Genomic DNA, 140,000 nt, shown 5'->3' with positions numbered 1-140,000 from the left:
TGACACTACGAGATTACTATTGCGAATCTGCGGCACCCGATACCAGCGGAGGATGCGCCAGTCATCTGTGATCGAGCCGTGGCTCACTAAGGGGAGGAGGGCATGGTGCGAGGGGGTTGGCGCAAGTCGCGCTGGGCACACAAAGGGGGGGCGTATGCCTAAAAAAGGTTGAAAACCCCCGATATAGAGATCTGTATTGTGCATGGAGAGCCACACACCGATCTCTGTTATCCCCCGATCAGCCAGCAGAGGTCCCCCTTTGGAATCCCTACGACCCTCCCTTGCCCGGACGAGCCAATTATATCGCTGAGCTTTGAATATCCTGGAAGGGTGCCAATCCAGCGCAGGGCTTCGGCTACTCCCTCCTCTGACACAGACAATCATGTCTGTGCGGACGCCCGGTTGGTCAGAACCCGGATCTCAGCACCGCTGCTCCACCCCAGAACAGCACTTTAAATATGATTAAAGGATTAAAAGTTGTGTTTTCTGTACAGGATGTTCGTAGTTGTCTTTACTCTAAACAGAATGTGAGATTTGAACATTTTGCTTACCATGTGTCCTCGTATCCTGTGTAGTCTATAGGCAGATCTCAAGCTACAACGAGACAGAAAAAATACGTTTAAATCATGAAGTGCAAGACGCTCATCATGTGAATGCAGCTTAAGAGTGCTGATCTGAAATGTGCCCTCACCCGACCTCAGTGCTCATGTGCCAGTTTACAGCAGCAATCTGACCAGGAAAACTTTTTTAATGATCTTGATAATGATTTGCGAAGCTATTATGTACGAAAATTACCAACGCTGAAGCTGATCTGCGTCAGTATGGCGTCTGAGCGCATGTATGCAATTGGATTATTATTACTCAGATTATTATTATTATGGAATAGAGACAGTAATGCTGTCAAAAACAGCTTTAAGATACTGACCACATTTCTGTTTTATTTTTTTAATCACTCATAATGAACTGTCCAGCGTATAAAATCTACATTCTGAATGTTGAACTGGTTGCTCCCGGTGTTAAGGTTCATCTTCTATACTGTTCCATATTACAAGGCCATAATCACAACATACATTGGGGGTAAAGGGGGGTACATTCCCTCATAATGCCCCCCTCAATATATTCATTCATTTATTCATTCATTGTCTGCTCTATTACCACTTTATCTTGGTCAGGGTCACAGTAGGTCTGATTCACCGGGCGAAGGGTAAGAAACACCCTGGATGGGTCACCAGTCCATCCCAGGACACAGGATTTAGTATCTCCAATTTACCTGACTGCAAGTCTTTGGACTGTGGGAGGAAACCGGAGCAACCAGAGGAAACCCACCTGAGGAGAACATGCAAACTCCACACAGAACACCTGGGAATCGAACCCAGGACCTTCTTGCCGTGAGGAGACAGTGCGGAGACTTGCCGTGAGGAGACAGTATGCACACCAACATACTAATGTCAAAATTGTAAATAAACAAACTCAACTCAGACTTTTAGGAGCAGTCACTGTTCCCAGTTGTTGATATGTCAGAAATGTTTTAGAATGACAGGACCTCCCCAAAATTAATCAGCAACCCCACGGTCTTGCTATTTTACATTAATAAAGCATTAATAAAGCACTTAGTAACTGGTGCTCACCACCTAGTATCTGGTGCTCACCACTTAGTAACTGGTGCTCACCATTTAGTAACTGGTGCTCACCACTTAGTAACTGGTGCTCACCACTTAGTAACTGGTGCTCACCATTTAGTAACTGGTGCTCACCACCTAGTATCTGGTGCTCACCATTTAGTAACTGGTACTAATATAGGTGCGAACATCATAAACATATACAGTAGTATGTAAAATCTGCACGTATAGTTAGTTTGGCTGACTCTCATACATTGCATACTACCGTACTAACTAGTAGGTGAACTCAGTACACTATTAAAGCCACCGCTGCTGTTTAGTACATACTCGTTAGTATGGTAGTACGCTGAATGTCACCTTTACTAACAACTCATCTCTAAAGTCAAGGCTTTATTAAAAATAAACAATACTTTTCACAATGTAATGACGACTTTATAATCTAACCTACCTTACTGTCTTATATAAAACAGTGAACGACATCGTTACTTATCGAGACTTAAATAATTGAGTCTCTGCTGCTACTGCTGTATGTCAAGCAGGTATATGAAGCGTTCACGAAGCTACGTCCAAATAACTCCATGAGTTCTATCTTAGTGCACTTTGTGGGATAAGATACAATTGCCGCCTGTACCCTATATAGTGCACTAGTTCATATGTAGCATATATTTGAGATGGCACCAATGACATGGCGGTGATTTTTGAGTGCTATTATCGCCATCCACAGGTCTGGATGAAAGTTTCTTCACTGTGACGGAGTTATAAACGATGTAAATATAATCAAATTTAATTTATTAGCAAATAGAGAACAAGCGTTTATTTTATATATTTCCAAACTTGAGACATTTTCTTATTACAAATTATATAATAAGCATTAAATCTGTAAAAGACTTTGAGCAGGTAGATCTGATCTGCTCAGCCAGTGTTCACCTATAATAAATTGAAATATAATACAAACTAATACATTCAGAACTTCATGTAATTTGTATACAAATACAGGTGTTTATATCTGTTTAATTTATTTTAACTTGTTAGCTTTTTTAGTTTGCACTTGTAAGGATAAATAACAATGTGGGATTTTTTAAACTCATATCTAACATATGGTAGAACATTGGAGGTCACAAAATGAAAAGACCTGGAATGCTGATTCATCTGACCACAATACACGTTTCACTGTGTGATGGTCCATCCTAGATGCCTCCAAGCCCAGAAAACTAGACGCCGCTTCTGGACATGGTTAACATAGGGCTCGCCCATGTGGTTATATCAGCTAGTGTTGAGTGGAGGTTCTTGATGCGGCGCCGTCTGAGGGATGGAAGATCACGAGCGTTCAGATTAAGCTCGCACCCTTGGCCTTTATGCACTGAAATTCCTCCTGATTCCTTGAATGGTTTAATGATATTCTGCACTGTAGAGGGAGAACATGCAAATCCCTTCTAATCTTTCTTTGAGGTTCGTTGTTTTTAAACATTTCAATCATTTTCTCACACATTTGTGGACAAACTGGATCCTCTGATCATCTTTACTCATCAGAGACTCTCAGCCTTTCCTGGTGCTGCTTTTGTACCAAACCATGATTACAATCACCTCATTATTAGCTTTAAATTTCCCCCGTCCCAACTTATTTTGGAATGTGTTGCAGGCCTGAAATGCAGGAATGGATGTTTATTAATAAATGAAATGAAGTTGAGCAGATAAAAGATGAAATATCTCAGATTCATCCTTTCTGACAGCAAATAAAAGTCAGCTGTAGCCTAGTGGTTAAGGTACTGGACCAGTGATTGCTGAGGGTCGCTGGTTCAAGCCCCACCACTGCAAGACTGCAAACTGTTGGGCCCTTGAGCAAGGCCCTTAACCCTCAATTGCTCAGACTGTATACTGTAACTGTACTATAAGTCGCTTTGGATAAAGGTGTCCGCTAAATGCTGAAAATGTAAAGTCAATGTCAGAAACTCTGTGTTTTTATTTTATTTACATTTTCCATCCTGTCCCAGTATGTCTTTTTCTGATTTGGGGCTGTAATATGAACTGTATAAAACATTGGAATTCTTTTATTTGTGGTTTATCAGTTAAATGAACGTTTTATGTACATATTTATGTTGTAATGCATTTTATAAAATGGGGGTATGTTATTATAACTAGCCTAGAGGTTAAGATACAGGACTAGTAATCGAAAGGTCGCTGCAAACTGTTGGGCCCTTGAGCAAGGCCCTTAACAATCAATTGCTTAGACTGTATATTGTCACAACTGTAAATGCCAAAATTGTAAATGTAAATAAATATGCTACATGCTAAGTTGTCGGAATACGGGTGGGAAAAGCACACACGCTCAGAGCGGATGTGACGTGTTTAGTTGCGGGTTCAGCAGGAGGAGAGCAGAGAAAGATGGTGGAACAGAGTGAAACACGCGTGGTTCGCTGTGGTGGCAGTAACATCAGCTATAGAGCCCCGATCATCACCGGTGACTGCAGGTATGATTATTAATAACATCCTGGTGTAGTGTGATTGTTTGTGTTTATAACACACACGCTGGTTATTGTGCACGTGTGTGTGTGTGTGTGTGTACACGTGTGTGTGTGTGGTTGCATGTGCTCAGTGTATAACATGCAGCTGCACCAGACCAGTTCATCTCAGTCACTGATCTAGTTTTATACATATATAATAAATATAGGTGGTGATAAACATTTAGTGCACTTCAGCTACACCTGCACACCTAGGGGGGCGTTCATGACATCCCATTTTAAGTTCATAGGTACTGTAGTAATTAGGGATGTAACGATGCACCACAGGACAGTTAATAACCGATTCAAAAATTCCACGATTTAAATCGATATGACATGTATAATGAATCGATATTCACTTTAAACAGCAGAGGGCGCTGGCGCTATTCACCTCGCCTGGTTGACGGCACTGGGCTATACGCCCGGTTGCCATATTCGTGGTTTTTCGGCCAAAAGATCCGTTCCTCGTGACGCGACGTAACACGATTTTCGCCGTAAGTCGGAACCCACCTACATGAGCACCTACGTCACTCACACTGCGAATGAACAACGCCGTCTTCCTCGTATAGCGCCGCGTGACGACGTATTCGTCCGCTTTGCTCTGCTCGCCGACTAGTTCCCGCGTGAACTGGCGACATAACCACGAAACCCCGTATGTCGAGTCCGCTGTAACCCGAGGACTTACTGTATTTTATTTCCCTTATTAAAGAGAAATAATAAAAGGAAACTTTGTCATAATTTGTGTTTAAAAAAAAAATCGGGAAATCACATCGGATCGTGGGTAGAGTGTATCGTTACATCCCCAGTATTAATAAGGAGTAATTCGGGTTGTTTCCCCCCATTCGCTGCTATAACAGTTTCCTCCTCTGGGAAGGCTTTGTACAAGATTTGGGAGTGTGTCTGTGGGAATTCGTGAGATCAGACACTGACCTGGATCAAGAGAGCCTGGCTGACCGTGTTCGTTCTGGTTCATCCCACAGGTGTTTGATACGGTTGATGTCAGGGCTTTGCCAAACCAAACTCACCCAACTGTGCCTTTATGGTGCACAGACGTGCCGGAACAGAAAAGGGCCTTCCCCAAACTGTTCCCACAAAGTTGGAAGCGTACGTTTGTCCAAAATGTCTTGGTACACTGAAGCATTAACATTTCCCTTCGCTGGAACTGAGGGACCCGGACAAGCGCCTGAAAACTACAGTATAACTATAGCATTATCTATCCTCCACCGCACTTCACAGCTGGCACAGTGCAGTCAGGCAGGTCACGGTGGGTAGCACTGTCACCTCACAGCAAGAAGGTCCTGGGTTCGATCCCCAGGTGTGGCGGTCTGGGTGCTGTCTGTGTGGAGTTTCCTCCGGGTGCTCCGGTTTCCTCCCACAGTCCAAAGACATGCAAGTGAGGTTTGACATTAAACTTGTGAACTGATGAATCTTGTGTAATCAGTAACTACGGTTCCTGTCGTAAATGTTACCAAAGTGTGTAAAAATGATGTTAAAATCATAATAATAATAATAATAATAAGGCAGGTCACGTTCTCCTGGCATTCTCCAAACCCAGACTTGTCCATCAGAGTGGCAGATGGTTTCCACTGCTCCAGAGTCCAGTGGCATCGTGTGTGAGGCGTTTCTTAGCTGAAGTGTTTGTGGGTTTTGCAGGTACCTGCTTTGCGCCTCTGGAGATTTGGTGAAAGTGTTCAGCACCAGTACAGAGGAGTGTGTACACATACTGGAGGGGCACACGAATCAGGTCACCGGACTCACCCTAAATCCTGCCAACCATCTTCAGGTCTGTTAGTGCTTCTTTACTTCAAGTTCTATTTAATAATGCTGCTACAAAAAACAATAAAATCATCCACATGTGAGCACCAGGCTCATACAGGCTAATGATAAAGAAAGTGAGAGAGACGTTGGCTCAGTAACCTGAAAGTAGTGGATGCTCATCAGTGACGGCGGTAGCCTAGTAGGTTAGAGCGTTGGGATATTGATCGGAAGGTTGTGGGTTTGAATCCAGGCTCTCCAGGGGAGCCGCACAATGGCTGACCCTGCGCCCTGACCTCGGCTTCTTAACCAGCTGGGATATGCATACAAAACATTTTGTTGTCCTTTACTCATGTGTCTGTATATATGACAGATCAAGGTGTTCTGTTCTGTTCTATTTGGGACAAATCGGAATAGCTAGGGAACAACACAGAACTGTTTGTCAATGATTTAGCTCATCATGTTTGCAAAATAATAGCTCACACCTCACAGTGAAGTATGCTGGTGGGAGCATCATGATATCAGGCTGCTTCTTTGCCAGAGGAAACATAAACAGGACAACGTACGGAGGCCTGTTGGTAGTTTTTCATTCTTATTTGAATCAAAGCTTAATCTATAGAGCATTTGGGACATAAATTAATAACATTAATCGCTCACATGATGTTCCAGTCTCACTCACCAACATCTCCTGGTTGGTGAGCAGGCACCAACCTGTCAATTATGTCCTATAACCCTTACAATTAAACATACTTTGTTAGAATGTCCAGCCCCACAATGCGAATTCTGCCAATGACCCATCACGGTTAAACACGTACTAACTGAGTGCCCTAAATACCAAAGGGAAAGACAAAAATTCTCAATAGCTAAACTTGGAAAAGCAGAAAAACATTTAAATTTCATTACAGTCACTAAATTAAGAATATAATATCAGAGACTACCTAACGGATACAAAGCACCCAGATCAACCTTTCCTGCCGTGAATGTAACTCACAAGAATAAACACGGCATTATTAGATAAGATAGATAGATAGATAGATAGATGATAGATGGATGGATGGATGGATGGATGGATGGATGGATGGATGGATGGATGGATAGATAGATAGATGGATAGATGGATGGATGGATGGATGGATGGATGGATGGATGGATAAGATTAGATGGATGGATGGATGGATGGATGGATGGATGGATGGATAGATAGATAGAGATGGACGGACGGATAGATAGATAGATAGATAGATAGATGATAGATAGATAGATAGATAGATAGATAGATAGATAGATAGATAGATATGGATGGACGGACGGACGGACGGACAGGCAGACAGATATGGACGGACGGACGGATAGATAGATATGGATGGACGGACGGATAGATAGATATGGATGGACGGACGGACAGCCATCAGAGACGACTTTTATAGGGTTGAGAACATGAAAGACTTGTTCGAGAAGATTCCTCCAATTAAAATTGTAATATAAAACAAATGATCTGAACAAATAATGATGTACAGTTTCAATATCTGTTTATGCCATAAATATAACCAGTATGTTGCTGATAAGGCAATAAACCCAAACAAACACATAATGTAGCAGTAGATGTTTGAATGAGCCTCAGTTAGTCCAGAACACAGAAGTTCAGGATCAACCTCTGAAGGGACTAAACCTCACTCACTCTTTATTGTGTCTGCAGGTCTATTCCTGCTCACTAGATGGCACTGTCAGGTTGTGGGACTTCAACGATGGCATCCTTATCAAGGTATGAAAGATTCAACTTGTACATTAGCTGGTCAAACCTGCTGGTACCTTAGAGTCAGAACCTGAATGTAATCGTTTGTCCTTTTTTTTTCTCCAGACGTTTATTATCGGACAACCGACCTCCTCCATATACGTCTCGGAGAAACACGCCGGAGTTATTTTCATCGTCGTTCCCATGGCGAGCAACAAAGGCGGCGGCGGTAGGTATCGGTGCTGATCTGTACACGGTAGCACAGATTCCACGACCAGGCAGGTTTCCTGCTGCATGATATGTCTGGAACATCTGGGAATGATGAAGGGTCTCATATCCGTCGTCCTGTTGGTGCAGTGTAACAATCTCTATGAGGATTTGTGAGCAGCTCCTTAGTTTACAGCATGGTTGTAACAACACACCTTGAACACCTACATTTACATTAACATTCTCAGCATATAGCAGATGCTTTTATCCAAAACGACCTACAGTACTGGGACAGTATACAGTCTGTGCAACTGAGGGTTAAGGGTCTTGCTCAAGGGCCCAACAGTGGCAAGCTGGCAGCGGTGGGGCTTGAACCGGCAACCTTTTGATTACTAGTCCAGTACCTTAACCGCTAGGCTACAACTGCCCACACTGTTTAGATAACACGTCATGGTAGGAACAGATGAAGACATAGCCAGTTCAATGTTTGGTTAAATGCTCTTGGTGCCCGTCAAGTACCCGGGTCTCTGCTGTACCGCTTGTGTATGCTGCTTATTTTTTACGTGTGTGTGTGTGTGTGTGTGTGTGTGATTTCAGACTGTTTCCAGTTGGTGGCTGTGACTCTCCCTAAGGTTCTGGAGCAGGAGGTGGAGGCGAGAGAGCTGTCGTCAGTGTTTCCTGATATCAGCTCCAACCCCGGTGCCACAGCCTTTGGCAGACAGGTACGGTGACGCTTCCGTGATCCAATGTAACTCCAGAGCGAAACGGGACGTCCGACAAGCTCATGGTCAGGTGTCCAAATACTTTTGGCCACTGAAAAGCTAGTGAGCACATTTGTGAAGTCGACGTGTGAACTATTTTGGACAAAAGGTGGGATGCTTAATTTTTCAGGGTGCTCACGTGGTTCAGCGGTGAAACACACTAACCTACCGACAGGGTTCGAATCTCAATGGCGCTGTTTGCCGGTCAGGAACACGAGAACAGTTTTAACCTATCCAGCCGGTGACACGGTGGGTAGTACTCTCGCCTCACAGCAAGAAAGGTCCTGGGTTCTGTTCCCAGGTGGGGCGGTCCGGGTCCTTTTCTGTGTGGAGTTTGCATGTTCTCCCCGTGTCTGCGTGGGTTTCCTCCGGGAGCTTCAGAGACGTGCAAGTGAGGTGGAAAAATTTGATATAAAATCGACCCACAATATAAAGATGAGATGAAATAAACAAACAGAAATGTAATACTTGTTTTACCATAAACCTAAATAAATGAATAAAGTAGATCTGCCGGTCATGGCCATGTCTGTTGGGGAAGGTGGGGAGCGTAGGGAATAGCCAAACAGCCTAAGGTGCACTAGTCGGTGCAAATCATCTACACTGACGGATCAAAAACAGAATCACGTGTAGGAGCAGCAACTTATACATCTGACTACCGACACAGCATACGCCTCCCCCAATACAGCTCTATCTTCACAGCAGAAGCCCACGCCATTCTCCTGGCCATGAATCACATTCAGATAGGCCCGCACAAGCTGTTCTTAATATGTTCAGACTCCAAATCGTCCTTACAAGCGCTGCTATCCCTCCAAACGGATCACCCAGTTATCTTCGAGCTCTTAGCTACAGAGAAAGAACTGCCGAGAGTCCACGTCTGGTCACGTACAGGCAACGACAAACAGACGACCTGGCCAAGAAAGCAGCAGAAAAACACAGATCACCTGGTGCTATGTCCCACCCACCGATGCCCTCTACACAGTCAGATTAAGACTTTGTAAGAACACACGGCAGGAGGAATGGAATCGTAACACGGCTAACGAACTGTACGGCATCAATTCACGACTCGACAGGACCGCTACCCAGTATCCAGTAAAAACGACACGACCAAACGGTGTTCACGAGATGCCGTATAGGACGTTCAGCCCTGACGCACAGACACCTTCTCTTGGAGGAAGATGCGCCAAACTGTTAGTACTGTGGATCACAATTGACAATAAAACATATTTTGATAGAATGCCAAGCCATCGACGATACCAGAAAAATATTTTACAGAGACACTAATAGGGCTGTCGCGGTGAAAGAATTTCCCCTTGTGGTATTCAGCGTGGCTCAACACCGCGGTATGCGGTAATATCGCCTATTTTATTTTGTTTTTAAAAATTACTTAATTGATATGGATTTTAGAGCTATATAAACAAGCTTTACTGTTAGGCTTTATAATGACAAAGATGAGACGGCTTTAAGACCAATGAAATGCATGTTTATTGTTAAATACAGAACAGAGCTAAGATGCGCGTCTTTACTCTATTAAAAAAGGTTTAAATTGATCTTCTAGCCTAGGATAGATATACACTGTGAAAAGTGTTTAGGCTAAATATTTTAAATGCACATCTAATCAAAATATGATAATAAAAAAAATAGAATAAAGAATAAAGTCTGTAAGACCTTAAACCTGCGTTATCATGCGCGCTAGAAAAACCAACATGTTCACCTGATGTGGTTCCAGAGAGGATCTGAGTGGGGTAGCGATGTTCCCGGCGGCACTAACAGTCTCTCTGAGTGTGTGTGTGCTCGTTACACTAATACACACGTGTACTGTACCTGCATGCGACTTTACAGAGCAGAGGAAATCTAGCCCGGTTATTAATGCGCCACTATTAACCATCTATTTAGTAGCTATAATAAACATAACAATATAAACTACATTTCAAGTTATTATTCGTTTCAATACATTTTTATTCAACGAAAAAATACATATTAACCGTCATTAAGTGCTTTAGTACGCCGAGGCTGTTTAAATATAGTCTAAATTACAGGTATTTTATTGAGTGTGAACTCGATTTGATCATTAATAAACTTGCCTATAATTAATGTTGCCATTGTTTACATTTTAAAACACAAACTCTGACACTCAGCAGCAACGCATGCGAACAGGTTGCGGGAAAATGTCGCTCTTAGCTCATTTTCATTATGAATTGATTTAACATTTATTACGCCCGAATGTAAGCGTATAAAACAAGATGGACTTTGCAACAAAAAAACAAACAAAAAAAGGTGAACATCGCGGTGTTGCGGTTGCTTGGCATGCCCTGCGGTTAGCGCGACAGCCCTAGACACTAATATGAAAGACCTCTTCGAACGCAATAGCCCACAAAAAAATCCTGAGTTTGTTGAATTACCTAAAGATTAAAAGCCAAATATAGTGCACTAACTTTCACTTTGCTTAAACTTGGTTTTGAACCCACCTCTAATGCCGAAAATACTGGAGCTGTGGAAGGAAGAACAAACTTAAATAATTCCTGATTTATCTGTTCGCAGGGGGAATATCTCGCCTCGGCCAAGGGTCTCCATCTACACGTGTTTTTCTTCAGGACTCAGAAGACGTTCAGGTAAATCCGGCACTAACCGCACGGCTGCTGCTCTTTAACCGTGCGCGCACGCTAAGCATGATGTAGCTGTTCTGGTAATAGCTCCTCTGAGGTTACGGACGTGCTGGAACGAGCCCGGGCCATAAGTAAATAAGTCATGAGTGCTTATTTATCCACCTCAGACACGAGGCCTGGTGTTTTCATGTTGCTCTAAGCGTGTAGCGTTTCAATCACCGTGTACACTGTTCTTAAATGAGACACGACCGATTTGCGGGGCGGTGTTAATGCAGTGTGTATTTATTTTTAATAAAGGTTTTCTCTGAAGTCCACCGATAAAAAAGGGGCGAGAAACGCCTTCACCTGTATAGCGTGTCACCCTAAAGACGACTGCATCGCCACCGGACACGAAGACGGCAAGATCCGGCTCTGGTGAGTGTCCGAATCGAACGTTAAATATTAAAAAAGCCCCAAAATATAACAAGAGGATAAAATAAGCAGCTCGAAACGTAATACCATTCGTGCCATAAACTCAGACAAATGTGTTAAAACCCAAATTAATCAATAAATGAGTCGTTAATTGTACAGGTTTGTTAACATAACGTACATATATAAGTTTTCAAATGTCATTTTGCCTCGTGCCACGCCCTCCCAATTCCTTGTTAAGCAAACGGAGCCAAAAAGGGCTTAAGATTTTCAAAAAAACAATATTATATATAGTGTATTACGTCTATTCTTTATAATTAAATCAATAATTAAACAAATACAAATCATACAATCAATCACAAATCCATTTAGATTGAATGTGAAGGGTTAAATGAAAGACGCCTCTTTGTCGCCCCCTGTTGTCGCTAGAAAGAACGCCGTGTTGTGATTGGTCAACTTACATTTACATTTTGGGCATTTAGCAGACACTTTTATCCAAAGTGACTTACAGTACTGTGACAGTATACAGTGTAAGCAATTGAGGGTGAAGGGCCTTGCTCAAGGGCCCAACAGTGGCAACCTGGCAGCTGCCCTTTATTGTTACTTGGCCCTGGGCCTCTAAATTGGTGGGCTTTGTTCCGCCCGCCGTGCCAGCTACGATATCCGTCTTTAGAGCCTCGTGTGCATGACCGTCATGTGTTTTGAACTCACTTAAGAGTCACAGTTCTATACAGCTTGTTAGTGATTGATTGACTAGGCCTGTTAGTATGGGCACAGAGAAATCACTGTACCATGGTTGAGTCTCTTGCCCAGGTCTGTACGAGACAAGAACTAATCCTTTCACCTTTTGCTGAGATGGTCCAGATGTGTTCTAAGAACCACCAAAATAATCACAGGTCTGCCTTAATTAGAAGCTGCTGGTTGATTGTTAACTGTCGAGCAAGCTTTACATCATCATGGCCTGAATGGCAGCTCCAGAATGCTTAAGGGTTTAGAACCTTGATCAAGAGCGCATCTGTACCTCTTTACGACCTTCTGATTAATACAGTACTGTTATCCTAAACTGCTGGGTCATAGTTTATAGATTAAATTTAACATTTATTTTCTCTTCCACAGGAGAAACTTCAATCAGAAGAAGGAGTACACCTATTCCACCCAGCACTGGCACCACAATGCCGTCAGCGCCCTGTGTTTTACACCAGAGGGTAAGACAAGTGTTTAGATTACGGGGTGTTTTAGTTAGTGCAGCCATAAATTTGCGTCTGGATAATTAAATTGATTAGAAAACCAAGTCATGAATCCAAAGAACTGGCACCTACTGTGTCTGCAGGCTCTGTCGTGCACCATAAGCGGTCAAACACACATACTGACCGAATGTATGAGATACTGCCAAGACAGAAGGAGGTTTGCTTTGCCGGACGCTATCGGAGAGCTTTGATGGAACACACAAACAAACGATAAACTACATGAGATTAAACCAGAAACACATTATGGAAACCGTACATTCCTGTTGGCAGACGTGAAACCCCTGATCTGGACCACTGGGCAAAATAAGGTCCAGATTTGTAGACCGGAAACAACAACGGACACCTATCACTATCGCTTCCTGCCATGGAAATGACCCACAGTTTATTACCTTGGCGCTTGGATCAGTACAACCAGGGCAAGGATGTAAAATAACATCTTTGTGTATTTTAGGGACCACAGAGGCGCCAGTAATTTGACAATCTTGCCAAAAAAGCTTGGCATGACCTTAAAACCTCCCTTGGTTGGCTATCTGGTCAGTAAAGGCTTTGGTCAGTTTGTTAGGTCACTCTAAAGGCTCCAGAAGTGTTGTTATGAATTTGATGGATGGGCGACCATCTCTGCAGCAATTCCTACTGCTGAGTAAAAGGCGCATGGCGACACGTCCGATGAGATGAATTGGAACCCCAATCACTGGGGTTAATACTGTTCATACAGTGAAACGTGAGCCGCCGAAATATCAGTCCAGGCTTCCATGCGATCTTTGATCTGGAGTCCCACAGGGTTCGGTACTCGGTCCGCTTCTGTTTTCCATATACTCTCATGGGACCGACATTCAGCTTCTTGATGTTTGTTTAATGTGCTCACGGTGTCTCCTGATCTCTCACCCGCAGGTACGCACCTGCTGAGTGGCGGCGTGGAGTCTGTGCTCGTCCAGTGGCACTGTGCCGAGGTCAACGAGAAGGATTTCCTTCCTCGACTGGGCGGGGCTATCTCGCACATCTGTGTGTCCCCCGACGGACAGATGTACAGCACCAGCCACTCGGACAACAGTAAGAGCCCCGGTCGAACCCCATCACGACCCCCTCGCCCTTCTTTTTAACAATCGGCCAGTAATACCGTTGTTGAATCTCTCCTTTCTGATCCCTACAGAGATCACGATCATCCACTGCAGCTTCCGGGTGTCGGCGGTGATCCAGGGCCTCGTACGCGGTGTGTACTTCACCGACTTCACCGTGACTCGGCTGAAACACGCGACCTGTAACCCGACCTCCTGTAAACCGAAACCGTCTCCTGTCTTACAGGTGACAGCGTTTGGACCGACCTGATGATCGACCCCAGGAGCAGAGCGCTGGTGCTGAACGGGAAACCGGGACACCTTCAGTTCTACTCTCTCCAGCGCGACAAGCAGCTGTACAACGTAGGCGTCCATATACTTACTTTTCTTTCCTACAGGGATTGTTTAGGATGGAAGGAAAGTTTCCAACCTTGAAAACTAAATAGGAAAACTCTCTGCTCTTCATTCCCGCTCGGAAGGTTTGTTCCGACTTGCTCACTGTTTCTGTTCACTATTTTAGCTCACAGTGCGAATCAGAATAATAAACGGTGTGTTTATTTATTTTTTTATTTTAAGCTTATTAAATATCAGCTGAAATAACTAAGCCTGATTCGTGGCTGAGCTGTTGTTGCACCTTGATCGTTTCACTTTACAGCAGCAGCACAGATAGCCTGACTGTTCTAGCACGGTTCTCTGCCGTCTTAGTGTGAATCTGAGCTTTAATCGGCATCAGTTTGGAATAAGCGTCAGATCCAGGGTTACAGCTCCACGTGTATCTGTGTTTATCTGGATTCTCCTCCCTGTTTCACTTTTAAACTTGTGTTACAGCTCCAGCTTCTGAGAAATGGTGAGAATCAGAATCAGCTTCTCCCAGAGTCTAAAACGCTTCTGGTTGAAAATAAAGCTTAACGTGGTTTAATGTAGTAAAAGAAGGAGACAGGAGCACTAAACTTCTCTTCATTATTACTGCTCATAAGTTCGTACGGCCTGAGTCGCCTTTACCGCCTCGTGTCAAACGGTTCGTCTCATTGGAGGAGCTTTGGAAAGGTCAGCAAACTGGGTTCAGTCAGGTGAACTTTGAGCGGCGCATAAACCACACTCCATAGGAAACATCGGATTTTGCCGCTCCTCATGTGAATGCGCCCATGGGGTCACCAAGTTCTTCTGTATGATCTGTTATGTTGCTATCCAATCAGATGCATCCATCCATGTAATCTCCAATAGCTGAACCCACTGATTAGGGAAGGCGTCTCAATAGTGTCGAGCCAGTAGTTAATCCCCCGGTCCCCGTGTGTGTGTGTGTGTGTGCGCCCCGTAATGGACTGGCGACCTCTCTTGGGTGTTTTCTGCGTTTCACCCATTGAATCAGACCCACTGTGACTCTGACCAGGATAAACCGGTTGTAAAACTGATTAATAATCAGGTTATTATGGACGCTTTGGTAAACCCATAATGATCTGTATTAATTTCTCTGCGTGCAGCTCGACATCGTGCAGCAGGAGTTCATCTACGAGGAAGGACTGGACCAGTTTGACGTGGTGAAGGCGGCGTTCGACGCCAGAGGATCCTGGCTGGCCACGGTGGAGGAGAGAGGCCGCAAAACCTCAGACCTCGAGTTTTCCCTGAAGTTCTGGCGCTACGACGAGAAGGCTCAAAGGTAGACGCACGAAAATCCCGAGTAATCCACCCAGCTTCTATCGTTAAAGTGTTTTTCCTTACCGAGCCTCTGTGTTCCTTCCTCTGTAGCTTTGAGCTGAACACCACCATCACCTCTGCCCACCATGACGGGATTACGGGCGTGTGCTTCAGCCCCTCCGCAGAGACCACCATGCTGGTGACCACGGCTAAAGACGGCCAGTTTAAAGTCTGGCTGCTGGGGTCAGACTCCGACAGCGAGAGTGAGTTTTACCCACCAGTGTGTTCTGAGTTTTGTTTTGTTTTTGGTAAATGTGTGATTATTATACCGTACAGTTACTTCATTCTAGTACTAATACTGCTAATACACCGATCAGCCATAACATTAAAACCACCTCCTTGTTTCTACACTCGCTGTCCATTTTATCAGCTCCACTTACCATATAGAAGCACTTTGTAGTTCTACAATTACTGACTGTAGTCCGTCTGTTTCTCTGCATGCTTTGTCACCCCCTTTCATGCTGTTCTTCAATGGTCAGGACCACCACAGGACCCCCACAGAGCAGGTATTATTTAGGTGGTGGATCATTCTCAGCACTGCAGTGACACTGACATGGTGGTGGTGTGTTAGTGTGTGTTGTGCTGAGAGTTTTTAAATACCGTGTCCACTCGCTGTCCACTCTATTAGACACTCCTACCTAGTCGGTCCACCTTGTAGATGTAAAGTCGGAGACGATCGCTCATCTATTGCTGCTGTTTGAGTCGCTCATCTTCTAGATCTTCATCGGTGGTCACAGGACGCTGCCCACGGGGCGCTGTCGGCTGGATGTTTTTGGTCGGTGGACTATTCTCAGTCTAGCAGTGACAGTGAGGTGGTTAAAACCTCCAGCAGCGCTGGTGTGTCTGATCCACTCATACCAGCACAACACACACTAACACACCACCACCATGTCAGTGTCACTGCAGTGCTGAGAATCATCCACCACCTAAATAATACCTGCTCTGTGGGGGTCCTGTGGGGGTCCTGACCATTGAAGAACAGGGTGAAAGGGGGTAACAAAGCATGCAGAGAAACAGATGGACTACAGTCAGTAATTGTAGAGCTACAAAGTGCTTCTATATGGTAAGTGGAGCTGATAAAATGGACAGTGAGTGTAGAAACAAGGAGGTGGTTTTAATGTTATGGCTGATGGGTGTATATGCTTCTGGAATTGGCAGACTGGTCCTGCAAGCCCCCCTTATGATCCTAACTCGAGTTCTTTTGTCCATCCTGCAGAGGAGCAGGCCTCCTGGTCATGTGACTTCGTGGGCAGCTACCACGGGCTGCGTCCGACCGACGGCTGCTTCTCGGCCGACGGCTCCCTGCTGGCCGTGAGCTTCGAGGAGGTGGTGACCGTGTGGAACGCCGACACCTGGGGCCTCCTGACCACGCTGTGCCAACCTCCAGGGGCCATCAGGTATAACCTACACCTCAGACACCCTAATTAAAGCCCTAAAACGACCTAGGTGTTAAAAATGAATTGGGATTGAGTGAGTGCACTGACGGTGCCACCCTAAACCAAGGATGGGGAACAAAAATCCACAAGACAAAGAGCTAAGATGTTACTATATCCTGGGAGGCATGGTGGCTTGGTGGGTAGCATTGTCACCTCACAGCAAGAAGGTTCTGGGTTCGATTCCCAGGTGGAGCAGTCAGAAAACTATGACCCCTTTTTGGGGTGAGTATTGGAATAATCTGAGATCTCTGATCTTTTTCTTCAGGGATCTTTGTTTTGGTCGACTGAGCTGCTCGAAATACCTACTTGGCACCACCACCAAGAACCTCCTCTGCTGCTGGAACCTGCTCACGTGCACCTGTGGGTATCCAAACCAGACTGACCTTGATTGAGTACATGTGTGTGTGTGTGTGTGTGTGTGTTCAGACGTTTGCTTTGTCGGTGCAGCTGTGTTGACTGAACCTTTGCTTTCCTCGTAGTGGAATGGAGCACGGCGATGGACGTGTGTTTGCTGCGCCCTGACCCCCTGTCCGAAAACGTGGCGGCTTTTTGCCGCCACTCTGACGACACCGACCGTAAGTATACGTGAGGACGCACCATCGCCGCCACCATCGCATTCGCCTCGCAGACTGGTTCGTGTGGAGATCCGTATCGAGCACGGAGAGTCGCGCACCGATCCCCGCTATCCCCCGTCTCCTGTGCAGCACCATCGATCAGCCAGCAGGGGGCGTAATCACAGCAGCTATGAGGAATCCCTATGGTTGTTTCTCCCTCTGACCAGCCAATCGGTGTCTGTTAGCAGAGCTGAGATTCGCCCACCTATAATAATTTTCTAGCATCTTATAGCTGTTTTAATATAAGGACGTCACATGTGAAACCATAAACGTTATTATCATTAATTTTGCAGCTACTCCGTGCGAGAGAGTAGTAAGCAATAAGGCCTGGTTTGCGGTCGCTGTTCCAACTCGTCCCAAGTTGTCGAGCTGTGTTTAGGACAAATGGGCGTCCACACACATACGATCGATCGCGCTTGGGGAAGGGAAGGTCGGGCGGGGTGTCTTCCCGCTGCCTGAGGATATGTCATGTCGAGTCAAATGTATTTTATATAATAGACGCTGTCTTAAAGCAACTTTACAGAATCCGGGACCAGCAGACCGAAAACTCCTGCTGAGCAAGCCGAGGGCGACAGTTGCAGGACAAACTCCCTTATAAATACAGGAAGGAACCTTGAGAGGAACCGGACTCCTGGAGGAAACTTTAAATAAATAGGATTTACACAAATCATACAAACACAGAATTAAATGGAACTGAAAGTTAAACCTAGCAAATAATAATAATAATAATAATAGGAGTTCTTAATTGTTTAGTCCAGTCTGTGATAAAGTCCGTCGTAAGTTCTGGACATTTTTGGTGGAAACACACCAGGTCGCCGTCACATCTAGTAGGAGCAGCATTGTTGGCACTGCAGTCTTTAACCTCGAGAGGGTGAACAGGTTTCCGTCAGAACAACAGAAGATGGAGCTACAATGTGAAATCGTTAAGGGTAGCTCGTTGTGATCTAAAAAAAAAAAAAAAAAGGGGGTGCAGAGAAGAAAAATAATAATTAAATAATCGCCCCCCTTGTGGAGGTTTTATGTTACATCTTGTAAACCACAGTGGGACCAGATTGTAGTTCTGCACTGTGTGCTGGGATTGCCTCCAGCGCTGAGGAGGCGTCGGGCGCTCCCTCGTCATTCATCACTCAGAATTGAGGCGCCTCAGTAGGAGCATTTTAAGGGAGCTCAGGATTTAGACACGCCCTCTTCTCGGGAGTGTAGGATGATGTAAAATGCGTCTGTCCCTGTTTTCTGTTAATGTGGGGACTTGGTCGTGTTTGTAGTAATAATACATTCAGTGTTTGTTTAGCTGACCGGACATCGATTACAACGCGTGTTTAATCAGGTGAACGAACACTGATATTACTGGAAAGCATTTGTACCGAAAGGTGAAAGGTCACTATTAGAAATCTGTGTTAATCCAGTCCTCCTGTCCTGTGCAGTGTTTGTTTTCAGACCCAGCGAGCGTCGTCCTCTGTTTACCCAGAAGGCCGTGTGTTCGGGAGGAGTGCAGCGCTGCGTCTTCGCCCCGAGAGACGAACCTCTGGACAGCTGTGACGAGAGGTCGCAGTGGCTGAACAGATCTCGGCTCTACTTCCTCACCGAGCGAATGGTACGAGGTTAAAGCGCGAGTGGTAATGAGGGACGAATTCAAATCAGAGGGTCGCTGGTTCAAGTCCCGCCAGTGCCGGATTGAAGCCCCTTAACCCCTAAGTGTGTTTGGTCACGTTTGTACATTGCTTCGTGATAAGCACGTGCGAAATGTAAACAAGCTTAGATCCGGGTGCCACAACAGTCTGTGTACGCTTGCTCACCACCTCTGAGGCCCGGGTTCGAGTCTCAGCCGTGCTATCAGCCTGGTCGGGCTCTCTACAGACACAATTCCGAGCGAGGAAAGCCCTAGTAGGGCGTAAAGGGACAACTGTTGTCTGGTCAGGGTACAAACTTTTAGTCATGCGTGTTCAGGCGGGTCTGTGGTTCTTCTAGGTCACGCGGTGGGTCTGGGTGATCGGGCGAAAGACAGGAAACACCCCGGGCAGGTCGCCAATCCATCACAGGACACACACTTACTGTATATGAGCTACTAAAAATGTGGGCAATTTTTCAAGCTTCTATTAGCCGTGTGAAAGGAAACCCACACAGACAAGGGGAGAACATGCAAACTTCACACAGAAAGGAATTAAACCAAGACCCTTCTCGCTGTGAGGTGACTGTGCTGCCCACTGCACCACCGTGTCACCAACATAGGAACCAACGTTTGACAATGCAGTGGGTGGTAATTGGACATGTGTGTGTACCATCGCGTCAGGACTGTACAGACAGGAAACAATACCTATTCGTGTCCAGAACAATGACGTATAATAAAAGAAACGATGCTTACATTTCTCACAAACAAAAACAACTAAAAATGCATTTACAGTGTAAGATCAGTATAAAAGGACACCAACTGACCAGGACAAAGAACTAAAATACTCACCTGACCTGCCATGGATGGAACCAGTATAAATAAACGTGGTAGTAATAAATAAATAATAAACACCACATCTCATGCAGTCCCTTTTCAAACCAAGTGTAATAAGCTGTACTAAGTCTATTGTACTGAGCACTATTTTGGAATACTACTAAGTTTAAGACTTTTTAAATGTAAATGGTGTTTCGTAATGTTCGCAACGTACTTTATCTGCTCCAAACAGGTTTTTAAATTATTATTTAGATTATTAGTGTGACGTGGTGGAGGGAGTTTCTATTTTCAGTAGAATGACCTGCCGTTTTATTACATTTGTCCTAAACAAGCTTTATTATTCTGTAGACTTGGTAGAACGTATCGGCCTTGCACTTACCCTACAGCTCGACCCGAATCCTGACGTTGACTTTTTTCCGCAGGATCTGCTGACCTTCAATACGAAAGCGGAAGATGAACGAACCCTGAACTCAAAGAATCGGGTCAGCACGTTCTCTTAGCACTCTCTGAAGCGTAAACGTATTTAAGTGTTTGCTGTAACCACGCCGGAGCAGCTTTGGGCTGAGTAAACGTTGTTTTTCGTGCGTTTTCAGCTCCTGGTGGACGAGAGCGTCGCCGTAACTCCGTTCTACCTGCTGCTGGGTAAACACAGACAGCAGAAGGAGGACGAGAGGCTGCAAACTGCCAGCGGTCACATACCTGACGGGGATCAGCTTCATCGAGGATCAGTCGCCATCAAAGAGGTTCATGATCGATCCTTTTTTTTACAACATGCACAAGATAAGTCCAAAAGCGAGTCCAAAGATGCAAGAACTTTCATCAGATTTCTAAAAACGTCCTCGCACCCCTGAGCCGACATCTCAAGCTCGCGAGTTCAGTTCTCCGGGCGACTCATATTGGCTCGCCTGTGGGTGGGAGCGCCGCAGGGGTTCCTCATAACTGCTGCAGTTACGACCCCCGCTGCACGATGACTCTCCATGCACGATATGGATCTCCATATGAACCCGCCTTGTGCACACGTGTCGTGGGGGGGGGGTGTTAGTTACGGCACTCCTCTGTCAGGAGTGGAGGTCTGCAGCAGAGGTGAAATACGTTTGGGGAATTGGATATGACTAGACTGGAAGGAAAATTGGGGAAAAACAAATAAATATGATACAAATAACTAAAGAACAATAAAAGAACCTTACAGTTGATATGCCGTTACATCCATACATCCATACCATAAAAATCCTCATTTTAAAAGTGCACCGTCAGTCAGTGTTGACTGCAGACCTGAACACAATGTACTTGGTTCTGTGTGGAGTTTGCATGTTCTCCCCGTGTAAGTGAGGTGAATGAGGGAATACAAAATCGGCCGTGATGGTGTTCGATATTGAACTTGGACTGATTAATCACGAGTCACTTCATTTGCCACCCGATTGAGCCAGTAAGTAAATAAATAGCCACAAATAACATAAAAACACCCGAAGACGACGGTTGAATTGCCTTAACGATGTGATCCTGATTGCTTTCCGTTCACCGGTAATACTAAACTTGACCGGTCAATCGTTTGGCCGCGTTTCTTTACGTTTTAACGCGTTTGTTTTCGTTTTCAGTTGCTGCACACTCCAGCTCACGTGCTCCCCGCCGCCTCGTACCTGTGTTCCATGTTCCTGAGCTCCCTTCTCATCTCCAACGGAAGCAGGTACAAAAGCTATTGTTAGTGCCGAATGAATGTGGATACGGTCACATGAAACAGGAGATGTGTGTGTGTGTGTGTGTGTGTGTGTGTGTGTTCTGCCGAGTCATGGTGTAAGAAGTGCTGACTAAGCACGACCTGTTTTTTTAAATCAGTTCTGTTTGCCGAGTGTCACGTGTTAGACATCAAGTGCGCCTTTTGCAACAGTCGGTTATTGTCCGAAATTTACCCTGCAGCTGCTCCTGATCGCTGTGTTTACATCATAACCTTCTATTTTTATATATTATACGATATTTTAATTAATTTCTTTATTTATGCAGATGTTTGACTTAATTAGTCTTGGTTTAATATGGTGCAGTATAGATTTGTAGTCAATAGGTCGCTGTAAGCATTGTAAGCACTGGTATGGTTTCTCTCCAGTGTGAGTGCGCTGGTGTCTTTTAAGATTACTCTGTTGATAGAAACACTTTTTACACTGCGAGCACTGATACGGTTTCTCTCCGGTGTGAATGCGCTGGTGGATGATGAGATGACTGATAATCAAATCTCCTCCCGCAATGTGAGCACTGATATGGTTTCTCTCCTGTGTGAATGTGTTGGTGTTTTTTGAGATGATGGCTGAGCTGTTTGTCGTCCCTTCCTCGAGCCAATCGTGTCCATGCAGACGCCTGATTGGTCGATAGCACCGCTGAGATTCGAACCCTGGATCTCCAGACCTCAGCAGTAGCGGGCTATACCCGTCCCCCATACCCGGATCTTTAAAACTTTAAACACTGAACAGACACAGATCTTCTTTTACACGTCTAGATTTTATTGCTTATGTTTTTTAGTACCAGGCTCATCCTGGTCAGGATCGCAGTGGGTCCGGAATCCCTGGGCGCAATGCAGTAACACGCCCCCGACACATCGCCGACCCTCGTACACAGCGACCTAATACGCCATAGCTCATCACTGCTGATTGTTTTAAGGCACAATTTGGAATCCCAGCAGTGCTGCTGACCTGGCTGGGCGTCTAACGGACGTAATTGGCTGTGTCTGAGGAGGAGATGGTCGGATGGGGTTTTTTTCTTTCTGGTTGCTGGAGGACCAGGGTTTTCCAAACAGATTTTTACCGTGACCCCGGCGATGTGAAGACCGCTTCAATACGAAACACAAAACGAAGCGTAATATAATAAATATAATTAATTAAAAACGATAGCAGTCTGGTCCCACTGTGGTTTACAAGATGCAACAGAAAGCCTCCACAAGGGGGCGCTCGTGTACAAACTTTTAAAATGAGTTTATTTCTTATTAGTTTTTTGGCTCATGACCCAGGGTTTGAAAATCCCTGACGTACAGCATAACGAATGTCTCTCTGTACGCATTACCCCTCTGTTTGGGAACACATCACTGGCAGGTGAAAAGAAGTGGCCAGCTCCTATGGACCCTTGTTCTTGGCCATAGCGGGGTGGTGCAGGCGGCAGTGGAACTACAGTGGGGGAAAAAATGGGAACAACCGGATTGTGAAGAAAAGCTAATGAATTATCAGATAAACTCGATTTCCAGCAGTCCCGGTCCACTGTGAATAAGTTTGTGAACCCCTGCCTGTTCTCGTTCGATGTGTGTACCATGAGGGAGACCGTCTAACCTCCTCGTTCTTCTGCACAGGGACGATAAGGAGCCCTCGGAACAGGAAACTCGGAGCGACAAAGCGGAAGACTCTTCAGAGGAGGAAATGAAAACCAGCGTGGGTCAGCAGGAGGTTCGGACGCTGGGCTCGGTCGTGGAGGAACCTCTGCGGCTTTCCAAAGCCGAGGAAAGAGAACTGAGGAGGGTCAAGAAGAGCGATTTTAGCTGGGTCACCACCGGGTTCATCGGGTCTTAGCTGCCACGTCCTGACACACGACCACCCCGGACAGTCGACTAAATAATATAATAAACCCGGTCATCTGTACAGCACAAGAACTAAACTGAGAGCGCAAACCCGGTCTGTATGGACGCCCAACCAGCCGATAGCACCACTGAGATTCGAGTTCCACGTCTCAGCACTCGTGGGCGAACCTTTATCTACAATGTTGTGAAATGTTTGTGTTATATTGTGTAATATTACAAAACCGTCTGAGTTCCGATTCATTGATTCCTTTTATCTGCGTTTGTTAACTTTTCTACAAGTAAAATACAATCGACAACAAAACGAGAGCGAAGTGAATTCTGACTCTATTCTTTCATACTGGCTGCTTGTTTTTATGCATTTTCCCCCTCAGTTTTGCACCCAATCTAGTCATATCCAATTCCCCGATCGTATTTCACCTCTGCTGTTGCAGATCTCGGTTAATGACCGAGGATTTTTGGTGAACTATTATAAGGTTAGAAGGTAATCTGCACCTACAACAGTATTATCATAGATAGTATAGATGATACAGATAATATAGATATATAGTTTAGATAGATATAGATAATATACCAAGGGAGTCTGTAATGCTGTTGTTTGTGAGCACTGTCGCCTCACAGCAAGAATGCCCTGGGTTCGATTCCCTGGTGAACCCCATGTTCTCCCCATGTCTGTGTGGGTTTTCTCCCACAGTCCAAAGACATGCAGTCAAACAGACAATAAGTCAATGAATGAGTAAATATTCCTCCTGCAATCATAATAGTGTTTTTTTCATTGAGTTCTTTACAAATTAAGACACTGGTTGCCAAATAAAGAGGAATTAAATATTTAACTACAGTGGTACCTTATAACTTGAACTCAAAATCTTTGGAACTTGACGCCTTCATAGAGAAATTTGTACCCCTAAACTCGACATGTATGCGACTGTTGCTTTGTTCGGCGCTCGGCTTGAGCGGGAAAATATCATCAGCGTGTGAATCTGAGCTGAATCTGCATCAGTGTGGAATAAGCGTCAGATCCAGGGTTACAGCTCCACATGTATCTGTGTTCATCTGGATTCTCCTCCCTGTTTCACTTTTAAACTTGTGTTACAGCTCCAGCTTCTGAGAAATGGTGAGAATCAGAATCAGCTTCTCCCAGAGTCTAAAACGCTTCTGGTTGAAAATAAAGCTTAACGTGGTTTAATGTAGTAAAAGAAGGAGACAGGAGCACTAAACTCCTCTTCATTATTACTGCTCATAAGTTCCTCCACTAATCACATTCCTCACTCGCTGTTTTACTACAGTACGTCACGCTAAGCTTTGTGCACCGCCGTCACACTTCATAGGAAATAACAGCACAGCATGTGAATGCGCTGGTGCTGAAGGGAATACGGTATTCCAACATCAAGCATCTCCAGCATTAAGAAGCATCAGGAAACAATAAAGAAGTAAAACTAAAGTGCAGCTTTTATTGTATTTCAGTGTGTTTATATTATATTTGTGTTATTTTCAGTGTTTAAGTGTCAAAAACAACCTCATTATTATAGATGAGCCTAAAATATCTGCAGCTCCACGGGACCATGGATGCATTAACAGGTTCTCCAAACATCCTTATGAGGAAAAATACCTCGAAACTCAACGTCTTTCAATCCAGAACCAGCTGACGTTTCAAGGTACCGCTGAATTTAAAACTGATGTTTTTGTTCATTTAGAAGAACTTAAAAAGGAAAAAGAGAAGCGTGATGTTTGAGCCCTGATGTTTCAGCATTTTCCCAGGCAGGTCAGGAACATTCAGTTCTGGATAATAAAGTGCATTTAGCTCAGTTGTGGACAGAGGTACAAAGCTCCCCGTTTTTTCGGCTTTTGACTTGTTATAACAGCTCAGAGTTTAAAGATACAGCTGCGACTTACAGATTATCCAGAAGTGTCGTTACCGCCCTGCTGTGCTGCTGCTCTTTTGTTTGCGCACCCTCTGGAGTTCACCGAGTTTGTCCTGAACCGACTGTGAACTCAGTACAAGTGTTCTGACATTGGAATGTAGGTCAGTACCACCATAGATGTTCCTACAAAAACAGGGTTCCAGATTTTCACTTTGTCCTGGTGGATTTTCTTCATTAAGGGATGAATTATTTCTGTTCTGTTGATTTTGATTTTGATCACCTTTGGTCCACCGCCACCCGTTCGAGGGTCCATTATTTCTGTCATATGATTTTTATTAGCACCAGTTCTTTTATGTAAGCTTAAAGCTTTTTAGTGTCGGTCAGGCCTCAGCGATTTTCCACTTTCTCCGTAACTTCTACAGCAGCACGTCTGAGAAACGTAATAAACATTAATAATAAAGTGGACATTTTATCTTATCTCTAACTCCTTTATCTCAGACTTGTGTTCAGGAGAGCTGACTTTGTTTTTGAATTTCCCATGATGCTGTTGGCTTGGTTCAATCGCTGGAACATAATAAACAGTAAATTTACCTTCGAGTGGAAAAGCAAACGGTGTGCGAGAACAGTTACTTCGATAAATCTTCGATAAAGGGTTCAGGGAGCCTAAATACTGGTGCTACGAGTTTTTTTAAAACTCTTAAGAATTTAAAAACAATCTCCATCACTTTTCTACATCGTCGCCTTCTGATGCATTTTTCCAGCGTCGTACCGACTTTTTAATGCCGTCAGCAAAACAGGTTTTGGGTTGAGATCGTAGTCACCGATGCGCCGCTGCTTTTACATCATCACCACATGAAAATCTTCTTCCCCTTAAAGCTTCTCTGAGCGTCCAAAAAGGTGGAAACTTTTTGAAGATCCCTTGTAATAAAGGTAAAGAGAGAAGCTCTTAATCACCCCCCCAAAAAAATTCAGGACAGTCTTCTCAAAACACACAATCATGTCTATAAAAATAATAATAATATGTTTCATTTTATATACCCAAGGACGCTTTACAAAAGGAAATACTGGAGCAGAGGAAGAAGAGGAACATCAGTAAAGAGGAGTTTTTAGAAGCAGTGGAACTGACGGACCTGCCGTCCACTAGTACACAGGGCAGCCAGAGAAGTCCAGAACCACAGGATCTCGGAACGTTTTGAAGGTCTGGTCGAGACGATGAAGGGCTTTAAACGTAATAAGGACTTGATACTGGTAGCCAGTAAAGCTCATGGATTGAAGGCTGCTGCTCCAGTAGAAGGATACAGTAATGCGACTGCTGGGATCAATCCAAACACGTCCTGCTTTCTCTCATTCGAACTGCTCCGTCGTCGTCGGTTCCACTTGTTTCTGTACAAACCCAGCACGTTGTTTGGTCAGGGCGGTTGTGGGTGGGTAACACTGTCAGCTCACAGCAAGAAGGTTGTGGGTTTGGTTTCCAAGTCTGCATGTTCTTCCTGTGACAGTCCATAGACATGCAGTCACATTAACTGGAGGTACTAGAAATTACCCTAAGGTGTGATGGGCACATAGTGCAACATATTTAGGCGTCGCCACAGCAGATCTGGCTCAGTTTTTATTATTTACCTTGTTCCTAATTTTGACCCAAAGAAGCAGACCCACCGCGACCCTGAACAGGATAAAAAGGTGGTAAAACTGACAATGAATGAATGAATGAATGTTTGGATAACAAATACTTTATTGCAACAAAAAGCAAGCATGTGCAACACATCCCGCAAGTGGACAGCTCGAACTCAGAGCCGGACCCGCTCGGGGAATATAAATCACCATCACGATCACGATCATGTTTATATTTGCATTTTCAGGTGCGTCAGTTTGTATTTGTACAGCATATTACAGTCATACGTTTCATTATAACACTTAAAAACTGAAGCTGCTAAAACCTAAAAATCTAAACACACTAGAATAATATATATTTATATATTTATATATGTAAAAAACACTTTACAAATACAAAAATGATTCATACACAGAGTTGATACAGGATACACACGAATAATGATCACAAACATTCAGAAACTGAAGTGAATTGCTGCATTTGATGAAAGGAGGGAATCTAATAAAGTATAATGCCTTATAATATAGGCATGAAAAACAAAAAACAAACCCTAAAAGAATCCTAAAAGAGTTCGAATGATTAAATCAGTGCCCTGTTGCAAACAATGCGCTTTCATGACGGGGTGAATCTCAAAGTTTCCCTAAACAGACCGGCTGCTCTTCCCTGACTCGGCGTTCTACCCCGAGAGCTGAATAATCCCCGTCCTGTTCCCTACATTCGGCTGACCCGCGGCTCTCAGCGTTATATAAAACACCCCGGTCGTGAAGTCTGGCGGCCGCGTTAGCCAGACAGGAGGAAAGGAATTTGACTTTGGTGTACATTCTGAGCGCTGACGTCTGACCGGTTCTACCAGCGTGTTTATTTTGTACTCCTGCTCGTCTGCAGAAACTCTACACGACGCTGGGTGAGGGTGGGTCACCCGGGCGTCCTGACTTTCCACACGCGCTGACGGTTTTTACAAGGATTGAGACGAGGTTAAAGCTTGGCTTGGCTTGAAGTTGGAGTTTGAGTTGGGCAGAATGTGCAGAGCTGACATTAATGCTGAGCTTTGGTTTGTGTATTAAAAACAGAACTAAGGCTGGCAGACAGTACACAGACGCATTTCCCATCATCCTACACTCCCGAGAAGAGGGCGTGTCTAAATTCTTAGCTCCCTTAAAATGCTCCTACTGAGGTACTTGATTCTGAGTGATGATCTGACTGAATAACGAGGGAATCCTTATTAGAATCCTCTCCACTGAGGCAGCTTGAGTACACCTCCACACTATGCTGGTGGTCTTTAATGGTCTTTTTAAAGGTCTCAGCCCATTAAAAAGGACAAATGTGCGCCAGTGTAGCCGTCCATGGCACAACTGGCATGATTTTAACTGCGACGGACTGGCACCTCTGTACTATAAAAAGGGGGAAGGAGGCGACCCTCTCCCAGTCGCAATAATCTGTCCACTGATGGGCACTGGATGCTTACTGGTGAGTAGAAACCAGGGCGTGGTGAACTGCAACAGGGCCACATGAGAAAATACAAAATTCTAGAATATTCTGCATAGAATTTGGAATGTATAGAGTGGACGAGTGGTTGTGGTTCCCTCACTTTCTTATCCTGAATTCCATTTCTGATATGCATAGAAACGGTATAAAGAGGTGCCTGGCGGACCCCCGTACGCCTCGTCGAAGAGACTTTACCCCTGAACTGCTTGCATAAGTAACAATATACTGCTAAAACGGTACGGCGATTAGCGTTAACTAAGTACAATCTAACTAAACAAACAGCTAAATAAATATTGCGGTGTGAAACACACTGGCAGCCACAACAGCCGGGCACATGCAACACATTCAAGCAGCAAGTCGGACTACTGAGCTCAAGACTGTCGGCAGCACCATTAGGAGAAAAATATGTCTGTTTTATTGTTTTGTTATTTTAAATGAGCACAAATTGTCTTTTTTCTCTATTAGTTTTGAGTGAGATACTGTTTATTGTGCATTTTCTCCACAGTTCTCCTCCCAATTTAGTCGTATCCAATTCACCTCTACTGCTCCTGACCGAGGAGAGCCGTGAGCTCTTTTCACCCGGGGATCCGTATCGCGCACGGAGAGTCACGCACTGATGTCCGTTATCCCCCGTCTCTGTGCAGCTCCTCGATCAGCCAGCAGAGGTCGTGATGGCAGCAGTTATAAGGAATCCCTTCAGCCAACCCCCCCCTCCCTCCTTCCTTCCCTCAGACAAGCCGATCGTCTTCCATCTGGGCGCCCGGCCGGTTGCTAGCTCCAGATGTCGGCACTGTGTTGTGAATGTGTCTGATGTGGCCCCAGATCGTTCACGTAAAGCTAAAACCCGAACATTCTAAACCGCCTACGTCTAATCTAGCTTATAAGATCTACGGGTGTTAAGTGTCAGTAAATACTCCGACTGTGCAAGCGTGTTAGTACGATACGTGCCGCTTAGCGCAGCGTCTTGTGAGAGTAATACAGATCAGCGTGGCAGGGATACCGTCTCTCCGACGGTCTAGACGGCCGGAAGGGACGGGGCGTCGGCGTCCGTCTTCTGCTCGGGCGAGCAGCACAGGAACAGCCGGGTGCCCAGGCTCTTGAAGGCGAACCTGAAGTACATCATGTGACCCATGGCCACGAAGGAGACGGAGATGATGACGAGCAGGCCGAAAGCCTCGGGGTTGGGCGCCAGGATGACCATGATGAAGTGCAGGAGGTCCAGGAGGTAGTTCATGGAGTTCTGGACGCCGTTGATGACCCCTCGTTCGGACTCGGCGACGTTCTCCTGGATGAGCTGAGTCACGGTCAGGTCGAAAGACCAAAGACCTGAAAGATAGAGCGGTCAGTGTCACCAGGTTCTTACTTTTACTGCCACATAAAGCCGTCAGCGTGAGGCATGATTGGCATCAAAGGTTGATTTTACAGCCGCTGTCACACTTGTTGTGTAATAAAGACATTCTTTTATTATATTAAGTTTATTTTTATAGGATAATATTGGGGGAAAACAGCTGAACTACAAAAAATAAATAGTTTCCGTAATATTGCGGACATCACATCAAATAACACGTTAATATTAATATGCTGTGTATTAATTTTTGCATTTTCTTCATGAAATACCTGCCAGGAGGGGGCAGGGGTTCACATTTCCCTCACTTTTCATCCATTCATCCATCGATTCCATGTTTTATTATAATTTTTTGTATTAGAAAATGCATTATTATGGTTTTCATGCATTGTTACATGCATGCACAACTACATGATCAGCACACACACTCACCAATTCTAGCAGCGATGACCCCAGCGAAGAGTAAGCTGACCGACAGGTACGACTCGACGTGTGGGACTTCTTCGGCCTGCATGGTGGAGATGTTCAGCCCAATCTGAGCTTGTGTAGTGACCAGACTGGCCATGGTAGGAGCTTCGGGCAGCTCGGCCTTGTCTCCCAGCAGATGGCTCACCATGCTCTGGAAGGGGGACACGCTCAAGTCGAACGGGCTCCCGGGGGCGAAGACGGACACCACGCACAGCGTCAGGCAGAGCAGCTGGGCCATCCCGGCCAGGAACCCGGTCCGGATCAAACCGCACTTCTTCCGCACCCAGGTGAAGGCCACGGTGCCGCAGATCCCCGAGATGGCCGAGGCTCCCATGAGCATGCTGAGCACGGACCCGTTCAGACCCTGCGTGTAGGCGAAACCGGTGGTGATGCAGTCGAAGCCCAGGACGGTCATGTACAGGAAGGCCAGCGACATCCCGGCGAAGAAGATGGACTGGTTGTAGTAGGCCACCCAGCCGTCGCGGAAGGTGCGCAAGGGTTCCGAAATCTGGTAGCAGTAAGTCGGGTTCTCGTCTTCGGCATTCTTCACGGCCGCGACCTCGTTCATCAGCTTCGAACCCTCGACCGGGGCTTCGTTGATCTCCAGTTCTAAAAAGGAAAAGTGACCAAGTGAGTCCTGGTGACAGGAACAAATGGAAAAAGAGAACCAAAACAAATCCCACACACCCTTCTGAATGTTGAGCTGCTTCATCTCCTGGCTGCCGGTGTCTTTCCGACCGGCCTTGATGGCCAGAGCCGGCGTCTTCTGGTACACCTTCCAGAGGAGGAAGTACTCCAGACACATGGAGCACAGGTTCCAGCCCGAGATGAATCCGCAGCCCATGAAGTGTGAGCCGAAAGCCATGATCTGACCCACCAGCATCGGGGCCAGGATGTTGGTGAGCTGGTCGATTATCCTGACCGTGGCGTTCATGTCTGGAAAAACAAAGATCAATAACGTTGATCAAGTTGAACGTTCATTCACGGTCTGATTGCAAACGCTGCAAAAAACTGGAGCTATCCTGAGAAAAATATTACGTTATGTAGTGAATTCACAGCTATTTGGCACTTTGGTAAAGTTGAGTAAAAGGTGTTAGAAGAAATGGATTTATTAATTTTGTGGAATCAGATTCATCTCTGTAAAAAAGGCAGAAAAGAAATTGTTTGTTTGTTTGTTTGTTTGTTTATTAGGATTATAACGTGATGTTTTACACTTTGGTTACATTCATGACAGGAACGGTAGTCACTCATTACACAAGATTCATCAGTTCACAAGTTTATATCAAACACAGTCATGGACAATTTAGTGTCTCCGGTTCACCTCACTTGCACGTCTTTGGACTGTAGGAGTAAACCGGAGCTCCCGAAGGAAACCCACGCGGACACGTGGAGAACATGCAAACTCCACACAGAAAGGACTGTTCCTGATGAGCAAACAAAAATGTTGGCGCTGCATTGACGTACGGAGTTCTTTTTGAATAACAGAGTTTCAACTTGCATTTCTTAATGCAGCGGCGGACTGTGTCGATTGAAAACGTCAACGTGGCTATACCGATCACAGTAGCATTCCAATGCACAAACCCCACAATTATGGGCTGCGTTCTCCAACCTTTATATTATAGGTGAAGACTAAGTGCTGTTTTATTGGGTGGTTGTACAAAATATTACATTCTGAGTTGACAATAATTGTGACACTTGGTTTTGTCGTGGTTCAAAATACTTATTTCTCAATCAGGGATTTGCTTTCCCCCTTGGACAATGTAAAATGAAGACCGCACGAAACCCACACAGATACTGGGAATCAAACCCAAACAAAAATCCTTTGATAAAGAAAGGCTTTCTAATTAGTTCCTGATGCAACCCTTCTATGTATCCGGGCTTGGGACCTGCACTAAGACTGCACTGATACGTTTCCCTCCAATACCTGGGTTCATTTTAAAATACTAGTTTCATTATTTCACTCTTGAAGCAGCCGGTGAACTTTATCCCTCGACTTTATGACTGCAAATTCACCTGTGCCGCTATCGCTCATCGTTTCCATCTTTTAAACGCACACGTTTACACCAAACTGTTTACATCCACTAATTCAAGCGGCCGTGCCAGTAAAAGCATCATGTGAACTACCAAACTGCTCATGAGCTTCATAATTCGAGGGTAATTACCTCTCTGCAGGACAACCTGGCTCATCTGAGGCACTTTAATGGTTTTATTGAGGTAATAGACAGTAGCAGAACATTCGGAGCTCAAGCGCTGGCTCAGTGGTATTAAAAGCTGGTGCCAAAAGCACCACCCAGAGAGCCGATTAAATAAGAGGAAACAGGAAGTGTTGCTTATGTGAATTTCATCAACTGAGAGAAATAACAGCTATAAAAAGTGGATTATTTTTATTCTGGTAGTGATTATGTACCAGAATCTGTGATGTGTTTATTTATTTCACTGATAAAACTAAAAGGAAAAGATTTCCAATGTTTTTACTGGTCACCTTCACATTATAAGTGACTTTAAATCAGTTGTTTCTTCCTAAAACACGCTGAGACGTGATCTTATCTGACCACAGAACACGTTTCCAACTGAGATGACCTCTGGCCTAGAGAACTCAGCTGCATTTTTGCATAGCAGTGATGTATGGAGTTCTCTGTGCATTACAGGGTTTCAGATTGCGTTTCTTGAAGCAGCGGCGGACTGTGTGAAGTGAAAACGTTTTTTCAAAGTACTTGTTTATATCACAGTAGCATGTCGGTGGTTTCCGCCTTTCCCTACACAGTCTGAGATATCGTCGGATATGCTAAATATGCTGGAAGTCGCCGAGACTCCACAAAACCTCTGAAGAAGACCTTGTACTTCTGTGGTATCTGGTACCAGGATATTACCAGCAGGTCCTCGTGTACTCACTAGTTGTCCAGCCAAAACAATCTAGCCCTTATCAGATTTGTGCAGGTCTTCCTGCCGATCGTATATGCTACATTCGGTCTGTCCGAAAACCCAGCGCTCTCTCTACACAGAAGCATTTAACGTCATCCTACACTCCCGAGAAGAGGGCGCGTCTAAATCCTTAGACCCCTCAAAAAGCTCCTACCGAGGCGCCTTAATTCTGATTCTGAGCGATGATCCGACTGAATGACGAGGGAGCGTCCGACGCCTCTTCAGCGCTGAAGATCAATCCCAGCATTCAGTGCGGCGCGACTTCTCTCACAAAAAAACGACAAACGCGTCGGACGAATCAATGCGGAGCAACCAACGGAGTTCTCTTCAAGTGTAAATAAATCCTCATTGATGTGTAATCTGTATAAAGGTGTAATTATACGAGTGTCGTTTATTTGTAAATCGGGGCGTCAGGGACAGTTTGAGCGTTTTCGGTACACGGAGGGAGACGTTAGCCGGCGTGCCAGCATCGGTTTGAACGTCCTGAGGCTAACTGTGTTAGCTTAGTAAGCTAAAACTGCAGTGACGTAGAAGTAGAGCGTCTAAATAATCTGATTAAGAGCTCCAGGTCTGATTAGAATCCTCTCCACTGAGGCAGCGGATTAGGTAGGTAGTAGGGAGGGTCACTAGGTGTTCGAACAGACCGTATATGGCTACTTCATTGAGTTTAGGTGTTTGAGCCACACCCATTGCTAACAGGTAGGAGCAAACGGTGCGTTTAGTTTACAGTAATGGTAACGTTCAGCTAAGATGGTTGAGGGTTGAAGATGGTTTGATATTTAACAGCTCTGAAAGGAAGAATAAAAGTAGAAAGTAGTGAATCCTGACCTGCCAGGTTGCTGCGATTATCTCCAGCCACCACCACCACCCAGTCCCTCTGGATAGTGATGGACATGGCGGTACTGGCCAGATTTGCAATGTTGGCAATAGTGATGACCATAATGTAGCAGCCGGTCTGGAAAACAACAACAAACCTGTAAGTACACAGTTCCTACCGATTTCTTATTGATATCATTAAAACGTGCACGTTCATCCATAACATTAAAACCACCTCCTTGTTTCTACACTCACTGTCCATTTTATCACCTCCACTTACCATATAGAAGCACTTTGTAGTTCTACAATTACTGACTGTAGTCCATCTGTTTCTCTGCATGCTCTTTAATGGTCAGGACCCCCACAGAGCAGGTATTATTTAGGTGGTGGTGTGTTGGTGTGTGTTGTGCTGGTATGAGTGGATCAGACACAGCAGCGCTGCTGGAGTTTTTAAACACCGTGTCCACTCACTGTCCACTCTATTAGACACTCCTACCTAGTCGGTCCACCTTGTAGATGTAAAGTCAGAGACGATCGCTCATCTATTGCTGCTGTTTGAGTCGCTCATCTTCTAGACCTTCATCAGTGGTCACAGGACGCTGCCCACGGGGCGCTGTCGGCTGGATGTTTTTTGGTTGGTGAACTATTCTCAGTCCAGCAGTGACAGTGAGGTGTTTAAAAACTCCAGCAGCGCTGCTGTGTCTGATCCACTCATACCAGCACAACACACACTAACTGAGTGAGAATGATCCACCACCTAAATAATACCTGCTCTGTGGGGGTCCTGACCATTGAAGAACTGGGTGAAAGGGGGTAACAAAGCATGTAGAGAAACAGATGTACTACAGTCAGTGCTTAGGTGTTTAAACATAGCTCTGATGTTCTCTTTTACAGCACTAACAGACTCTTTAAAGAGACAAACACACAAACTGGACCAGTGACAATCCCTGTCCAATCTGTGTTAAAGGTCACGTCCTGTTAAGCCTTGACCGTCCACTAAGACAGTGAGAAACATTGCTGTGTCTGTTTTTCGTTATCTATTGGCAAGTCACAGCAGCGTTACACAGAAACTCGGGCTGATATCGGATCAGCCGCTCAAGGCCGCTGGATCCTGCTGACGGTACGTTATCGAGGACTTCTTAAGTGTCATGTACTTCTAAACCTTAGCTGTGTGGAGTTTGCATCCTCCGGCAGTCCAAACACATGCAGTCAGATTTATTAGAGATACTAGAACTGCTCTAAGTGAACTGTACCCACCGCGGCACATGAGTAGAATAAAGCGGATCGTAAAACAGATAATAAATGAATGAATGCATGAACAATGACTTCACACTCACCAGCAGCCAGCCGTTATAAAGGTCTGTGAGCTGTTCTTTATACTGGAACACCACCATCAGCAGGATTCCACACACAATAACGGAACAGTTCTGGACCAGGAGGGACGTCTGCGCCACTGGAAATAATCACAGTTCAAAATTAACTATTAATTATTCATATTTATAGTATATTTGATGCTGTTTATAACTCTCACTAATGTACTAAACAAGCACACTTCTGTTCCAAAGTGACAAGCAGTGTAAATACACCTTCAAAAGTAAAACTCGAATCTTTCACATCAAATATTGAACCTTAAAGGTGCACATGATCAACTTTCGACTCCACCGTATAACCACTTATTTAAAGATGCTAGATATTTACCAACCAAGGGAATTGGTTATGTTTTAATTTATGAGCAATATAGACACCTTGGGAGTGAAGCTGTTACAGATCGAGCTTCTTAAATGGGAAGCACAGACCCAGGAGTTACAGAGCTCATTAGTGCTAACGTGCAGCACCTGACTCCAGGGTTAGATATCGGAGTTGTTGCTTTTTCACGTCACACATTAGGTGAGGTAAATAACCGGTGTTAAACTTCTTTAAATTTAAGGAGGGCTCTCTATTCAGGAAAAAAACCCTTTAGATCCAAGCGTTATTCCAAGCGTTTCAGTCTGAATCGCTCACTGTGCACTGTGAGCAACTGTCACCAAAAACAAATTTAATCCTAATTGGACTGTGGTCGAGTGTTGGTACGTTGGTGGATGGAGTAGCTGGCGTGACAGCCTTGGTTGCAATTCTACCTAGTGCTCTTTCCTCACATCTTTTGGTTTAACTTGGTTTAGGGGCCAACTGGGTTCACAATGAGCTTGGTGGTTATTAACTTGGGACTGACAGGAGGAATGTAAACAAACCGGCTGAGCTGTGTGTTTTCTAGCATTATTTACATTGTTTTATCATATATCTACTGTATTTGTGATAGTAAAAACTATTGAATATGGCTCAATGCAATTTTAAAATGAGTTGTACAGATTTTACTTCACCCTTGGAGGTACCACCCCGGTGACCAGCATGAATATTTAAGGTACAAACAAGATACAACATGTGTCGTCGTTTGTTAACCAGACGGTGTCCATGATTATACCTTTCAGTCTGGGATTTTTGTCCACCCAGTCCCCGATGATGGCCCCCAGGAGCAGGACCGATCCCGCTACCACCAGACCGTAAACGGCAGTCAGGAGCAAACTGTTCCCGTAAAGCTCCACCAGGAATACGGCCACGGCAAAGTTCCACATACGATCCCCCTGCAAAATAGCAACAATCTCAGCCACACAGGCGTACGAAGCGGAAGTAATCTAATCATTTGGTATAGAATTAAGAATTAAGTATTTATAGAGTATGTGGGCGATTCCTTCGTGACATTAGAACTTCTGTTTTTAATGCTAAGGACAAAGACCTGTATCTGCAAGCACGCTTTATTATTATATTAATTGGATTCATTTCTTAAGGTCCTTTCTGTGTGGAGTTGGCATGTTCTCCCTGTATCCATGTGGGTTTGCTACCACAAGTCCACAGACATGCAGTCAGGTTAACTGGAGCTACTAAATTGCCTCAAGTGTAAATGTGTGTGTGTGTGTGTGCGCTGTGATGGACTGTCCGGGGTGTTTCCTGCCTTTCGCCCAATAAATCAGCATCACAACCACTGGCATGACTTGAACACTTCGCATTCTGTCTTTTATAAGCAGTCTGAACGGCAGACAAAAATGTTAAATGTATTTTAAGGCTGTTCATATTCATTTAGTCATTGTCTGTTCTTGGGCAGGAACCACCCTGGACAGGTCGCCAGTCCAATACAGGACGCACACACACACACACACACACACACACACACACACACTTAGGGCATTTTTAAGTAGCTCCAGTTATCCTGACTGCATATCTTTGGACTTGGATGGAAACCAGAACACCCGGAAGAAACCCAACAGATACAGAGAGAACGTAAGAAGTCTGGCTTGGCCGGGGAATCAAACCCAGACCCTTCGTGCTTTGAGGCAAGAGCGCTACCCTGTTCTTCATATGTATTTGCAGTAGTGTGTTACTACATATTAAGGTTGTGTTATATTAAGAGAGTGTCATATTTAACAGGACAGTAAAAAGTGCTAATTGGAAAAATACGCATGACAATCATTACTTACAATGTTTAAATTATTATAGGATTTAAATTTTCCCTCTTTGCAGTGAGGCAGTAATTAGTTTAATAGTTCTAGTAGATTTTAAATCAAGTAGTTTATAAAGGCTACATGATGACACAATGATCATAATAAAATCTATAATTCTAATCTAAATGTTACAATAATATCAATGTCATAATTATACAAACAGCAAGGTTATCCATCACTGACTGTCATGTTTGTAGGAAGAGTGGTTCCTTACCCAGGTAGACAGAGCATGTCCAACATAGATGAGAAACTTTGCAGAAGTAAAGAAGTTCTGCAGTCTCTCTGCATGGGAAATAAGAACAAGAATGTTAGATAAATGTATTAAAATGTATAAATATATAAATATACATCAAATACTCCAGTAATGTTAAATCGTTTATATGTAAATTATATACAAATATACTGGGTGGTTTTGTTCTTTTGTTAAAATGACAGATTTTTTTACAGGGAATACAGTTTATTTGTAATGTGCATTAACATTTATTTTTAAATAATAATTACAAATAATGAATAAAAAATATGCATTAAAACGAACGCAGAAAATAAACTGAGCAATGCTTACTTACCACAACAGCCTTTTTTAGATGCTGTATTCTCCATGTTGATTTAAATTGATCAGATTTATATTTATTATTATTAATTAAGAGATGTTCTGGTCAGTCTTTGTGTTTATATTCCTTTTCAGTAGCTGTCAAGTCACAGTCCAAGATAAAAAACAATAACAAGAGCTTAATTTCCTACGAACGACACGAATAATCTCTCCCTCTTCTCCCCTCCAAACTTAGCTATCACTGTAGCTGAAGTCGGAAAGAAATAAACCTCTTTTTCGAGGTTTTGTGGCTATAAATGCATAAAAAAAAGGAATAAAATCCAAAATTGCGCCACAGTGAACGCTGCGCTCGCCTCCTGCGCGCCGGGCACGCGCCTTATGAACGCGCACTGTGCACTGGGCCCCTTGGCTGAAGGCTGACGTCACGCGTAGAAACCCGAAACCGGCCAATCAGGACGCGCCGTGCAGGACCGTGTGCATTGTTTACAAGTAAAGAAAAAAAAACATGCAATGTCATTGTCTAGTTCTCTAACTAACACACGATCTGTAGGGGGGGACAAGCTTATTGTTATAGTACAACTTTACCACCTATAACCACATAACTACAATATTTATAAAATATAAATATCCAACATATTTCAATTGTATGTTTTGGTGCTTTTTTAGTACATGAAATGATCAAATGTTGCTAAATTACAATATTTATTATGAATTCCATGTCTACGTTTTTGCTCCCACATATTTTCTCGTTAAATCCATTAAACTCCTGTCTTGTTTTTTTTTCTTTAGTGTTTCATTGGAAAGTATTCTTCATTACTACAATAAATTACTTCTTCTCCCTCGGCCTTTGTCCCGTTCGGTTGCAGGGTCGGCTCTCGGCGGATCATGATCCGCATTGATTTGGCACAATTTTTACGCCGGATGCCCTTCCTGACCCGACCCTCCCTATTTTATCTGGGCTTGGGACCGGTACTACAATGCACTGGTTTGTGCATCTAGCGGCTAGGTTTCTGTAGGACCATTCAGTGTCTCCAATTAGCTGGTGGCATGTTTTTGGACTGTGGGAGGAAACCGGAGCACCCGGAGGAAACCCACGTGGACACGGGGAGAACATGCAAACTCCGCACAGAAAGGACCCGGACCGCCCCACCTGGGGATCGAACCCAGGACCTTCTTGCTGTGAGGCGACAGTGCCACCCACCGAGCCACCGTGAATAAATTACTTTGTAATGACAGTTAAATTTAGGAAACAAGAGTCAATGTGAAGTCCTGACAGTTTTAGGCATTATTATTACAGTGGTACCTTGTAACTCAACGTCCCCTAAACTCAAAATCTTTGAAACACAACTCCCTTTGTTGAGAAATTTGTACCCTTAAACTCAACGTTTACCTTAAACTCAGCATGTTCAGCGCTTGGTTTGAGCGGTGCGGTAATAGGTCATCAAAGTGTGAATATGAGACAAATTAGTGTGGAATAAGTGTCCGATCCAGTGTTACAGCTCCACGTGTATCTGTGTTTATCTGGATTTTCCTCCCTGTTTCACTTTCAACTTGTGTTACAGCTCCAGCTTCTGAGAAATTGCAAGAATCAGCTTTTTATTTTGGTGCTTTTATATTATATTTGTGTTATTTTCAGTGTATAAGTGTCAAAAACAACCTCATTATTACACATAAGCCTGAAATACTATATATGCAAGTCCACAGGACCATGGAACGCATTAAAAGGTTTCCCAAACATCCTTATGGGAAAAAAAACCTTGAAACTCAATGCCTTTAAAATTTAACGGCACTCTCAGGACGTACCGCTGTATTTTTTTAACAAGCCTCTACCAAACAGTTTAGATGATCACAAAAATTATCCAACTTTTCATGGTTGATTTTCAGCTGCTAGTTTCAAATTGACATAAAGGTCACAAAGGTTGTTTTCTATAAAATTACAGTGTCATCTACCATCATTTTTTAGTTTAACATACGTCAAGTAAATATGTCCGAAACAAGGCTATTTAAATACAGCTTATTTTTACCCAAGTATTTAGACTCAAAGTAAGATCAATCAATTGGTTGAGCAGAGCATTAAAGGGTTAAAAATAAAACAGACAAGCGGAGCAGATCTGTTATTGCAGGGGACACCAAGTCCTTTCCTGGGGGACTACCTTTCTACAGAATTATAATGTGATTCAGCTAATTTAGTAAACAGGAGCGAGCATGTTGGATTTGAGACTAAATTCTAAAGGAATGTACAGTAGCTCTGAGTCGATAATCACTTGTATTAAAGTTTCTTAAAGCAATGTATCACAGATTAAATGCAATTGTAGGTGTAAATATTGTGATTAAAACAAGCCTGTCCTTCTGTTTGCAAACAGTGTTCATGTGATTACTCAGAAATATGTTTCTAAACTGCTCGCTGTGCCGAATTCTGAGCTCATCGTTACCTAACCTCAGACTTGGGGAGCCACAGGAATGTGCCTTTTATTCTAATGATGTAAGACACTGCTGTAAAATGTGTCCATTTCATTCTGGAGTTGTAGAATTGATAATACAACTCTGTTATAACCTAATAGCACAAGTTTAAGCATTTTATTGAGAAAAATATGTTAATTAACACAGTGCATCAGTTATGCCTGACAGCAAGTCAGCCAAAGCGTGTTCAGTGATCAATAACTGGTAAGCAAATATAAAACTACAACAGCATCTTAAATTTGGTTTGTTGGTTAAGGGTGCAGGCGGGCCAGTCAAGCACACACGCTCTGTTTCTGAGGCCTGGCATTGTTTTGCTGAAATAAAGTCGTCACCTTGATAGCAGCACGTCTCTCTAAAATAAAAATATACACCTTCGCATCAATGGTACCTTCACACATATACCAGTCACCCATGCTGTGGGCACTGATGCACCCCCATATCATGACAGCTTTGCTGATAATAGTCTGGACAGTCTAAACTTAATTGAAACGAGGGTTTAATTAACTAGTGCCAGACACTTCCGATGTGTTTTCCTGTCTTGTGATCAGTGTTTCCAGCAGAGGTTCCACATCCACCATGAACCTAAAACTTAAAAATAACAATTAATGAGCGAATGATCAGCAAAGTTCCTCTCATTCGCACTTTTTATACCCTGGCTACCTTGTGATGATGTTTTAGCACTTTACTGGACGTCGCACATACTGTAAATCAAAGTCCAGCATTTGAAGATATGAACCAGGCCTCCGTGTTTGACTTTTCCTTTTACAGAATGTCATTAGATGCATGTACAGTCTTATATTTTAGGAGGTATATATAGGAGGTATTGGGGTTCTATTGAAAGCTGTGTGTTTTTAGAGCTCTGATTCAGTCACGTAATCAGTAGGTTCGCCGCTGTTTACTCGTGTGAAAAGCACTGCGAGGACTTACGCCCTTTTATTGATTCTGTACCAGGAAAACGGGCGGCTTATCAGCCATGTGAACATGCCAGATCTCTGTGGGTAAAAGAGCTGTAGCAGCGACGGCCTGTGAGGCCTTATGAAAGTCGTAGGATTAAAATTATTACATTATTCAAAGAAATATCAAAGAGTAGTATTCACTGTGGATCAATACAGTTAGGATATTAGTTGTATTTATTGTCTCCAGCGAGTCCTGGAGACTTGGGTTTGATCTTCATCTCAGCACCGTCACTGTCTGCAAAGAGTTGTGCATGTTCTCCCCACATACAGGCACCCGAGTGTCCTCCGACCTCTAAAAAGAATGCAGAAAGTGTATTAGCTGCACTAAATTACCCCCAAGGAGTCAGTGAGTGAACGTTTGAGTGTGTTTTGCCCCACAACGTTTCGGCACCCTGCATTCCTGCTTCGTGCCTTATATATTTGTGTGATTAATAAATATAAATCAGTAAGTGAGACTTTTATGTTGTTTTTCTAATTCTTTAAAAAGTATAAAGCAAATATGAGCCTTCCACCAGTTTTCTTGTATGCACTTTACAAGCTTATGGTTATATCAATAAATGGTTTAGGAATTTAAGAACAGTTATAAAATTGTCATATCAGTGCAGAACAAGTCATTTTCTGTTTTACTTTATTTTCATTAGCTGCTATTTCATGATAATTTTTAGCCATGTAATGGATTGCAACCCTGTTTGGGGTGTTCCTGACTCGCGCCCGGTGGAACCGGACCTGGGGGGGTCGCAGCAGGTCCGGTTCCACCGGGCGCGAGTCAGGAACACCCCAAACAGGGTCGCAATCCATTACATGGCTAAAAATGATCATGAAATAATATCAGGCCTGTTTTCTGTTTATCGATAAGCTTCATACTGTAAACCTGCTTTACTAGCTGTAAAACATTTGTACATTATGATGTTTTATCAGCTCGATGCTTTATGAGCTTTTCTGATTTTCTAAGATCTGCTTTTACACAGGAACATACAAAAGTGCAGCAGGTACAAGGTGGTTGGTGCGCAGCTACACATTAAGGTACCATTTGTGTAAAAGTTATATTAGAATAAAGCAGCTATTAAATTAAGTACAGATATTTAATCCTCTACGGTTTGGGTGCATATTCACATGTATGTTTGGGCATAGGCTATATAACATAGAAACCATGAAATACACTGTATGGCCAAAAGTATTTGGACACCTGACCATGAGCTTGTCGGATATCTCGTTTTAAAAACAAATTGTATTAAAATAGAGCGGACCTCTGTGTGATCCTTTTATCTTCTCTTCTGAGTAAGCATCTCACAAGACTTGGGAGATGAAGGATGTCTGTGTGTGGGAATTTGTGCCTCAGTCAATGTTCCAGTTCATTTCAAAGCTGTTCAGTGAGGCTCTTTCTTCATGTCTGCTACAGTAGATCTTGCTGGAACAGGAAAGGACCTTCCCTAAACTGGAGCTGCAAAGTTGGAAGCATGGATTTTTTGTTATTTTATAGGATTGATTTAAAACACCTGTCAGCAAGTGCTGTAGCTGAAATGCACAAATAAAAAAGTATAAGGGTCGTCCTGATACTTTTGTCCATACTGTGTATACATTCTAATACGCCCAAACCCTCAGCGCTGTTAGTGTTTTTATACCGAGCAGCTCTGCTCTGTGTGTTATTTCAGGCTAACATTGCAGAACGTTGGAAGCGTGACAGCCATTTCCAAATCGTTTGGCTTGGATTCGTTCTGAACGAGCTCCAGACCTCCTTTATTTATTCCACTGACTTTGTTTACTCGCGCCAGCGTTCCGTCCAAAAGCAGTAAAGTGTACCGGTCATCTGATATCCACACACACTTAACACTACACATGATCCGTGCAGAACAACAACTAACTATTATAAGCACAAATTCCCTTTTCTTTTCTCTTTTCCTCTTTTATTTGGTGATGAGTTTTCACTTCTGTACAGCTGCTGAATCGACGTTTATTGTCGGGTCCACGTGAGCGGAGCAGCCTGATGAGCTAAATCATTTACTTTCACATTTGGGAGCCACAGGAAGAGTTGTAGAAATAATAAAACAACTCTTTTATAACGTAATAGCACAAGTTTAAGCATTTTACTGAGAGAAACGTTTACCTATTAATACCATTACACAGTGCATCCGTTATGCCTGACAGTCAGTCAGAAAAAGCACGTTCAGAGTTTGCTTTCCTGGTTTGCTCCTGGTAAGCAAATATAAAACTACAGGAGCATCTTAAAATTTATCTGTGAGGGGTGCAGGCAGGCCGGTCAAGCACACGCACTCTGTGCCTATGTAACCACGCTGTTATAGCACATACAGAATGAAGCCAGGCATCGTCTTGCTGAAATAATCACAGATGTATGTGTCTCTCCGTACACAACGCTGAGCTGCACTTCACTCGTCAAAGTGTAGGTGATAAGATGTATACGGCTGCTGCCCACATGTCGGTGAGTTAGCTTCGTTCTCCTCAATCAGAGCGGGGATCGGCATTGGTGGAGAGAAAGCATCACGCAATTGGGCAATTGGACGCTCTAAAAGGGGGAAAAAGGGGAGAAAATGCATTAAAAAAAGATTTGTCAGGGTTCATCTAATTAACATGTTTTACCAATTAACTTAATTATTATTTTTAGTGTGTATATAGGCGCTAATTCAGTTACTCGTTACACAAGATTCATCAGTTCACAGGTTTATATTAAACACAGCCATAGACTATTTAGTATCTCTAGTTCACCTCACTTGCACGTTATTAGACTGTGGGAGGAAACCGGAGCTCCCTGAGGAAACCCACACAGACACGGGGAGAACATGCAAACTCCACACAGAAACGACCCAGACTACCCCACCTGGGGAACGAACCCAGGACCTTCTTGCTGTGAGCCACCATGCCGCCCTCTCTCTCAAAGCCCAGAAAGCCAAACTGAAGCTCTGATATTTGGACATATTTTCATTGAATGCTTGGAAATGCGGAAGATAAAAAAAGGAAGAGGACGGTCAGCAGCAAGATGGATGGATTCAATTAGAGGAGCCGTTAAGAAGACTGAAGAGAAGATGAAGATGTTCTGGAGAAACACTGTACACGTGGTTGTCTGGAGTTGGACTGGACGTGATGGCATAATAATGAGGTCCAAGTCCTAAATGATAAAACAAGAAGTTTATATCAGAAAACCGTACAGTGCGTCTAATTAGAAAGATCGGCCAACAGATCAGTCTAAAAGACTAATTTTAAATTATTAATATTAATATAAGTGTTACGTTTTCTCAGGAATGAAACACACATCAGATTACTCAACGTTCCTCTACATTAAGTATAATTTTACTATATATTTTAATATTTAGTGTTTAGAATCATATAAGGGCGGCACGGTGGCTCGGTGGGTAGCACTGTCTCCTCACAGCAAGAAGGTCCTGGGTTTGATTCCCAGGTAGAGCAGTCCGGGTCCTTTCTGTGTGGAGTTTGCATGTTCTCCCCGTGTCCGTGTGGGTTTCCTCCGGGAGCTCCGGTTTCCTCCAACAGTACAAAGACGTGCAGTCAGGTTAACTGGTGATGTGTTTCTGACCTTTCAGTTGTAGCCTAGTGGTTAATGTACTGGACCAATAATCAGAAGATTGCCAGTTCAAGCCCCACCACTGCCAGGTTGCTACTGTTGGGCCCTTGAGCAAGACCCTTAACCCTCGATTGCTTAGACTGTATACTGTCATAGTACTGTAAGTCGCTTTGGATAAAAGCGTCTGCTAAATGCCGAAAATGTAAATGTAAATGTGACCCCCCCACCACGACAATGAATGAATTAATAATATTGATATCCACATCTATAAATCTATGTATAATTTAATGTAGTTTTTTTCAGGAGTCTATACCAAACAAACCAGTAACAGCTTAAGAATTTATGATCCAGAATTGAAGTTACGACCCAGAATTCCTCCCGTCGTGTCAGTATGATGTCAGCATGAGGTTAGAATACGAGCTGTTATGCCGTGGTTATTAGGACGGTTTAGTGAAGTTAGCTTTTGCAACACCGCCAAACAAAAAGAAGTGACCGTGCCGGTGTAGCTCATTGTCTGTGGCGGTCATGAACGTTCTTATTTGTCTTTACAAACACTGACACCCCGGGCTGTGGTTTAAGATAAAAAAGGGTGGATCATCCCACCACATTCGGCGCTTTTACGACTAAAAATACACCCGCTATCACGGCTGAAACGTGCAAAATAAAAACAAATTACTCAGGCCAGTGACTGTGTTGTTGTTCCTGGACGACGCCTTAGTTTAGCCGCTCGGCTGTGTGTGGCCGGCGTGATCATGTGACCACGTGGATCGTGTTTCATTCGCTCGTGGTTGGGGAACGGTGCAGCTTGCCTGAGCTTGTATTTAAGCAATAATATGTATTACGGACATTAAACACAAATACATATGTGGTACGACATGTAGTGTCGGGGCGGCACAGCTTTAGTGACTTAGGTTTAATCCTCACAGGTTCCTCCAGGAACTTTGCTTCTCAAATACTTTCCAAAATGATGCAGGTAGGTGGATTGGCTAGTCGAATTCACCCTGAATTAGTGAAAACGTGTGAATAAGTGTGTGCATCTGTATGTGAATGCATGATGCCCAGCCTTGTGCCCAGTGTTCCCAGTATTTATCATCAGCATCGTGGTGGAGGGTGTGACTTTTATTTTTGTGAAATATTTTCTTTATTTATGCTCGTATTTGCTCCCATATTTAGGCATTGCCATACCAGACTCGGAACAGTTTTTTCGTCTGATTCCCTTCCTGGCGCACCGCTCCTGTTTCTATCCGGGCTTGGGACCTGCACTGAGAGCGCACTGACAAGTGCACCTCACAATGGCCTTGCTGTTTTGGCCACCAGCCAATCATGTCCGTGCACACGTACGATCTAATGCCCAGGGAAACTTGGCCTAAAACAAGAAAATCCTTATGCTGTAGCCTAGTGGTTAAGGTACTGGATTAGTAATCAGAAGGTCACTGGTTCAAGCTCCACCACTGCCAGGTTGCTGCTGTTGGGCCCTTGAGCAAGGCCCTTAATCATCAGTTGCCTACTGTAACTGTACAGGTCTTTGGATAAAGGCGTCTGCTAAATGCCGTAAATGTAAATGTAAATATTCCTACCATATCATAAGAGCGTCAGATACACTATATGGACAAAAGTATTGGGACACCCTTTCTAATTTTCATTGTAATGTGTTTCCACCACAACAGTTGCTAACAGTTGTAATAAATGAGTTATATAAAGGACATTACGTGGTTTCAACTTTGCAGCAAGAGTTTAGGGAAGGTCTTAGGGAAGTTTAGGGAAACTCCAGCGTCCTGCACAGAGCCCTGACCTCAGCCACAATCAGCAGCTCTGGGATGAATCGGAATGACTGAATGGGCACAAATTCCCATACACAGACGTACTTAAAATCTTGTGAGAAGCTTCTTAGAAGAGCGGCTGCTGTTCTAGTTGAAAGTTGTTTTAATACCATCATGGTCAGCTGTCCAAATACTTTTGGACATATAATGTAGAAGAGATTCTAATATCAGATGCTGGTTTTTTTTTTATTTGTTTACTTTAATTTAGTTTGTAAATATTAATATGATTAGGATAAGCCATCCAAAAGTAGATGTTTTTAAATGTAAGGGTTTTATCTTTATGGGGGCAAGCCGTAGCCTAGTGGTTAGGGCACTGGACTAGTAATCAAAAGGTCGCCGGTTCAAGCCCCACCACTGCCATGTTGCTGCTCTTGGGCCCTTGAGCAGGGCCCTTAACCCTCAATTGCTCAGACTGTATACTGTAATGTAAGTCGCTTTGAATAAAGGCGTCTGCTAAATGCCGAAAATGTGAACGTAAATGTAAATATCTGCTAATGGCTGATGTTATTAACAATCCTGTCTTTATCTGAACCACGTTAGATTTAAAAATCTGGTCAACCTTTAAAACATGGATGAAATCCAGCAGCGTGTGTAGAGTCAATAAAGAAACCTGCCGTCCGCACGCTCGGCTGAAGCCAAACAAACCGGCGTGTTTGTAACGTTAGAAGGTGCTTCACAAGAGCAAACACGGGCCGTGTGGTCAACCACTAATCCCGTAAAGCTGGACCGAGATCAACAGGACTATAGTGCACAGAGCAGCCCGAGCGGGGTCGAGCGCACCGCACAGACAAACACCATGAATCAGTAAATGATTGTTTGAGCCGTTATGAATGCAGATGTTGAATATTGCAAAATAACTGGCGCTGAAATACGCCGGTACAAACATTAACACGCGGGGCGAACAAAAACGCTCAGCTCCAGCTTAAGAGAGAATGACTCTCATCACAACACTTACATTTAACGATTAAATCTAATCCAGCGGTCTAATCCTGACTTCTGCTTCTAATTCTGGTTTGTAATTATAACGGTGACCGACTCATGACAGGTTCCAGTGGTTAATTTGGTAGATTTTTGTTTAATTAGGATTTTAACGTCATGTTTTACACACTTTGGTCGTTACTCATTACACAAGATTCATCAGCTCAGGTTTAATCTCAAACACAGTCATGGACAATTTAGTATCTCCAATTCACCTCACTTGCACGTCTTTGTACTGTGGGAAACCTACACAGACACGGGGAGAACATGCAAACTCCACACAGAGGGGACCAGGACCGCTCCACCTGAGAATTGAAGTGAGGCGACAGTGCTATCCACCGAGCCACCGTGCCGGCCAGTTTGCTAGCTGACGCTCTATCGTCATCAGGAGAAAAGCTGTCTGTAATACAGCATAATAATATACAGTATAATATATTCTTTCACTGACTGTTTACCACCGTGTTATGTGATTTAGGGTGGGTACCTTCCATCATAGGGCAAACAAACTCACACATAGGGGGCAATTAAGTATCTCTAAATAACCTGACTGCATGTCTAGGGCTGTGGGAGGAAACCGGAGCTCCCGGAGGAAACCCACACAGACACGGGGAGAACATGCAAACTCCACACAGAAAGGACTCGGACCGCCCCACCTAGGAATCGAACCCATGACCTTCTTGCTGTGAGGTGACAGTGCTGCCCTCCGAGCCACAAGTACTGTAATATGAGAATGCAGACTAACAGGCTGACACTGATATGTCACGTACGCGTGGCTGAACGGTGTACAGTTTCATGTACTTTGCACTTACAGTCAGTGTCTGTACAGATTATAATAATAAAGGGATCTGGTGCAGAGGAATGTGTGATTCATTTAAAAATCTACGATTCGCTTTCTGATATTCGTGCATAATGCTCTGTAGTCGAATGCGTCCTATTTATATGGACACGTAGAGGATATCTGCTGTAAAAAATAAAGGTCAGGGCACAAAATTAAATGACATTAATTTCCCTTAATAACTTCCTTATCTATCTGTCTGCCTGTCTGCCTGTCTATCTATCTATCTGTCTGTCTGTCTGTCTGTCTATCTATCTATCTATCTATCTATCTATCTATCTATCTATCATCTGTCTGTCTGTCTGTCTCTGTCTGTCTGTCTGTCTGTCTGTCTATCTATGCCCCCCCCCTCCTTAATGATAGCACAGCTGAGATTCGACCAACCTAAAAGGTTACTGTGCCACCTGAGTGCAATTCTATTTCGCGTAAACAATCACATTATTATTATTGTTGTTGTTATTATTATTAATAACAACTACTAATACTTCTACCTATAAAACATCATTTTATTATTATGTTATTACTAAATTAATAAACATATCGATACAGGCTTGGATAGCGCTTTACTATAAAATATGTAGTACACTTTTAAGTACTCTTGAACTTTTATAGATGTAAAAATACAGAATAAAAGTCCGCCCTCAGTGAGCCAATCGCAGCGCAGGAGGCGGGACTTGTCGCAATACGGGTAGAGAAAGAAACCCCACATGCCCGACTGTGTTCAGCGTGTTCTAATCCCACAATGTTTGATTAAATATTCTATATATTTAATAGTTATAGATGTAAAATGTCGACCAGAAACTCTGCTGCAGAAGAACTTGCTGAAGAAGAGCGTTCAGCTAAAGAGGAACTGAATCAGAAGGTAGTAAAAGTACGAAGTATGAATCATCATAACAATAATAATAATAATAACAATAATAACATGCTTTTAATTTGCTTTGCAGATCAAGGAACAGAAGGTTGTGGTTGATGAGCTGTCAAATCTGAAGAAAAACAGGGTATGAATCACATTGTTGCTTAAATTATCATAACTTCCAATTTTACTGACTATACAGGTGAACCTGGTAGTCAAGTACTGACTGTAACCCATATGCTGCTTTACACAGTGTATCATCCCTGATCTGTACCAATCATCATTAGAAGCACGACTGTAGCTTGGGAATGTGACCTCACACCCCTGCTTGGGTGGCATACACCCAGTACCAAAACACCAAAGCGTTCAGTTTGCTAACACAGGTTTCTACGATGCTGCCGGCCTGGTTGAGCGCTTAACAGACACAGTTGGGTGTGTTTTAGACATGGAAGTTTTGCTTCTGCAACAGCGACTCCTATTGTCTAGTCAAGGCGCCGATACAAGTGGTGGAGGGATACAGAGGGAAGAACACGTTCTTTTATGCATTTTAAAGCTTTATATAGGAAAATCCACATCATCATGATGTCTTTAAAGTTTAAAGTGTCAGTATCGGCGAGGGCTTTGTTTTTGGAATTGGTTCGGAAGTTAAAAATAAGTATATCAGATATCAGGATGAGACATTGTGCTTGTAAAATTACTACATTCTATAACTGCACCTTTTCCACTGCACGGTACCCTTACAGTGTTGTGTGTTCTTTAATCCTAAGGTTAGTGGTTGTTTCCATTTCCAGGTGACTTGTATTGTGCCTAAGTACCCGTGCCAAATTTGCCCTTCTTGATCAGGGAGTAAGTGTACTGAAATGGGCTGAGTGGTGGGAGTGCAAAACAGTGCCAGATTAAATGGTCAAAAAGAATCAATCACCATTAGAGTGAGACTAATAAAACACCATATATAACCGCAGCAGGGCAAACAAACCGTGGGCATCTGGTGCAGCTCCACTGGCTCCCTGTTAAAATTCGCATCGACTATAAACTTATACTGCTCACCTTTAAGGCTATCCATCACCTTGTTCCTCCATATCTCACCGAGCTCCTTCACATAAATAGACCCAGCCGGACCCTTAGATCTTAGATCTCCAGCCTGTTTGACTACCTTGGGGTCTAGAGCTTTTAGCCGCTCGGTCCCTCGTCTCTGGAACTCCCTTCCACCAGACATTCGTAATATTGACTCTCTGGACATTACGCCTCAAAACTCACCTGTTTAGGACAGCATACAGTCTTTAGCCTGCTCCCTTGACTTTATATATTTTTTAAAATTTCTTCCCTGTTTTTATTGCTGTTTTATGTTGTTTGTATATGTTTTTTGCTTTGATTTTATTATTTTATGTACGGTGACCTTGAGAGTCCTAAAAGGCGCCTATAAATAAAATTTATTATTATTATTATCTTGACGTCCAGCATAAAGACGTTTTAAAATTAGAATTAGTGTCATCCTGCAAGAAAGAATAGCTATAAATTCTTAAAAGAAACCTCTTAATAAAACTGTGTATTGGATGCTTTGATTATCTCCAGCTGTATGCGGTTCTGATACTCAGTTAGCCCTTTTTTGAGGGATGTGGAGTGGGTTCCATTTCCGATTTTGACCCGTTTGCTGCATTTTCACCAAAAGTAAACAGGTTCCAAACCTGGAACACTTGTTCCCATTTAAAACTGGAGAATAGTCTTGTTTTTCAGCATGAACCTTGACATCCATGGGCGTGTCAGGTTTTAGTGTCTTCTTATCTCCAGTAGTTGATCTGCACATCCTGGGTTTCGAATCTCGGCGGTGCTATCGGTCGGTCGGACGTCTGCGTGGACATGATTGACTAATGCCTGAACTGCCGAGCCATTGGTAGGCACATTTGTCAGTGCGCTCTCAGTGCAGGTCCCAAGCCTGGATAGGCAGTCTGGTATGTGGAGGTATGTGGACCAGATCAGCTGTGGTGACCCCTATATGCAGGAGCAGCCGAACGAGAAATAAACTGAACAGTAATCTGAAGGTCGCCAGTTCAAACCCCACCACTGCTAGATATCCACAGTTGTGACACATTATTAAAAGCACGACCCTTAACCCGCTAAATGCCTTAAATGTACAAAGGAATTTATTACGCCTCATGTTGTATGCACTGGGTGACTGTGTGAAACATAAAACCAGGTCAGCATTAAGCGACCATGTCACTGCTGTGCTGTAAATAATCCACCTGAACATTCAGTGGTTGTTCTTTGCTCCACTTTTCCTATCAAAGTCAGAGTAGCGACAAACGGACCTCAGTCAGCGACTTTATATCTACAAATTGCACCTATATGGTCGTTTTACCTGATAAAACAGGAAGTGTAGGAGTCTGAAATGCACAAAAATAAATGTGTATATATATATATAAATATATTGTCTTTTCTCACACAGAAAGTCTTCGTTCAGCAGCCTAACAGCAACATTTTCTTCCTTGCTGATAAAGGGGAGACCCTGAGCGCCTGTAAAAGTAATTCTAACACTTATATTTTAAGTTTGTCTTTTAGTTCTGTTAAGTTTTGTTTTGTTGTAGTGTGCAGGATGCTAAATGTTGCTAAAAATGTTCTTTATATAACACAGAGGACCTGGACAGAATGAAGAAAGATTACCAAGATATATAGAGCACCAAGAAAAGGTGCCATGACTTCTGCTGCTGCTGCAAAAATAATAATAATAATAATAATAAATAACAATGTGTGGGATCTGCTTTGTGCTACATCTGACTGGTTCTGAGTTCACGCTTCCGAATCATGTTTACGAAAGACTCCGTAACCGAGGCCCTGATACAAGCCATGATATTATTGAAACGTCCTGCAATCCGGATTACCGCTGCCTTTTCTCGGGTCACGTCCTCCATATGAGGGGGGATTTGACCCCCCAGCCTTTGCAGGACGCCGCCGGGAATCTTCTCCTCTGGAACGGCGAGGTTTTCGGCGGTCTGTCTGTCGGAGAGGATGAAAACGATACCGAAGTACTTCTCCGCTGCTTATCTGGGTGTGAAAGCCCATCAGCCGTGTTAGAGCTTCTGTCTCGGGTGCAGGGTCCGTGGGCTGTGATTTATTACCAGAAAGCCGAGCAGTGCGTCTGGTTCGGGAGGGATTTCTTCGGGAGGAGAAGCCTGCTCTGGAGCTGGGGGTCAGACTCCAGATTTCTGTCGCTCGCCTCGGCGTCCTGCCCCTCGCCGGATTCGCGGACGCCGTGCTGTCAGGAGGTTCCGGCGGTCGGCGTGTACAGGCTGAATTTGGGCTCCTGCTCACGGCGGACGGGTTTGCGGGTCGAGCTCTATCCGTGGGTCCGGGGCGGAGCCGAAATGCCGAGCGACTGTGTCCCGGAAGGTCTGCACAGGTCCGTGTGTGTAACACTGAACGATCGTGGACTCGCGTTGACGTCTCCAATTCCCCCGATGAACACGTCAACAATAGAACAGCCAATTAATGATGACGAACATGAGACGCCTTCGCAAACTGGACTTGATTTTTTAAAAACGCTCCTACAAACTTCAGAGAGAAGAGAAACCGTCCGCCGTCTCGTAGACGTGCTCAGCGAGGCCGTACGGAGGCGAGTGCGCTCTCTACCCTGCGTAACCGACGTCTCCGAAGACGAGGCTCAGATTGCCGTGCTTTTCTCCGGAGGAATCGACTCCATGATTCTGGCCGTCCTTGCAGATCTGCACGTCCCCGCAGACCGACCGATCGACCTCCTGAACGTGGCGTTTAAGCTTCAGGAACCAAAAATAATTCAGTGGAACAAGAAGAAAGGCCAGAACGACACCTCTGATGGTTCTAGCACGGACCGCTTCGACGTACCGGACAGAATCACCGGACGGGCCGGTCTGCAGGAGCTCAAGGATCTCAATCCTGCACGGAGATGGAACTTCGTCGAGATCAACGTTACTCAAGACGAGCTAAAGGGAATGCGCGCCAGGCACGTGCGGCACCTGGTGCACCCTCTAGACACGGTTCTGGACGACAGCATCGGGTGTGCGGTGTGGTTCGCGGCCCGAGGAACTGGCTTCGTCTCAGCCGGTACAGAACAGACGCCGTATTGTTCCACAGCGAAGGTACTTTTTTTAATCGCGCCCGCATACGGAAACACTTTTGGTTAAATTGAAATCAGGTCGGGATGATTTTCCTGTCTGGTTGTTCTCTCGTCTGTTGGCAGGTTGTTCTGACTGGCATCGGGGCGGACGAGCAGCTGGCGGGTTACTCCAGACACCGCGTGCGCTTTAAAACCGCCGGTCTGCAGGGCGTGGCCGACGAGCTGGCGATGGAGCTGGGTCGGATCTCCTCCAGGAACCTCGGCCGAGACGATCGCATCATAGGAGATCACGGTAAAGAGGCGAGGTAAATCATTTCAATTTAAAACGAAACAAACGTTACAGACATTTAACCGATGAAGTCTGTTTGATTAAGTTTCCATATTGACTAAACCACATCTGGTACTGTGGCATATACACTGATCAGCCATAACATTAAAACCACCTCCTTGTTTCTACGCTCACTGTCCATGTTATCAGCTCCACTTACCATATAGAAGCACTTTGTAGTTCTACAATTACTGACTGTAGTCCATCTGTTTCTCTACATGCTTTGTTACCCACTTTCACGCTGTTCTTCAATGGTCAGGACCCCCACAGAGCAGGTATTATTTAGGTGGTGGATGATTCTCAGCACTGCAGTGACACTGACATGGTGGTGGTGTGTTAGTGTGTGTTGTGCTGGTATGAGTGGATCAGACACAGCAGCGCTGCTGGAGTTTTTAAACACTGTGTCCACTCACTGTCCACTCTATTAGACACTCCTACCTAGTCGGTCCACCTTGTAGATGTAAAGTCAGAGACGATCGCTCATCTATTGCTGCTGTTTGAGTCGCTCATCTTCTAGACCTTCATCGGTGGTCACAGGACGCTGCCCACGGGGCGCTGTTGGCTGGATGTTTTTGGCTGGTGGACTATTCTCAGTCCAGCAGTGACAGTGAGGTAGCAGCTCTGATCCACTCATACCAGCACAACACACACTAACACACCACCACCATGTCAGTGTCACTGCAGTGCTGAGAATCATCCACCACCTAAATAATACCTGCTCTGTGGTGGTCCTGTGGGGGTCCTGACCATTGAAGAACAGGGTGAAAAGGGGGTAACAAAGCATGCAGAGAAACAGATGGACTACAGTCAGTAATTGTAGAACTACAAAGTGCTTCTATATGGTAAGTGGAGCTGATAACATGGACAGTGAGTGTAGAAACAAGGAGGTTATGGCTGATCAGTGTATATTTAGTGTTCGAGTCCATTTTAGTTCCTCAAAGGTTCCAGAACCTCAGTGTAAAGAAGAAGTGGAGTGTCCATTAAGTTTACAATGCGCTACCGTTTCCCTCAGGTTTCCGTACCTGGACGAGGGCGTGGTGAGTTTCCTGAACCAGCTGCCGGTTTGGGAGAAGGCAGATCTCTCTCTGCCCAGAGGAGTCGGAGAGAAGCTCCTGTTGAGGCTGGCGGCTGTAGAACTGGGACTCGGACCTTCTGCCCTGCTCCCCAAGAGAGCCATGCAGTTCGGCTCTCGGATCGCCAAACTGGAGAACAGCCGCGAGAAGGCTTCGGAGAAATGCAGCAGACTGCTCGAGAGTTAAAGCTGCAGAGATTTTTTATAAACGAGGGATCTTCGAAAAGTTTCCTCACTTTTTAAAAAACTATTTATTAAGAATTTCAAAAACAAACTCCATCACTTTTCTACATCGTCGCCTTCCAATGCATTTTTCCAGCGTCGTACCAATCAGACGGAGCTAAATCCGGACTTTAAGCGTCTCTTAGTCTCTCAGACACGAGCGATTCCTCCTCCTCTCACCGCTTATAACCACAATACACAAGTGAGGAAACTTTTCGAAGATCCCTCGTATTATTTATACTTCATCACGTAACGTGTACTGTGTTCTTACTGCTCTTCTTAGCGTTGTTCATCCTTATTCTCGTTCATATTCCTTTTATGAAATGTAATGCCATGAATTAAATAAATAAAATGTGTTTTTCAGACACTGATGATGTTGTGATGCTGCATTAACATTTTTAAAAATATATTTCCTTTATGCATTTTCTCCCTTTTTAGCACATCCAATTGCCCGATTGCATCATGTTTCCTCTCCACCGATGCCGATCCCCGCTATGATTGAGGAGAATGAAGCTAACCCACACCCCTCAGCGTTGTGTACGGAGAGACACACACCCTGACAGCACTCTTTTCTCATCTCTGTGCAGGTGCCACCAATCAGCCAGCAGAGGTCGTAATTGCACCAGTCATGAGAGAGAGACCCCATCCGGCTTAGTCCCGCCCATATCTGAACAACAGTCCAATCGTTGTTCATGTGGCCGCTCAGCCTTAGCCGGCAGGCAGAGCCGAGACTCGATACGATGTATTCCAGATCCCAGCTCCGGTTCCAGCGTGTGTTTCTACCGCTGCGCCACCTGAGCGGTTAAAACAGTCTGGGTCACCGGTGCAGAGATGTGTGTGTCTGTAGGGGACGTGACTACGGCTGAACAGGGTTCAGTCACTGCTGGGGCAGTTGCGGCCTCTGCTGACCGATCGAGGTGCCTGCACCAGGGTACTGCGTGTCTCTCCGGCCCGGGCTCGGATTTCGTCGGTCAGGGGTGAAGGGGGCATCAGTGCCAAGAAAGAGAGAAATTCCATCTAGCACAACAGAACTGGGTGCAAAAACAAAGGGGAACCTCCCTCCCCCCAAAAAAAGAATATCATTCTGGTTTGATTTGAATCAAATGCTTTATTAATTAAATATTATAAAATCATAAAAGATTGTTAACACATTGCTGATAAATAGAAATTCCAACACCACTGCACATTCAAGGCTCGTTTAAAGACGTACGCTGATTATCTTAGGCCTGGATTTTCACATCCTGTGTGAAACGGGAGTAAATCCGTGATCAGTTCATTTCCTGGCAGTTTAAAATAACATTTCTTATAAAAAATCCAGATCCAGCTATATTAAATAAAGCTCTGGATGTTGAAGCTGCTCTTGGAAGTATCGGTCGCATTCTACATAAGAAGGAAGATTTCCCACATCGAAACGTCCCGATATCCTCTGGATGTGTACGGGTCTCCTGTAAACAAACACAGATCCATGAATCCTTAGTAAAATAAAAAAGGTATTTACTATTTAGGGAGCAGAAATTTGACAAGCATGTGAATTACCGTAATATGAGCCATGACAGGAAGGTTCCTGGTGCGTCTTTCTCTTCAATTGGCCTCATCTGGTGTGAAGAGAAATGATGATTGCAATTTAAAAATGTAAATCACAAAATCCTGACATGGATGGGATTAGATTCTCACAGCAATACGGCTCATCTTTACCAAAATTACTCCCCCCCCCCTTTTTCTCGCAGTTTAGTCGTAGCCAGTTCCTCTTCCTCTGCTGGAGACCCCGACGGTGTACGAGGAGGGAGGGTATACTCTCCTGACACGCCCTTCCTCGGACGCGTGTGCGCTCCACCGACCCCTTCTTATTCGTCTGTACTTCGGTGGATCGGCGCGTGCCGATCAGGCGCCTCGGGCTACTAACCCGGGTCCTTACGCTGCCTCGAAGACCCCGCCTACTTTTTAGTCCCGTCTTTTCCCAATTTTGTCTGCTGCACTGTCCGCACCGCCGATCGTGCCCGCTAGGGGGCGCCCAGTCGGCCGGTACGTTCACGTTTTCTGCATTTAGCAGACGCTTTTATTCAAAGTGTCTTACAGTGTATGGTCTAAGCAATTTAGGTTGAAGGGCCTTGCTCAAGGGTTTGAACCAGCAACCTACTGATTACTAGTACTGTACCTTAACCAATAGGCTACAAGTAGCAGAACTGAGCAAAATGTGAATGGAAAAGCTGCCGACCCACAGCAAACATTAAACGTCCAGTTGTGCCACCCGAGCGCCCCAATAATGGCAAAATATCGTGAGTGAAAACTGGCTATCGCTTTTTTTGAAAGCATTGGTCAGTCCAATAGCCACATGTAGCCTGGACACTGCAGAAGTAGAAGAAAAATTCAGGCTTTTGAGAACAAGTGCATCAGAAAACTGCTGAGAATCAAGGAGGAAGACGACAACCCCTGAGCGAGTGTACGAGACGTCCAGAACAGAAAAAGAGCTACTGACCCACATTAAGTCCTGCAGGTTAGGTTACTTTGGGCTTTAATTAAATCATTTAGATATGACCATGAGAATAATTCTAGATTCCATTTGAAAACCCGTTCGGACACAAGCCAGTATTCCAAATTCAGTTACCTCATTTTCACGTAGGAAGGTCTCCAAGAGGGGAAGCGTCGCTCTCGAATACAAGTAGAAACACGGACACTACAAAGAGACACGGTGAAATAAATGATGTAGGTTCAGGTTTCGTTATACACCGATCAGCCATAACATTAAAACCACCTCCTTGTTTCTACACTCGCTGTCATATTTTATCATATAGAAGCACTTTGTAGTTATACAATTACTGACTGTAGTCCATCTGTTTCTCTTCACCCTGTTTTTTAATGGTCAGGACCACCACAGGACCCCCACAGAGCAGGTATTATTTAGGTGCTGGATGATTCTCAGCACTGCAGTGACACTGACATGGTGGTGGTGTGCTAGTGTGTGTTGTGCTGGTATGAGTGGATCAGACACAGCAGCGATGCTGGAGTTTTTAAACCCCGTGTCCACTGACTGTCCACTCTATTAGACACTCCTACCTAGTCGGTCCACCTTGTAGATGTAAAGTCAGAGACGATCGCTCATCTATTGCTGCTGTTTGAGTCGCTCATCTTCTAGACCTTCATCGGTGGTCACAGGACGCCGCCCACGGGGCGCTGTCGGCTGGATATTTTTGGTTGGTGGACGTCCAGCAGTGACGGTGAGGTAGCAGCTCTGATCCACTCATACCAGCACAACACACACTAACACACCACCACCATGTCAGTGTCACTGCAGAGCTGAGAATCATCCACCACCTAAATAATACCTGCTCTGTGGTGGTCCTGTGGGGGTCCTGACCATTGAAGAACAGCATGAAAGGGGGTAACAAAGCATGTAGAGAAACAGATGGACTACAGTCAGTAATTGTAGAACTACAAAGTGCTTCTATATGGTAAGTGGAGCTGATAAAATGGACAGTGAGTGAGTGTTTTAATGTATTTGCTGATCAGTGTAGACTGTATTGTAAGACAGAAGTGCGCGTCAGGCGGTGATGGATACGTACGGCGTTGCGTGCATGTGTCTCGGTTGGCTGAGGTTTTTCCTTCATACGCGTCACCCGAAGATCTGCGTCCACCTCCAGAATGCCGTACTTTGATGTTTCTACAAAAGAAAAAGATCACATATTAATCTGGAGACTATCTGGAGGTTGCCAGTACAGAGAAAAGCCCTGATGCGTTCTTTCTGTAGACTTTTGATAGGGTTTGACGGGGACAAATTTCAGGTGCAACAAGTGCTTTCAGGTAGGTAAAAAGTGGTCCATTTTTGTCAAAAATCAGCCCAAAGATCTCCAGTGGTCACAGAAGAGGATGCCACAGTCTGTCTGAAAACCTAGTGACCCACCCTGCTCCTCTACTACCTACCTGATCAGCTCCTCAGTAGAGAGGATTCTAGTAAGACATGGAGCTCATAATCAGATTATTTAGACGCTCTACTTTTACATCACCGCAGTTTTAGCTTACTAAGCTAACACAGTTAGCATCAGGACGTTCAAACCGACTCTAGCACGCCGGCTAACGTCTCCCTCCGTGTCCCGAAAACGCTCAAACTGTCCCTGACGCCCCAATTTACAAATAAACGACACTCGTATAATTACACCTTTATACAGATTAAACATCGACGAGAGTTTATTTACACTTGAAGAGAACTCTGTTAGTTGCTCTGCACTAATTTATCCACCATGTTTGTCGTTTTTTGTGAAAGAAGCCTCAGTAGGAGCTTTTTAAGGGAGCTGAGAATTTAGACACGCCCTCTTCTCGGGTGTGTAGGGTGATATTAAATGCGTATGTGTAGAGAGAGCGCTGGGTTTTTGGACAGACCCAAGTCCAGTCAAGCATCGCAACTGTGTGAGCACAAACCCGTAGTTTTGCTAGTATCTTCTATATTATACTGTAAACTAGGGTCACATATTTCCAATGTTGGGATATGAACCCATTACCTCACGAGAGCCCAATAATCCAGTTACAAACTCATATTAATCCTTTATTATCTTACAGCCAGCCCTGCTTACAGCCCCAATCCGAAATGGGTTGTCAATAGCTGGCCAGTGGGTGGAACTTCCTACATATTCATCCATTTATCAATAACGTGTTTTCTCACTATAGCTATTTATAGACTTTGTTTCAGTAATTATGGGATTTTTGTGGACGAGCATAAAATTTGTATGATATAATATTATCATAATCCTTCTCACCTTCATCCCTGCACTGATACGACAGGACCAGATTGCTGTCCGGCTCCGTCTTCTGCAGCTCAGCGAAGTGCTCTGTAAACGCCCGGAGACTGAAGTCCTCTCCGAACAGAGTGTCGCTGTAGAAGAACAGAGACGTCAGTTCAAACGACGGTACGGAACCCTCCGAGTTTAAGAAGGCACTCTAAAAGACGTACCCTCCGATCACTATGACATCATCGTCCACTGCAAAGTGCTTGACGGTCAGCTGAAGACAAGCGACCGCACCAAGTCGTCCCTGCGGATGCGATCGATTTACTAATTATTCAATCAAAAAACCCAGACAAATGATGAGGTATTTTAGGGCACTCGGTTGGAAAAACATAAAAATGAAATATAAAAAAATATATATTTAAGTGACAGGTCAGGACATTGGTCCATCCCCAATACTCATACAATCATACAACGACTGGGATATTTTCGCCACAGTGGATCTGGTCCACCAAGCAGCACTGGCAAGATCTGAACCCTGGATCTCTGCAGTAGTGGACCAACGCACTTAACCGCTGTGCCACCCGAGCACCTTGAAATGAGGCTGATTAGGAGATCAGAACTGACCGTACCTCATTAGTTCTCGTCCCATCACTGAGAACTCGAACGTTGGGGAACTTCTGGGCCCAGCGCTGGAACGCTTCATAGTAAACTGCATTGGTCTGTCGAGAAAAAGTCAGTCCAGTTAACCATCAAACCAGAATGTGCCAGAGAGTATCATACCAGTGTACCATAGTAAACCATAGTGAACCACATTTACGGCATTTAGGAGGCATTATCTAATGTGACTTACAAATAATGGTTAAGGGCCCTGCTAAGGGGCCCAGAAATGGCAGCTTGGCAGTGGTAAGGCTTGAACCAGCAAGCTTCTGATTTCTAGTCCAGTACCGTCACCACTGAGCTACCACTGCCCACAGTAAACGAGTGTTCCAAACTAAAACAGGGTGTACACTAGTGTTCCATAGGTAACCAGGGTGTACCATAGTGTACACTAGTGTTCCATAGGTAACCAGGGTGTACCATAGTGTACACTAGTGTTCCATAGGTAACCAGGGTGTACCATAGTGTACACTAGTGTTCCATAGGTAACCAGGGTACCATAGTGTACACTAGTGTTCCATAGGTAACCAATGTACCATAGTGTACACTAGTGTTCCATAGGTAACCAATGTACCATAGTGTACACTAGTGTTCCATAGGTAACCAGTGTACCATAGTGTACACTAGTGTTCCATAGGTAACCAATGTACCATAGTGTACACTAGTGTTCCATAAGTAACCACAGTGTACACTGTGTTCCAGAGTTAACCAGTGTTCCATAGGTAACCAATGTACCATAGGTAACCAGGGTGTACCATAGTGTGCACTAGTGTTCCACAATAAACCAGATTGTACACTGTGTTCCATAGTTAATCAGGGTGTACACTAGTGTTCCATAGTTAATAAGGGTGTACACTAGTGTTCCATAGTTAATCAGGGTGTACACTAGTGTTCCATAGTTAATCAGGGTGTACACTGTGTTCCATACTTAATAATAATAATAATATAATTTTATTTATAAGCGCCTTTCAGGTCACCCAAGGACACTGTACAATACAAATATGATCAAAAACAAAACAAATGACAGCCAATAAAGTACATTATAACAGATTAATACAGGGAACACAGAACAGCACAACAGGCCAGAGAATCAAGTGTAAAAGGAAATAAAATAAAATAAGAACTTTAAAATAAAATAGAAAAAAAAGATTAAGAGACCAGGAATAAAAAGAGCACCGGGGTTAAGATAAAAATTATAAACTATGGAACGCAGTCCTAAAAAGATAAGTTTTCAAGTGCTTCTTAAAAACAGATAGTGATGAGCTTATGCGCAGGGAAAGTGGCAAAGAGTTCCATAATTTAGGACCTGCCACACTAAACGCTCTTTCACCAAATGAGCGAAGTCTGGTTAATGGAACAGACAGTAAATGGGCATCAGCAGACCGGAGTGAACGTGCAGGACAGTATGGCGTGAGCAAGGCAGAAAGATAACTGGGGGCCAGACCGTGTAGAGATTCATAAACCAAGAGTAGAATTTTATATTGTACTCGGTATTGAACAGGGAGCCAGTGAAGATTTTGCAGTATGGGGGTTATGTGTTCCCAGGGTTTAATGTGAGTAAGAAGTCTAGCTGCTGAGTTCTGGACATACTGGAGTTTTTTTAGGCTGCTGGAAGGAAGCCCAACCAGCACAGAGTTGCAGTAATCCAGTCGAGAGGTAATGAATGCATGAATAAGGGTTTCAGCCACAGGGTCAGTGAGAGAAGGACGCAACCTGGCAATGTTCTTTAGGTGATAAAAAGCTATTTTTGTGATGTTACTGATATGAGCCTCCAGGGAAAGTGTAGAGTCCAGAATCACACCAAGGTTGCGAACCTGAGTCACTGAGGATGTGATAAAACCTGGGATAGATAGCATGGGGGGAGCAATTTTCTTCAGAACAGAAGGAGAAGCAATGAGAATGGCTTCAGATTTACTGCTGTTTAGTTTAAGAAAATTTTTGGTCATCCAACTGTTGATATCGGCCAGACAACTAACCAGCGAGTCAGGAGGCAGAGAGTCAGAGGGCTTAGTGCAGATGTAAATCTGAGTGTCATCTGCATAGCAGTGAAACTGTAGGCCATGCCGTCGAATGATGTCACCAAGTGGGAGTAGATAAATGATAAAAAGAAGGGGGCCAAGAACCGAGCCCTGGGGGACACCAGAAGAGAGAGAGAGGAAATCAGACCTAAAACCACCTATCGAGACAAACTGTTGCCTATGCTATTGCCATATCCGTTATACCAGTCCAGGTCTCCAACCTATGCAGCAGAGTATCATGGCAGACTGTGTCGAAAGCAGCAGTAAGATCAAGGAGAATGAGTACGTTCACTAGACCAGAGTCAACTGCCATAAGTAAGTCGTTCATGACCCTTGTCAGTGCCGTTTCCGTACTATGACTTTCCCTAAAACCTGACTGAAATTGCTCAAAAAGGTTATTGGAAGCTAGGTGTTCTTTAAGTTGAGCAGAGACTACACGTTCAAGAATCTTACTAAGGAAAGGGAGATTAGATATGGGCCGGTAGCTGTTAAGATCGTCCGGGGCGAGACCTGGCTTCTTTAGGACTGGAGTTATAGCGGCCAGTTTTAAGCTGGGAGGCACAACACCAGAGCTGAGGGAAGAATTGATAATGTTGGTGATAAGTGGACAAAGTGATGCAAAGCATGCTTTTACCAAGGGTGTAGGCAAGGGATCAAGAATGCAAGTAGTAGATTTGGAGCCCTTAATAATTCTACTAATTGTATCTTCATTTATAGTGTTGAATGTGGACAAGCAGTTAATAGCCGGAGGACCGGCTAATGTAAGAGAAGTAGAGCAGATAGTAGCCTCGAGCTCAGAGTAAATGTTGTCAATCTTCCTTTGGAAGAATGCCAGGAACTCAGTACAGAGGGTTGATGAAGGGGTTAATGGAAAACTACTAGCAGGCTGCAGTAGTTTATTAATAGTGGCAAAAAGAGCTCTTGGGTTCCCCTGACATTTGGTAATGGTAGACGAGCGAAAGTCAGCCTTTGCCTTAGTTAGAGCATTTCTGTACTGCAGGATATGATCTTTGTAAGCAACTGCATGAACTGTCAAGTTAGTTTTTTTACTAAGTCGCTCCAACTGACGACCTCTTGCCTTCATGGACCTAAGCTCTTGTGTAACCAATGTACCATAGGTACCCAGTGCACCATACACTGTGTTCCATAATAAACCAGATTGTACACTGTGTTCCATAGTTAACCAGTGTACCATAGTGTACACTAGTGTTCCATAGGTAACCAGTTAACCATAGTGTACACTAGTGTTCCATAATTAACCAGTGTACCGTAAAGTACACTAGTGTTCCATAATTAACCAGTGTACCGTAAAGTACACTAGTGTTCCATGATTAACCAGTTTACCATAAAGTACACTAGTGTTCCATGATTAACCAGTTTACCATAAAGTACACTAGTGTTCCATGATTAACCAGTTTACCATAGTGTACACTAGTGTTCCATGATTAACCAGTTTACCATAGTGTACACTAGTGTTCCATGATTAACCAGTTTACCATAAAGTACACTAGTGTTCCATGATTAACCAGTTTACCATAAAGTACACTAGTGTTCCATGATTAACCAGTTTACCATAGTGTACACTAGTGTTCCATGATTAACCAGTTTACCATAGTGTACACTAGTGTTCCATGATTAACCAGTTTACCATAGTGTACACTAGTGTTCCATGATTAACCAGTTTACCATAAAGTACACTAGTGTTCCATGATTAACCAGTTTACCATAAAGTACACTAGTGTTCCATGATTAACCAGTTTACCATAAAGTACACTAGTGTTCCATGATTAACCAGTTTACCATAGTGTACACTAGTGTTCCATAGGTAACCAGTTTACCATAGTGTACACTAGTGTTCCATAGGTAACCAGTTTACCATAGTGTACACTAGTGTTCCATGATTAACCAGTTTACCATAGTGTACACTAGTGTTCCATGATTAACCAGTTTACCATAGTGTACACTAGTGTTCCATGATTAACCAGTTTACCATAAAGTACACTAGTGTTCCATGATTAACCAGTTTACCATAAAGTACACTAGTGTTCCATGATTAACCAGTTTACCATAGTGTACACTAGTGTTCCATGATTAACCAGTTTACCATAAAGTACACTAGTGTTCCATGATTAACCAGTTTACCATAAAGTACACTAGTGTTCCATAGGTAACCAGTTTACCATAGTGTACACTAGTGTTTCATGATTAACCAGTTTACCATAAAGTACACTAGTGTTCCATAGGTAACCAGTTTACCATAGTGTACACTAGTGTTCCATGATTAACCAGTTTACCATAGTGTACACTAGTGTTCCATGATTAACCAGTTTACCATAGTGTACACTAGTGTTCCATGATTAACCAGTTTACCATAAAGTACACTAGTGTTCCATAGGTAACCAGTTTACCATAGTGTACACTAGTGTTCCATAGGTAACCAGTTTACCATAGTGTACACTAGTGTTCCATGATTAACCAGTTTACCATAGTGTACACTAGTGTTCCATAGGTAACCAGTTTACCATAGTGTACACTAGTGTTCCATGATTAACCAGTTTACCATAGTGTACACTAGTGTTCCATGATTAACCAGTTTACCATAGTGTACACTAGTGTTCCATGATTAACCAGTTTACCATAAAGTACACTAGTGTTCCATGATTAACCAGTTTACCATAAAGTACACTAGTGTTCCATGATTAACCAGTTTACCATAGTGTACACTAGTGTTCCATGATTAACCAGTTTACCATAAAGTACACTAGTGTTCCATGATTAACCAGTTTACCATAAAGTACACTAGTGTTCCATGATTAACCAGTTTACCATAGTGTACACTAGTGTTCCATGATTAACCAGTTTACCATAAAGTACACTAGTGTTCCATGATTAACCAGTTTACCATAAAGTACACTAGTGTTCCATAGGTAACCAGTTTACCATAGTGTACACTAGTGTTCCATAGGTAACCAGTTTACCATAGTGTACACTAGTGTTTCATGATTAACCAGTTTACCATAGTGTACACTAGTGTTCCATGATTAACCAGTTTACCATAGTGTACACTAGTGTTCCATGATTAACCAGTTTACCATAGTGTACACTAGTGTTCCATGATTAACCAGTTTACCATAGTGTACACTAGTGTTCCATGATTAACCAGTTTACCATAGTGTACACTAGTGTTCCATGATTAACCAGTTTACCATAGTGTACACTAGTGTTCCATGATTAACCAGTTTACCATAGTGTACACTAGTGTTCCATGATTAACCAGTTTACCATAGTGTACACTAGTGTTCCATGATTAACCAGTTTACCATAGTGTACACTAGTGTTCCATAGTAAACAAGCGTTCCAAATGAAACTATAGTCAGAATCGTGAGAACTTACAATCACATAAACTTCATGCACAGATGCAGATGTGTTGAGAGCTTTGATCCAGTGAGAAATGAGGGCACAGTTCCCCACTGGCAGCAGAGCTTTAGAAACACCATTTAGATGTTTATACTTCCCACTGGTGTCCTTCTCTAAGTCCTTCTGTAGCCTCGTCCCATATCCCGCAGCCAAAATAATCGCTTTCATCATTAATCAGGTGTAAAATCTTCGTTAAAGATCATCAGTCTCCTCTCACATTAAGGTAATAAACCGCTCCACATCTGTACAGCTGTTATATTTACAGTTGTGAACTGAACGCACTTGAATGTTGTCCTGTACCTGCGTAGTGACGTACCGCATACGTCATTAGCAGCGTCCCAAATCACACCGTGCTGAATAAACCGTCAAACCGCGGTGCTGCTATTAAAGAGTGTACTATATAGGCAGACTACCTAGTAGTATAGAGTGTGGTTTGAGACGCAGCCATAGGCTGTAACAGAATGACATGCCTTGTGTGCTACTCACTACTCGAACACAAACTCGCCCAGATTAGTTTCTAGGAGGCGACATGTTCACAATGATTGTCCTCTTTTATTTAATTGCTGTTCCTACATAACATTGTTTTCATTAAACACGTGACGACAATTACTTCAACTTAGACGGAACATAAAATTAAAAAATAAGTGACTCAGGACTGAAGAAGTCGTTTCTATGAATTGTGGTGAATTCTGATGAAAGAGGGAAACTTTATACGAATACCTTTATTATTATTGTACCAGTACAACCATATTATTATCAGTGTGCTCAACTCAGGAAATATTATATATATAGTCCATCTGTTTCTCTACATGTTTTGTTGCCCCCTTTCATGCTGTTCTTGAATGGTCAGGACCCCCACAGGACCACCACAGAGCAGGTATTATTTAGGTGGTGGATGATTCTCAGCACTGCAGTGACACTGACATGGTGGTGCTGTGTTAGTGTATGTTGTGCTGGTATGAATGAAGTTTTTAAATACCGTGTCCACTCACTGTCCACTCTATTAGACACTCCTACTTAGTTGGTCCACCTTGTAGATGTAAAGTCAGAGACGATTGGTTGGTGGACTATTCTCAGTCCAGCAGTGACAGTGAGGTGTTTAAAAACTCCAGCAGCGCTGCTGTGTCTGATCCACTCATACCAGCACAACACACACTAACACACCACCACCATGTCAGTGTCACTGCAGTGCTGAGAATCATCCACCACCTAAATAATACCTGCTCTGTGGTGGTCCTGACCATTGAAGAACAGGGTAAAAGCAGGTTAAAAAGTATGTAGAGAAACAGATGGAATACAGTCAGTAATTGTAGAGCTATAAAGTGCTTTTATATGGTAAGTGGAGCTGATAAAATGGACAGTGAGTGTAGAAACAAGGAGGTGGTTTTAATGTTTAATGTAAGACAATAGTGCAAAGATGATGGGGGAGAAGGGATGGGGGAGGTAAAAAAAGAAAAAAAAAAAGGTGCATAGGTGCATAGACAGGTCTGAGGTAGTGAATTAGCAGCTTAGGTTTAAGTAAACAAAGTCCAGTTAAAGTGCAAGTGCAAGGAGAAGGTGTCAGAATTGTGTATGTTATGTTCTGGTTGGAACTGCAGGAGTGACCAGTTTAACTGCTCGTTGATAGAAACTGTTCTGAAGTCTGGTGGTTCTGGCTCGGATGGTCCGGTACCTCTTCCCAGGCAGTGGCTGGAACAGGAAGTGGCTGGGGTGTGTTGGGTCAGAGGAAATATTCATTCCTGGCTTTCCAGTAGTCAGAAAGTAGTCAGAAAAAACATGAAATATCTCAGGTTCATCCTGTCTGCAATCAAATAAAAGTCAAAGTAAATGTTTTGAAAAAAGTGTTTTTTTATTTGTATTTTCCATACTGTCCCAACTTTTTATGATTTGGGGTTGTAGTATCTGTTTATCTATTCTCATTTTAATTTATCCAAATGATCATGTAGGCCACTGAAAGAGGATGGAGGCCCTGAGTCTGGTTCCTCTCAAGGTTTTTGTGATATTAGGGGAGTTTTTGGTCACTTTAAGACCACGTTCATTGGTTATACAAATAAATTTGACTTGACTCGTTTTTATTGCAGCTTACAAAATGTCTTAATTTTTCTGGAAATTGGATATTTTATTACTTTTAATAATGAGAACAGCTTCTCGTTGTTACAACAGCTAACTGCTATATTGACCTTTAGATGGCGCTGTTACATAACCGTGCACAGCGTCCTACATTAATCCTTTCATGTACAACTATGCTCATTATTATTATTATTATTATTATTATTATTATTATTATTATTATCATTATTATTATTATTATTATTATTATTATTATTATTATCATTATTATTATTATTATTATTATTATCATTATTATTATTATTATTATTATTATTATTATTATTATTATTATTATCATTATTATTATTATTATTATTATTATTATTATTATTATTATTATTATTATTATTGTCTAGCCCTCTACTAATGACTTTCAGGGTTTAAATCCTCAGTGATTTACCGCCCTGGGGTGTGTTACTGCATTTTACCCAGTGATTTCGAGACAGCAGGTCCCACCTCAACCCTGACCAGGATAAACCGGTGATGAAACTTGAAAATGAAATAGAATGACTATTGTTATCCAAAAGTCTTCCTCTTCTTTTAAAATAATAATAATTTAATGTAATAATAATAATAACAATAATAATAATAATAATTTTATTTAATATTAATTTATATAATAATATTAAAATATTTTATTAAGTTCTGTCAGCTACTAATTCACGAAGTCACAAAATATAAATAATTATTTGTTTTATATTAACTAGTAAATAAACCAATAACAAACTATTGAATCATCAGACAGTTTAGTTTGGTTATTGAACACTATTTATTTGCTGTTAGCTGATTATTTTTGTCTGGTAATACAACAATGGCTGGATTTGCTTTTTCTGTACATGCAGTAATTAAATAAATATATATATATATTTATATTTCTTACACTTAATCTGTATATTTCCTCATTCTAGCTTTATGAGTAAAGCTTATAGGCCAAAGTGGATCATATATACAACTGACATCACACCAGGAACAACTTAAAACAACAACTGGGTGTAGCCTCTTATCCACCCAAGACCTATACACATAATATATAAATATACAGTATAATATATAAATATATATCTTATTCCTTGTATTTACTGTGTACTTGGTGATTCTGATCCTAACATATTTAAACTTGTGTTTCATTTGCAAGAGCTTTTACTTTAATGAAGATGAAATATAACGTAAAAAGTACGACAATCTTCAGACCATATCAATATAAATTCCCCTTTTCAGAGCAGACATTTCCTTGTTGGTGAAATAACACCTTTAACACTTCCTTAAAGTTTAACCTGTTCATTTCCTGATTCTAGGTTCCTGAGTAATGCGTGTGGGCTAAGATGGACCATATAGTATATATACTGTATATATACTGTAAATAGCTAACATAACTGCAGGAACTTGGCAGACACATGTTAGAGCTTTTATTAGTGCAGTACTGTAGATGGTGCTGCAAAGTCATTCCACCTTTAACACAAATACTTGAGATTTGTGATACATTCCAGTATACATAACACATTCCAAACATGTTATTGCCTAATTACTAATAATATTGTTACCCTGCTAGACACGCTAGATTATTGTTGCCAGTTTGGAAGGTTTTATCTTAATTTGCATTTATTGTACAATAGCATTACAATAAAAATTCAATAAAAACAAGAATCTGTTATTTATTAATTATTTTAATCCTTTATTTAATTGGCAAGAGTACAAAAAAATGATTTCCAGTGTTCAGTTTCAGTCCATTTGAGATGAGCTCTGGCCCACCACCATCAACTGGCACAGCCCGTGCCCGATGTGGTTCCACTATTTGGGGATGGCTCTGGAAAAAGGGTCATCACATCTCCTCTTGCTCATACAGTGAGGTTCCAAACACGAGACTCCCAAAACTCAGTGACGCCAGCTGATGCCGGTTCCCTGCACTTGGAATTGCATTTCTATACTTCGTCTAAAGCCCTGGGCGTCCAAACTCTCAGATGTGAGGTCTAGAATGAATTACATAGTAAACCATAATTTTTTATGTTGATTATTTATTTAATGTTTATTTATGAGTGCAAGCCACACCTTCAACTATAGTGGATGATGAGTGATTTTGGGACAGTAAAGGAAACTAAGAAGTGGTTTTGGGACTGTAAGGAATTCTGAGAATGTTGGGCACCAAACTGCATCCCCCACCAACACACACACACACACACACACACACATACCTTTTTTATTTAGGAAAGGAGGAACTTGAAGAGCTGTGGAGGGAATGGATAGGACTAAGAGGTGGATGCAAAGATCCATCAAGGAGGAAATAAAGGAATAATGGGTAAAATATATAGACCAATCAATCATTAGAAGTCTGGGAGGAGTTTAAATAGTGTCCTTTCTCCTAAACCCAAACTCACAAACCTTAAATTCAGTAACTCCATTCTGAACAGAGCAAACAAGTGATAGGGCCAGTGATAGCTCAGTGGTTAAGGTACTGGACTAGTAAACAGAAGGTTGCCGGTTCAAGCCCCACCACCACCAAGTTGCCACTGTTGGGTCCCTGAGCAAGGCCCTTAACCCTCAATTGCTCATCGTGTTCAGCTCATTGTGTAAGTAGCTTTGAATAAAAGCGTCTGCTAAATGCTGAAAATGTAAATGAACAATGTCAACTTCTAATGGGAGGAAGTTTCTCAATCTGGCAACCCTGTTGACACTAATAGTGAAAGTGTAACCGGGGTGTCAGTTAGAAGTGAAGGTGGAGTGTTGGGTGAGTTTATGAGACAGAACCTGAGATCTACAGCATTACTGCTGTGGTGTAGGACAGGACTGATTTAAGACAGGATTGTTTAAACACTGGAATTAACTGTTGATAATTCCTGAGACAGGTAAGATTCTGCTCTGATTTCTCACATTACCCATGCAATAATCCTGATTATCTGTAATAAATAATAATTAATAATAATAATGTTTATTATTCCTAACAGCAGGATGAGTCAATGGAAGCAGATCCAGCAGTTGGATATAAAGTTCCTGGAGCAGGTGGATTATTTTTATGATGATAAATTTCCGATGGAACTGAGACAGGTGCTGGCGAGCTGGATCGAGAGTCAGGACTGGTATGAGCTTTGTGACTTTATTATAGACATGTTATTATTTATTCCAACTCTGGAGATCTTAACTTTTGTATTTGTAGTTTAATGTAAAATTCTCAACACTATATGGGTAATATTTGTTTGTATAGGTGAATAGAAACCTTATAATATTTTACATATTATAAACATAGTTTATTATTATGTTCCATTGATGGGAAATACTGTATAATTGTTTTTCACTCTTAAACTAAAAGGTTCTAACATACAAATGTATTATTATATTTGTTTTTTTGAAGTATTAATACTTAAAATACTTATTGATAAATACTTTTTATTAATAATACTTGTAAATATAGAGCACACCTCTGAAAGGTTGTATGTACTCTTATTATTTTAATGTAATTTAAGATACAGCTAAACTAAATAGGTTTGCTCCATGATGTTTGTCTTTTTGTCTTTGTCGTTAAGGGAAACACATTTTATAGAATCGTACCAGACCTAAAACTTCCACTTATTTGCATAGTAAAGTGGTTATGATTTTTATTACACAATAAAATTTACGTGTATGTTCAGTTTTTGACTCAGATTTGAATGATATGGCAACCCAGATTAATCGCCCTAAAACAATTAAATCTAATATCAAATATATTTAAATGTTTTATTTAAATATAAGCTTGTTTGCTCTAAGCTAAGATAATGGTTCTAATATTTAGTTAGGATTTTTAAGATATGCTGTGCTAATGTTTGGAGCTGCATTGTTAATGTTACAGAAAGCAAAGCTAATGCTCCAGATAGCAAACACATTTAACGTTCCAGAGAAGTTTTAGGTTAAGCTAATATTTCTTGCAGATAAACTAACGTTTTAAACAATTAAGTTAAGATTTCAGATAGCTAAACTAATGTTTCAAGTGATTAAACTAAGTCAGTATTCCATCAAGTTAAGTTAAAACTGCAAATCAGTTTAAGATCAACTTAAAGCCCTGATAGATAAACCAGTGTTCCAGATAGCTATGCTAATGTTCCAGTTGTTAAAGTCATTATAGATAGTATGTTCCAGACAGGTTTTAAAGTTTCAGATCATTGAGTTGATGTTCCAGAGAGTTAAGCTAATGTTCCATTTGTATCCTAGTGGTTGAGGTACTAGACTAGTAATCAGAAGGCTACCGGTTCAAGCCCCACCACTGCCAGATTGTCACTGTTGGGCCCTTGAGCAAGACCCTTAACCCTCAATTGCTTAGATTGTACACTCTGCTAAATGCCAAAATGTAAAAAATATTATAGGTAGTTAAGTCAGCCTTACATGTACGATAATCAGTCTGATCTTGTGTTATAAGTTGTAATATAATACAGTAATATAACATTCTGAATAACTAAGGTTATGTTTTAGAAGGTTATGTCTAAGCGTATATTCCACAGAAGTTAAACTAATGATACACTGCAGGATAACCGGCCTGATTCTAAAAATCACTCATCATTAAAGATTTTTGGTTGCACTGCTGCTATCTAAGGCAGAACTGGGACTGTTTCAAAGTTTGGATGAAAATCTCAGTGTGAAGTGCGATACACCAATAGGAGGACGACGTAGGATGACGTAAAAATAATGTATGAAACACTGTGACATCATAATACAAAACAGTGTCGTTAGAACAAGCGATCATTTACTCTCTCTTGTTCATAACAGTACACATAAAGACATATCTTTTCAAGCAGGCATTTGAATGATGTACCTGGCACTGGGTTCTGCTGCTGTTTGTTTTATTAGGTGTTTTTATTGTATTTTATGTTGTGTGATATTATGTAGATGTGTCTATATTGTATGTTATGTAATGTTTTTGGAAAGCACTTTGTGATTCTTATCTGTGAAAAGTGCTATATAAATACATTTTACTTACCTACATAGGTTAACCTAACCCCTCTTAGAATGGTGTAAAGATATCAGGTTTACCTCATATTCCCTTTGAAGTATCGGGATACCACAGTGTCCTCTTTTACCGAGCCATTAAGATCACAAAATGTCTATGTTCAACCTTACAATAGTGTTTTATTTAGGTATAATAATGCCACTATTATGCCTATTATGTGTTTTGGGATTGATGACATGGCATGGAGGTTAAAAAATCCTACTGTATAATCTAACATACACTTGATATCGAACAGAATATCATTCTATTGACATTTTTGGAGATCTCATGGAGTGCACACTAGTGATCGACCGATATGGGTTTTTTAATGGCCGATGCCGATACCGATATTTAGACGAAAGAAGTGGCCGATGGCCGATATATAAAGCCGATAATACCATTTTTTTACAACTAAAAAATACAATAATAATAATAATAATAATAATAATAATAATAATAATAATACAACAAAACAGAATTAATGATCTTAAATAAACATTTATTTATCACTGTATATTCTTGTTTGCTCTTTTGGCCGTTCAAAAAATTTAATAAAAAAAATAAAAACTTTAAATAAAATACAAATTATTTCAAAGGTTTCAGTGCACTTAACATACACAAGCAGATAGCAGTATCTTTTTGTTTTTAAGAATGAACAAACATGCTTAGTGAAGACAGTTGCACATAGAAGAACTTCTTTTAAGGAGCCATTATTTAAGCACCAAACTGTGTGTGCATTGTGTTTGAGCATTTAGATAAGTAATCAAAATATGAATAAAATATTAACAAAAATATTTGTGAATAAAAAATAATGAAGTTAAAGTGAAATATTTGGGAAAAAAAAAGGTTGTAAACCCTGTCCAAGTCAAGAGCAGCAAATTGTAGGAAACAGTTTCCAGTCTTGAAATAAAATGGCAATATCCTCACTGAATGTTTTCTCAGCCTCTCTTTTTTAGTAGTCCCAGTCTAAAAGCAGCAAGTTGTAATGCAGGAAACAAAGTTTCTCTGCATTTTCTCCAGTGAGCCTGTTCCTTTTCTTCTCATAAATGGTCCCAATCTCACAAAAAATTCTCGTTCTTGTGCATTCACTGATGTCTGCCTGGAGATTGGCAAAATGGACACACGGGGCGCTCTAACAACAGCCAGACCAATGACTGTATACAGTCACTGAGCTGACGGAGGCAATGTTTAAATATCGGCCTTGTGCGCACATATATCGGCCGATGCCGATTATCTAAAAAATGCCAAAAATCGGCCCGATTAATCGGCCGGCCGATTAATCGGTCGATCACTAGTGCACACTGTAACCCTGGCATGGGTAGGTTAGTGACAGGTTGTTAGCACTGCTGAGACTTTAGCCCTGGATCTTGCGGTAGTGGGCAAGCATATTTTTACCACCATGCCAACAGTATGTTTTTAAAGAACAATCCTGAATGGAATTCATATTTGATGCATGAATAGGTAATAATGCCAATTAGGAAACCTTAAAGCAATAATCGAAAAGGTCTTGGTGGCTCGATGATGCAGTGTAAGAGTGAGTGCTGCACTGTAACAAGGAACTTGAGGACCTGAGTTTGAGCCTTGTGTCTCCCTGTATCTGCATAGATGCCTCGTGATGAATTGGTGCCCTGTATTCCCAACATAAACCTATTTTACCCATGTAGTGTTGTAGTTTTAAAGTTTTAAAATGTCAAAAAAAATAAAAAATAAATCAAAGTATAATACTAGCAAGGATTTAACACATCCAATACCAGACAGTAAATATGTGAGAATGAATAAATAGATAAAGTAATAAATGACAAAAAATACATATAATGAGAATAAAAACGGATGACACATGGATGACTTCTTACTGCCCAGCAACATGGCATCTGGACACCTGGACTTAATCCCTGATTGGCATGTTCCTTCGGTGCCTTCATGGATTCTGTCTGATTACCTCTTATCTACTAAAATATGCTGAAGGTTAATATGTGTTAATAAGTATTGTGACTGTTTAGGGTAAAAACATAAAAAATAAGTTTATAAATCCTATATATACACAGCAAATGACATAATTTATGTGTGTAATCTTTAACATTCATATTTTATCCGCAGGGAAACAGCCATGAATCACGAGGCCATGGCGACTGTCCTCTTTAACAACTTTCTGATCCAGCTGGAGAGACACTGCAGTCAGGAGCCGAACTTCCTGCACAGACACAATCTAAAGAGAATCTTTAATCAGATACAGGTACGAGACCTTACGTAATCCTGTCAACGTATGTTAAAGGGATAGTTTGTCAGGAGGGTCAGATGTGTGTCACATCCGATCATATAACGTGGCTTCAACTTTTCACTTGCGTCCAAAAAACTTCATTGGTTTGTGTTTATGATTAAAAACAGAAACGTTTTACCTCAATTAAAGGTCAAATTAATATTAAAAAAATAACAAGGTGCTAATACAGGTTCTTCTAAAAAAATTAGCATATTGTGATAAAGTTCATTATTTTCCATAATGTAATGATAAAAATTAAACTTTCATATATTTTAGATTCATTGCACACCAACTGAAATATTTCAGGTCTTTTATTGTTTTAATACTGATGATTTTGGCATACAGCTCATGAAAACCCAAAATTCCTATCTCAAAAAATTAGCATATTTCATCCGACCAATAAAAGAAAAGTGTTTTTAAAAAAAGTCAACCTTCAAATAATTATGTTCAGTTATGCACTCAATACTTGGTCGGGAATCCTTTTGCAGAAATGACTGCTTCAATGCGGCGTGGCATGGAGGCAATCAGCCTGTGGCACTGCTGAGGTGTTATGGAGGCCCAGGATGCTTCGATAGCGGCCTTAAGCTCATCCAGAGTGTTGGGTCTTGTGTCTCTCAACTTTCTCTTCACAATATCCCACAGATTCTCTATGGGGTTCAGGTCAGGAGAGTTGGCAGGCCAATTGAGCACAGTAATACCATGGTCAGTAAACCATTCACCAGTGGTTTTGGCACTGTGAGCAGGTGCCAGGTCGTGCTGAAAAATGAAATCTTCATCTCCATAAAGCTTTTCAGCAGATGGAAGCATGAAGTGCTCCAAAATCTCCTGATAGCTAGCTGCATTGACCCTGCCCTTGATAAAACACAGTGGACCAACACCAGCAGCTGACATGGCACCCCAGACCATCACTGACTGTGGGTACTTGACACTGGACTTCAGGCATTTTGGCATTTCCTTCTCCCCAGTCTTCCTCCAGACTCTGGCACCTTGATTTCCGAATGACATGCAAAATTTGCTTTCATCCGAAAACAGTACTTTGGACCACTGAGCAACAGTCCAGTGCTGCTTCTCTGTAGCCCAGGTCAGGCGCTTCTGCCGCTGTTTCTGGTTCAAAAGTGGCTTGACCTGGGGAATGCGGCACCTGTAGCCCATTTCCTGCACACGCCTGTGCACGGTGGCTCTGGATGTTTCTACTCCAGACTCAGTCCACTGCTTCCGCAGGTCCCCCAAGGTCTGGAATCGGCCCTTCTCCACAATCTTCCTCAGGGTCCGGTCACCTCTTCTCGTTGTGCAGCGTTTTCTGCCACACTTTTTCCTTCCCACAGACTTCCCACTGAGGTGCCTTGATACAGCACTCTGGGAACAGCCTATTCGTTCAGAAATTTCTTTCTGTGTCTTACCCTCTTGCTTGAGGGTGTCAATGATGGCCTTCTGGACAGCAGTCAGGTCGGCAGTCTTACCCATGAATGCAGTTTTGAGTAATGAACCAGGCTGGGAGTTTTTAAAAGCCTCAGGAATCTTTTGCAGGTGTTTAGAGTTAATTCGTTGATTCAGATGATTAGGTTAATAGCTCGTTTAGAGAACCTTTTCATGATATGCTAATTTTTTGAGATAGGAATTTTGGGTTTTCATGAGCTGTATGCCAAAATCATCAGTATTAAAACAATAAAAGACCTGAAATATTTCAGTTGGTGTGCAATGAATCTAAAATATATGAAAGTTTAATTTTTATCATTACATTATGGAAAATAATGAACTTTATCTCAATATGCTAATTTTTTGAGAAGGACCTGTACTAGTTAACGGGAGGATTTTACTTGTAGGCTCTTATTGACGCCAGCATGATTTATCTGTTCCAGTAATATTACAGGGTGTGAGTCTATATTTCCGTATTTAAAATAAGTAGCTCCACAATGCTTTTGGATCCCCCACCCAAATTGTAGTCATTGCCAGTTACCGCCCACTGAGTCTAGGATTTCCCAGTGTTGCTTGGGTTGTTTTTGGAGAGAGATACGCCACCACCTCTCCTCTCAAAAAAACAGGGCCAGTTAAGCTTTCAGACTCTCTGCTGTGGTGGGCAGTGGCACGGTCAGGACTGGAACGTGTGCTTCAGTGTGAATGCTGTTCAGTTGTCCCACTGGAAACTGAAACTAATATAAAAACATGTACATTGACATGATAAACAATTGTAAAGTATAAATGAATGCATCACTGAAACTGAACTAAGAGCTGAACATGTTCTGTGTCATGGAGAAATGAAGTCCTGTTCACCCACAGGCTTCGGATTTCCTCTGTCGTTCTTTGGAAGGTCATTTTTAAAAACTATTTTGCGCTGTTGGGTGGAAACACGTCTCAGCAGAATATAAACGTTGTGGTTTCCTGCTATCACCTGTTTTTCACGAGAACCCGGAAGATCAACAGGGAGGATGTTCGTTAAGTAGGACTGTGTGTTCTGTCATTTCCTTTTCTTAAGTAGCTAAAACAATGACAGTGTGCAAGAGAGCTTCTTAATATCTTAGATATACATGTAAAAACAACTCTTTAGCCTTTTTAATCAGACAGGAAATAAAATAAAAGCAATTTATTAATTCTGTGTGATATAAAACTTGACTTGATTTGACAACTCTTGAAAATTCTCCCCGATCTATAATAAACAGCATGTACTTTTATTTATTAAAGGTCTGTTTTCCCAGCTGGGCGGCACGGTGGCTCGGTGGGTAGCACTGTCTTTTCACAGCAAGAAGGTCCCGAGTTCGATCCCCAGGCGGGGCGGTCCGGGTCCTTTCTGTGCGGAGTTTGCATGTTCTCCCCGTGTCTGTATGGGTTTTCTTCCCACAGTCTAAAAACATGCAGTCATGTTAATTGGAGACACCGAATTGCCCTATAGGTGAATGTGTGTGTGTGTTTATGTGTGTCCGTCCTGCGATGGACTGGCGCCCCGTCCAGGGTGTAACTGTGTGCCTTGCGCCCATTGAAAAGCTGGGATAGGCTCCAGCACCCAGCCGCGACACTGATTGGATTAGCTCATCTGAAATTATTCAGGTTGACGACACACGACCTCGTCATCAATTATTCAGACCGTATTTTTTGTATGTTGTCGCTTTCTAAAGGTCTTTATCTTACCTGAGAGCTTGACCTTCAGGAAAGGTGTAGTCTTTTATGAGCAAGGACTGGTTGAGACTCGCCCTTAACAAATAAAAAACAATTCAGCAGGTTAGAAATAACGTTCTTTAACAAGCAAGTGTTCAGAATTTTGATCTTTTTACCCAATACAGTACATATAACGCAATCAAAAGATTCAGGAAATCTAAATTCTGTACACCAGCCAGTTGTGGATTTTCACAGAGAGCCGCACCACGTATGAACACATGTTCCTCCCCTACTTGTGCTGGCTCAGCTACCCAAATGTAAGAGTTGATGTTGCGATTAAACCCTATTTGACCCTCCCTCCCTCAGATTAACCACTTATCCAATCAGGGTTGCGTGGGGGAGCTGGAGCCTATCCCAGCTTTTCAATGGGCGCAAGGCACACAGTAACACCCTGAACATGGTGCCAGTCTATCGCAGGGCACATACACACACACACACACACACACACACACATATTCACCTACAGGGCAATTCAGTGTCTCCAGTTTAACTGACTGCATGTTTTTGGACTGTGGGAGGTAACCCACACAGACACAGGGAGAACATGCAAACTCCACACAGAAAGGACCCGGACTATAAATATATATAAATACAGATTTGATTTGCACCTCAATACCTTTGCACAGTAGGATGAGTAAACGTGTAGCCGTCTTCATTTTCAGCTTAATTTCTGGATGTTTTTGTCCAAGAATCAATCCATCCTTGGTTGTTATAGTATAACAGACCTGAAGCCGGGGCGGCACGGTGGGTAGCACTGTCGCCTCACAGCAAGAAGGTCCTGGGTTCGGTCCCCAGGCGGGGCGGTCCTTTCTGTGCGGAGTTTGCATGTTCTCCCCGTGTCTGTGTGTCTTCGATTTCCTCCCGCAGTCCTAAAACAGTCAGGTTAGGTATAGTATAGGTGAACGGGTATGTGTGTGTGTGTGTGTGTATGTGTGTTTGCCCTGTGATGGACTGGTGCCTTCGTCCAGGGTGTTACTGTGTGCCTTGCGCCCATTGAAAAGCTGGGATAGGCTCCAGCGCCCCCCGCGACCCTGATTGGATAAGCGGTTAAGAAAGTGAGTGAGTAAGACCTGAAGCTACTTAAACCAAAAAAGTTTGGACCCCGTGGTCTACGCTTTAAAAAGCTGCCGTATTGTCATATTGAACCCCGGCTCTCATAACAGCCGTCACGGTTATCAGAAACACCAGAGCTCTACGTGTTACTCAGTAAGGTGATTTTTTTCAGGTGGGTGGATTTGGGGATTTTGCGCTGGATATTCGTAAGCTCAGAGGACTTAAATGTCAGGGGTTTTGAACAATGCAGTAATTTTTGAGAGAGATGGATGTCGTGCTGTCATACCAGCCTACACACCAGACAGCAAACTGAAAGGGCAACGTGTAGGGTGACCAAAACATCAGTGGTGCGTTTTTGTTTTTACTTCCTGTGAGCACGAGTCTGTCGGAGCGTACTCGTTTGCTCTGTGTTTTGAGATTTTGTGTGGCAAAAAAGTCTAGTCATTTTTATTGTCTTCATATATACAGCCCCAAATCAGAAAAATGCAAATAATAATTTAATAAAAACATTTTTTTACGTTGACTTTGACTTTTATTTGATGTCAGACAGGATGAACCTGAGATATTTCATCTTTTATCTGCTCACCTTTATTTCATTTATTAATAAACATCCATTCCTGCATTTCAGACCTGCAACACATTCCAAAAAAGTTGGGACGGTAAAGCATTTACCACTTTGTAATGTCGTCGTTCCTTTTCACCAGTTAAAAGAGGTTTTGGCACCGAGGAGACCGAGTGATTTAGTGTTTCAGCTTTTATTTTGTCTCGTTCTTCCTGCAAACACGTCTTAAGATGTGCAGCAGTACGGGGGGTCGGTACAGGTCAGGACTGCAGGCAGGCCAGTCCAGTACACGTACCCTCTTCTTCAAGATGTCTTGAAGTCAGCACATGTTGCTCTAAGATCTCAATGTACTTTTCTGCAGTAATGCTGCATCACCGAATGTAAATGACCTTCACCAAGGGCACTTACACGCCCCCATACCATGACAGACCCTGGTACTGACACGCCCCATACCATGACAGACCCTGGTACTGACACACCCCCATACCATGACAGACCCTGGTACTGACACGCCCCATACCATGACAGACCCTGGTACTGACACACCCCCATACCATGACAGACCCTGGTACTGACACGCCCCCATACCATGACAGACCCTGGTACTGACACGCCCCCATACCATGACAGACCCTGGTACTGACACGCCCCATACCATGACAGACCCTGGTACTGACACGCCCCCATACCATGACAGACCCTGGTACTGACACGCCCCATACCATGACAGACCCTGGTACTGACACACCCCATACCATGACAGACCCTGGTACTGACACGCCCCCATACCATGACAGACCCTGGTACTGACACGCCCCATACCATGACAGACCCTGGTACTGACACGCCCCATACCATGACAGACCCTGGTACTGACACGCCCAATACCATGACAGACCCTGGTACTGACACACCCATACCATGACAGACCCTGGTACTGACACGCCCCATACCATGACAGACCCTGGTACTGACACGCCCCATACCATGACAGACTCTGGCTTTTGGACTTGCTGCTGATAACAGTCTGGATCCCAGCATGACCATTTTTGAACAATATGGGATAATGTAATTTCTACAGAGTGAATTTAATTTAGTAAACATGAATTTCTCTTGCAGCTGAAATACAAAGCCACCCCTCAGCACCTCTCTGCTGTGATCTCCAACTGTCTGAGAGAAGAGAGACGGATCATCTCGGCCGCCAGCATGCAGGAGCAGGTACAGAACGTAAACCGTTTGCTGCAATCTTCCCATAATTGAAACTTATTTTGCATCCGCCTGTTATCTTTCACATCACGACCTCTGTGCCGTTTTTCTGCTAAGTGTTATGTCGTTGGCAGGGTCCGTTGGAGAGATCTATGCAGAATTCTGCAGCGCTGGAGAAGCAGAAGAACCTGGACAACAAAGTGGCTGTCATCCGTAGTAGCGTGCAGGTAAGGCTGATGTAGGGCCTCACCTAATCCACAGACAGGCTAAGATTGGAAAAATCCATCTGTAAGAATCTGTCTGCTTATAAAAAATAAGTATTAAAGCTAGACCTTGTAAAGGAAGGTGCAGTTCTGTGCATTATTATTGCTGCTTTATTTCTGTTCAGCAGTGTGGAATATGTGGAGATTTTGATCTTAAAGCATTTGAACATTAATGTTTTCATTATTTCATAATTTTTTTTCAGCTTCTGGACCAGGCGGTCAAATATCTGGAGGACATGCAGGATGATTTTGACTTTCGCTACAAAACCCTCCAACTTCGGGGTGCGTAAAAAAAAAAGATTTAAGTCGCTGTATGATGGTTAATCAATCAAGGGACTCAATCGAGGTCCTAAAGTAATTCCCACATACCCGGGAAACCTGACACACTTCTCACGGACAGTCACATGAGGCACGGTTTGAACCCAGTTTGCCTGGACCCTAGAGCTGCGTGCTACTCAGACTGCTCGCTGGTCCGACGGAGGGAGGGTCGTAGGGATTCCTCATAACTGCTGCTATCACAACCTCTCCAGGTTGGTCGATGGCCGGTCGATAGCACCAGGCATTAAGAATTGAGACTTTGGTTTCAATTCTCAGGACAGGTACCCATTATGGACAGGGTTGTAATCAATGGCTATTTAACTCTTACATTTTTAAGGGGTATTTAGAGTAACCACTCTCTCAAAAACTGGTTTGTTTTTGGGTACCCAGAGTCATGCAAGACTCATGCAAAAACAAGACCCTTTGTAAGGATAAAAAGGTATAAAGGATAAATTGAGTCCATAATGCCTCTGATTGTTTGTTTATTATTACTATTATTATTATTATTATTATTATTATTATTATTATTGTGTCCTGCAGACCCAGTGGAAAGAAACTCTCAGAACATGAAGCAAGAAGTCATGACACTTCAAGAAATACTCAACCGCCTGGACTTCAAACGGAAGGCGAGTTTTGTGTTTTTTGGACAGTACATTTCCCTCCGTCATTACAAACGGGTGCTTTTATACCACAGCTGAAGAGAAACGCTTGTTTCTGATTGGCTGGCTGGTATTTGTTAACTTCTTAAATCAGTAAGACTCGAAAGTAGATCCGGTCAAAAGTTTAATCACAGTTGTGAATCAACGCACCTGACAGGCGCGGGCACTTTTATCCAAAAAAGTATTGGGAGTCAGCCAGGTGTAATCAAATCAGTGATATAAAGGAAATCATACGCTTTTAACTTTGCAACAACAGTTTAGGGAAGGTCCTTTCCTGTTCCAGCGTGAGGGAAAAGCTTAGTTTAAAGAAACTCCAGTGTCCTGCACCGAGTCCGGACCTCAGCCACATTCAACAGGTCAACGTTAGCGCCCAGCCGTACTAATGCTGTCCTGAATGGGCACAAATTCCCACAGTCTTGAGAAGCTTTTTTTAGAAGAGTGGCTGTTGTTCTAGTTGAAAAGATCACATAGAGGTCGCTCTATTTTAATACCGTTTGTATTTGAAACAGGATGTCCGACAAATTCATGGTCAGGTGTTCAAATACTTTTGGCTATGTGTATATTGTAGGGATGTACAATACCCACAATGCGATGCGATTCACTATACTGGGTTTCCCGATTTTTTTATTTTAAATGAAATTGAACACAAATGATGACGAAGTTTCCTTTAATTATTTCTCTTAAAAAATAAAATAAAATACTTTGTTTGTGCTTATCTAAATAACGAATGCCCTTTTATTTCTGATGTAGGTACAAACTATGCAAAACAATTTTGAATTAAGCCCAGTTTGGCTGAAAAACCCCGAATCTGGCAACCAGGCGTATAGCCCAGTGCCGTCAATCAGGCGAGGTGTATAGCGCCAGCGCCCTCTGCTGTTTATAGTGAATATCGATTTGAATCGTGTAATTTCTGAATCGCTTATTAACTGTATTGTGGTGCATCGTTGCATCCCTAGTATACTGTGGTGTCTGTACCATGACCTGTGATATTGTTGTGGTTTAACTGAGTTCCTCACCCTCTTTTTGACCACTTTTTGGAACTTCAGGTCTGATTTTTTGAGCTTGATTCAGGATCAGTGGGCTGAATAATTTAAGACTCTTTACCTCATGTCATCGATGCTTCTTGTTTGACCCCAAACTAATTTTCTGTCGCCGTTTTTCCCCAACAGGAGATTTTATCCAAGATGGGAGACGTGTTGAAGGAGATGGACGCTCTGATTGCATCTCAGCTGATGCCGGAGCTGCAGGCGTGGAAGCGTCGGCAGCAGATCGCCTGCATCGGAGGTCCCGTCCTCACCGGCCTCGACCAGCTCCAGAACTGGTACTGATGAATTTCTGTGATCTCTGGTGCTCATCTGTGGTGCTCATGTTACTGTGGGACATTTTAGGGCTTTCTTTGCTTGCATTATGCTATTTAGACTAAATGGGCACAGATTACCACAGACACACTCCAAAATCCTGTACACTGTGTGTGCAAAAGTGTTATTTGCATTTAACCGTATGGTCGTGTACATTGCAAGCAACTGAGGGTCAAGGGCCTTGCTCAAGGGTCCAACAGTGGCAGCCTGGCAGATATGAGGCTTGAACCAGCAACCTTATGACCTTCAGATCACTAGCCCCACACCCTATACTATTACCACTGAGCTACTACTGCCTTTTATTAATGCATAATAACAGTTTAGGGAAGGCTGTTTCCTCTTCCAGCACATGTGAGCTCTATAAAGAGATGAAGAAAAGAGCCCTGTGGGATAAACCCCGACCGACTGAACGGGCACAAATCCCCACATTCTTGAGAAGCCTTCTCAGAAGAGTGGCTGTCCTAGCTGAAAGGATCCATTCGTTTTTCATACCGGAAGTCCGACAAGCTCACGGTCAGGTGTCCACATACTTTTGGTCATATAGTGTAGCTCCACGGTTTTGGAACAGGATGTTCACCAAGCCGTGGCAGTTCCGGGCGTTATGGGTTCTGCATAGAGATCTGAAAGCAGAGCTTCAAGTTTCATGTTGATTCAGACTTCAGCGTCACAGCTGCGAAAGGTTTCGATGCTCCGACCCAAACAATGAGCCTGTCAGAAATGACAAATAATAATTATAATGATAATAATAATAATACAGGGAAATCAGGACGGATCAGTCACCAAGTCAGAGCTTTCCGGGAACCGCAGTTAGCAGTTCGTGTCAAGTCTGTATGGCATGATGAGGCACAGGAGCAGCTCGAGTTTTGTGGAAAAACAAGTTCTGCCTGTGTCGACACGTAACTACATTCTCAGAGAAGCCGTAACCTTTGTGACAGACAGTTATAACCGTCAAATCTAGTCTCTATAATCCCGGAGAAAGTGATTCTCAAAGCTCAAAGCGTTTATTTAATAAGCCAGTGCTTCCCTAACGTTTTCTACAGTGCTCTAGTTTTATAGCTAAGAATAATATAGACACACACATGTACACGTCATTTGCTTCCAATCACCACAGGAATTTATGTTAAACGTTCTAATCCATACAAGATACAAGACAATCCAAAACAAGATCAAGTGACAAATCACCTAGTAGTCCATCTGTTTCTCTACATATTTTCACAGGACCACCACAGAGCAGGTATTATTTAGGTGGTGGATGATTCTCAGCACTGCAGTGACACTGACATGGTGGTGGTGTGTTAGTGTGTGTTGTGCTGGTATGAGTGGATCAGACACAGCAGCGCTGCTGGAGTTTTTAAATACCGTGTCCACTCACTGTCCACTCTATTAGACACTCCTACCTAGTCGGTCCACCTTGTAGATGTAAAGTCGGAGACGATCGCTCATCTATTGCTGCTGTTTGAGTCGCTCATCTTCTAGACCTTCATCAGTGGTCACAGGACGCTGCCCACGTGGCGCTGTCGACTGGATATTTTTGGTTGGTGGACTATTCTCAGTCCATCAGTGACAGTGAAGTAGGAGCTCTGATCCACTCATACCAACACAACACACACTAACACACCACCACCATGTCAGTGTCACTGCAGTGCTGAGAATCATCCACCACCTAAATAATACCTGCTCTGTGGTGGTCCTGACCATTGAAGAGCAGCATGAAAGGGGGCTAACAAAGCATGCAGAGAAACAGATGGACTACAGTCAGTAATTGTAGAACTACAAAGTGCTTCTATATGGTAAGTGGAGCTGATAAAGTGGGACAGTGAGTGTAGAAACAAGGAGGTGGTTTTAATGTTATGGCTGATCGGTGTATATCTATTAGTTTACAGTTATGTAACTATGGCAGCCTAAAACGCCTGTAGTAAGATTGTAACCCACTGACTGTATTACAGCGTAACTCATCTATTTTGGGTCCATGATTAAAAATAAATGTTGAAGAAGCCAAACCATTAAAAGCTTTGAAGTGTCCTATCATTAATGGACAGTGGGAGCCTAGTGGGTCGAGCTTTGGGCCATCAATTGAAAGGTTGAGAGTTCGAATCCCAGCTCTGCTATACAGCCAGTGCTGGGCCCTTGAGCAAGGCCCTTAACCCCATTCGGCTACAGGCGTGCCATACAATGACCGACCCTGCGCTCTGAACCCAGCTTCTAGACAAGCAGGATAACTGGACTTAAAATTCTTTCGTGTCACTGCAGGTTCACCATGACCGCCCAGAGTCTGTTCCAGATCAAGCGGCAGCTGGATAAACTGGGCGAGCTGATCGTGAAGGTGACCTACGAGAGCGACCCCATCCCCGTGCAGCGACCTCAGATGGAGGAACAGGTCAAATATCTGATCTACCATCTCATCAAGAGGTAACCGACATCACCCACAGGCACATTTTTATATGTTATTATAGCACATTTTTATTTGTTATTATAGCACATTTTTATAGCACATTTTAATTTGTTATTATAGCACATTTTTATAGCACATTTTTATTTGTTATTATAGCACATTTTTATAGCACATTTTTATTTGTTATTATAGCACATTTTTATTTGTTATTATAGCACATTTTTATAGCACATTTTTATTTGTTATTATAGCACATTTTTATTTGTTATTTTAGAAAATTTTTATTTGTTATTATAGAAAATTTTTATTTGTTATTATAGCACATTTTTATTTGTTATTATAGCACATTTTTATTTGTTATTATAGCACATTTTTATTTGTTATTATAGAAAATTTTTATTTGTTATTATAGCACATTTTTATTTGTTATTATAGCACATTTTTATTTGTTATTATAGCACATTTTTATTTGTTATTATAGCACATTTTTATAGCACATTTTTATTTGTTATTATAGCACATTTTTATAGCACATTTTTATTTGTTATTACAGCAAATTTTTATAGCACATTATTAGTTGTTAATAAAGATTTATTTATATATATATACAATGCTTATTAACAAATCAAAACAAAGTTTATTTGTCACACACATAGTCATACACAGTACAACTACATGTAATATATATATATATTTAGAAATATGTATATACGTATATACAATACAAAGAGGATGAAAAGGAGCTTTTTCCTACCAAGCTGTTCAGACCCTTAAACAAATAAGCAACCAGGACAAGATCTTTTTACTGAACGGGCACAAATTCCCATACACGGACACTTCTCATAAGAGCGGCAGTTGTTCTAGCCGAATAGATCACACAGAGGTCACGCTATTTTATTAGGGTTTGTTTTTGAAACGGTCAGACGTCCAGATACTTTCGGCCACATAGCGTAAGATCTGAAATTGAATGTGACAAATATATACGTCGGAGTCTCCCGTATGTTAATTACAGTTAATAAAATAGTAAACGTGTACGGTGGCGCGGCGGGCAGCACTGTCGCCTCACAGCAAGAAGGTTCTGGGTTCGATTCCCAGGATTGGAGTTTGCCACAGAGTTCTCCGTGTGTCCGTGTGGTTTTTCTCCCGGTGCTCCGGTTCCCTCCCACACCCCAAAAAGTTTCCCACTTTTGTATTTTATGTACGTACTGTATGTATACATACTCATACATTTATATCCACACTCCATCACTTTTCTACATCGTCACCTTCCGAAGCATTTTTCCAGCGTCGTTCCAACTTTTTAACACCGTCAGCAAAAAATGTCTTCGGTCGAGCTCGTAGCCACCGATGCGCCGCTGCTTTCACATCATCATCACATGAAAATGTTCTTCCCCTTAAAGCTTCTCTGAGCGTCCAAAAAGGTGCAAATCAGACGGAGCTAAATCCGGACTATAAGCATCTCTCAGTCTCGTTCTACACCCTCACCGCTTATAACCACAATATAAAAATTAATTGTGTGTTTTGCGATCGCTGGCGTCTATTTGCCTCCGTTCTGTCTGGGTGCATAAAAGGGGAAGTTTGACACCGTGACTGTGAGTTTCTCTTCCATCTTTAGTAGGAACGATTATTTAGGAACCAAAAACAGAGCGTAGGGTTTTAAAGTGGTGAAGATAAAGCGCATACCGCTCTGCTTAATGCTCGATTCTTATTGTTAACCGCGACATCACTTCACTCCTAATTCACATGAAGTTAAACTTCGACTCCGCTTACTCGACCGAGCTCTAACTGAAAATAATGACATTTGTCATTTATTGGTTTGGTTAATGCCTGGTTCACACGACACGATTTTCGCCCTGATTTTCGCTCCCCGATAGGTCGCTGCTCGATGTGGCAGCTCTGGGGCGACTCAGCTCTCGATCGCTCTGTGTGAACTGTTCATCGACTCGAACCGAGCGGCTCGCCGACTCAAGAAAAATATCTAGCATGCGAAATATCTGGACCTGTCAGTGACTCGTGTGAAAGGTGGCAGCGAGTGCTGTGTCCAACTACAGCCAATGAGAACGCAGGATACGGCGTGAGGGGAAACCCGGGGGGAGTGTGAAAACGTGGTACAGGGGTGTAATATAGTTAATATAGAATACATCAGCACGCACACGAGCTTTACAGTATTTGTGATCTTATCGTCCACGCCAAACCGTAATACCCACGCTGCATGGCAAACAATATTTATTTGACCTCCAACTCACTACAGAACAGAACAGACAAAACTAAAACTAATTTAAAAATAATTAAACAAAACTAATTTAATTCCTGATCTCCGTTCTCATGTTAAAGGAACGAGAGCGCGAGGTTTTTCCCAAACACACATAACGCAGTCATAGCGCTCCACTGTGGGTGGGAATGAAACCTGACTGTAGGTGTGTAGATGACCTTCTTTCTTGCAGCTCCAGTCCCCTCCAGAAATATTTGCACCCCCTGGAAAACATGAAAACATTTTATTAAAAGTACAGTGATTAAAAGCTAAAACCTAAACCTTATATAGATCTTATATATGTATAAAACACGATTTAAAGAAGCTCCGGTGTCCTGTACAGAGCCCTGACCTCAGCCCTACTCAACATGCTGCCATCTTTGGACTAAATGGGCACAAATTCCCATACACACACATACACACCTCAAAGTCTTGTAAGAAGCCTCTTTAGAAGAGAGGTCACTCTATTTTATTAGGGTTTGTTTTTGAATGCTCAGGCGTCCAGATACTTTTGGCCACAGAGTGTAAGATATGAAATTGAATGAGTCTCCTGTATGTTAATTACAATAAATAATATAGTAAACATGTGTGGTGGCTTTTGGCGTTTGATTTCTAGTTGTAGAGTTGCATGTTCTCCACATGTCTGTGTGGGTTTCCTCCGGGTGCTCTGGTTTCCTCCCACAGTACAAAGACATTCAGTTTCAGAGAAATTGAATTCCCCCTAGGTTTAAGTGTGTGTGTGTGTGATGGACTGGTGCCCTGTACAGGGTGTTTCCTACCTTTTGCCCAGTAAAACAGACCCATCACGACCCTGAACAGGATAAAGTGCTGATAAAACAATGAATTAACTAATGGATGTTAAGATACTGGTTGTAATGGCATGATTGATGAGATACTGGTTGTAATGATACTGGTTGTAATGATAATGGTTGTATTGACATTATTATTGATATACTGGTTGTAATGGCATGATTAATGAGATACTGGTTGTAATGGTACTATTTTAATTTCATGATTACTGACATACTGGTTGAAATTTCATGATTAATGAGTTACTGGTCTGTTTTCAGTTCCTTTGTGGTAGAGAAGCAGCCGTGCATGCCAACACACCCTCAGAAACCACTCATCATCAAAACCCAGGTGCAGTTCACCACCAAAGTCAGGTATAATCAGTTATTTTACTATAATTCCACAATCTCACACCATGTTGTGCTCCGATGTTTTTGTTCTTATTGTCTCTGATTTTCTCTGTAATATGTATTTTATTTCAGATTGTTGGTTAAGCTACCGGAGGTGGACTATCAGCTTAAAGTGAAAACAACTTTTGACAAGTACGTTTGTTTATTAATAATAATAATAATAATAATAACAATTATAATAATAATAATGAAAGGTGCCTAGGTGGCGCAGTGGGATATTCCACTAGCACTAGCGCACTAGTAGAGCGCTGAGATTCGAACTCCTCGGTTCGAAACTCGGCGTTGCCACCGGTCGGCTGGGCGCCATCTAGCACAGACATGTTCTGCTGGGTGGGATGACTGGACTATGTGGGCGGGGTCTTCAAACGCTGTGTAAGGACCCTTATTAGCAGATACAGAGGTGGAAAAGGGTTCCGCTAAGGGCTGCACACAGGTCGTAGGAGGCGTGAGCAGCAATATACCCACCTCGACTGCAATCAGGGATCCACCAGCAGCGGAAGACAGATTGACTACGAGAAAATGGAATAAATAAATGGAAAATAATAATAATAATAGTTACAATAATAATAATAATTACAATAATTATAATAATAGTAATAATTACACTAATTATAATAATAATAATAATCACAATAATTATAATTACACTAATTATAATAATAATAATAATAATTACAATAAATATAATAATAATAATAATAATAATAATAATTACAATAAATAGAATAATAATAATAATAATAATAATTACAATAATTATAATAATAATAATTACAATAATAATAATAATAATAATAGTTACAATAATAATAATAATTACAATAATTATAATAATAATAATAATCACAATAATTATAATTACACTAATTATAATAATAATAATAATAATTACAATAAATACAATAATAATAATAATAATAATAATAATTACAATAATTATAATTATAATAATCACAATAATTATAATAATAATAATGATAATTACAGTAATTATAATTATAATAATAACATGACAGCCCTAGATATACTAAATAAGTTCCTTCTCTCTGATCTAACACGTGTTATGAAATGCAGATGTTGTTTTTTTACTGAAACGCTTCTCTGTGCTGTTTTTTTTGTGTGCAGGGACCTGCCGCTGGGTAAAGTGTGAGTATTCTGAGACAGGAGTGTGAACAGCAGCTTCCTGTTGTTTTCTAGGCCAAACCTCAAACACGAGCTCGATTTGGTAAACTGAGAACACGTGGGCAGGGGCGCAGCTCCCGAAGTGTGCTTTAGGGGAAAACATTTCATTATTCTAAAGCTTAATCAGCACTTATAGAGACTGCAGACATGTTCACAACACCTCAGTGAAAAACAGTATGGCCAAAAGTATTGGGACACCTTACAGTGAGCTTGTTGGACACCCTGTTCCAAAACTGGGCATAAATATGGTGGCACTTCTACTTCTTTTTATTTTAAGGCCTTTTTGGAAGTGTGCCTGTGGGAATTTATGCCTAATCAGTCTAAAGAACACTTGTGAGGCACGTATGTTAAAATGAAGGCCTTGCTCGCCTCACAGTCAACGTTTCAATTCATCCCGGTGGTTTCCGCCCAGTGAAACGAGCAATGAATGAATACTATTTGGAGGGGTGCCCTAATACTTTTGTTCATGTAGTGTTTATAGGTCTTAAATATAATCAAACCATCCATGTTTATCATGTTTATTAACAGCTCTGTTTTTATTTATAGTACCCGGCAATTCTTCATCCCCACCAACAACACCAAGGTCATGGATGTGGAAGAATCCTCCAACGGCTGTTTATCAGTGGAGTTCAGACATTTGGTAATCCACCACTACATCTGCTAGAATCATTCTTTTTTTTGGTTCCTCCCAATTTAGTCATATCCAATTATCCGATCGTATTTCCCCTCTATTGGTGCAGACCCCTATTCTTGACCAAGGAGGGTCGTGATTGACACACGTCCCCTCTAGCACGTGTGCAGTACAGATTGCTTCGTTTCATGCAGAGATCCGTATCGCGCACGGAGATTCATGCACCGATCTCCGTTATCCCCCGATCAGCCAAGGTTGTAATCAGTGTAGGTGCCCGGAAATCCTGTTTTTTATATTGAGTGCAGTGGTGGCCTATTGAACTGGAATGTTAGGTAATTGGACCATTTTTTTTCTATTTTATTTCTGCATTTTCTCCCAATTTATCCTAGTCAATCTGTCCTCCGCTGCTGGTGGATCCCTGATTGCAGTCGAGGCGGGTATATTGCTGCTCACGCCTCCTCCGACCTGCGTGCAGTCCTTAGCGGAACCCTTTTTCACCCATGCACTCTGCACAGATCTGCCAATCAGGGTCCTTACACAGCGTTTTGAAGACCCCACCCACATAGTCCGGTCATCCCGCCCTAACAGAACGGTGTCTGCTGCAAGCACTGCCAATTATGCACGCTAGATGGCGCCAAGCCGACCGGTGGCAACGCCGAGTTTCGAACTAAGGAGTTCAGAATCTCTGTTCCGGTGTGCCAGCGGAATATCCCGCTGCGCCACCTGGGCGCTTATTTGGACCATTTTTGGTTCAAACCCTACTGCTGCCATGTTGCCACTGTTGGGCCCTTGAACAAGACCCTAATTCTCAAATTCACAATTATAAGTCGCTTGTGCTCAATGCCAGAAGTGTAAATGTTAAAATTGGACGTTTAAATTACATTTTCCGTACTTCAGTTACTTTAGTTGCTTCAGTTACGCAGCGTTTTATATACAAAACACACAAGGATCAGATGAACCGTAACTTTAAAAAAAAGACGTTTAATTTCATTTGGAGTGATGACATCACACAACAGGACGATGTTTTTATCGTGACGCTTCATTTACTGGGATAATTACTCGATCTCTAGCATTTTAAACCCTTATAGAGCTAAATATAATAAATCTGGATAAAATAATAAAGCCAAAAGCATTTAGCAACACGTCTGTATTTTATACAGCTTTATACACCGAGCAGGCATAACATTATGACCACTGACAGGTGAAGTGAATAACACTGATTATCTCGTCATCATGGCACTTGTTAGTGGGGGGGGGGGGATATTAGGTTGATGTTAGAAGCAGCAAAAATGGCCGAGCGTGAGGATCTGAGCGAGTTTGACGAGGGCCAGATTGTGATGGCTAGACGACTGGGTCAGAGCATCTCCAAAACTGCAGCTTTTGTGGGTTGTGTCCCGGTCTGCAGTGGTCAGTATCTATCAAAAGTGCTCCAAACCAGTGACAGGGTCATGGTCACCAGGATGCACTATGGGAAGAAGGGGGCAGTGTGACGCTTTGGGCGACGTTCTGCTGGGAAACCTCGGGTCCTGCCATCCATGTGGATGTTACTCTGACACGTAGCTCCTACCTAAGCATGGTGCAGACCATGTTCACCCTCTCATGGAGACACTTCCCTGATGCCTGTGGCCTCTTTCAGCAGGATGATGCTCCCTGCCAAAAAAAGTTTGAGGAGCACAACAACGGGTTTGAGGTGTCGACTCGGCCTCCAAACTCCCCAGATCACGATCGAATCGAGCATCTGTGGGACGTGCTGGACAAACAAGTCCGGATCCATGGAGGCGCCACGTCACAACTTACAGGAGTTAAAGGATCTGCTGCTGACATCATGGTGCCAGATACCACAGCACACCTTCAGGGGCGAGTGGAGTCCATGCCTCGACGGGTCAGAGCTGTTTTGGCAGCAAAAGGGGTCCAACACAATATTGGGAAGGTGGTCATAATGTTATGCATCATCAGTGTATTTTATATTGCAGAAGATTTAGCATGTTCACCTTAGAATAAAAAAATAATAATAAAACATGACTTCCATCTTAAATTAAAACCATTTTTGGAGGCAAAACACGCCTTAATGAATATTTTTATTTAATTATGTTAAAATCAGGAGTCACGTCACCCACCCTCATACAGAGATTGATATTTACTGGATGTTTTCTCGGATGTTTCATTGTTTAGAGCTCGGATGCACTTGTTTACACTGCAATACTAAATTCTTTATGTTTAACAGCAGCTGAAAGAGAAGAAATGCACAAACGGCGCCAAAGGAAATGAGGTACGGCGTTTACCTTATACATTCCTCCTGAATCATTGTAATTATTGATTATTAATAACCGTGACTGAGAAGCTCTCTGTTCGCCGCAGGGTCCGTTAACCGTGACGGAGGAGCTGCACTCGCTCAGCTTCGAGGCCATGCTGTGCTTGCAGGGTCTGGACATCGACCTGGAGGTCTGTGTTAATAGTTTAAATGTTATAAATATAACGAGGCCGAGCGTATGTGGACACCGAGGTAATTATTGGGTTCGGTTAGTTTTACCACACCCGTTGCTAACAGGTTCATCATGGCAGGTATAGACAAAAACTACACGTCTTTTGGACGCTCGGGTGGTGCGGCGATAAATTACGCATGCACTCTTTTAAGTTCGAATCTCAGCTCCGCTATTGGCCGTCCGGGCGCCTATACGGATAATGATTGGCACGTCCTAGAGAGGCTGCAGTTACGACCCCTGCTGGCTGTTTGATGGCACTGCACAGAGACGGGGAATAACAGAGATCGGTGCGTGACTCGGTACGGCTCTCCGTATGAACCCACCTCTTGCAGGTGAAAAGAAGCAGCCAGCTTCAAGCACATTTTGAAGGGGCTGTGAGATGGTGGTGGCTCTTTTAAGACTGGGAGTGGCGGAAGTCACCTAGAGTCTCCATGGACTCACTGCTAAGTTCCAAACTGTCTTAGGAATAGCAGAAGTACTGTATGATAAAAGATGTTGGGATTTTATTGCCAGTTGTGGACTCATCATCACAAATTATGCTTTACCTTCTAGAATCTTCCCCATTTGACATATTTGGGATAAACTGGAATGTTGACTGAGAATAAAAGCCCAAGAGCCAGCCGTATGTGACTTCACTAATGCCTATGTGACTTGATAAAAGCAAATCCCAGCAGTTATGTTTTTATTTCCATCATCCGCTCTATCCCGGCCAGGATTGCAGGTCCTTCCTTAAACTGCAGTTTGATAATATGGCTTAAATGCCACTGAGCATAGGTGTGACTGAAAAACCGAAGGTGTCCATATACTTTTGGCCGTATGCTGTGTTCCGTTGGTGACTTGGTTGTGGTTTGTGTTTGTGTGTGTGCCATCCAGACCTGCTCCCTACCGTTGGTGGTGATCTCCAACGTCAGCCAGTTGCCAGCCGGCTGGGGTTCGGTCATGTGGTACAACCTGCTGACAGACGATCCCAAAGTAAGATGAAAAACATCACATTATGTTTACACATAAATATAACCGGGTAATGATGGAGGGGGACGGTGGTTACTGAGGCATTCTGGGAGCAATCCTTTCACACAGAATTTGCATAGGCTCAAGTGGCATGAAAGGCTTATTTAAATGTGCCTAACTGCTTCCCCATACTCACCACGCCAACACGGTTATGCCAACCGGTTCATTCCAGATCACATTTATGTCGTGAATGATCCTGAGCAAATATTTTTCTGCTCCGGATTGTACCACGATCCTAAAAGACGAGGGTTCTCAAGTCAGGTCAAAGTTATTTGTGTAGCGCTTTTTACAATAGACCACGCCTTAAAGCAACTTTACAGAATCCAGGACCAAAAACCTTTTCATGAGCAGCCAAGGGCGACAGTGGCAAGGAAAATCACCCCAAATATTACAAGGAAGAAATCTTAAAAGGAACTAGACTTAACTGGGACCTCCATCCCCCTTGGGTGGCATAGAGCAGTGGTTCTCAAGACAGAGAGGGGGAGTCTTAGATACCCTAAATGTGGGGTCCTGTTGCATTTAACTGAGAAGAGTAAAAAAGAATGACACGTAATGGGACGGAACAATCACTAGGCTTTTGGCATACGAGAGATTTCTTGTGATGTGATGTCATATAGATCTGTTTTAAACTACCTATAGCCTACGGTGGGTCTTCGAGAACCGACATGTTTGATTTGTCCACAAAAGATTCTGATTCAGTTGTGGATGCAGATCCGGCTGAAGTAGACCCGGGTGAAGAAGCTCCTACCATCCGCTCACCAGAAATAAACCCAACCAAATCATGGATTCATCATATTTCCCATGAGCAAGAACACAAAACCTTTCGTCATCCTCACTGAAAGTGTGAAAATAATATCATAACCCAGGTCAAGGGGGTCTCACAACATTTTTCTGAACACAGGGTGGGGTCTAAGAGAAAAAAAGGTTGAGAACCACATGCCTAGAGGATAATTTAAATTAATTATTATCAGATTAAATAAACCAGACATATAAAATACAATGATTTCTAACAAGATCTATTTGAAACAAACACAAAACATTGCACGTTAGCAGTGTTGCTTTTACCCAAAACGACTTACAAATGCAACCAAATCTGATCCAAGCAATTGTGGATAAAGAAGCTTGTTTAAGAGGCCAAACAGTGGCAATAATGGGGCTTGAACCATTGACCTTCTGATTACTCGTCCAGTACCTTAAACTCTAAACCTTTTTTCGGTTTTGGTACTGGATCTTGTAAAGTTGCGTTGAGACTTTGGGTCTGTCTGAAAGCCTAGTGACCTCAGTAGAGCGGATTCTAATAAGACCAGGAGCTCATAATCAGATTATTTAGTAAAATGCATCTGTGTAGAGAGATCACTAGGTGTTCAGACAGACCCAATATCTCAAGAAGTTAAATTCACATCTAGTCATGTTGCTTGTTGCCCTCAGCCGTAAACAACCCCATACACTATAATTTGTCCTAATTAATAAACACAGTGTTTGGGGTAAGTAATGGACACACAGGGATCATAAGGAGCACCTAAAAGAACCTGAATCCAAATCATCTCCTCTTTCTTCTCTCTGTGATGTTCGTGTAGAACCTGGCGTTCTTTACCAACCCGCCAAGAGCCAACTGGAGCCAACTGTCCGAGGTGCTGAGCTGGCAGTTCTCTAGCTTCGCTGGCCGGGGCCTGAATAAGGAGCAGCTAAGCATGATGGGAGATAAGCTTCTAGGTGAGCTCAGATTTGTAATGCTGTTTTAATGCTTTAACTGTATAGAATCCTAAGCTGAAGATATTGTAGTGGTCATGAGTCTCCAATCTCTTACACCAGTGATCCCCAACCTTTTTTGCACCACAGACCGGTTTCATATAAGATAGAATTTTGCAGACCGGCGGATGTGAGGGGATTTAAAATAAAATGAGCATAATAAAAAACACAAAGTGCAAAACAATACTGCTTAACACTGATGGACAAGCAGTGGGAACACTGAGCTTTTTTCGCCGCGACGAGACGCTCCCACCTAGGGGTGAGAGGAGACAATAACACCCGAAGTGTGTTCCTTATGTCCAGTCTACTCCTTAACTTTGTGAAGCGGGATTTTCTGCAGTGACGGCAACCAAAACAAAGATAGGAGGTTGGAAATGGAAGCAGTGTTTTCATGGCTTTATTTTTGTGGTGCAGTAATAAATGATCACACACCCGCACACCACTAGTCAGCAGCAGTAGGAAGAGAGGACGACAAATGCAATCACGTAATTAAAAAAACGTAGTTTTTACGCCGGATGCCTTTCCTGTCGCAACTGTCCTATTTATCCGGGCTTGGGACCTGCACTGAGGGTACACTAATACGTGTCCACCCAATAGCTAGGTTCACTTAATGCCATGCACCTTCTGAACCATCAGCGTGTCTCTTACCATGACACCACACACGCTCACTGTAGCGTGCTAAAGGATTTGTTTCAGGTGTGATATATTTACCATACTTTATTATAATTCTCTTTTTATGTGTTTTAAGGCCAAAATGTGTCTTTTAATGATTGTCAAGTGTCCTGGTCCAAGTTCTGCAAGGTACGCTCCGAATATCTAACCGTCCACAATATGTTAGATCTCATACACACCCACCGTTCTGCAAATCACCTCGACTCTTTAACTTCTTGTGTTGTAGGAAAACATTCCAGGGAAGTCGTTCAGTTTCTGGCTCTGGCTGGACTCCATCCTGGAGCTCATTAAGAAACACTTGCTTCCAGTCTGGATCGACGGGTGAGAGACGTTCTCTTTCATCATCACATAACTAGGCAGGAGTCACGGTCAGGAAATAAATACAACGTTTATTCACCTTTCACAAGCTTGTCCTAACGTCCACTGGAAAACAAACACCACACACCCATTCACTCACTCACTCACACATGCCAGTCCACCTTCTGCATGTTTCTGAGCAGAACAAAACCAGACTGCCCTGGAGAACTCAGAAGATGAGATGAGGTCTGAACCCATGACCCTGAGACCTGGTCTTCAAGCATGCAGCATCAACTCTACACTTTGCATGAGCAGTGTTGGTGCACTTCTTAGATCCTGTCCAGCCACTCTTCTGAGCAGGATTTGAAGTGTGTCTGTGGGAATTTGTGCCCATCGAGTCAAAAGGCGACACCAATTGCATGTCTGGATACTGATGTTCCAGTTCATTCCAAAGATCTGATTCTAAAAATTAAAATATAATGAACCCCCCGTCAGACATGGCCAATCACGTCTGTATGTAGATGTCCGCCCGGTCGATAGCACCACTGGGGATTTGCAAGTGGGCCACTGCGCCACCCGAACGCTCCCTAACATCCCCACACTAATGGAGCTCTCTGTTCTGTGACGTCTGCAGGTACATCATGGGTTTCGTAAGTAAGGAGATGGAGCGAGCGCTGCTGAAGGATAAAGAATCCGGTACCTTCCTGTTACGCTTTAGTGAGAGTCACTTAGGAGGAATCACTTTTACCTGGGTGGAGCAGGAGAACGGTGAGATCCTTCACTTTCATTTATGTAAATGTAAATGTAAATAAATGCATATTAGCAAAATCAGACTGGAGCATGAGTATTCATATGGATGTCCTTATATGATACTTAGGACTAGTGCATAAGTAAGATATTGCAGCTCTAATCATGATTTATGTCACTGTTATGTGACATAACACTCACACAAACATACACACACTTACATGCACATACACAAACATACGCACACTCACAAGCACACACACACACACACACACACATAAATTCACACACTTAGATTTATGCAAACATACATACATACACGAACACAATGCTTACTCATACACACACTCACACACACACACAAACTAACACACATATACTCACATACCTACACTGACACATAATTACTCACATATATACACACACTCATACGAACATACACACACATTCAAACTTACATGCACATACACACACTCACACACGCACTTGCACACACACACACACACACACACACAACCAACACAGTCTTGTTCCCTGGACTCTGACCACTTCAACACATACAACAACTTAGTGAATGTATTACTTGCATCTTTGCATAATTGCAATTTGCACAATATGTTTTGCACATTACTCATTTATATCTCTGCTGCTATATTAACCCTACACTGCTAACTGTATATCAGAATATGTTTTTACCTCACTTATTATCTACTCAGTACCATGTACTCTCTCACAAGCCTCTCTTGAACTCTTGAAATAAACGTCTAATGTACTAAAATGTATTATTTGCAAACTTTAGCGTTGACCTTTTTGCGACTGACCTTTCCATAACTACATGACTGTATTAAATTCTTCCTATATTTATGGCACTTTTGTCCAAAGCATTTACAGTTGTGTATTGTAAACAATCCAGAAACATTAGGGTTAGAGTCCTTGCTCAAGAGTCCAACAGTGGCAGCCTGGTGGTTGGGCTTAAACCAGGGACCTTTTGATTAGTCCAATACCTTAACCGACAAGCTACCACTGCCCATAAAGGATGTCCTTAACTTCAGGGCTCTACCTCTATGGCACCACGGATCACCACCCAAAGTCACTGCGGGCGGAACTTGCCATAAAATTAAATTAAAAGAGATAAAATTTAGAGGGACATAATGAAAATTGGCCTTTCATTGAATTTTTATTGCTCAGCCCTCTGAAAATCTTCATCAACCGCAGCATGACGTTCTTTCTATAAACAGCAGAGGGCGACAAAGGGGCTTCTTTATTTTAACTCTTTACATTCCAGCACAGATTAAATAGGCAGGTATGAAGGATTTATTTGCTTGTGTATTTGTTTAAATGTTAATTCTCAAATTATAGAGTAGATAAAATAAAATTAACATCAGACACTTATTATATTCTTGTTTTAATGAAGATATATTATTTTCAGAATATGTAAATAAAGGGCGTCCCGATACTGTTTTCTCAATCAATGACCGTCAGTGATCAGATTACATTTTCACTTCAGGATATTCAGAACTGGAAAGTAATCGCCAGCCCGACGTCGTACCCGTCCAGACACTGCGGTACGACCTAATAAAGATGTTTACGTTTGCTTATTTGCTTATTTCCTCAGGTGAGGCTAAATTCATCTCGGTGGAACCGTACACCAAAAACCGTCTCAGCGCTCTCGCCCTCGCCGATATTATCCGGGACTATAAAGTCATTGCAGACGGAATCGTTCCGGAGAACCCTCTCAAGTTTCTGTACCCGGACATCCCGAAGGACGAAGCGTTTGGAAAACATTACAACTGTCATCCGCACAAAGGTCAGTCAGATATGTGGGTTTATTATTAATAAATGAGTCTTTTATTAAGTGAATAATAACTGAAAATGACTCATGCATGTTTCTTTTACAGTTTATCCGTACATATCAACTATTTTCATTCCCATCTCTGTGAAGTAAGTAGGACATTCTTAGACTCAGTATTAATATTTTAATTGTCGTTCTTTCTAAGACTCCCGTCTCACCATTTTTGTGTTCGTGTGTTCAGCACCACTCCCCCACAGTGTTCGTCTCCGGAACCCCCGCTGTCCCCAGGAATGTCTCGCATGCTCAGCCAGCACATCACCAACTTCGAGATCGAAAGTGTTGTGAGTTTGTTTTAATATCTGTACCTCCGTCCGTAGCTTTGGCCATAACTGTGGGTGGCAAATGTTGATCAATTGTTTAAAATCGAAAGGGAGGCTTGCAAAAATATATGTAAGCTCCTGCAAAAATATGTGATCGATGTTAAATTTGGTCATTATTTAGCATTTTATTGTTAACAGTTTGTCATGTATCGTTTATATAGACATATTGTGAAAATTAGGGGTGGGGGGTATACATTTTCTCCCTTTTTCTCCCGAGTTTAGTGCCAATAGTCCAATTTTTGCCCGATTGTGTCATGCTTCCTCTCCACCAATGCCGACCCCGGCTCTGATTGAGGAGGACGAAGCTAACCCACACCCCCTCCGACACGTAGGCAGCAGCCGTATGCATCTTGTCACTTACACTAGACGAGTGCATATGTGGATCAGCACTGTGTACGGAGAGACACACCCTGATCAGCACTCTTTCGTCTCTGTACAGGCGCCATCAACCAGCCAGCAGATGAGAGAGAGAGAGACCCTATCCGGCTTAATCCCACCCCCTATCTGAACAACAGGCCAATTATTGTTCATGTGGCTCGATTTGATGTATTAGAGATCCCAGCTTTGGTGTTCCAGCGTGTGTTTTAGCGCTGCGCCACCTGAGCGGCCTGAAAATTAGGGTTTAACAAAAAAAACGCGTCACGGACCGTGAAATAAATCGTTTCTAGTGAAATATGTCATTTGCAGTGAAATTCACACTTTAAGGTTTGTGTTTAGCGAGTTCATATTTTTCATTCACGTAGTGTATAAATTTTAGGCGCAATACGAGGCGTCCTAGCGATCATACAGGGGAACTTAAGTAACTCGAGTAATTCGATTACTAAAAATCATCTATGTAAATTTTTCGCATCGAGGCGTCGTTTAATCAATACAACTACATACAGCTCACGGTGTTTCTCACGGACGACTTTTACTTTTGCACAACGCGTTCACGCTGTGGTCAGGTGACGTGAAGAAGCCGAGGGCTGCGTCAAAAACTTACTTTTCGCTTCCAGTTCAATGAAAAGTACGTATTTGGACACGATCGCCATTGTAACGATACACTCTATCCATGATGTGATACGATTCATGTTACGATTTTTTCCCGATTTTTTTAAACAAAATGAAATTGAAGACAAATTATGACAAAGTTTCCTTGGAATTATTTCTCTTTAAAAAAAATACTGTATTTGATTATCGTTTATTTATCTAAATAATGAAGGCCCTTTTATTTCTGATGTAGGTACAAACTATGCAAAACTATTTTGAATTAAGCCCAATTTGGCTGAAAAGGCTAAAATCTGGCAACCAGGCGAGGTGTATAGCGCCAGCGCCCTCTGCTGTTTAAAGTGAATATCGATTCATTTGACATCCCAACCAGTTTGAATTGTGGAATTTTTTTATTTTTGTGGTGCATTGTTACATCCCTATATATTTCAGGTCATATTATTTGTCTAGGAAGCCCAAAATAGAGTTAGAAGCCTCAATTATTAAACATTTTTTAATTAAGAAGCACGTGATCTATTTATTCAGTGAAACATTTCCAGAACTAATCACATCGCAAAACTCTCACAGCCGTGACGTACAGTTTTTTTTACAGGTTTATGTCAACATTTGCTTTTGATTAAATTAAAATATTACAGAAGAATAATTAGAAAAGTTGTGTAGAAAATGTGTAGAAATTAATCTTAAGTCTTTATGAACACAATCATAACCCGGATTCGTCTTTGTTTTCTCTTTTCTTGCAGATCAGTTCATTTTAGACTCCATCTGATGGATTTCTCTTAGTGAACCTCTATTCCAGCCGGTGCTTGACATCATTACGTGTCAAATGTTATTATAAATATTTTTCATGTGTGTACAAATCTGTTTTTGTTGACCCAATTCCAAATACATTTCCCTGCCACTTTATTAGGAACACCACGCTGATCCTGGGTAGGATTTTGGTGATTTTCCGCCAAGCGTTCGAGACGCTGGAGACATTTCGTTTTTGGTTTCTTTGTGCTCGGTTGCGCACTCATCCTCACAAACAGTGCAGGTTACAAAAGGAAAAATGCAAAAATGGTGCAAACTGGCTACTGATGAATGAAAACTTTCTAGATTTGCGGTGCTGTGGTAACAAAGCGCAAATTAAAGAAACAGCGGGCGCATTTCATGTCGATCACGTCGACCTGTTTGAAAGAGGCGCGATCTACAGGATGTATGAAAATCTCAGGAGATGAGCCATTCCTGAGCTTAATGGTGCCAACAAGCATGCAACGGTCAACTTCTGATGTATGATGTTGATGTTAAAGCTGCTCTCACATAATCAGTCGATTGGATCATTTCTCTAATGCGTAGGTGAACCGTTGTTCCTAATAAAGTGGCCGATGAGTGTAAAAACCAGTTTTACTCCAGGATGTGATGATTTATCTGCATGCTGTTGCTGTATATATTAAAATGGAATTGAAGAAACGTTGACATTAAAAGGTCGAGACGGGGTGATAAATGAATCAACAGCTTCTGTTTCTGACCAGATTCAAGATTTATCAGCCAGTGAAATGTTGGTGTTGCTGAAGTTGCCAGATTGTTCTGCGAGTCCTCGTTTATGTATTTTCTTTTATTTCTGGTATAACGTGACGAGTTTAATGACTGTTTTAATAAAATAATATTTTTAAAAGTCTGCTCTGAGTTGTTTTTTTAATATTTTCTTTATGCGTTTTCTCCCTTTTTTTTGCCCGATTGTGTCATGCTTCCTCTCCACTAATGCCGATCCCTGCTCCGATTGAGGAGAACGAAGGTAACCCACGCCCCCTCCGACACGTGGGCAGCAGTCGTATGCATCTTATCACCTGCACTTTGACGAGTGCAGTGCAGCTCAGCGTTGTGTATGGAGAGACACACCCTGAGAGCACTCTTTTCTCATCTCTGTGCACCAGAGGTCGTAATTGCACCAGTCATGAGAGCGAGACCCCATCCGGCTTAGTCCCGCCCATATCTGAACAACAGGCCAATCGTTGTTCATGTGGCCGTTCAGCCTTAGCCGGCAGGCAGAGCCGAGATTCGATACGATGTATTCCAGATCCCAGCTCCGGTTCCAGCGTGTGTTTTTACCGCTGCGCCACCTGAGCGGCCGTCCCAACTTTTCTTGATGGGGGTCAGATGGAGTACTTGGAAATGTGTAAAGGTTTTAGGCATTAAGCAGTGGATTCTCACAGAGAAACTGTACATATACATTCACTAAATGTGAGTGTGTGTGTGTGTGAGAGAGAGAGAGAGAGAGAGAGAGAGAGAGACAGAGAGTGAGAGGAGCTACAACTGCCCAAAACATTTACATCACAATTTTGGCATTTAGCAGACGCTTTTATCCAATACTGTGACAGTATACAGTCAAAGCAATTGAGGGTTAAGGGCCTTGCTCAAGGGCCCAACAGTGGCAACCTGGCGTGGTGAGGCTTGAACTGACAACCTTCTGATTACTGGACCAGTGCCTTAACCACAAGGCTACAGTTGCCTACATATAGAAACAACCTCAACCTCAATCTTAACCTATGTGTGTTTTTACTGCTTTAACATGTTTAACATGAGGAGAACCGGGCTGGTTGACGATAATAAAGCTGCCCCCCTTACTTTGGTAATTGATGATGTTGTTCTTTCTCCTTCCTCTGTGGTCCGAAATGTGGGTGTCCTCTTTGATTCCTTACTCAAACTTGAATCCCATGTCAGCTCCCTTGTTAAAACCTCTTTCTTTCACTTACGCAATATAGCTCAAATCCGCCCATGTCTTTCCCAGTCTGCTGCTGAAGCTCTAATCCATGCTTTCATTTCCAGCCGTTCATCACCATATCACACCTGTTCTCCAAAACCTCCACTGGCTTCCCATAAAGTATCGTATTCAGTTTAAGATCCTTCTCCTCACATACAAAGCTGTTAATAATCTTGCTCCGTCCTATCTCTCTGACCTTGTCCACATCTACAAGCTCTTCGTTCCTCCACAGCTGGTCTGCTTACCGTTCCCTCCTCTAACCTCCATATCTTTGGTGATCGAGCATTTTCCAGACTTGCTCCACGCCTCTGGAACTCTCTTCCTTCGCATATTCAGCAACCAAACTCACTGTCCTCATTTAAATCCAACCTTAAAACCCACCTCTTCTGTCTTGCGTACAGTCTTCCTCCATCCTAACCTACTGCAGCGAACCCCTTTTATATGTTGTCATTTTGACTTTTTTTAATCATTGTTTTCCTGTTTGTCATTGTTTTCTTGTTCCCTGTATTACTAATTGCACGCTATAAGTGTCTTTTATATGTTGTCACTTTGACTTTTGTATAATTGTTTTTCCTGTTTGTTTGTCGTTTATTTGTTCCTTGTATTACTAAATGTATTTTGTAAGCGTTTTGGGGTTGTTGAAAAGCGCTATATAAATGTGATGTATTATTATTATTATTATTATTACATGCAGCAAAAATATTAACAGCCATGAGAGCAGTGGTAGCTTTGAGGTTACGATGCTGGATAAGCTGCCACTGTTGGACCCCTGAGCAAAGGCGGGCCAACAAACGTGCATTGCATTATGATTGGATGACGGGACAAAGAGGGCGGGGTTTATGAACACCTTGTTTGGGTTTGTTGAAACGTCAGTCATCGCCTCACCTGTGTAGGTGTGTTTACCTGAGAAAACCACCTCCTAACCTGGATAAATAAATAAAGATCTGCAGCGCTTCTGTCCTCAGGTAAGAGTTATTATAGTCAGTTTTGGAATTATAAGATCATTTACTGAACGTGGATCCATAAACATTTTTATTAAGGAGAAGCACAGACAGGCAAAATCCGCGACACACTAAGTGCATAACAATAAATGAAAGTAAATAAAATGATGGATGTGAGTATAAATTAGGCTGACTTGTGAGAATCACTTGCCAGAAGCAGCTCACATTGAGAATAGTTCAGAACTTATTGACACTGTATCTTGATCGGAGTCGCGGTGGCTACAGCAGCCAGACCTGCTTCTGCATGTTTCTGGGTTGTGATGAGTACTCGGGAGCAGTGTTGTCAACTCCTCAGTAAGGAAAGTAGCTATTGGCTGTCCTAAAAGTCGCTAGAAGTCGCTAAATGACGTCATTGCCTAATTTGCATATGATCCATTTGCATGTAATTGACGCTGTAGAAGAGGAATAACATCGTGGGAGAGACAAAAAGTGGGTAAAAAAACACCCTAAATATGTTTAGAACTACAAATGAACATTCTTCTGTTAATTCGTGGTTTGTTTTTGTTTTTTAAGAAAATACTGAGCTACTCTGGGCAGGGTTGCCAGATTGCGACAGTAATTTTCAGCCAAAATGCATGAAAAAACGCCCAAAACACAGGATAAGCAGATGGTGTTTAGCATTTCACAAATAATAAACCAGTTAAACCATCATGACCTACAAATTAATATCTTAAAATGTACAGATCAGTAATTATACATTATAAAGGACAAATTTTTTTTGCTTGCATGTCTTTAAAGTAGCCTGCCAAGTTTGTAAAATGCATGATTTGTTAGGACACACAACCCTTTGCATGTAAATAAAAATAAACTTGCAAGCAATGAAAGTTTAACCTCTCGTACATATGAGACTTGCTTACCTTCATATTCAACTCAAATCACTTGTCTAACATATGAATCAGTGTATTGATGGGCGTGGCAACAGTGTCTTGGACTGGAAAGAATAACCTGTCAATCAGACTTTTGACAACGGGTTGGATGTGGTGGGAGAAGGTAGGGAGAAGGGAGACCTATTTATATTCCACCTGCTTTAGCAATAGCTTTTTTTATTTATATTTTAAGCTGCCAAAATAATTACAAACCAGCCCAAATTTTGTCCACCTGCCAAAGTGTGTTTTTCCCTGCCAATTTCCAACAAAATCCGCTCATTTTGGTTGAAACCCGCCCAATCTGGCAACACTGACTGTGATACTGACCGCCCGTGCTTGAGGACAGTAACTGCAGAACAATGTGTGTTTTCACGTTCGAGTCTCCAAAAGTCTCCAATAACACCAGAAAAAGTCGCTAAGTTGGCAACACTGCTCGGGAGGTTTATGTGACGGGAGGTGAGGATCAAACCCAGGTCTTCAGGACCCACACACACTGCGCCACCTGCTGTATGTGGCGAGTATTTTTAACAGCCTAAAAAATCTGACTTTTGATAGATTGATGTCTAAGTTATCTGTTATTGATTTGAAGAGATCTTAAAAGTACTATTGACTGGTCAAAATATAATTCTTGATACTCCTAACTGGGTAACTGGGTGGAAGGCAGTTGTAGCTTTTATTCCTACCAGGACAGACTCATATCTAGTTTAATTCCCAGACCTGGAACCTGTAATGGATGGTGCAGGATCATCTCAGGACTGCTGTGTGCTGGAAAAGCAGAATAAACTGGACGACCAAGTGACCGAGCTAAAGAAGAAAGTTCAGGTACAGCTAGAAGGACGTTGTACATGTAGCAGAGGTATTATATTTATGTCTGTGTTAATGTAAAATGTACTTATTCTTAAATGAGCTTATTCTTCTCAGGAACTAAGACAAGATGTTCAAGTTCTGCTGGATCTGTTAAATGAACATGACTTTGAGAGGAAGTATCTGCAAAATACAAGTAAGAAGTAAAAATAAACTTGTTGAGTTTACAATTTTTGTCTTGTATTGTAGAAATATATAAACACACATAACGTCATTTCAACTTATTTGTAAGTAAAACTCAAACTTTATGTGTAAGTTTATACATTTATATGTAGATGGCCATAATGTGTCTTTATTAAATACTAAACACTCAATGGCTACTTATTGTCTCATGGATCTGATTCCAGGACAATCAGTGGTGCTCAAGACTATTGATAGATGAATGAATGGATGGATGGAAAAATATATAGATACTTTATTGATCCAACAGGAAATTGAAGAAGGGATTTCCTTCAGGATCTATAAAAGAAATCCCCTCTTTAATTTCCTTTATTCTTTTATTGTAGACTTTAAGTGATTCCAGACGTAAACAGATCTGGAGACGACATAAAGACTTACATCTTATTTGTGTTCTTAGAGGTTGAAGCATATGTACAGTTGAAAGACGTCCATCAGAAGGAGACAGTTAATACTGAGACGTGCTTTGGACTGAATAAAGCCAGAGAGGTAAGCCAACAACCGTACTGCAGGCTCGGGTCCTGTTCACAACCCAGTAGAAAAGTTCAAGCTGGAACATTTGTCAGCAAGCTGCCCCCGTTTGAGGCCACCAACTGCACCTAAATTTCATCACTGATTGGCTTCCATGATACCACAGACAGTGATGTTCTGTATCGGCAGAGTAGTGAATGGACTACCCTGCCCAGTCCACTTAATCTTACTAAGTCCTAGGATTTCTAGCCAATAGCCCTCCATGGATCACTTGTCCCAAACTCCCAGTCTGGTAGAGTTTTCTAACATTCCATGTTCTGATCTATGTAAGTGTGTGTACAGAAGATCTGGCACATCAAAGTGTGAACTACCTGTTGGCTTTCATCCACATTCATCATATAACCCATGAGGGGTGTGCCGTCACTTCCCCATTGAAGTTTAGGTACTTTACTTGCTTTTCTGTGACAAGCTTGATTTTTTACTCAGTGAGGTTGCCAGCCAAAAGCCCAATCCTCCTTCTTCTCCAGCCTGGATTGGGATAGGCTTTGGCTGTGAAATCCCTGCCACCAGACCAGGGTGGTCTCCCCTGTGACTGCTGATTTCCTTGGGTCAACCATCGGCTCCCAGTCAGAGAATGTAGGAGAAGAATCCAAGTGAACACTGTTACTGGGCTCTTCAGTGATGAAAGAGTCTAAAGACATGGACCGTGCCCCTCCTTAACACCAGGAATCTTAGTTTGCTGGTCTAAAGCACATCCTTGCGCATGAGTTGAGTCTCCAAAGCCACTGCAGAATCTACCTGGTGCCAGGAACTAGTGTCACTGTCATAGGACGCTTTCATTTGTGGTTGTAATTCCTTATTAAATTAAATTGGTGACCACTACTGGATGTTTTTGCGTGTAAAGATGTTTGGAACCCCCATTTGCACTGTGGTGTTGATGCACCAAAAGCAACACCTTTATTTTACTACTGTTTGTTTTTAATATGAGATGTCCAACAGGTCAGGTGTCCAAATACTTTCGGCCATGTAGTGTAGCCTGACATAGTGCTTCCTGTGGTCCCAAAGCCTTGGTGAAGTTTGGGTGTTGCATTTTTTGAGTTGGTCCTAAATAGGGGGACACAAAGATAGTTTTCTGAATTCATTTATTTACTTATTCTTCTCATTTCCCCCTAATTTGGACACATCCAATTTCCCATAGCACTTACAATCCCTTCCAAATGAAAGACAGCCGTGTTGGTCAGCTGTCTGAAGCTGCAGGCCGTTTTGCTAGCGTGTTAGAAAAACAAGCGTTTGGTTTTATTTTGGGTGTTCCTATTGGGCTTTCAGTATTTGTGTGTCTTTACGTAATTATCTGCGCCTCCAGGTTGTATCAGTTGGGTTAGTAGGTGCACTGAAGTTAGCGGATCAGATCCAGTTTGCTCTGATATCAGAAGAGATTCCGGAGTTGAAGCGGAGGCAGCAGATCTCCTGCATCGGGGGTCCAGCCAGCGTCTGCTTAGATCAGCTGCAAAACTGGTAAGGTTCTTCAGGGGCATCATTCATTTTTTTTCCTGTGCTGTCTCCTCTCCGTCTTGTTTGTTTCCAGAGGAGGACGAATACGAGTCCGTCCAGGCATTGAGGCAGACTGCAGACAGGTGGATGAAAAACCTGTGTGTCCACACTAGAACCGGACATATGGACACCCTACTTGAAATATCTGTTTAGTATCTAATAGGGATCATAACAACACTTCTTTTTCACAATAAATTCTCAGGTTCACGTGTGTGGCCGAGTGTTTGCAGCAGGTCCGCCAGCAGCTGAATATTCTCCAGGAATTGGCGCCAAGGTTTAGCCAGCACGACGAGCCCTTCAGAGACCTGAGCTCGCTGCAGGAACAAGAGCGCTCACTGTTTGAAAACCTTCTAATCAAGTAAGTCATGTTTGTGGGATACAGTTAGTGATGGACGTTGTGCTCAGGGTCTAGGAAAGTATGAAGGTGTTTGTGATGATGTGTCTTTCAGTTCTTTGGTGGTAGAAAGGCAGCCGTGCCTTGTCATGCATCCACACACGCCGCTGGTGCTGAGGATCTGTGTTCAGTTTACTGTCAAAGTCAGGTAAGATCTCCATATGAACCCGCCTGGTGCAGGTGAAAAGAAGTGGTCTGTACTGCACATGTGTCAGAGGGGGCGTTTGTTAGTCACGACCCTCCTCGGTCAGAAGTGAAGATCTGCAGCAGTAGCTGGGGACTTAGATACGACTATATTGGGAGGAAAATTGCAGGAAAATGCACTCTCACTCACTCATTGTCTTAACCTCTTATCTAATCAGGGTCGTGGGGGGGGGTGCTGGGGCCTATCCCAGCTTTTCAATGGGCGCAAGCCACACAGTAACACCCTGGACGGGGCGCCAGTCCATCGCAGACACACGCACACACACACATTCACCGACAGGGCAATTCAGTGTCTCCAATTAAATTGACTGCATGTTTTTGGACTGTGGGAGGAAACCGGAGCTCCCGGAGGAAACCCATGCAGACACGGGGAGAACATGCGAACTCCACACAGAAAGGACCTGGACCGTCCCCGCTTGGGGATCGAACCCAGGACCTTCTTGCTGTGAGGCGACAGTGCTACCCACCGAGCCACCGTGCCGCCCTGGAAAAATGCATATAAATAAACTAAAATGAAATAAAATCAGGGCGGTGCAGTGGCTCAGTGGGTAGCTCTGTCGCCTCACAGCAAGAAGACCCTGGGTTCGATTCCCGAGTGGAACTGTCCGGGTCCTTTCTATGTGGACTTTGCATGTTCTCCCTGTGTCTTTGTGGGTTTCCTCCAGGAGTTCCGGTAATTATTATAAATCATTTATTTTCAGGCTGCTGGTGAGGTTACCAGATTTAAACGAGCAGCTTAAAGTCAAGGTTACTTTCGACAAGTAAGTACAAAAGAAGAAGATTTAGCCTTACATCATTTATTTAGATTTTTTATTTTCACTATCTATACTAAAATATTCTTGTTTCTCTCTCCAAAGGGATTTACCGGAGAATGATACAGTAAAAAGGTAAAATCATGAAGGTATATATTTATTATTTAGTAGTTCTACAGTTTAGATCTTTTTCTATCAGTGTGAATGTTTTTTTTTCCCTTTTTTTATCTGTTTATGTAGCTTTCAGAGGTTTAATGTTTTGGGAAACACTACTAGGATCATGAACGTGGAAGAATCGAATGGCTGTTTTGTTGCAGAGTTCCGACACTTGGTATGACAAAATTGTGTGTTTAATATTAATTTTTTGGTGGCCCACCAGAAGCTGTTATGAAGTTTGGAAGAAGGTGTGCCATGACCCATCTTTGCTTGGAATTTTATGACCCCCAGTGTCATTATTTAGTTTTAAAAAAGCACCAACCATAGTAAAGACACAGCTGGAAAAACAAACTGATTGACCACCGTGCCAGTTCAGCACTTGTGGTTTACTTGTTACGTTAAACAACGTTGTGACATTTCGTTGAGAAATAAGGCTCCAAGTAACAAGGCTCAGAAGCGTCTCCATTAGCTGGACTCTCAACATCCAAACGTAGATCATGATATGTTTGTATTTTCCTATGTTGGCCGTATAAATACTAAAACAGAGCTGTTATTGTCTTTATTCCCCACAGATCATGAGCCAATTGCGACAACCTAAAAACAGAATAAACAAGGTTAGAAGAGTTACAGGCTTTACATAATTTTTTTGTTATATCAATTCAATACAAATTATATGTTGGTTATACTGGACAAAGTTTGATTTAAAAATAAAAATAATGCATAAAGGGTTCAGCGTGTTATGCCCGTATCACTAAATTATTGAATATCTTCCATTCATTCATCTTCTGTTTAACCAGCGCTTTATCCTGATCAGGGTCACGATGCGATGAATTACTGGGTGAGGGGTAGGAAACACTCCGGCAGGTCGCCAGTCTATCACAGGGCAAACACACACACACACACACACCCTTATACCTGGGGTGGTTTTGTATCTCCAATTAACCTGAATGCATGTCTATGGACTGTGGGAAAAAACACACGTGACACAGGAAGAACATGCAAACCACGTTAAGAAGTCCCAGGGGTGCCCTGGTGGCGCAGCCAGATATTCTGCTAGTACACCAGCGCTGAGATTCTCAGTTCGAAACTCGGCTGGGTCCCATCAAGCGGGCATAATTGGCAGAGCCTGCAGCAGACACAGTTCTGCTAGGGCGGGATGACCGGACTATGTGGGTGGCGTCTTCAAATGCTGTGTAAGGACCCTGATTAGCAGATAGAGGCGCCTGTGCAGAACCTTCTTACCTTCTTGCTGAGAAGCGACATTGCTACTGAGCTTCTGAATTAGATTGTGTCAGTTACATATTAATTCATGCCAACGTCAGCTAGTTTACCAAATGACCTCTTTTTTGGGCATCCATATATTAATTAAGAGGGCCTCCCCTCTTAATTAATAGTACTGAAGATCAGGTACTATACTCTGTAATATCAAGCAAGCTTTCCGTTACATTTATTGGACGTAAATAATAATGTTTGATATGTGTGTAGAACTTGGCATTCTTCGTTGACCCACCAAAGGTCGGATGGAAGCAGCTCTCTGAGGTTCTGAACTGGCAGTTCTCCTGCACCGTCGGCCGAGGCCTCAGCAAACAACAGCTAAACGTGTTGAGAGACAAAATTGTTGGTGTGTTTAATTACCTCTTTATTAAAAAAAAAAACATGAATAAAGCAAAATGTTAAAGGCAAACTGATCTCACACACATGTGAATAAACCAAATCTAGACAGAACCCAAAGCCAAAAATCCTAAAGTGATGGTGCCTGTTTAGTTATTAAATGGGTCGTTCCTGGGATTTGGTGCCTTTTGGACCTTAAAACTTTTTGAAAATAAAACAGTTTTAATTTGTTTTTCATGTTTTATTATAAAAAGGACGTGTTCTACTTTTCCAAACTAATATTGGTCAAGCTAAATTACACACGCACCTCATATACACTGTGACGTCCAGCCTGTTACGTATTAGGTTGTAACAGGGTGGACCATAACAGGGTGGACATTCTGACTTAAAATTAGCCATTAGCTAGTGAGTGAGCAATACCATGCTGGTGTAAAAGTGGATTCAGAAGCACAGTGAATTCTCTGCTTTTTAGGGTGATTATTTTTCTCATATATCCCATAACAGGGTGGACATGTTATGGTTGACCATATAAGACTTTTAGGATAAAATGTGGAAAAAACAACATTAAAATGAGGAGTTTAATAAGCCGCTCATCTTCCACAGTTGTTTTCCCTCCAGGAAATGATGTCAGTATGTAAAACAGCTCTTCATTATAAGAGACAGTAGTAAGAGATAACAGGGTGGACGGCAACCTGAGGGACGCGTGAAAAACCCTCATAATCAGCAATAAAATCAAACTCATAAAGAAAATAAATCCAGGGTTTAGAGTGACTTAATCAAAGCTTTTAAACAGTTCTGAAAGACTGAGATATTTTTATGATTAAACCTCATATATCATCACTAAATCAGAATGTACAGCACTGGGGATCATGGGAAAAGCTCTGCTATCCAAGAGATAAACACAGTATGTATACAGTCATTGTATTTGGGGGGGTAGAAAATATTGTGTTTAGTATTTAAAAGTGTTAATTATTACAGTAAGATGCTTAGAAATTGTATTGCTTAAAATGTACTTAATAAATACAATGATCAGTACTGGGGACACAATAGGCACCGAATCGTAGGAATGACCCACAAATGTATGACAGACTCCTAGAGGAATCGGTAAAAAAAACCCACAATGTTGCATAAAGCTAATTATTTATTATTGTAAAGGTTTTTCTAACTGCAATTGCCAACATGGACAACATGGATTGCAAACAAAGTGTATGCATAGAGGGGGCAGTATTATTTTGGATATCACAAAGCTTGCCTTGACCACTCTGACTCGGTTCTGAATGTGTAATATTTAAAAGTTCTTTTTGCTTTTGCAGTTCAGCTAGCAACGCTTCAGTTGTGACCATTTCTGTGTGTTTAGTGCCGTAATGACGATTTAAACCCTGGATTTAAACTGTGATCCTTTACATCTGACTTCACTTTGTTGGATTTTTGTTGTTGAAGTGTGTAGATATACAGTACAGGCCAAAAGTTTGGACACACCAGCCAAAAGTTTGGACACACCTTCTCTTCAATGTTTTTTCTTGATTATTTTTATTTTCTACATTGTAGATTAATACTGAAGACATCCAAACTATGAAGAATTATGTAGTGAACCAAAAAGTGTTAAACAAACCAGAATATGTTTTATATTTTACCAACTCTACCTCTGCACAACCCAACTGATGGTCTCAAACACATTAAAAAAGCAACAAATTCCAAAAATTCACTCTAGACAAGGCGCAAACATTAATTGAAAACCATTCCAGGTGGAAACCTAATAAAGCTGGTTGAGAAAATTTCAGTGTGCAAATCTGTCATTAAAGCAAAAGATGGCTACTTTGAAGAATCTAAAATATAAAACATATTCTGGTTTGTTTAACACTTTTTTGTTTACTACATAATTCCATATGTGTTCCTTCAAAGTTTGGATGTCTTTAGTATTAATCTACAATGTAGAAAATTTAAAAAAATTAAGAGAAACCACAGGAATGAGAAGGTGTGTCCAAACTTTTGGCCTGTACTGTACATTATGTACAGTATATACACACACTGTCCCAATTTTGTTTAACCATTTCAGCTAAATCATTGCATATTTTAAACTGAATTCATTTCCAACTAATTATTGTTTTCCCTCTTTATTTACATTTTTCCTTTCCTTTTATATATATATATCAAATATATATAATATCAAAACGTTTATGTGCTTTCGTGTTTTAAGGTGAACGTGCGGATGACTGTGAAGTGTCTTGGTCTCAGTTTTGCAAGGTACGTTTTTAATATTCCTTCTTCAGCTTGATTTTATACTCTCAGATAAAAACATCTTTACTGTTGGACGTTGCGTTCACGCTCCTTTCGGTTTTTAGGAGAACATGCCAGGGACGGGCTTCAGATTCTGGCAGTGGTTGGACTCTCTGCTGGTGCTCATTAGGAAGTTCTTGCATCCTGTTTGGGCTGACGGGTGAGAGAAGTTTCCTCTGAAGAACTATACCTGTATGTCGATTATATGAGTAGTTATTTGGAGAACTGTAGGTTTGTAGGTTTGTGACCCACCAGGGAGCCTCAATGAGCTTAGAACGGGGTCCTGGTGTAGGAAAATCAATAGGCTATTGGTATATAGGCGATCTCTTGTGATGTCATAACTTTATGTTATACTACTTATAACCTGCAGTTGGTCTTTGAGAATGGACAAATATTTGATTTGCCCACCTCAAAAGTGCAAAGGTCAACAGACGGCCTTATTAATTCCCATTTAGTTGTCGATGCAGATTCTGCTGAAATAGACCATTGCTGTCACATTACGTTTTTTTGGTAATGGGTTTGTATTGGATAAATACTCAAAAAAAAAAAAAACCCTCATCCGGCTTCGTTTGCTGTGTCGTCTGCAGGTACGTCATTGGTTTTGTAAGTGAAGAGACGGTGCGAGAGCTGCTGAAGGATAAAGAATCCGGGACCTTTCTGTTGCACTTCTGTGAAAATAATCTGGGATCGATCACTTTCACCTGGGTGGAGCGAAAAAACGGTAAGTTGAGCTGTTTTTATATGAGTTTTAAAAATGTTTTCAACCTGTATTTTACTTCCTTTACTACTGCAGACCTCCAATCCTGTCTGAGGAGGGTCATAACTAGCACGCCCCCTCCGGCAAGTGTGCAGTACCAACCGTTTCTTTTCACCTGCACCAGGCGGGTTCATATGGAGATCCGCACTGATCTCCATTATCCCCCGTCTCTGTGCAGCTCCGTCGATCAGCCAGCAGAGGTCGTAATTGCAGCAGTTATGAGAAAACCGCTCCTGCAATCCACACCCTTGGACAAGTCAATCATTGTCTGTATAGGCTCCCCCATGTTAGCACTTGGTGGCACGGTGGCTTGGTGGGTAGCACTGTCGTCTCACAGCAGGAAAGTCCTGGGTTTGATTCCCGGGTGGAGCTGTCCGGGTCCTTTCTGTGCAGTTTGCATGTTCTCCCCGTACAAAGACATGCAATTTGCCCTAGATTTGATGTACTGGCGACCTGTCCGGGGTGTTTCCTACCTTTTGTCTAGTGAGTTGTACCCACCGCGAACGGTGTCCACATACCTTTTGTCATATAGAGTTGTTCCTTCGTATTTATTTTTGTTTGGTAAAAATAAATAGTAAAACATGACAGATTAGTCGGGTGAAATGCTGGAAAAATGCTGGAATGTTTTTATGGAAAGATTTATCAAAGCATGTTGCAATGCTGTAACTTCCAGCGTCCTCATATTTCTGGTAAGTTAGGGTGCAGGACTCTGGCCTAATAAGGGATTTTTGTATATTTCTCCAGGCGAGATGAAGTTCACCACGGCGGAGCCCTACACAAACTACAATCTCAATGCCACGACCTTTGCTGATATTATTCGTGACTATAAGGTGGCGGCGGATGGATCTGTCTCAGAGAACCCGCTGAAGTTTCTTTACCCCGGGATAACGAGAGATGAAGCATTCGGAAAATATTACAGCAGAGGAACCGAGTGAGATGAGTGGACGACATCAAGTGTCAAAATCAAGTGTCTGGTTGCCCAAAAGTCAGCAGAACTGTGTCTCAGTGCATGAATAAACTCTATACAGCTTTCTGGAACTGTTCCGGAGGGATGGAACACCGATTTTCCCAACAAACATCCATCAGCAAGAGTTTCAACTGTAATAGAATTTACACTAGGCTAAAGTGGCCACTTCCATAACCCCAAAATGAAGGCATGATCGTGGGGAGTCGGGTTTGTATCTACAGAACACACAATTAAAACGTTAATTGATTTGATTGTGATGAAACCAAACGAACTAGAAATCAGCACATTAATAAACGTGGTTGTCATTTTTAAGCCAACCTTCTTTTTCACTTGCTGTTACTGTTATTTTGTACACCATGAGTATTGTACAGCAATTATAATTTAAAAATTATAATTTATGTTATAAAACATACTTCATAATTTGCAATCATAAAGCACGTACACACATACAATGTTGTTAAAACGACATACTTTTCATCAAAAATGATGGTTTACACTTTTCACAATAAAATCACACGATTCAATGAGAAAAAATATGTTGTTTTAACTAGAAAATGCCGTTTTAACAACATGTTGAAGGTTTTATTTTTCTGCTTGACAACAGTACATCACTGTAGTATGTTGCTTATGTTAAAGCTAGTTGTAAGCACTATTTTTACAAGCCTTTGTGTCTCACTAGGTTAAGAATCTTTAAATGTTAATATATTGTAATATTATCTCCATTCATAAATAAATAGTGTTTATCAGGAATTCAACCTTGGTTTTTAAAGCAATATTCACTTTATTGTATTAACTGGTTTATATATCTCCATATTCTACTTATAAAACCTTTCCATCCCCAAGTTGGGACATTTTGTGAAATGCAATAAAGAGAAGAATCTGATTTGTCATGAAGAGAAGAATCGGACGACAGCGACCACGGTCTGCTGCAGACCATCTACAATTAGTGCGACAATTAGTGTTCTCAGTTCCCAAAACATTAAAAAGACTAATTAATAGGAACGCTGATAAAACACATCCCATCTATGTTTTATCAGCGCCTCTGTCCCGACTTTTTTGGAGTGTGTTGGAGGCATCAAATTCTAAATGTGTTTCTGTTTACAAACTAGAATGAAGCTGATCAGTGAAACATGGGAAATGTTCATTCTCTAGCATGTTTCTGCTCATGTTAAAGTGAAGTTGTATTTATACTGACTAGGCCGGTGAAGTGAATAACACTGATTATCTTCATCACGGCATCTGTTGGGGGGGGGGGGGGGGGGGGGGTATATCAGGCAGCAAGTGAACATTTGCTTCTAACATCAAAGTTGATGTTAGAAGCAGGAAAAATGGGCGAGTGTGAGGATCTGAGCGAGTTTGACGAGGGCCAAATTGTGACGGCTAGACGACCGGGTCAGAGCATCTCCAAACCTGCAGCTCTTGTGGGGTGTGTCCCGGTCTGCAGTGGTCAGTATCTATCAAAAGTGCTCCAAGTTAGGAACAGTGGTAAACCGGCGACAGGGTCATGGGCGGTCAAGGCTCATTGATGCACGTGTGGAGCGAAGGCTGGCCCGTGTGGTCCGATCCAACAGACGAGCTCCTGTAGCTCAAACTGCTGAAGAAGTTCATGCTGGTTCTGATAGAAAGGTGTCAGAATACACAGAGCATCACGGGTTGTTGTGTATGGGGCTGCACAGCCGCAGGTCAGTTAGTTAGAATGTTATGCCTGATTGGTGTATATAACCTGTGATGTTCTCATAACCTGACAAAGCAAGTCCAGTAAGTCAGACTTAATAATGGTGCGTATCATACAGCAGATCACGTAATTACGTTATTCACTCATTCACCGTCTGTTTTGCCACCGCTTTATCCTGCTCTGGGTCACTATGGATTGTAATTATATGTTACGCTCGTGGTAAATTGTGTCTTCACGTTTACCATCAACGTTTTCATGGTAATTAAAATGTAAAATACATTGAAAGTTTGCATACACAGATAAGAGACGTGCATGCCGTGACATTGTTCTAATTTCTGCAGCTGCACTTTTCGGTGACTAGCATGATTGCTTCTTCACATCAGAATTTAAGTTCTTTTATTTTTAACTTGAAAATACGCTGCTTGGTTAAAACTGTTCATTTTGGATTATTTAATTCGTGGCGTTTAATTTTATTTCTTAGCAGTAGGAAGGGTGCTAGAAGCTGTAATCTTTATTTCATTTTATTTCATTTTTTATGGTTTATCTTGGTCTGGGTGATGGTGGGTCCAGTTTTTTTTTTTTTTTTTATGGAATCATGGACATGAACAGGACACCAAGTCATCGTAAGGCTTCAGATACTCATACAGCCAATCACAGTTTGCATGTAGAATCTCAATGTAACTATTTTACTGCTGTTTAATAGTAACTGCCATTATATCAGTCAATATTTTTATTTTATTCTACCGTATTTTGTTTTGGTAGAATATATTTATATGCTGTAACACTCGAATTTCCCCCCATGAGGATCAATGATAGAATCTTGTCTTGTCGTGTCTTCTCTTTCGGCCTATAGCACCGCTGGGGGTTTAAACTATGAAGCCCGAGTCAGAATCTTTTTATGTAGTTAAATATTGTTTCATTATTTAATTATTATTGTCATAATTATTGTAAGTTTTCAGCAGAGGTTCTCTTAAGTTCTATGTATTTTAGAAAAAGATAACAAAATTGTGTCATTTCACCAGCAAACTTCTCTACTGCAGTGAATAAATTATGTGCTTCTAACTTTGCAGAAACAGTTTAGGGAAGGCCTTTTCCTGTTCCAGTATGACTGTGAATGAGTAAGAATGACTTTAATATCAATAAGTTAAAGAAAAGCTGAACACATGTTTAAGATCATGCACCTGAAAAAAACAGGAATAATTACAGAACACTGGAGGACTGTTATAAGAGGTTTGTTTGTTTGTTTGTCTGTTTATTGGGATTTTAACGTCATGTTGTTATAAGAGGTTATAACACCAGTGTTATGAGAGTGATAAGTATTGTTTAGAGTATAAAAAAGTCTGAATTGGCTCTTATTCAAGTTTCGTTTCTGTACTTCACACACACACACACACACTCACACACACACTCACCGATCGGTTTAGTTTCGCTTTCTCGGAAACCACGTGGTTTTGGTTCAGGCTGTTCCATCAGCTGCGCTCCCACCAGCCGCTCTGCACTAAACCCACTGAGCTCAACTCACTCCTCCAAACTGATGTAATGAACTTATACACTACTGTATATATACACTATATATGGTCAAAAGTATTTGGACATCTGACCCTGAGCTTACTGAACTTCCTATTACAAAAACAAACTAGTAAAACTGCACCATCATTCAGTTAGAACACCTTGAAGAATGTATATGTGGGAATTTGTGACTGACCAGCGCCCAGTCGTCGTGGGTCAGTAACTGCCAGACTGAAATAAAAATGTAATAATGAACATATTTCAATATTTCAAACCTTAATCGCTGCTCAAATGTACTGTGCAGCAACAGTTTAAGGAAGGCCCTTTCCTATCCTATGTCCTGCACAGAGCCCTGACCTCAGCCCCCCTACACAGCTTTGGGACGAACCGGAACACCAACTGACCGATCAGCGCCCAGCCATGATGTGGCAGTAACTTGGGGTTGCCAGATTGAAATCAAAATTTGAACATTGGTTAATAGGAATAAAGTACATTTCAATATCTGAACCTTTTTTTTTTTTATTAAACCTTAATTGCTGCTGCAGCAACAGTTTAGGGAAGGCCCTTTTCTATCCTGTGTCCTGCACAGAGCCCCACTCATCAGCTCTGGAACGAACCGGAACGCTGACTGATCGATCAGAGGCCCTTTCCTCCCCTGTGTCCTGCACACCAACTGATCAATCAGTGCCTTTGATGTGGCAGTAATATGGGGTTGCCAGATTGAAATCAGAATTTAAGCATTGGTTAATACTAATAAAGTACATTTCAACATCTGAACCGATTTATTTCTGTTGGTTGCAATATGCATATGCTGTGAATCATCACCCCACTGCCGCCACACCATCACCCCACTGCTGCCACACCATCACCCCACTGCTGTCTCATCATCACCCCACTGCTGCCACATCATCACCCCACTGCTGCCACATCATCACCCCACTGCTGCGTCTCCTCACTGGCTTCCTGTAGCTGCCCACATCCAGTTTAAAACACTGATGCTCGCCTACAAAGCCAAAAATAGACCCCAAGCTTCCTTCGTGGTCTAATCAAACCCCGCTCTGTACCGCGCAACCTCCGAGCCACCAGTCTCGCTCGACTTGATCCTCCACCCAGAACTCGAGGAGGACGAGCATTAAGGATCTTCTCTGTACTTGCACCCAAGTGGTGGAGCGAGCTTCCCCTGTCCGAACATCTGAGTCTGATTAAAAACCTTCATCACCTCTTTACTAAACACTTAAGCTGACTTGTACTTACTTACTAATGCTCTTATTTATTTCTTGCATTAAAAAAACTTTGGTTCTAACAGGGTTTCAGCAGATTTATAGTCTTGGACTGTTGTTTACTTAAACTAGAGTAAGGAAATGTTTACTATGGAAGCTCTTCTGTAAGTCTCTCTGGATAAGAGCGTCTGCTAAATGCAGAAGATGTAAATGTTCCAGGCTGCATTGCCCTTTCTACTTTGGGGTTGAATTAAAAGCCAGTGGATCTTGATTATAAATAAATGATGATGGCTGGGAAGAAAGAAGATGATTTCAGTGCACGTTCTGTGGCATCTTGGGCAGATGAAGGAAGGAACTGGAGCTGTTATTGGTTGATCCTTTGATCCGTCTTTCCGCCTCCTGCGCTTCTCTTTTGCTGCATCGCTCCTCGCGTGTTTAAACTTTCTGGTGGCTCTTCTGATGGAACAGCGCCACTCGTCCAGATCAAGTGCTTCCTGTCGTCATGTCTGGTGCTGGATCCCAGCTTTAGTTGGTCTTTGAAGCGTTTTCTGGGAGCGCCGCGATCACGTTTGCCCCGTTTCAGCTCGCCAAGGAAGATGGCTTTAGGCATTCGTGTGTCCTCCATCCTCTCTACGTGTCCAGCCCAACGAAGTTGCTGCTGCAGCAGTATGGACTCCAGGCCGGGCAGGTCAGCTCGCTGGAGAACCTCTTCGTTGGTGACGTAGTCTTGCCACTTGATACCAAACAGCCTGATCTGCTTGAAGTATACTGTAGGAGCCATTTCTTTATTCGATTAATTCTTTATAATAATTTTTGCTTTTTATTCCCATTTGTAAGCATGTGCCCTCTACAGATCAAAGGGCCGTTAAATAGGAAGGAGACGGGGCGGAGGCGTGGCTGACTGGGAGCGCACAGCTTTTTGACCTTGGCTTTGGCTTGGCTGACTGTTTTGAATTTGCTGCTGCTTCCTTGTACTTTATTATTTCTAATTCCCAGTTTGTCTTACTTTATTTTATTTCTTGGCTAAAGGAGCTGTAAATATTTATTGGAATAAACCAAACGTACTCAGCATCTCTCCTGGATTTATTTTTTTTGCAACCAAACAAGCGTCAAGATTCCCCAGTCAACACCAACTGTGGCAAACAAAGGAATTTAAACTAAGGATAAATTGTCACTATATATACCATACAGTAGGGTGGGGACCACAGCTCTGTATACCTGGATTTTTGATGAGAGGCGGAGGGAATGGCTCTGCCTTACTTTAATGGACAAGCGTCCAAATGCGCTGCTGGCTCGGGCAAGTCTGTCGTCAAGATCTTTGTTGTCTGGGCAGTTGTAGCCTAGCGGTGAAGGTACTGGACTAGTAATTAAAAGGTCGCTGCTTCAAGCCCCATCACTGCCAGGTTGCCACCATTGGGTCCTTGAGCAGGGGCCTTAACCCTCAATTGCTTAGACTGTCACAGTACTGTAAGTCGCTTTGGATAAAAGCGTCCGCTAAATACTGAAAATGTAAATGTCATGGCAGGTAGGTAAACTGCTCGACTGCGTTCAGAACAGATCTAATTGGTCCTGATGTTAATTAGCTGTGCTTCTGCGGTTCCTCCCTAATCACAACCGTCTCAGTTTCTATTCACTTCTCGGTTACGTTTTGCAGACGGAGATAACAGTGCGAGGGGGGACGGATCCTGCCTGGAACAGCCGATGCGAAATCGGGGCGGGCTTAACAAACGCGCATTTGCACATGATTGGCTCTCCGCTGCGGGCTGAGCAAGGCTGGAAAACGGCGCGTTCTGATTGGTTGAAATCTCCACAGCTGGTAGTGGGCGGAGTCTAGACTGTTGAGTCGGCGCGTCTAAATAATCAAGCCTTAAAACCGCGTGTGGAAGCGAATCCTGGATTAAAAACAAGAGCTGCTGCGTTTTATACTCAATCAGGATTAAAAATTCATTATAGTGTATTTTTTACAGTTCAGGGTGTTTTTCTTTTGGACGAGATTAATCGTTTTAAAAGGTAAGTCTATTTATGTTTATTTTATTATGGGCGATATAATAATGTCATAAAATTCAGAAAATAGCATCTAAGATTGTTGTTTTAAATATATTTTAGATAAATGAGGTTCATTATTGCTACAATAACTCCAACAATGGTTGTGGTAGCCAGTCATAACCATATATGTTATACAATTTTGCTTATAGTTATTTTACATATTAAATTGGGCTGCACTGTAGCTCTGTCACCTCACAGTAAGAAGGTCCTGGGTTCGATCCCTGTGTCCGGGTCCTTTCTGTGTGTAGTTTGCATGTTCTCCCTGTGTCTGCGTGGGGTGTTACGGTGGTTAAGGTACAGGACTAGTAATCCAAAGGTTGCTTGTTCAAGCCCCACCTCTGCCAGGTTGCTGCTGTTGGGCCCTTGAGCAAGGCCCTTAACCCTCAATTGCTCAGACGGTATACTCTAACTGTAATGTAAGTCGATTTGGATAAAAGGCGTCTGCTAAATGCTGGAAATGTAAATGTGAAGTGGAGATACAAAATTGTCCATGACTGTGTTTGATATTAAACTTGTGAACTGATGAACCTTGTGTAATGAGTAACTAACCGTCCTGTCATAAATATAATCAAAGTGTAAAACATGACGTTACAATTCTAATAAATAAATAACATATTAAATTCATTATAAAAGCAACAAAACTGCTGTTCATTCGTGTCATGTTACACATCAATATAACATATTTTTGAACGTCAGGTTTAAGGATGGATCAAACTAGCTTTTTTATTATATTCTTGGTAGTTGCTGAGTATATTTATATATGATATATTATATAAATATATATTTAAATGTTCTTCGGGATCAATAAAGTATCTATCTATCTATCTATCTATCTATCTATCTATCTATCTATCTATCTATCTATCTATCTATCTATCTATCTATAATATAGAATCTATCTATCTATAATATAGAATCTATCTATCTATAATATACTGTATAATCTATCTATCTATTTATAATACGTATATAATCTATCTGTCTGTCTGTCTGTCTGTCTGTCTGTCTGTCTGTCTGTCTGTCTGTCCGTAACTTCATACTGTAACACACGTTTAGAGCATTTAATTTACGTTCTTATCCAAAGACATTTAAAAACAATAATTAATAATAATATTTATATAATATTTAAAGACAATAATTAACCCGGACAATAAATAAAGTATCTTTTTACATTTACAGCATTTATCAGACACATCCAAAAAAGAAAATCAAAACATAAGTTACAAGAACAAGTTGGGGCGTTTTATTAAATATGATAAAAAAGAAAAGCTGTGGTTTCTTAATTTTAATGAATCTTTATTTAACTTGCAAAAATAGAAAGAAAAGATTTTCAATGTTTTCATGGATCAAATTTTATTTTAAATTGAAACACATTTAAAATTGAATGCCTGCAACACACTCCAAAAAAGGTTGAGACGGGCAAAACAAGATTTATTGAAAATATGCATTTTGTCTATATGTCCAGATTTAAGGGACACCCTGTATAATAGTAATTGCCATTATATAGTCAATAAATAGAGTTATCTTTAACTCTATTAACTCTGTGCTGGAGCTACTGAAACACTTGAATTTCCCCCCATGGGGATCAATAAAGGAATCTGATCTTATCTTATCTTATCTTATCGACCGACTGATAGCACCACTGGGGATTCAAAAATAGAGAGAAAATACACTGATCAGCCATAACATTAAAACCACCCCCTTGTTTCTACACTCACCGTCCATTTTATCAGCTCCACTTACCATATAGAAGCACTTTGTAGTTCTACAATTACTGACTGTAGTCCATCTGTTTCTCTACATACTTTTTTAACCTGCTTTCACCCTGTTCTTCAATGGTCAGGACCCCCACAGGACCCCCACAGAGCAGGTATTATTTAGGTGGTGGATGATTCTCAGCACTGCAGTGACACTGACATGGTGGTAGTGTGTTAGTGTGTGTTGTTCTGGTATGAATGGATCAGACACAGCAGCGCTGCTTTTGATGAGCCTGAGATGCACTTGATAAGCGAATGTTTGCTCTGTGGTGGCTTTGCTTTATGTGACATTGTTTGGGGCTGAAGAAGATCCACACCAATAGTGTTTAATCAGGAGCTTTAATACTCGCAGTGCAGGGAGGGCCAGTCACACTGGGGACCGTGTTTTGCAAAATTCTGTGACATTAGAGAGCTTTTAGGTATAAACTGCTCATTTAATTATTTACAAATGCATCTTAATGGGAATAATATCAGAACTGGGATTATTGTCGCCTTGCATAACCAATATGAACGTCATTATATCAATATACTACCACCATCATATTTCGACTCCTAGTTTGCTGTTCTTTTATGGAATTGTGCCAGTTGTATTGCCAGATCTTAATCTTTCAAAAGAGTTACACTTTCTTTCTTTCTGTGCTTCTTATTAGTAGAGATGTTTTATGTAGGGTGTAAGAATAAAGGTTCTCCTGGTTTGGTTCCTATTGTTTACTTTGTTCTTGCTGCTTTCAGATCATCCTGCAACTGTTTTGAGCGACTCCTGGCTCTTCTCTTCTCTCTTAACTTTCTGTCTGGGGAATCACTTGCGGATTATCGAACCAATTGTGCTGACAGGGAGTCAAAAGGTTTTTGCTGTGCTGTTTACAACTGCTCGAGATATTTCCAATAAGTGGCAACACAACTGCTGGTATGATTTTATTTGATAAATGTTTTTAAAATGAAATATTATGGCCGCTCAGGTGGTGCAGCGGTAAAGTACGCTAGCGCACCAGAGTTGGGGTCTCGAATACATCGTATGGAATCTCAGCTTCGCCTTCCGACTGGGCTGGGCAGCAGCATGAACAACGATTGGCTGTTGTTCAGGGTTAGGGGGTAAAAAGTCGGATCATAGGTCCTCATAACTGGTGCAACTGCGGCCCCTGCTGGCTGACCGATGGCGCCTGCACAGGGCAGAGGAATAATGCTGATGGGGGTGTGGCCCTCCGTACACAGTGCCCGTCGGTGTATGAACTCGACTCGTGCAGGTGAAAGATGCAGTCTGTACTGACTGTACGTGCCGGAGGGGGCGCATGTCAGAGGCAATCAGGGGAACTGGACACGACTAGATTAGGGGAGAAAATTGGGGGGGAAAAAAGTGGGAAACAAAAAAACAAAAAAAAAGAAATATTATGAGAGACCTGACCACAAAACGTTAAAGTTTGACATTATGTTGAGTGGGCGGCACTGTGGCCAATTGGGTAGCACTGTCGCCTCAAGAAGGTCCTGGGTTCGATCCCCCAGGGCGGTCCGGGTCCTTTCTGTGTGGAGTTTGCATGTTCTCCCCGTGTCTGTGTGGGTTTCCTCTGGCAGTCCAAAGACGTGCAAGTGAGGTAAATTGGAGATACTAAAGTGTCCAGGACTGTGTTCGATATAACCTTGTGAACTGAAGAACCTTGTGTAATGAGTAACTACCGTTCCTGTCATGAATGTAACCAAAAGTGTAAAACATGACGTTAAGATAAGAGACTCGCAGCGGCTAGGTGAGCTGACCCTCTAGTAGCAAGTGGCTAATGCTAGCAGTAAAGTGCGGTGATAACAAAAGTAAAAACATATTTTTGTTAAGTAAAATATTAAAATAACTAACAGACAATGAAATATCAGAATAGCAAGGCATGGCACAGGGAATCTGTGAATATATATGAATCTGTTATATATACAGTATATATATATATATATATATATAATGTTAAGCAGGTTACACAGGGAATCTATATATATATTAGGGCTGCAACGATTAGTCGACCTAATCGATAACGTTGACTATAAAAATTTGTCGACGTGGAATTTCATTGTCGTTATTATTGCAACGCATTAAAGGGACTGCAGCGGGCGCAGCATCGCTTCCATGGCGCAGCGGGGAGTTTATGAAGACAGAGAAGCAAAGATAAAGAGACCGAAACTTTTTAAAGTATTTCAGGAGCAATAAACCAAAGAAACGAGCTGAACACAGACGCTGCAGAGCAGAGTTGTGGTTTCACACCAGCACTACGGTGATGCATGAGCATCTAAAACGCGAGCACCCTGCAGCCGTGTTCACCAGCGTTATCCAGGACAGGTAAGGTTTTACACCGCTTTATTCTTTAACCAACGTACTGTAGCTAATGTTTGTTAATGTTAGAGTACCTGTCGGAAAACTTCCTTTTAGGTTTGATAGCTAAGCTAACGCATTAAGTGCAATAGTTAATCAGTGATTTATTAGGAGTAACGTTATATAACTTAACGTTATAGCCTAACGTTATTATTTGCTCACGTTGATTTTAAGATACGTTGTCACGTTGACAGTTAAGATATTTAACCTGTTATGGTTTAGTTGGCATAGCCAGTACACTATTTATAATAAACTATGATACATAGCCTTCAGTTTGTGATAATTAATACAGCTTTCTCTTTTGCTCTTTCTATTAATAGCACTAAGCAATGGAGTGTGGATGAGAAGAGAAGATGTTCATGCACCCCTCAGATGGCTGAGATCCTCACAGACAGCATTCACATGTTTCTCAACCACATGTTATAAATGTTTTTGATTTCCAGAGTGATAACTTCTGAAACATAACAGTTTCTAATGCTGTCCAAAGCTTTCTTATTTAATATATTTTTTATTGTAATTGTGTATTAATGTTTCAGATATATTTGATTAAACTATCAAGCTTAAGTTTCAAATTCATGTTTCATGGGTCATTATTTTAATTTGATATTAGGGCCAGTGATAGCTCAGTGGTTAAGGTACTGGACTAGTAAACAGAAGATATACAGTGTATCACAAAAGTGAGTACACCCCTCACATTTCTGCAGATATTTAAGTATATCTTTTCATGGGACAACACTGACAAAATGACACTTTGACACAATGAAAAGTGGTCTGTGTGCAGCTTATATAACAGTGTAAATTTATTCTTCCCTCAATAAAACTCAATATACAGCCATTAATGTCTAAACCACCAGCAACAAAAGTGAGTACACCCCTTAGTGAAAGTTCCTGAAGTGTCAATATTTTGTGTGGCCACCATTATTTCCCAGAACTGCCTTAACTCTCCTGGGCATGGAGTTTACCAGAGCTTCACAGGTTGCCACTGGAATGCTTTTCCACTCCTCCATGACGACATCACGGAGCTGGCGGATATTCGAGACTTTGTGCTCCTCCACCTTCCGCTTGAGGATGCCCCAAAGATGTTCTATTGGGTTTAGGTCTGGAGACATGCTTGGCCAGTCCATCACCTTTACCCTCAGCCTCTTCAATAAAGCAGTGGTCGTCTTAGAGGTGTGTTTGGGGTCATAATGATGCTGAAACACTGCCCTGCGACCCAGTTTCCGGAGGGAGGGGATCATGCTCTGCTTCAGTATTTCACAGTACATATTGGAGTTCATGTGTCCCTCAATGAAATGTAACTCCCCAACACCTGCTGCACTCATGCAGCCCCAGACCATGGCATTCCCACCACCATGCTTGACTGTAGGCATGACACACTTATCTTTGTACTCCTCACCTGATTGCCGCCACACATGCTTGAGACCATCTGAACCAAACAAATTAATCTTGGTCTCATCAGACCATAGGACATGGTTCCAGTAATCCATGTCCTTTGTTGACATGTCTTCAGCAAACTGTTTGCGGGCTTTCTTGTGTAGAGACTTCAGAAGAGGCTTCCTTCTGGGGTGACAGCCATGCAGACCAATTTGATGTAGTGTGCGGCGTATGGTCTGAGCACTGACAGGCTGACCCCCCACCTTTTCAATCTCTGCAGCAATGCTGACAGCACTCCTGCGCCTATCTTTCAAAGACAGCAGTTGGATGTGACGCTGAGCACGTGCACTCAGCTTCTTTGGACGACCAACGCGAGGTCTGTTCTGAGTGGACCCTGCTCTTTTAAAACGCTGGATGATCTTGGCCACTGTTCTGCAGCTCAGTTTCAGGGTGTTGGCAATCTTCTTGTAGCCTTGGCCATCTTCATGTAGCACAACAATTCGTCTTTTAAGATCCTCAGAGAGTTCTTTGCCATGAGGTGCCATGTTGGAACTTTCAGTGGCCAGTATGAGAGAGTGTGAGAGCTGTACTACTAAATTGAACACACCTGCTCCCTATGCACACCTGAGACCTAGTAACACTAACAAATCACATGACATTTTGGAGGGAAAATGACAAGCAGTGCTCAATTTGGACATTTAGGGGTGTAGTCTCTTAGGGGTGTAATCACTTTTGTTGCCGGTGGTTTAGACATTAATGGCTGTATATTGAGTTATTTTGAGGGAAGAATAAATTTACACTGTTATATAAGCTGCACACAGACTACTTTTCATTGTGTCAAAGTGTCATTTTGTCAGTGTTGTCCCATGAAAAGATATACTTAAATATCTGCAGAAATGTGAGGGGTGTACTCACTTTTGTGATACACTGTATATATAGACCTAGTATATGAAATTGGTTGAGGGGGCCCAAAAATCTTTTTTGCACTGGGGCCAATGAGCTCCTACTTACACCACTGAGACCAGTCCAGTTTATTGTTAAGCTGAACACCCAGGTACCTATAGGTGTTGACGAACTCGATATTCCATCCCTGGATGTTGACCGGTTTCAGGAAAATCCTAATAAATAAACAAACATTATGTTGAGTTCTTGAGGTTCCCTAAAAATCTACACAAATTCACCCTGTTGAGTGCATGTTATGACATGGCAGGTCTCTTGACATTGAATTGCAGTAGAATAAAGATATTTTGTTGATTTGTAAATGCTAGTTTGACACAGGAACACGTTGCACCCTTGTCTGCGTGCGCTACATTTTCCTTGGCGTCTGTGGACTGTCATCTTCATTCTTTGACCCCTAAAATTGCAAAATTCGTCAGTACAGCCACGATTGGTAAGACACTAAAAAGGGCAAAATTTAGCTTTTTTTAAATCAGGATTTCAGAATCACGTCCTTCTGCCCTCCACGTATGGCCGGCAGAGGGGGCACGGAGGCGCGTGCCATGGCTTCTAACGCCGTGGCTTCTTGTCTGCGTGCTCTACATTTTCCTTGGCGTCATCTTCATTCTCTGACCCTCTTAAAATTGCAAATTGGACTTTCGGCTGTGATGCCCTTGTTGAAGAGTATTGTCATAATAAATCAATTTTCAAGATGCTTATTTTTTACATGCCTGCCCACTTTTAAAGGCTAACAATCTAAATCCATCTCACATATTTTAAAACCTGTTGGAACATGCTGCTGAACGTTATTGTGACATGCAGTACCCCAGTGGATGCCAACTAGCATGCATACTAGAAATCTGTTTAAACTAACAGTAAACGATTCTTCAACTCTGCCCCAACCACTATGTGTTTATTCTTATTATTATTGTGACTTCCTCCAACCTTGGTGTTCTAAATATCGTACTACGTACCACTCTCGTACTGATGGGGCCACAAATCAGTATGTACTATGCAGTGTACAGTATGTGACCACAATGTTTATTTTAAGTATGTGAAAGACACCCCGATGATGTTGTACTCCGGACAAAATTTCCAGTACGCAACCAGAGCTGTGTTTTCCTGGTACTGCATTCCGTAACGCAACGTGGGCAGTTTAGACATGCCAGCACAAAAACAAAGGTGGGCGGAAACCTCATGGGTTGGTTTGCCTTGTTTTGGCAGATGCTTTTATCCAAAGAGACTTTATACAGTGACAGTATACAGTCTAAGCAATTGAGGGGTAAGGGCCTTGCTCAAGGGCCCAACAGTAGCAGTGGTGGGGCTTGAACGGACAACCTTCTGATTACTAGTCTGTATAGTAGTTCAGAGCGCAGGGTCAGTCATTGTACGGCGCCCCTGGAGATGAGAGGGTTAAGGGCCTTGCTCAGGGGCCCAACAATGGCATTGTGTTAGTTGCAGTAGTAAGAACATTTAAATAATAACTAATGCATGTATAACTGTAATCCAATCAAGTAGCAGAGCAGTTAGCAAAGGTCCAACCTTCCATGGAGATCAGCAGTGAGCTCAGATTACAGAATCATGTCCGTCTGCCCTGCCAGTCGAGCATTAAGGCACATATGACCTCAATCAGACAGTTTCTAGAGCTGGATTCTGTTCCACAGCACCCTTGTGTTCCCTACACGCTAATAATGTGATCTTGGCTATAAGAGAGCTTCAGTTGGTCGAATCCCTTCATTCGGGACGCCCTTTCACATCCTCGCTAGTTTTCAGTGAACATTAATGAAACGTTAGAGCGTCAGAATCTCAGGTAACATGACACATGCCATGACTGATGGGTAAATTTGAAGTTCCCTTCTAACCAAACAGTTTTACCCCCTAGGGTTCGGAATCTTGCGCTGCACCTGGGAGTTCCTTTAAATAACGATCTGGTTGGGCTTTCGCTTGCTGGCTTAATGGTTAGGACCCAAAACCAAAGCCTAAAAATGTGAAATTTACAATAAACAACAGTAATAAAGCAAATAAACGTCATTAGTTTGATTAAAAATCATTAGTAATGTAGCAGAGGATGAGAAGACGAAGCTGTACACGGCTTTGCTGTTCATACAGATGTTTCCTTGTTTGGTAGATGGCACTGTGGCACCAGCTACAGCAGCTGGATTCAAGATATCTGGAGCAGGTGGATCAGCTGTACGACGACACCTTTCCCATGGAAATTCGTCAGTACCTCAGCCAGTGGATCGAAAGCCACGACTGGTAAGACACAAAAATCAGGATTTCGGAAACACATCCCTCTGCATTCCAACGTATGGCCGGCAGAGGGGGCACGGAGGCACGGACGATTGTTTCACATCAGAACTGATGGTTTTTATACCTGTTTCAGGGACACCGTGGCTTCTAACGAGTCTCTAGCCAAAGTCCGTTTTCACGACCTGCTGTCGAAGCTGGACGAGCACCACGGTCGGCTCAATATGGGAGACAACTTCCTGCTTCAGCACAACATCCGCAAGATACGACGCAACCTCCAGGTACAGCTAAACTCATCCCGCTATTACTAACGACTTTCTCGTAAATTAACGTAAATTAATTATTATTTTAAATTAATAATTTTAAATATTTAATAATTTATAATGCAATGATCTATAAAATAAATTATTATTATTAATAAAATAACAATAATAATTATTATAAACTAATGTATTATTATTAATAAAATAATAATATAAATATTATAAAATTATTTAATATTATTTATACATTTATAATATTATATATTTATTTGATTTATAACTTTATATCATTTATACATTTATTTATAAATAAATGATTATAATATTTTTTATTCTTTTAAAGCATTTTTCCCCCTTTTCTCCCAATTAAGTCATATCCAGGTCCCCTGGTTGTATCCCTCCTCCACTGCTGCAGAGCCCCACCTTGGCTGAGGAGGGCCTTACCTAACACACGCCCCCACCAATGCAATAATCTATAAATTAAATTATTAATATTAATAAAACAGTAATAATTATTATTCTTAAATAAATTATTATCATTAATAAAATAACGTTAATAGTTAATATAAAATGAATTATTAATTTTTTATAAAGTTATAATATTATATTATTATACAGTTATTTGATTTATAACTTTTTATTATTTATACATGTATTTATTAATAAATGATTATTATTTTTTATTCTTTTAAAGCATTTCCCCCTTTTCTCCTAATTTAATCATATCCAATTCCTCTGGTTGTATCTTTCCCACCTTGGCCGAGTAGGGGCTGTACCTAATGCACACCAGATCCAATGCAATAATCTATAAATTAAATTATTAATATTATTATAAAATAAATAAAAATAAATTATTATTATTATTTATACATTTATATCCTTGTATTATTATAATTTTTTATTTATAACTTTATATTATTTATACATTTATTTATAAATACATTTTTAAGCATTTTCCCTCTTTCCAATTCTCTTGGTTGTATCCCTCCTCCACTGCTGCAGAGCCCCACCTTGGCCGAGGAGGGCCGTACCTAACGCACGCCCCCTCAGACGTATGTGCAGTTGCCAACCGCTTCTTTTCTCCTGCACAAGTCAGGTTTACATGGGGATCTGTGTCACGTATGGGGAGTCAGGCACTGCTCTCCATTATTCACTGTCTCTGTGCAGAGCCTCGAGCAGCCAGCAGAGGTCGTAATTGCAGCAATTATGAGGAATCGCAACGGTATTCTCACTCGAGGACGAGCCAGTTATGGCCCATATAGGTGAAACCCTGCCGGTAGCAGAGCCGTGATTCAAACTCGTACTCTGGGGGGACGGGGGGGCTTGAAGTTTGGATTGTTGGATTGTTGCTCATCCTAAACGTTATCTAAGACTTATTAAGCTGGTTTTAAGACACATACTACTCTAACGAGATGCACAAAATGCCATTGCACACAATTCGACTCCAATTAATCCATCATCTGGCTCTTGAAGGCACCAGAGGTTCTTCTTGGTTCTTATGTAAGACGTTACTAATTTAGCTCTCGAGCAGCAGACGCTAATAGAATGTTTGTTTTCATTATAGGAGCACTTTCAGGAATACCCAACACACATGGCCATGATTATATCCAACTTCCTAAACAAGGAGAGAACAATCCTGGCATCAGCCAACAGTACACAGGTACGGTTTATAGTATAATGTCTATAAAATATCTTACAAGCTGTATAGAACAAGCTGTTATCTCTGCATACAATTATTTTTAATGGCTAAACTCCCTTTTTGGCTGGTGTTAAAATTAAAATATTTTTAAAATTATTTTTAGCTTTAATTGCACACAATGTCTATAACGGCACCTTTTAGTCTCACCTCCTGTTAGTTTTTGTTCTGTTAGATGTCTTATGCAGTAGACCCTTGACTTACTTATTTAATTGATTCTGAAGTTCTGTTCTTAAGTCAAAATGTTCGTTAGTTAAACCTATTTTTCCCATAAGAAATAACGTAAATAGAATTAATCCATGCCAGACCTCCCAAACCCCCCCTTACCTAACCTCTCTAATGTCTTAAAAGGTCTTTTTTGTTATAAATACATGTATATATTCTCTTAATCTTAAATTATTCCTGTAATAAACTATAATAAACAACAATACACAGTAGTACTGTACTGTACATACAAACACACATCACATTTCAGTACAGTACGTGTGCTTTATCATACACCATAATACACTGGGGCCATTTTGATATTGAATTTTACAAAATATACATAAAAAAAACACCGGAAAACACCGTCCGCTGTTCGAAAGTTCGCTCACTGTATATATATATACAGGGATTGGACAAAATAACTGAAACACCTGGTTTTAGACCACAATAATTTATTAGTATGGTGTAGGGCCTCCTTTTGTGGCCAATACAGCGTCAATTCGTCTTGGAAATGACATATACAAGTCCTGCACAGTGGTCAGAGGGATTTTAAGCCATTCTTCTTGCAGGATAGTGGCCAGGTCACTACGTGATGCTGGTGGAGGAAAACGTTTCCTGACTCGCTTCTCCAAAACACCCCAAAGTGGCTCAATAATATTTAGATCTGGTGACTGTGCAGGCCATGGGAGATGTTCAACTTCACTTTCATGTTCATCAAACCAATCTTTCACCAGTCTTGCTGTGTGTATTGGTGCATTGTCATCCTGATACACGGCACCGCCATTGGATGCACATGGTCCTCCAGAATGGTTCGGTAGTCCTCGGCAGTGACGCGCCCATCTAGCACAAGTATTGGGCCAAGGGAATGCCATGATATGGCAGCCCAAACCATCACTGATCCACCCCCATGCTTCACTCTGGGCATGCAACAGTCTGGGTGGTACGCTTCTTTGGGGCTTCTCCACACCGTAACTCTCCCGGATGTGGGGAAAACAGTAAAGGTGGACTCATCAGAGAACAATACATGTTTCACATTGTCCACAGCCCAAGATTTGCGCTCCTTGCACCATTGAAAGCGACGTTTGGCATCGGCACGAGTGACCAAAGGTTTGGCTATAGCAGCCCGGCCGTGTATATTGACCCTGTGGAGCTCCCGACGGACAGTTCTGGTGGAAACAGGAGAGTCGAGGTGCACATTTAATTCTGCCGTGATTTGGGCAGCCGTGGTTTTATGTTTTTTGGATACAGTCCGGGTTAGCACCCGAACATCCCTTTCAGACAGCTTCCTCTTGCGTCCACAGTTAATCCTGTTGGATGTGGTTTGTCCTTCTTGGTGGTATGCTGACATTACCCTGGATACCGTGGCTCTTGATACATCACAAAGACTTGCTGTCTTGGTCACAGATGCGCCAGCAAGACGTGCACCAACAATTTGTCCTCTTTTGAACTCTGGTATGTCACCCATAATGTTGTGTGCATTGCAACATTTTGAGCAAAACTGTGCTCTTACCCTGCTAATTGAACCTTCACACTCTGCTCTTACTGGTGCAATGTGCAATTAATGAAGATTGGCCACCAGACTGGTCCAATTTAGCCATGAAACCTCCCACACTAAAATGACAGGTGTTTCAGTTATTTTGTCCAACCCCTGTATATATACTGTATATAGATATACTGTATAACACCGCAGTTTCCCTTCGGGGATCAATAAAGTCATCAATCAATCAATCAATCAGTCAATCCATCATTGCTGTGATATAGGGTTCGAATTCCCAGCAGTGCTATCAGTCAGTCAGGCTTACTTATCTTGTCTGAATTGTTGTTTTGAGAAGGTGAGAATGTTTTTATTATCCTTTTTTATTTTAGGAGAACTCAGGAGCATCACAGAGTAACGGTATGATGGAAAAGCATCGTCAGCTCGACAACAAGGTGAACGAGCTGAAGAAGAAAGTGCAGGTAAATCCAGCATCTCCAGGAACACAAAGTTATACAGCGGTACCTTGAAACTCAACGTCAGTCGGTTCTGGCAGTGGCGTCGAGTTTAAAAGACGTTGAGTTTCAAGGTATTTTTTTCCCATAATGATGTTTGGAGAACCTGTTAATGCGTCCATGGTCCCGTGGAGCTGCAGATATTTTAGGCTCATGTAAAATAATGAGGTTGTTTTTGACACTGAAACACTGAAAATAACACAAATATAATATAAACACACTGAAATACAATTACAAACAGTTAAAAATCAATAAAAATACAATAATTTTTATTATTTATTATAAAAAAATTAGCTTTACCTCTTTATTGTTTCCTGATGCTTCTTAATGGTGGAGATGCTTGATGTTAGAATACCGTAATTCCATTTAGTACAGTTTTCCTTAGTTTTCTCTTTCCGTGGTTTGTCTGATTTGTCTGTAATGTACACAACTATTATTTATTTATTATTTAGCCTTAATATTATATTGTATTCAGAAAGAAATCTTTTCCTCAGGAAGCAGAACAGCAGATCCAGTCTCTGGAGGACCTACAAGACGAGCATGACTTTAAGAGGAAAACGTTACAGAGTAGAAGTAAGAGAACAGCATTTTTATCATTTTATAATTGATCATGTAAACTGGGGTAGCGGTAGCTCCGGTTAAGGTACTGAACTCGTGAACTCTGATACTAGTGATCAGAATGCTGCCGGTTCAAGCCCGATCACACCACTGTTGGACCCCTAAGCAAGACCCTTAACTCTCAGTGGCTTGGAAAGGAATATATTCAGTCATAATTGTAAGTTTATTTTTTATATTTCATCAAAGTTCTTTTGATGGATATAAAACCACAAATAAATACCTACATCAAAGAAAAATTGACCTGAATGGACCACACAGTCCACAAACAAACACTGAGAGATACTCCGGAACATCAACACTCACACCAGGATTACCCTGAAGACCCATCTCATAAAGCACATCCTGATGGAACGCCCCAGATACACTAAGGAAAGGCGACACAACCACACATGCTGGAATAACTGTTTCAGTCCGGTCTTTTCCCACCCAGCAGACCAGTGGCCAATTTTGTCTGCTGTAATTTTGTCTGCTCTGCCAATTGTGTCCACTTGGGGGGGGGGCAGAAGCCGAGCGTCTAGAATCTGGTGCTGGCGCGCCACCTGGGCACGCCCACAGAAACAGTTTAAACCTACCTCAAAGCCATGAAATAAAAATTGTATATAAAATACAATAAGCAAACAAAAACATAATATCGATAAAGCCAAAAAATACGATAAAGCCAAATAAATAAATATTTGACATTAATACACTGTATTGTTCATCGTTCTCTGTTAGAACTTATTCTCAGAGCTCAGAGTCACTCAGAAGAGAACATGTTCATTTCTATGCTGCGTTTCTCTCAGGATTATTTCTGAATAAATCCCAGGAACACGTTAGTCCAGACCTGGATCGCTGTAAAGTTCATTTATGTTGTTAAAAGCACAAAATAAGAAGTATTTAACTGTACTGTATATTTAAGCAAAAGTAGTTATAGAGTTCCGTATAAAATACATATTATACAGAAGATACAGGTCGATACAGGCTGCTTTTACAAAACGTATAGATCTTAATGTATTTTATGGTGGTAGACGTGACTCTGTTGTACGCTCTGTGGTTTCAGTGGAGTTTGATTTAAATGCACAGACGATGAAAGAGATCCAGCGGGAGGAGATGGTGATCAGGGAGATGTTCCACAGGCTAAACAAGGCCAGAGAGGTGAGACAGTGCTAAAGTGAAACTGCTTCTTGCAGCTCTATCACCAGACATACACATTATACAATGGATTAATATATATATATATATATATACACACCGATCAGCCATAACATTAAAACCACCTCCTTGTTTCTACACTCACTGCATTTTATCAGTTCCACTTACCATATAGAAGCACTTTGTAGTTCTACAATTACTGACTGTAGTCCATCTGTTTCTCTGCATGTTTTGTTAGCCCCCTTTCACCCTGTTCTTCAATGGTCAGGACCCCCACAGGACCCCCACAGAGCAGGTATTATTTAGGTGGTGGATCATTCTCAGCACTGCAGTAACACTGACATGGTGGTGGTGTGTTAGTGTGTGTTGTGCTGGTATGAGTGGATCAGACACAGCAGCGCTGCTGGAGTTTTTAAACACCTCACTGTCACTGCTGGACTGAGAATAGTCCACCAACCAAAAATATCCAGCCAACAGCGCCCCGTGGGCAGCGTCCTGTGACCACTGATGAAGGTCTAGAAGATGAGCGACTCAAACAGCAGCAATAGATGAGCGATCGTCTCTGACTTTACATCTACAAGGTGGACCGACTAGGTAGGAGTGTCTAATAGAGTGGACAGTGAGTGGACACGGTGTTTAAAAACTCCAGGAGCGCTGCTGTGTCTGATCCACTCATACCAGCACAACACACACTAACACACCACCACCATGTCAGTGTCACTGCAGTGCTGAGAATCATCCACCACCTAAATAATACCTGCTCTGTGGTGGTCCTGTGGGGGTCCTGACCATTGAAGAACAGCATGAAAGGGGGTAACAAAGCATGTAGAGAAACAGATGGACTACAGTCAGTAATTGTAGAACTACAAAGTGCTTCTATATGGTAAGTGGAGGTGATAAAATGGACAGTGAGTGTAGAAACAAGGAGGGGGTTTTAATGTTATGGCTGATCGCTGTATATTGGTGTCCTCCTGTAGGTGGTAGTGATCGAGCTGGTGAGTGCGCTGAAGTTGGCGGATCAGATCCAGTTCACGCTGGTATCAGAGGAGATTCCCGAGTGGAAGCAGAGGCAGCAGATGGTGTGTATCGGCGGCCCACCCAACGCCTGCCTGGATCAGTTACAGAACTGGTAAGGGCTCCTGGGGGCCCGGGGTTTATCACAAACTCATGTCTGAATCTTCCTTGTTTCACTTTGCTGGAGGTTTTAACTGACGTGACTTACAAGTCAGCCTAGTGAGTTGAGCATTGGGCTGTTGATGGGAAGGTTATGGGTTTGAATCCCAGCTCTGCTATGCAGCCACTGTTGGGCGCTTGGGCTCAAAAAGCACCACAAACTCAAGAAGCTTAATATCTAACTGGAAAGTGTTCATTCATTCATTCATTCATTCATTCATTGTCTGTTTTACCACCGCTTTATCCTGGTCTGGGTCAAGGTGGGTGCAATTCACTGGGTGAAAGGACACTCCAAAATTATACCCTCAATGTTCCTCCCAATCTAGTTTTTATCCAATTACCTGAACCTCTAGGCAGTTGTAGCCTAGTAATTCAGCTACTGAACTAGTAATCAGAAGATCACTGGTTCATGCCTGGGGCAACTGCATAGGGCAGTTTTAACTTAGTGGTTAAGGTACAGGACTAGTAATCAGAAGGTTGCCGGTTCAAGCCCCACCACCGCCACTTTGAGCAAGACCCTTAACCCTCAATTGCTTGGATTGTATGGTCACAACTGTGAGTCTCTTTGGATAACTGCATCTGTTAAATACCAAAAATGTTAATGCCTCACCAATGCCAGGTTTCCATTGTTGGGCCCTTCAGCAAGGCCCTTAACCCTCACTTGCCTAGACTGTATACTGTCACAGTAGTGTAAGTTGTTTTGGACCGCTTCTTTTTACCTGCGGGTTCATAGTGAGATCCATATCGCGCACAGAGAGTCACGCACCGCTCTCCATTATCCCCCGTCTCTGTGCAGCACCTTAGATCAGCCAGCAGAGGGCGTAACTGCAGCATTTATGATGAAGCCAGTCATTGTCCGTATGGACGCCCGTACCAGCGGCCTTACAGTTTTACTAAAAGTAAATAAACATGTCCGGTGTTCCTCAGGTTCACGTCCGTGGCCGAGTGTCTGCAGCAGATCCGGCAGCAGCTGAACACCCTGCAGGAGCTGGTGGTAAAATTCAACCTCGACAACAATCCCGTCTCGTTAGACCTGAGCTCGGTGCTGGAGCAGGCGCTCTCCATCTTCAAGAACCTTCTCGTCAAGTACGTCCCGTCTTTTTGGGTTTACAGTTAGTGGTGGAACCTGACCTGGATTAGTGGTTGAGTTTCACCCCAGAGATCACACACGGGTGCACACAGGATGAACGGCTTTTGATGTG

At 42.2% G+C, this 140,000-nt stretch overlaps 10 protein-coding genes across 12 annotated transcripts in view; 7 read left to right on the top strand and 3 right to left on the bottom strand.

The window, feature by feature from the left end:
* Nucleotides 1-2,163, bottom strand: part of hibch (3-hydroxyisobutyryl-CoA hydrolase) — a 30,024-nt gene extending 27,861 nt beyond the window's left edge. The window contains exons 1-2 of the mRNA XM_063006411.1: nt 2,068-2,163; nt 552-594 (exon numbers count right to left, since the gene is read on the bottom strand). Of these exons, the coding sequence (XP_062862481.1) occupies nt 552-594; nt 2,068-2,099 (75 nt within the window). The 5' untranslated portion in view covers nt 2,100-2,163. The remainder of the gene's footprint in view (nt 1-551; nt 595-2,067) is intronic.
* Nucleotides 2,164-4,001: 1,838 nt separating this feature from the next.
* Nucleotides 4,002-23,927, top strand: wdr75 (WD repeat domain 75). Its single transcript, XM_063006409.1, has 21 exons — nt 4,002-4,087; nt 5,771-5,900; nt 7,569-7,634; nt 7,731-7,833; nt 8,409-8,533; nt 11,111-11,181; nt 11,473-11,589; nt 12,700-12,788; nt 13,722-13,880; nt 13,981-14,040; nt 14,133-14,248; nt 15,367-15,542; nt 15,632-15,783; nt 16,797-16,977; nt 17,282-17,376; nt 17,496-17,591; nt 19,055-19,224; nt 20,496-20,555; nt 20,667-20,816; nt 21,669-21,757; nt 23,399-23,927. The coding sequence occupies exons 1-21, from the start codon at nt 4,002-4,004 to the stop codon at nt 23,613-23,615; spliced, it is 2,508 nt and encodes an 835-aa protein (XP_062862479.1). The 3' UTR covers nt 23,616-23,927.
* Nucleotides 23,928-27,196: 3,269 nt separating this feature from the next.
* slc40a1 (solute carrier family 40 member 1) lies at nt 27,197-38,558 on the bottom strand. The gene is made up of 8 exons (XM_063006410.1): nt 38,230-38,558; nt 37,878-37,945; nt 36,589-36,748; nt 35,468-35,583; nt 34,143-34,269; nt 31,080-31,328; nt 30,357-31,001; nt 27,197-29,905 (listed from the first exon to the last, which is right to left on the bottom strand). Exons 1-8 carry the CDS (start codon nt 38,261-38,263, stop codon nt 29,595-29,597), a joined length of 1,710 nt encoding a protein of 569 aa, XP_062862480.1. The 5' UTR covers nt 38,264-38,558; the 3' UTR covers nt 27,197-29,594.
* A 10,941-nt stretch (nt 38,559-49,499) lies between these two features.
* Nucleotides 49,500-52,359, top strand: LOC134324161 (ASNSD1 upstream open reading frame protein-like). Its single transcript, XM_063005844.1, has 4 exons — nt 49,500-49,659; nt 49,742-49,795; nt 52,094-52,169; nt 52,280-52,359. Exons 1-4 carry the CDS (start codon nt 49,585-49,587, stop codon nt 52,318-52,320), a joined length of 246 nt encoding a protein of 81 aa, XP_062861914.1. The 5' UTR covers nt 49,500-49,584; the 3' UTR covers nt 52,321-52,359.
* Nucleotides 52,360-52,390: 31 nt separating this feature from the next.
* On the top strand, nt 52,391-55,730 carry asnsd1 (asparagine synthetase domain containing 1). Its single transcript, XM_063005843.1, has 3 exons — nt 52,391-53,759; nt 53,861-54,042; nt 55,078-55,730. The coding sequence occupies exons 1-3, from the start codon at nt 52,392-52,394 to the stop codon at nt 55,322-55,324; spliced, it is 1,797 nt and encodes a 598-aa protein (XP_062861913.1). The 5' UTR covers nt 52,391; the 3' UTR covers nt 55,325-55,730.
* Nucleotides 55,731-56,447: 717 nt separating this feature from the next.
* zgc:136439 (uncharacterized protein LOC678627 homolog) lies at nt 56,448-66,460 on the bottom strand. Its single transcript, XM_063005953.1, has 8 exons — nt 66,146-66,460; nt 60,707-60,796; nt 60,302-60,381; nt 60,108-60,223; nt 58,920-59,017; nt 57,965-58,033; nt 56,896-56,954; nt 56,448-56,804 (listed from the first exon to the last, which is right to left on the bottom strand). The coding sequence occupies exons 1-8, from the start codon at nt 66,338-66,340 to the stop codon at nt 56,684-56,686; spliced, it is 828 nt and encodes a 275-aa protein (XP_062862023.1). The 5' UTR covers nt 66,341-66,460; the 3' UTR covers nt 56,448-56,683.
* Nucleotides 66,461-71,031: 4,571 nt separating this feature from the next.
* On the top strand, nt 71,032-103,476 carry stat4 (signal transducer and activator of transcription 4). The gene is made up of 23 exons (XM_063006407.1): nt 71,032-71,121; nt 71,221-71,352; nt 75,327-75,462; nt 81,371-81,469; nt 81,592-81,684; nt 81,924-82,002; nt 82,579-82,664; nt 83,867-84,018; nt 86,306-86,464; nt 89,769-89,861; nt 89,970-90,029; nt 91,608-91,719; nt 93,935-93,979; nt 94,069-94,152; nt 95,067-95,165; nt 96,779-96,914; nt 97,699-97,751; nt 97,849-97,943; nt 98,554-98,687; nt 100,282-100,473; nt 100,565-100,607; nt 100,700-100,799; nt 102,566-103,476. Exons 2-23 carry the CDS (start codon nt 71,225-71,227, stop codon nt 102,578-102,580), a joined length of 2,193 nt encoding a protein of 730 aa, XP_062862477.1. The 5' UTR covers nt 71,032-71,121; nt 71,221-71,224; the 3' UTR covers nt 102,581-103,476.
* Nucleotides 103,477-107,158: 3,682 nt separating this feature from the next.
* Nucleotides 107,159-111,179, top strand: LOC134324078 (signal transducer and activator of transcription 1-like). The gene is made up of 7 exons (XM_063005730.1): nt 107,159-107,251; nt 109,305-109,456; nt 109,695-109,850; nt 109,942-110,034; nt 110,792-110,851; nt 110,948-110,977; nt 111,083-111,179. Exons 1-7 carry the CDS (start codon nt 107,159-107,161, stop codon nt 111,177-111,179), a joined length of 681 nt encoding a protein of 226 aa, XP_062861800.1.
* Nucleotides 111,180-111,573: 394 nt separating this feature from the next.
* Nucleotides 111,574-116,578, top strand: LOC134324077 (signal transducer and activator of transcription 4-like). The gene is made up of 6 exons (XM_063005729.1): nt 111,574-111,612; nt 112,484-112,619; nt 114,807-114,853; nt 114,952-115,046; nt 115,474-115,607; nt 116,388-116,578. The coding sequence occupies exons 1-6, from the start codon at nt 111,574-111,576 to the stop codon at nt 116,576-116,578; spliced, it is 642 nt and encodes a 213-aa protein (XP_062861799.1).
* Nucleotides 116,579-122,950: 6,372 nt separating this feature from the next.
* The window catches only part of LOC134324528 (signal transducer and activator of transcription 1-like), a 30,093-nt gene continuing 13,043 nt past the window's right edge, over nt 122,951-140,000 (top strand). For 2 of the 3 annotated variants that reach the window (XM_063006403.1, XM_063006405.1), the window contains exons 1-9: nt 125,583-125,724; nt 131,603-131,730; nt 131,858-132,002; nt 133,549-133,644; nt 135,754-135,843; nt 136,371-136,449; nt 137,534-137,628; nt 138,603-138,754; nt 139,726-139,884. In XM_063006403.1, coding sequence (XP_062862473.1) covers nt 131,603-131,730; nt 131,858-132,002; nt 133,549-133,644; nt 135,754-135,843; nt 136,371-136,449; nt 137,534-137,628; nt 138,603-138,754; nt 139,726-139,884 — 944 coding nt within the window. In that variant the 5' untranslated portion in view covers nt 125,583-125,724. Of the gene's footprint in view, nt 123,025-125,582; nt 125,725-131,602; nt 131,731-131,857; nt 132,003-133,548; nt 133,645-135,753; nt 135,844-136,370; nt 136,450-137,533; nt 137,629-138,602; nt 138,755-139,725; nt 139,885-140,000 lie in introns of those variants that run through there. The other variant, XM_063006404.1, reaches the window with a different exon arrangement.

The sequence above is a fragment of the Trichomycterus rosablanca genome, chromosome 12 (assembly GCF_030014385.1).
Source record: "Trichomycterus rosablanca isolate fTriRos1 chromosome 12, fTriRos1.hap1, whole genome shotgun sequence".
NCBI classification, from domain to species: domain Eukaryota; kingdom Metazoa; phylum Chordata; class Actinopteri; order Siluriformes; family Trichomycteridae; genus Trichomycterus; species Trichomycterus rosablanca.
This window is presented reverse-complemented; position numbering and strand designations above follow the sequence as displayed.

What these genes read in the sequence shown, in the direction of transcription:
- LOC134324078 (XM_063005730.1), top strand. Translation starts at nt 107,159, where the DNA reads ATGGATGGTGCAGGATCATCTCAGGACTGCTGTGTGCTGGAAAAGCAG. An exon ending in AGCTAAAGAAGAAAGTTCAG is followed by an intron (nt 107,252 to 109,304) that starts GTACAGCTAGAA and finishes CTGCGCCTCCAG; the next exon opens with GTTGTATCAGTTGGGTTAGT. An exon ending in TTTGAAAACCTTCTAATCAA is followed by an intron (nt 109,851 to 109,941) that starts GTAAGTCATGTT and finishes TGTGTCTTTCAG; the next exon opens with TTCTTTGGTGGTAGAAAGGC.
- asnsd1 (XM_063005843.1), top strand. Translation starts at nt 52,392, where the DNA reads ATGTGTGGGATCTGCTTTGTGCTACATCTGACTGGTTCTGAGTTCACG. An exon ending in CGTATTGTTCCACAGCGAAG is followed by an intron (nt 53,760 to 53,860) that starts GTACTTTTTTTA and finishes GTCTGTTGGCAG; the next exon opens with GTTGTTCTGACTGGCATCGG. An exon ending in GATCACGGTAAAGAGGCGAG is followed by an intron (nt 54,043 to 55,077) that starts GTAAATCATTTC and finishes CGTTTCCCTCAG; the next exon opens with GTTTCCGTACCTGGACGAGG.
- zgc:136439 (XM_063005953.1), bottom strand. Translation starts at nt 66,340, where the DNA reads ATGATGAAAGCGATTATTTTGGCTGCGGGATATGGGACGAGGCTACAG. An exon ending in ATGGGACGAGAACTAATGAG is followed by an intron (nt 60,382 to 60,706) that starts GTACGGTCAGTT and finishes TCGCATCCGCAG; the next exon opens with GGACGACTTGGTGCGGTCGC. An exon ending in CTGTCATGGCTCATATTACG is followed by an intron (nt 56,805 to 56,895) that starts GTAATTCACATG and finishes GTTTGTTTACAG; the next exon opens with GAGACCCGTACACATCCAGA.
- slc40a1 (XM_063006410.1), bottom strand. Translation starts at nt 38,263, where the DNA reads ATGGAGAATACAGCATCTAAAAAAGGCTGTTGTG. An exon ending in ATCTAAAAAAGGCTGTTGTG is followed by an intron (nt 37,946 to 38,229) that starts GTAAGTAAGCAT and finishes TTTCCCATGCAG; the next exon opens with AGAGACTGCAGAACTTCTTT. An exon ending in GACATGCTCTGTCTACCTGG is followed by an intron (nt 36,749 to 37,877) that starts GTAAGGAACCAC and finishes GCTATTTTGCAG; the next exon opens with GGGGATCGTATGTGGAACTT.
- LOC134324161 (XM_063005844.1), top strand. Translation starts at nt 49,585, where the DNA reads ATGTCGACCAGAAACTCTGCTGCAGAAGAACTTGCTGAAGAAGAGCGT. An exon ending in AAGAGGAACTGAATCAGAAG is followed by an intron (nt 49,660 to 49,741) that starts GTAGTAAAAGTA and finishes TTTGCTTTGCAG; the next exon opens with ATCAAGGAACAGAAGGTTGT. An exon ending in CAAATCTGAAGAAAAACAGG is followed by an intron (nt 49,796 to 52,093) that starts GTATGAATCACA and finishes TTTCTCACACAG; the next exon opens with AAAGTCTTCGTTCAGCAGCC.
- wdr75 (XM_063006409.1), top strand. Translation starts at nt 4,002, where the DNA reads ATGGTGGAACAGAGTGAAACACGCGTGGTTCGCTGTGGTGGCAGTAAC. An exon ending in ATCCTGCCAACCATCTTCAG is followed by an intron (nt 5,901 to 7,568) that starts GTCTGTTAGTGC and finishes TTGTGTCTGCAG; the next exon opens with GTCTATTCCTGCTCACTAGA. An exon ending in AGGACTCAGAAGACGTTCAG is followed by an intron (nt 11,182 to 11,472) that starts GTAAATCCGGCA and finishes TTTTTAATAAAG; the next exon opens with GTTTTCTCTGAAGTCCACCG.
- stat4 (XM_063006407.1), top strand. Translation starts at nt 71,225, where the DNA reads ATGAGTCAATGGAAGCAGATCCAGCAGTTGGATATAAAGTTCCTGGAG. An exon ending in GAATCTTTAATCAGATACAG is followed by an intron (nt 75,463 to 81,370) that starts GTACGAGACCTT and finishes TTTCTCTTGCAG; the next exon opens with CTGAAATACAAAGCCACCCC. An exon ending in GATGGGAGATAAGCTTCTAG is followed by an intron (nt 96,915 to 97,698) that starts GTGAGCTCAGAT and finishes ATGTGTTTTAAG; the next exon opens with GCCAAAATGTGTCTTTTAAT.
- LOC134324077 (XM_063005729.1), top strand. Translation starts at nt 111,574, where the DNA reads ATGAGCCAATTGCGACAACCTAAAAACAGAATAAACAAG. An exon ending in GTTGAGAGACAAAATTGTTG is followed by an intron (nt 112,620 to 114,806) that starts GTGTGTTTAATT and finishes TCGTGTTTTAAG; the next exon opens with GTGAACGTGCGGATGACTGT. An exon ending in CTGGGTGGAGCGAAAAAACG is followed by an intron (nt 115,608 to 116,387) that starts GTAAGTTGAGCT and finishes ATATTTCTCCAG; the next exon opens with GCGAGATGAAGTTCACCACG.